Source organism: Vipera ursinii (assembly GCF_947247035.1).
Source record: "Vipera ursinii genome assembly, chromosome: 1".
In the NCBI taxonomy this organism is placed as follows: Eukaryota; Metazoa; Chordata; class Lepidosauria; order Squamata; family Viperidae; genus Vipera; species Vipera ursinii.
In genome coordinates, this window is record NC_139512.1 from 266,036,568 (window position 1) to 266,164,858 (window position 128,291).

A 128,291-nucleotide genomic window follows, 5' to 3' on the forward strand; every position below is an offset into this window, starting at 1 on the left:
AAAGTGGGCAGAGAGCAACATTTTCTCCCTTTCCTGTGTCATATATATATATATATATTGTGAATGAGAAGGCTTAGTTTATATAAATCCAGTAACAGATATTGGGGACAGCTTAAGAAAAGGTGTCTTGCGTAGAGTGCATTTGTATGGCTTAACCTTCCAGGAAAGGAAGCTGGAATGCAAAGCCATCTTGGATATTTTTATCTCTAAGGTAGCAGTAATGGACACTCAGAGCTCACAGACAGCCTGATTGGTTGAACTCTGTTCTTTGTTCATGACTCCACCTCTGTTGCACCCAGCAGCTTCAGCAGGGGGAAATAGAGGGGAAGTGGATAGAATGATGACAACAGCATTGTAGCATCGTAACACATGCCTCACCCTTCCTGCTCATGTGCTGTGACGTCAAAGGCATGCATAAAAGGGTTCAGAATTTGAAGCACAACACCCCAATGCTGCTTTTGTCATTCTGAGAAAAGCGCAGCCTGCTACGGACAACATCTTTTGCTTCCCGAAATCGCAAAGCAAGCCCACACAGGATCATCCTCTCCATGTATGTTTGCCACCTTGATTTACCTATAAAGTAATAAGGATGGACTAAAAATCAAATAAAGAAAAGTAAATCTTCCTCTCTCATGCATCCAGTACCACAGTACATTTCCAAAGTTAAACGGTATTGTCCTTTCCTAAGGTCTCCAAATAAATATTCCCCATTGCGTTCATTCATCTATCCTGTTCTTTCCAGGAAGGTGTAATTAACCTGTTCCTTCTACTTCCCTTGATGAACATCAGGCTGCTTTCTCCCCTTGACTTTAATTTCTTTCATTAAAAATAATGAAATGGAAAGATGTGCTGTTACAAAGCTGAATATCTGCCTCCAGTGCCGTCTGTCTTTTCAAGAACACCTCTAAGTCCCCAGGGATTCTTTTGTGACAGTGGGTAGCTACAGTCCAGTGATTTGTTTGCCTAAGGAAAAGCTAAATTTAATTGGAGGGGGGAAGTGAACGTTTTGGGAGTTCAAAGGAGTTGGACCATTTATCATTGCAAAAAATTAGAATGAAGATCCTACATAGCTAGGAAAACTGGAAAATCCACACAGAATGGAATATATAGAGAGACAGTGGTTAAGGGACAGGAGTAAGAAGAATCAAAATCTGCTCCATTGTAGCTGCCACAGCTCGGAAAATAATTAGGAATGAAGCAACTTGCTTTCTGCCTTAGCAGTTATATGACAGTATTTTGTTGTGCAAAATACTACCGTAAAGACATCATAGTCCCTGCAAAATAAAAACAAAAAACCTGGCTGTCTGAGAAAAGTTGTGGAGGTCACCTGATTTATTACAAACCCGCTAACCAATCAAAGTAATGGGTTATAAGAGATTGCCAACATTTAGAGCTACTTTTTGTCTTGTAATTGAAGCTCCAAATGTTATACCCAGTTATGCTTGTGTGCTTTTTGACTTCCTTGGTGCCCGTGAGACGTAATGGCCTTTTTTAAATTAAAAAAAAAATCTTTTAAGAACCAGAAAATGTTGGTCCTATTGCAAAGCAAAGTTCCATCCCCTGCATCAATTTTATCGCCATGAAGGTCTCTAAGACCCCAATAGGCCCTGTAGGCTTCCTTATAAAATCAAATATGGGTATCAGAGCACTGCTTTGTGGGGTTCTAACCTGCCTGTGAAAAGGACAGCTGTAAGCTTGGATGGCACAGAGCCTTCAGTGGGACAAAGGGGCACAAACGTGCCAGCAGAGACCTGATTTCTAATTCCTTTCTACTAACCATTATGTGAGTGGTTGAACCCTTGTCAATCATTTCACAAGAGCTCACACAACATGTTCTCTGCATCCCAAATGGGCCACTAGCCCTTCCTTATGAAACTATTACTCTCAAATTTAGTTTGTGAATGAAGACACTTTACAAAAGGTACAGGAATAATGGATGATGTAGTGAACCCAGCACTACTCTGGTTGATATCAATGGGATATTCTGGGTAGATTAGAACCTCATTGTTGCCACTTCCACATTGTTGTCTTGAGAAATCAGGGACTTGTTCACTGGTATTTGGTTTTGTTCTACTGGAATTAAAATAAAGAATATGGTTTACCACTTCATTGTTTTAACAGGAGCTACATGCAGCCAGTGAATATGGCAATTTTAAATGTGTGTCCATGCTTATAGCACTCCAAAGGGGTTTATTCTAAAACAGATGAATGGAAAATAGTGAAGGATAAACTTTGGTTTGGATTAACTCTAATAATTCATCCTGAAATGTTTTTTTTTGAATTAGTTTACTTAACAGCTGTAACAGATTTGCCTTGTTTGAGCTGTGGATAAAAGTGGGAAGAGGACAATGGAAAATGAACATCAGTAATTGTTTTAAAATGTGCTGAATAATTCAGACATGTTCTTTTTTTTAAAAAAGAGTGACTTTTGTTTGCCTCAGTTTTCCACTTGGCTTCAGTGGTATTCATTAGAAGGCATGCAGTTTTCCACATTAATACTTAGTAATATTTGGATGACATTTACAGTTACCAAATAGTCCAGATTATTTTTAAGAATGATATTGCATATCCTTTCCAGGAGATATACTGGAAACAAGAAAAGGCAGTCACCCACATAACATATTTCCAGATGCAATTAAATGAGGACAACTTCTAATCCATATTAGATCAGATCTCTGTTTGCTCACTTGTCTGCATTTCCTTTCAACCAATCGGTAGCCTACAGAAGAATGTGAGACTGCTGATGGCATAGCCATCCATATTTGGTTTCAAGTTAACTCCAACATGGTACTATGAATTGAAAAGGGAGAGTTAAAGTAGCTGTCTTTCTTCCTCCACTTCCTTTTATAAAAGTGAGGTTTGTGTGTTCCTCTTGGAGGGGAAGAAATCACAAAAGAGTAGATGAAGACTACCAGGGGTTAAGTAAACAATTCACACCGCTTGTTCTCAAAATTCAGGACCAAACCAAAGCCATCAGCAACCACAGAGCATAAAGCAAAATGGCAGGCACATCCTTGCTTGGAGTATAGCAAAAATAGGATAGCTGAAGGCTTATCTTGATATTTAGTTTCCTCTTTGACCCCCTTATTGGAAACATGCCTCATGCCATCTTTCTACCTTGCTGAATAAGAATGTGTGTGTGTGTGTGTGTGTGTGTGTGTGTGTTTGTGTGTGTGAAGGGCCCTGTTTCTTGACTATATTGACATCTATGATAACCATTGTTCTCGGCTACCGTAATATTATTGTATTCTAATTGTTTTTAATTAATGTTAAGCTTGTTCACTGCCCAGAGTCACTTGTTTGAGATGGACAGCTATAGAAAGTAAACAAACAAATATACAATAATGTGTTCTATTCTTTTATCTCTTAGAGAAATCTGTCAGTGGGAAAGCAGGGAGCTACTTTTATTTATCTTATTTATTAATTCATTTATTAAATTTATATGTGACCCATTTCACTGTTCCAAGAGATTCTGAGTGGCTTACACACATAAAAGTATGTCAGAATCCTAATTATTACTTCTTACATCACGGAAGCAAAACCTGCAGGCTCCAAATGCCCCCTCCCCAACTTTTGAACTTTGGGAAGTCAGCACCCACTCACCTTCCTACAGAAAGAAATATTTTGGGGGATATGGAAAAAAAAGGCAGAATATAATATTTCCTCAAAGGAATAATGGAAAAAAATCTTAAAAGGCAGAAACGTCTCCCTTTCCTCCAAGCAGAAACTGAGCAGGCCAGCTCTGTAGAAATGCAGATTTGATAAACATATCCAGAAAGAAAGCAAAATGCCTTCAGCCACAGAGAAGATTTGAGCTGATGGGATTAGAAAAAAAACAAAGACTCCGAAGGACAGGTTGATGACCTTTAGGAGGAATAACCCACCACCGTTAGAATACTTAAAAGGGCACACTCAGGCTCAGGTCAAAATACATTGCACAGGAACAGGAAATACAAAGCCACAGGAATAGGAAGAACCTCAAGTACAAAGCCCAAAGAAGGTATAAAAGTCCACCTATCCCAACTCCATTTTGTCAGCTACCCCAGAAATATGCTGTGTCACTGAAGTTTCTGGCAACTCAATAAACTGAACCTTCTTCCCTAAGCAGCCTCCATTTTATTTATTCCCAGCTTGGACTGGACACTGATGATTATTTTTCTTCAACAGAACCCTCCTGCCCAAACAGCCCATACCTGTCTTGCAGTGTAAGAGTGGAGAGGTAAAGTGAAGAAAAATGGGTGCCTTATATCTTGCAGAGGCTTAAGGTGTTATGTATTGAACATATATAAAATTGTGTTAAGCCCTGCTAAAGTGAAACTAACTTAACTCCAACTGCTTGTGAAGCTAAAATGAAACTAACCTTTAGATGGCCCTGACTGTTAACTCCAACTGTTTTGGAGGGAAACTTTGAACATTCATATTTGGACGGGCTTCAGTGGCGTAGCGTGGGTTGTCAGCACCCGGGGCAAGGCAAGTAATTTGCGCCCCCTTCTCCGCACCGCACCGCATGCCTGGCACCCCCCCTCCACAGTGGGCGGCGACCCGGCGGCTCGGATCGGATTCGCACAGCCAGCACTGCAGTGAGAGAGAGTGAGTGAGCCAGGCAGGGGCAGAGAGCTGCGAGTGCGAGCGCGCCCCCCCGATGTTGCGCCCAGTGCGGCCAGCCCCCCCTGCACCCCCCACGCTACGCCACTGACGGGCTTTTCAAGTATTGTGATTGGTTAAGGCCCTGTGGGCTCAGAGTATAAATTACAGGCAATTGCCTGCAGTTCTCCAGTTCTTATTTGAGTCAATGAATGATGTAACTATGCTGGTCTGCTTCTTGCCTACTGAAACCCACTACACAATATAAGGTATCCATCTCATCCTTTCTGTACCCCAGGCTGGACCAATGTTTCCTATCCGGCAATCTATGGGTGCCTTGATTCTCTGAAAACTTTCCCCACATAATACATATTAGTGTCATCCATACTAATGATATCACAGCATTAACAGCTACATCTCCCTCCTAGGATATTTTTTTTTAAGAAAAATATTAGTCTTAACTGCAAAAAAGTAGCATCCTAGGGATGACATTTTTCACAACTCTAATAAAAGGCAAATACAAATATATCATTTTATAGAAGCCAAACTTGATTCCTCATTCATTTGATTCAGTAAGCCCATCTCATTGCTCCAGGGTGAAGGGCTAAAGAGGGGAAGATCCATTTTTCGGATATGGTACGGACCAGACACACCACTGAGCAACCGCTCCCCTGTTTATATCATGTAAATATCCCCTCTGGAGTACACTTGTTTTCACTTTAAGAGTCTGGTATTTTCATCATGCAACTTCCAACCTTCCCTACCTTGGCATCCTCAAGATGCATTGGTTCTGCCCACTTGGAGAAGAGCAGGCTGACAAAAAACATGACACAAAATAGGCTAAAGAAGGAAACAAACCTGATATTAACCAAATTGATGAAAAACAGAAGAGTCATAAACTGTTAAGTGGTACATACTAAACTTCCATTATTCTGCCAATTCAGGGACAGCTTGTCTTACAATAGTTGCCAAATCCCATCTACATCAAATTCTCTATATTTTAGAAATCTATTAAGTTAGGTATCCTCAGCTATCCTTAGGTTCACAAGAATAGGCACTTTCAGAGAGAAAAAAAGGTATTTTGGAATTTCAAGGGCGTAATATAAACACTCTCCCAAAATGGCTGCCATAAAGATAAGTTTGCTCATTCACAAAATAATTTTCTGTGATGTGTCGACCAATAATAAAATACTCATTTGCCAAAAAGCAAACTGATAAGAATATTATCACGGATGTTTTTTTTTTCCTAACCTGACTTTTCTTTGCCTTCTTTCTGGGCACATTTTCAAGCAATGCACCAAAAATGTAGCAAAGCCTAATTTTTTTAAATTATTGTGATTCATTTTTTAAAATGATTTATTTTAATAAAATGAAATAAAAATATCACTGGAAATTAGAAAGAAGTCATGATTACAAAACCATCAATGTTCTGTCACTGACAAGCCTTTATTCATCTGAAAGAGCATCTATATTTTTGTCTACACCAGGAGTGTCAAACTGCTGGCCCGCGGGCCGGACGCATCATGACAAAACCGTGCCCACCCAATTGCCAGCAATGGGGAAAAAGCTCCGATACGTCGCATTACATCACGTGACATTGTGAGTTTGACATGCCTGATCTACACGATAGAAACTGAGATCAAGATTAGTGTGAGAATTGGCCTTACACGCAAAAGTAATAAAATGAAACTTTATGTTCACAAAGAAATCTGTATTGATTTGCCTTTGGTTATTTGTATTTTGTCATTTACAAGCCAGTTTTTCTACTAGTACAGAAGCTCATTCCATATCTATCCATTTTTGAAATATCAGTGTGTGTTGGCTGGTTTCCAATTTCTCACTTTCTCACCGATTAAAAAGAAACTTCATTATCATGGAAATATGTTTAACCTCTTTAATGATAGAGAGAAGTAATAAAATCCTACCAAAGGAACCAACTAATGTGTAATTTTAGAAATAAAATGTTTGATCCAGATGTCTTGAATTGGAAAACAACCAAATCATATAGGAAATTTCTTCTTTAAGATGCTTTCCTTAATCTGGCAAAACTGGAAAAACAGATAATGGTTCTCTGAAATTTTATATACAGTATAGATTTGTTTTCCAGGTCAGCTCATAGTTACCACATACCTGGTCAACATCAACCATCAATATATTTTTGAGACTCAAATTTTAGTGGACTCACCTATGTCCTGCAAAGACTTTCACATGTTATTAGGGAATTTGGCATTTCCCTTGGAAGACTTACCATTTTAGGATTAACCAAATATATAATTTGGGAATAAAAGTATAAAATAGGTACAGATCAGGGTTTTCTATAATATAGTCTGAAAGAGGCCTAATAGGCAATAACTCAATAAAAACTCAATCAGCCTAGATTGAGATTAGGACTCTCTAGGAGGGGATCATGCTAAATGACATTTCCCAAGAATCTTAGAAGTATATATGTATTCTGCAAAGACTGAAAATGTATCTAATATTCACAAGTGCTTACTAAAATATGTAAAATAAAGTTACATCCATAGAAACATAGAAGGGTCATTAAGGACACTAAGTCTAATGTCTTTGCTCAAGAATTCAGAGTAAAGCATGCTAACAATCTAAGTATGTTGTACAACAGATGGACTTGGAGGAATGTCTTCATTTTCTTTCCAGTCCTGACAACCAGGGTCTTATTTTGTTTTCAGGATCAGATTACGTGATGTATGCTCAAGCCTTGGGCTGTATGTGAAAAGTTCTCATATTTTTCAATAAACGTCATTCCATGTTTTAGAAATTCAAACTGAGTTCAGCAACTACTAACCAGAACTCTAAAGCACTTTTTCTTATTATGGTATCTGCCCTGAAAGCAATGGTGCCATCAAGGCAGAAGTCCAAGGCCTAACTCACTGAATGAATGGGTGATTCATCAAACCTAAGAAAGCTAATTTATCACATTTTCTGGAAAGCCCCCTCCCTATAAATCCAAAGCATAGTATTGCTGAACTGTTCCACTGAATAAAATGGTTTGCTATTTATTATGTGGACAGTTTTAAACAGCTCCTGTATTATATGTGGCACAATGCATATAAGATTGTGCCATGCAGTTAATGGAGTTAACCATTCTGTTATCACAGCCATCAACTTGCACACTGGACCTAATCGCTTAGGCAGTGGTGGGATTCAAATATGTGAACAACCAGTTCCCTGTGTGGATGCCACTTCTGGAAGTCCATTCTGGGCCTGGGCAACAAAAAATTAACTACCGGTTCTGCCAAAGTGCTGCGATCTGGCTGAATCCCACCACTGCTCTTAGGTCTAATTTCTTTCTCCATGATAGCCTTAAGAATGGTGGAAGTGTGACTTCAATACCACAATTTTATAATATATTGGCCATAAGAGTGTAGAAAGAGAATGAGGTATTTATTCTGTGTCCCTCTTTGTTTTCCAGTCTACTTACTCTTTCTCAAGCTCCTTAGCATTTGCTTAAAACCAGAAATAATTATTTTCCAAGCCTGATTCTCTCAGAGTTTCTTTAGCAAGATTTATGAAGAAGCAAGAGGTGGGATTATCAGAATTCAAGCAGCTAAGTCATTTCCCATCAATAACTAATATATGCCAAACTACATAAGTGTCCCAAAGATTCTTTTTCAAGAGGCAACTAGACTTCCTTGTTTTTCTTTGAGAACATAGATGGTGGGGAAACATTCTACCTGCCTCTTGAAAAAACACCTTTGAGACAACCATGGCTGAGAATCTCCATAGACAAAGTACATAAGGTTAAAGTTTTTCTCATTTTCTTTTTTATTGCCTTTCTGTGAGCTGAGGAACTGGCAGTCTCTTTATTGATAAGGAAGGCACTTGCAAGTGGTTATTTATTTATACAGTAAAACTGTGTCCTGAATCCTTATCAGTCTGAGAACTGACCATTACCCTCTTTATCCATGAGACTGCTAATCGTAGTGTCTACTTTTTGTCTTTGTACAATGAGCATGGGCCTGTTGCTTGCTGATTCATTTCACTGATAAGATGTAACTAGATAGAATCTACATTTGCCTATTTCCTCCATGTATCTTCTTAAAAAAACCTTTATGTTGAAGTTTTAAATTTAAACCTGCTGACTAATCTTTGTCCAGGCTATATTTCAGGAACATAAATATACAAATACATATAGCTATCTCTCAAAAAAAAACACCCTGAATTGACACAGAGTGCAATGACAAATTCACCATGTGTAATATGACCTAGGGTATTGCATCTCGCAGAGGTGCAAAATTAACATATAGGTATTCAATTCCACACAATTCAGGCATTGCGTGACTCAAAAACAAACTCTGGATGGCTCAGAATAAAATCAAACAAGATAAAAAGTACAATAAAGATAAACAGAGAACAAAATGACAACCCTAGCCAAAGCACCCACACATGCAACATGCAACATTGTCAATTAAAAGAACACTCATTGGACTATTTGTTGAGAAATATATTTGATCAAGCTCTTCAAATTGACATTTCTGGCCTATTATTTTCAAATCTCAGAATAATTCTCTATTCTGTAACTTACTCTTTTTTGTACTCAGGGACATTTGCAAGAAATGGCAATGAAGCCAAAATGACAATATCCACACAATGAGATCATCATCCAAATGTCACCCCGGCCCCAATTTAACAAAGTATGGAAGTGACAGTAGTTGCATGATGATGTCATAATCATATGCATATTTACCTATTGCAGATTCTTGTGTCTCTTATTGGTGCTCATGCAGCTACAACATCATGTTCTGTTCTCCAAAAGGACAGCTGAGTACATTGTGGCTGAATACATATACATATACATATACATATACATATACATATACATATACATATACATATACATATACATATACATATACATATACATATACATGTACATGTACATGTACATATACATGTACATGTACATATACATATACATATACATATACATATACAGGGTCTCATGGCACCATAGGTACCAACTAATTATTTATGATATACAGTAAATGTTAACAGACTACAATCCAACTCCATCATGCTTGCAATAATAGTGGACAGAATATTATGTATGACATTTCTTCCTCATATTTTCTTCTTTCTGTGGCTGCAACTGTTTATGACAAAGCTGTTTATGACAAATAATGAAGGGTTTTTGGAGAGCAAGGAGGAGCATCAGTTAATAAAAGTTTCTATTTTAGGCTGGCCAGAAAAAGAATGTTCCAATAATAAATTAATTCAGCTTTGTTCCACAAGTACATAAGTGCTGCTTACTGGGATAATGAATCACTTTTTAATAAATTGCATAACAATCACTTTGAAGACAGTCAGTTAAACCAATAAGAACAAATCTTTACAGTATAACATTTACAATATATAGTAATCTAAGAAAAACTATCCAGTGTATAGTCATTAAAGCAATACCAATAATTAAACGTGTTCCCATGACAGCAAAATGGCCAGCAAAACAATTCAATTCTAATATTAAATAAAACAAACAAACAAACAAACAATAAGGATTGTTTAATGAACTTAGTATCTGAATTGAATCTTATGTGCCTGGCTAAGAATCAGCATTTGCAGTATGGCCCAAGTATTGGATGGCTTCTTCCACTCCATTTGGGATTGAAAGAAACATGCTTTCAGCCCCCTTTTTAAAATATGTTCAGAACAGAGTAGTAAGAGCTGATTCCAAAGCTCCCTCATCAAGAAGGGAGAAGATCTGTGCAGCAGCAAAAATTCCCCAAGATGAGGATGCCAAGTATAAAGAGAAGATGAGATAAAGTGTTGCCATACGATGAACCACCATTGCTAAAACTGGGATACAGTGATTCAGGTTAAGCGGGGGAAGGAGGAGGATAGAGAATGGAAAAAAGGTATTATAGGCCCTAAGCCATATCATGAGTAAACTGGACCATAGATACAAACTGTTCCACTTTCTCAGCTGCTATAAATAAGAAGCTTACTGAAGCCCCATGTCTATTTAGAAACAGTCACTTTGAGAATGACTAACCTGTACCATTGATGCAACACACTATTTTGCAGATCTACTGATAATAGGTCACCATCTACGTACCTTTTAAACACGAAGAAATAAAACCATTTGCAGTAGTCAGGCTATAATCAGATCGTTTGCTTTTAAATATTGAATGGCCAATCTGTAGCTAATTCTGAGCCAATAGGATAAATACAAGGGGCAATTTAATAAAATAGATGAGACAGAGAGAGATTCATGCAAACTGGAGAGACTCTACAGGAGGTGTTTTAGGACTGCAATAAAATGGGCCCATCTCACCTACAATGGGTTACCAGGCTATTCCAATCAAATATAAAGCCAGTTTTATCTAACGGTTAAGGCACCAGGTTAGAAAGCGGGACACCATGACTTCAAGTCCGGTCTTTGCCATGAAAACCAGCTAGGTAATTTAGGCCAGTCACTCTGTTTCAGCACAATCCACCTCACAGAGTTGTTGTTGTGGGAAAAATAGGTGTAGAAAGGTGTGTTGGGTATATTCACTGCCTTGATTTACTTGCAAAAATAATAAAGGTGGAATACAAATACATACATACATACATACATACATACATACATACATACATACATACCCCACTGGGTGTGGGAGAGACTTCTGTGATAAATCCAGTATTGCAAATTGAATTTCTTCACATGCCTTGCCCCTCCCATATTATTTCTTCATTTCATTCTACATGGCTCTGCTAGGTACAGCCATGTAGAACATGGATCTTCAAACTTGGCATGCTGGCTGAGGAATTCTGGGAGTTGAAGTCCACAGGTCATAAAAGGGCCAAGTTTGAAGACCCCTGATCTAAAACAATGAGCTCCCTTCTTCTTTCATAGTGTAGAAATGATTGAGGAAGAAAAGGGTAACATAAAAATAGGAAACTCTTGTGAGTGTAATAAAATGCCAAAAAGATTTAAATGCAAAAAGAAGAAAATAATATAGGGAGCTAGATCAAATTAAAAGTAAAATAAAATAATAGATAGAAATTAATAACTATGTTATTCAAATCAGCTGAACATTTGCAGCAGATTTACACAAACTACTACTCACTTTATAAAATATCACTTTCATACACTTTTATGTCAGCTGCGAATTGCAGAAATCTAGTTTACTGGAGACCTTTCAATAGCAATAGTGAAAAATCAATAGAGACCAGTTATACATTAGCAAAGAAAGGACAAGACATGTAAATATTCTACAGAAGTGTCCTCGTAATTTTAAATTATTTCTTTCCTTTATTCTTTATATCACGTTGATCAGAAATCATAATTTTCCCTGCTCTGCTTTACATTTGCTGTTCAGTCTATCACATTTTCTTAAAAACTTTTGAGATAAAAGAGGGATTTCTTTTCTCTAAATATAGATTTTTGATCTCTGTGAGTTTTTAATTGCAACTAGCAAATTTCAGACATAGACTGACAGTTTAAATATGTGTGTGATAGAAGGAGGGGGGGAATAAGATGTATTCAATTATATTCAAAACACACTGAAATCTCATCCACTTAAATTATTGGGAGGGGGAAAATGCTTAATGCTGACTGGATGATACAAAAGGTTGGAATAATCATTTGTACTGATAGGCACATTGTGGTATGGTTTGACTTTTAATATGCCCCACCTGAAAGTTAAACTAGCTTTCTGATTTCATTCTAGAGTGATGCTTACCTAACCATACTGACGTATAACATTGCATGAATTCTGCTCATTTCATTTCAGCTTGTTTGTCTTGGTGAACAAGGTTTCTTATTTCCCAGAATTAAGTGTTACTTTGAAGAATAGTTGACTTAGAAGCAATTTCATAGAAATAGTACTTGGTTAATAGTGTAACCTGTTTTTCTTTCATTCAGCTCAGGAGCAAGTGATTCGAATGCTGCTTAACATAGACCAGCACTTACCCTGTTATTTTTTTACTTTGTTAACTAACATCTGGAAATAATTGTTCACGCGCACACACACACACACACACACGTAAAATTTGTTTTGCTAAAAAAAGAAACAGCAGCCAGTCTGAAGGATAAGGTGTTCTGAAAAGTTAGTCATTTAGTACTTTAAAACATATGTCATAATACTAATACCAGTAAAGGTATAAGATCATATTGCAGGATTATTGACTGGAAATGGTTATCTGTATTATTCATCCTCTAATGCTGATAACATAAAGCCTGTTTGTGCAACTGAGTCAAAAGGAGTCATCATATATATATATGATGACTGGGCATTATGCATATGGTTCAGTGACTCAGTTCCCTTCAGAATTCCATTTAGTCCCATTCAGTTCTCTTCCTGATGGGACTAACCTTCACCTATCAAGATGAAGGATGCATCACAAAATACCAGACTTCAAATGTCAAACCCCACTTCTCTCGTGTTGCAATTCTGTGACTAGTAGATGATTTCCCTCTGGCTAATGATATTCAGAGAGAGGAAGAGAAGCTAAATTAGACTATTTACCCAATGGGTTTAACACAAAGGTCCCCAACTCCCAGTCTTTTGCTCAGCACTGGTCCACTGCATGCCATCAACTGGTCCATGCAAACAAGCAAGCCCCATCTGCAGAATACAGGCAGCATGCAAAACCAAACCCCCTCCAGTCCGCATAAAAACCTCTTTCCACAGAATCAGTCCCTGGTGCCCAAAAGAATAGAATAGAGCTGGAAAGGACCTTGAAGGTCTTCTAGTCCAGCCCCCTGCTCAAGCAGGAGAGCCTATGCCATCTCAGACAAGTGTCTGTCTAGCCCAGGGGTAGGCAACCTTGCCTCTTTTATGACTCATGGACTTCAACTCCCAGAATTCCTGAGCCAGCATGGCTTAGCTTGGAAACTTAGCTTTTCCCTCAGCATGGCTGGCTCAGGAATTCTGGGAGTTGAAGTCCATGAGTCATAAAAGAGCCAAGGTTGCCTACCTCTGGTCTAGCCTCTTCCTAAAAATCTCCAGTGATGAAGCGACCACAATTTCTGGAGGCAAGCTGTTCCACTGGTTAATTGTCCTCACTGTCAGGAAGTTTCTCCTTAATTCCAGGTTGCTTCTCTCTTTGAATTGAACTGAATTGAATTTATTAAATTTATATGCCGCCCTTCTCCTTAAAAGTTAAAAAACATAAAATACAAAATTTAAAAAACAATTAAACAAATGTAATAAATACATAACAATTAACCCAATAAAACCAAATTTAAAACTATAGTCAGTCCAGGCCCGATTTTTGGAACATCCATGTCTTCAGGTCACGGCGGAAGGACCAAAGGTCAGGGGCCATCCGCAGCTCCGGAGGCAACTCATTCCAGAGGGTCGGCATGCCCACAGAGAAGGCTCTCCTCCTGGGGGTCACCAGCCAGCATTGCTTAGCCAACGGAACCCTGAGGAGGCCGACTCTGTGGAAGCGAACCGGGCGATGGGAGGTTGACAATGGCAGCAGGTGGTCTCGCAAGTACCCTGGGCCTAAGCCATGTAGGGCTTTAAAGGTAATAACCAGCACCTTGAATCGCACCTGGAGGGCAACCAGAAGCCAATGCAGCTTGCGCAGGAGTGGTGTAACATGGGAGTATCGGGAAACTCCCATATGCACCCACGTGGCCGCATTTTGCACCAACTGAAGCCTCCAGGTGAACTTCAAGGGCTATGTAGAGAGCATTGCAGTAATCCAGGCGAGAAGTGACAAGGGCATGGGTGACTGTGCATAGGGCATCTCGTTCCAAAAAGGGGCGCAACTGGTGCACCAGGCGAACCTGTGCGAAGGCCCCCCTGGTCACAGCAGTTAGATGATCCTCCAAGTTAAGCTGTGAATCCAGGAGGACACCCAAGTTGCGGGCCCTTTCTGAGGGGGGCAATACCTCCCCCCATCAAAAGAGATGAAACATGTTGGACAATACGAGATGCTGGTATCCACAGCCACTCAGTCTTGGAGGGGTTCAGCCTGAGCCTGTTCCTTCCCATCCAGACCCGCACCGCCTCCAGGCACCAGGACATCACGTCAAGGGCATCACTGGGATGGCTCAGGGCAGAGATGAACAATTGGGTATCATCCGCATATTGGTGATACCTCACCCCAAAGCCATGGATGATCTCACCCAGTGGCTTCATGTAGATGTTAAACAGGAGGGGGGAGAGAACCTACCCCTGAGGCACCCCACAAGTGACGGGCCTCGGGGTAGATCTCTGCCCCCTGCCAATACAAACTGCGAGCGGCCCGAGAGGTAGGAGGCGAACCACCGTAGAACAGTGCCTCCCACTCTTAACCCCTCGAGCCATCGCAGCAGTATATCATGGTCGATGGTATCAAAAGTCGCTGAGAGGTCAAGTAGGACCAGGACAGAGGAACAACTCCTGTCCCAGGCCCGCCAGAGATCATCTAACAGTGCGACCAATGCCGTTTCTGTGCTGTAACCGGGCCTGAAACCAGACTGGTCTTTGATCAGTTTCCAACCATTGATTCTTGTCCTGCCCTCTGTTGCTTTGCTGAATAACATGGCCCCCTCTTCTTTGTGGCAGCCCCTCAAGTACTGCAATACTGCTATCATATTGCCCCTATTTCTTCTTTTCTTTAGATTAGCCAGACCCAAGTCCCACAGCCGTTCTTCATATGTTTTAGTCTCCAGGCCTTTGATCATCTTAGTTGCTCTTCTCTGAATTTTTTCCAAACTTTCAACATCTTTTTTGTGATATGATGATCAAAATTGGCTGTAGTATTCCAGGTGTGGTCTTACTCGGGTTTTATAAAGCAGTACTAACACTTCACGTAATCTTGATTCTATGCCTCTGTTTATACAACCCAGGATTGTATTAGCTTTTTTGGCTGTTGTTGCACACTGCTGGCTCATGGTCAAGTGATCATCCACGAGGACTCCAAGGTCCCTCTCACAGTTACTGTTTTTAAGCCAGATCTCACCCAGTCTCTACTTGTACCTTTGATTTTTCCTGCGTAAGTGTAAAACTTTGCTTTTCTCCACATTGAAACTCATTTTATAATAATAATAAGTTGGAAGGGACCTTGGAGGTCATCTAGTCCAACCCCCTGCTCAGGCAGGAAACCCTATACCATTTCAGACAAATGGCTGTCCAGTTTCTTCTTAAATACTTCCAGTGTTGGAGCATTCACCACTTCTGGAGGCAGGTTGTTCCACTGGTTGATTGTGCTAACTGTCAGGAAGTTTCTCCTTAGTTCTAGGTTACTTCTCTCCTTGATTAGTTTCCATCTGTTGCTTCTTGTCCTGCTTTCAGGTGCTTTGGAGAATAGCTTGAGTCCCTCCTCTTTGTGGCAGCCCCTGAGATATTGGAACACTGCTATCATGTCACCCCTCACCCTTCTATTCATTAAACTACACATACCCAATTCCAGCAACCATTCCCTATATGTTTTAGCTCCAGACCCCCAATCATTTTTGTTGCTCTTCTCTGTACTCTTCCCAGAGTCTCAACATCTTTTTTACATCGTGATGACCAAAACTGGATGCAGTATTCCAAGTGTGGCCTTACCAAGGCATTGTAAAGTGGTATTAGTACTTCACATGATCTTGATTCTATCCCTCTGTTAATGCAGCCTAGCACTGTGTTGGCTTTTTTGGCAGCTGCAGCACACTGCTAGCTCATATTGAAGTGATTGTCCACTAGGACTCCAAGATCCCTCTCACAGTTACTACTATTGAGCAAGGTACCACCTATACTATACCTGTGCATTTGATTTTTCCTGCCTAAATGTAGAACCTTACTTTTTTCACCATTGAATTTCATTTTGTTAGATAGCGCCCAGTGTTCGAGTCTGTCCAGATCCTCTTGTATCTTAAGCCTATCTTCTGGAGTATTGGCTATTCCTGTCAGCTTGGTGTCATCTGCAAATTTGATGAGTTCCCCATCTATCCCCTCATCCAAAACGTTGATGAAGATGTTGAAGAGCACTGGGCTCAGAACAGAGCCCTGGGGCACCTGACTATACACTTCCTTCCATGTAGATGCAGTTCCATTGAGGACCACACGCTGAGTACGGTCAGCCAGCTACGAATCCATATGGTGGTGATGCTATCTAACCCATATTTTTCTATCTTATCAAGTAGTAGGTTGTGATCTACTTTATCAAATGCCTTACTGAAGTCCAAGTAAATTATATCTACAGCATTCCTCTGGTCCACTAATTTTGTCACTTGGTCAAAGAATGAAATAAGATTTGTCTGGCAAATCTTATTGTTGGACAGGGACCATTGTTCAAGTTTGTCAAGATCTTTTTGGATCCTGAGTTTGTCTTCTGGAGTGCTGGCTACTCCTGCCAGATTGGTGTCATCTGCAAATTTGATGAGTTCCCCTTCAATTCCCTCATCTAAGTCATTTATGAAGATATTGAAGAGTACTGGGCCTAAGATGGAGCCTTGTGGTACCTCATTGCTTATTTCTCTCCATGTGGATGTAGTGCCATTGAGGACTACTCGTTGAGTACAGTTTGCCAGCCAGCTACAGATCCATCTGGTGGTGATGTTGTCTAATCCACCTTTTTCTAGCTTACTAAGGAGTAGGTTGTGGTCTACTTTATCAAATGCCTTACTGAAGAATAAGTATACTATATCCACAGTATTTTGTTGGTTTATTAGTTTAGTCACTTTATCAAAGAATGAAATAAGATTGGTTTGGCATGATCTGTTTTTAACAACCCCATGCTGGCTTCTAGTTATAATTTTGTTTACTTCTAGCTTTTCACAGATCTGTTTTTTGATTACCTTTTCCAGGATCTTCCCAGGTATTGATGTTAGACTGATCGGTCTGTAGTTTCTTGGTTCTGGGGTTGTTGTTTTTTTCCTTTCTTGAAGATGGGAACCACATCAGCCCTTTTCCAATCCTCGGGTATTTCCCCGGTGTGCCAGGATTTTTGAAAGATATGGTGCAAAGGTTCTGAGCTAACATCTGCCAGCTCCTTCAGAACTCTGGGATGTAATCTGTCGGGTCCCAGTAGTTTATATTCATCAAGGTCGGATAGGTGTTCTCTTACCATTTTCTTGCTTATTTTAATTTTTGTTTCTAGTTTGTCTTTTGCAGTGGGTTTTTTGGTATGTTGGGCTATAGTTTCTTTTTGTGTGAAGACTGATGCAAAGTATGAGTTAAGCAGCTTTGTTTTCTCCCTGTTGCCTGTTATTTCCTTGCCATCTTCTCTCTTTTGTGGACCTACAGTTTCCTTGACTTTTTTCTTGTTGTTAATATGTTGGAAGAAACTTTTTTTTTATTATCCTTGATTTTGTTGCAAGTCTTTGTTCATTCTGAGCCTTTGCTTTCCTGACTTCATCTTTGCATTTTCTGGCTGTCAGCTGATAATCACCCTTAGTTATATGTCCCTCTTTCCATTTTTTGTATTTGTCCTTTATGTCTTTCAGTTTCTCAGAGAGATCTTTGTGCAGCCATGCTGGTTTCTTCTTGACTTTCTTGTTTTTCTTTTTCAGTGATATTGTGCTGGTCTGGGCTTTTGTGATCATATTTTTCAGAGTTTCCCATGCTTTTTGGGTTGTTTTCCCCTTTAGGATTTTCTTTCCTAGGTTCTCTCTGAGTTTATTAAAGTCAGCTCTTTTGAAGTTTAAGACCCTGGTTGGATTATTTTCTGTTGCTAGTGTTTGCATTATATTAAATTCCAGTATGACATGGTCAATTTTGCCCAAGGTTCCGGTAACTTCAACTCCATCACTTCTTCTCTATTAGTAAGAATTAAGTCCACTATGGCTTTACATCTAGTTCCCTCCTCCACCTTTTGGATGACAAAGTTGTCAGCTAGGTTGGCTAGGAATCTGTTTGATCTCCTGCTCGCTGCAGAGTTTGTCTCCCCGTTGATATCTGGATAGTTGAAGTCTCCCATTACTATTGTGGTATTCTTCCTACATACATTTGTTAACTGGTTGGCAAGAGTTCATCTATTTCTTCTGATTGGTTGGGTGGTCTGTAATATACACCTATGGTAATGTCACTTTTTTCCTCTTTTATATTGACCCATATGCATTTTGGAAAGATTTTTTCTTTGATCATGTGCATTTCTGTAGATATGTAGTGTTCTCTTACATATAGTGCAACTCCTCCTCCTCTTTTTGTAGACCTGTTTCTTTTGAACAATTTGTATCCATCCATCAGTCTATTTCATTCATGGGTTTCGTCCCACCAGGTTTCTGTAATGCCAACTACATACCCTCCCTCATGTACTATTGCTTCTAGTTCACCCTGTTTGTTCCCCAAACTTTGAGCATTTGTACATAAGCATTTAAGACTTTTATGCCTGTCCGTGGATATGTTTCCTGCATCTCCTGAATGTTGTTTGAGGGGTTTTTTTTCTCCTCCCAGCGCACCTCATTGTTTGATTTGTTTTCTTAGATTATGATTGGTTTTGGGTTCTAGAGATTCTAAAGATTGGTCATCCTCTCCCCCTCAATTTTAGTTTAAAGCTGTCCTGATGAGTTGGGCCAGACTTTTTCCAAGTACATTTTTCCCTGTTTTCATGAGGTGCAGCCCATTCCTTGCCACGAGTCCTTCGTGAAGGAAATGCAGTCCTTTTTCCAACCTTCAAGATGGGCTTTGTTGTGTCAGTAGTTAATGGGAGTGGGTTTCCTGAGGTGGGAAACCCTGGTGCAGTTATTGGTTGTTGCATTCTTGGCGGGAGATTCTGGGCCGGGGATTGGTTACTGTTTAAAGGCACCTTAGTATATAATACGGGGCTTAACGGCTGTTAGCCAGTTGACCCATGTGCATTCAATAAACGTTCTCTTGTTCAACCTCGCTGTCAACGCTCGTCATTCTGAACATAACAGTGGCGACGAAGGTGGGATAGACGACGGAACAGTGAAGGAGCGGCGGGAAGCCAGCTGCGCGGGAAGCGGGAAATTTGAATCACAGTCAACCGAAACCACTGCCGTGGCGGAAACTGCGAAATGGCGCAAGTCGGTTCCCTGAAGGAGTTCGACCCGAATTACCCCGAAGACTGGGAAGAGTACATCGGCCAAGTCGAGGGGTTTATGCTGGTCAACGGCATAATGGAAGACCGGAAGAAAGCGGCGGCCCTTCTCACCATTAGCGGCACGCCGGTTTACCGGGTTGCCGTCAGCCTGTGCCAGCCCTTGCCGGTCTCCAGTGTGTCGTACGCCGACCTGTTGGCCAAGTTAAGGGTCCACTTTACTCCAAAGAGGTCCGAATTATTTTGGCGGAGAATATTCGAAAAGCGGAACCAACGACCTGGCGAGTCAATTACGCAGTTTGTGGCGGCGGTCAGAGAAGCGGCCCTGCGCTGCAAATATGACAACCTCGAGATTCGAATCCGGGACCAAGTAGTTTTGGGGCTGCGAGATGAACATTTACAAAACTGAATAATCGCAAAGCCCACTGGAACCCTACAAGAAGTCTTAGACGAACTACTCACGTACGAGTCTACAGGCAGACGCGACCCCCCCTACAACAGCATGGCCGCCTCAACAGAAATCAACCTCGAGAGCCATGTGGACGGTGGGGAGGTGGACGACCAATGGGAAGCCGACGTTGCCGAAATCGCCCAAAGGTTTGGGAAGATGGCGGCGAGACCCTTACGCTCCGACGGACCCGACCAAGGGAGAAGACAGCAGCCTCCAGCACAACAAAGACCCCAGAGGGACAGCCAGACGAGACCATGCGACCCAGAAGCAAGATGCGGCAGCTGTGGTGGCAACCACCCCTGAGCAACTTGCAGGTTCCGAACCGCGAAATGCCGAGGGTATGGAAAAACGGGCCACATCCAGGCCATTTGCCGAAGCCGACCACGTGACAACCGTCTCCATGAGGTCAACGCATGGGCCACAGGTGAGGTAACCCCCGAAGGGAGTGGCGGAGAGACCCCAAGACCTAAGGCACGCACTTCCAACCGCGGGGCGGGGGTGGGGGTCAAGCACGTGGGAACCCCTAGAATTAACCACATCCTGAGGCCTAAATTAAAAATAGGAGTCCAACTGCAGGGCATTCCCTGCAAGATGGAAGTAGATTTGGGGGCCTCAGTATCTATAATTTCCAGTGACACCCTTAGATACATCGAAAACAAAAGCGGCCGTAGAATTCCCCTAAAACCCACTAAACTTCAGTTAGCTGACTTCCAAAAAACCCCCATAGAATTAAAAGGCAAGGCCACAGTCAGAGTAAAGTACAAGGGGTTCAGTGGATTTTTAGACCTTTTAGTTACCGAAGGCCAGAGAACCAGCCTAGTAGGCCTCAATTGGTTCCCGGCCCTGGGAATCTGGGTAGGAGGAATTAACACAATTAACAGTAAGACCCTTAAGTCTGTCTGCGATGAATTCGCAGACGTGTTCGATGGGTCGTTAGGGAGATACAAAGGACCCCCCATTACTTTTAATTTAGACCCAGCGGTGAAGCCCATTAGGCTTAAGGCCCGGAGGGTGCCTTTCGCCCTTAAACAAAAAATCGAGGCCGAACTAGATAAGCTAGTAGGCCAGGGCGTGCTGGAACCCGTAGAGGGAGGCCCCTGGGAGACACCAATTGTCACACCCCTTAAACCGAACGGGGATATGAGGATTTGTGCCGACTATAAGGCTACCCTAAACTTAGCAATGAAAAAACATGCTTACCCGGTCCCAACGGTGAAACAGGTCCTCGCGACGATCCAGGATGGCGCCATTTTCGCCAAGCTCGACTTGGCGCAGGCGTACTTGCAATTCACTGTGTCTAAGGAAGCCGCCGAGGCTCAAACGATAGTTACCCACAAGGGGGCGTTCCGCGTTCACAGACTTCAATTCGGCATTGCTGCAGCTCCAGGCATCTTTCAGGAGGTGATGGAGAGGACCTTAAAGGGCATACCTGGTGTATGCCCTTACTTCGATGATGTCCTAATCGCTGGAAAAACTGAAGAGATCTTAGCTGACAGGCTGGAACAGGTACTGGGGAAATTCAGGGATGCAGGGCTTAAGTTAAAAATGGACAAGTGTTGTATAGGCGTAAAATCAACTGAATTTTTAGGATTCAGAATTGATGCTCAGGGTATACACCCCACTGAAGGGAAAATTAAAGCAATTAAATTAGCACCTGAACCCAAAAATAAGGTGGAACTACAAGCCTTCCTAGGATTAATAAATTTTTACCATACCTTCTTGCCTCACAAAGCAGCTATTGCTGAACCCTTACACAGGCTGTTAGACAGGAAGACCCCTTGGATGTGGCAGGAAAAGCACAGAATCAGCTTCCAAACATTAAAGGACATTTTGTCCAGCAATTCCACGGTTACACACTTCATTGAAAATAAGCCAATTTACCTTGCGTGTGATGCCTCTCCATATGGAGTAGGGGCAATCATAAGCCACATGGATGACCAAGGTCAACAGAGGCCTATTGCATACTATTCCAGGACCCTAACTAAAGCTGAACGGAATTATGCACAAATAGACAGAGAAGCATTGGCCATCGTGGCGGGAGTAAAAAAGTTCCACGATTATCTGTATGGTAGGAACTTCACAATATACACAGACCATAAACCCCTGCTTGGGTTATTCACCACAGACAAACAGACACCCCAAATCATGTCCCCTAGGATGCTTAGATGGTCTATTTTCCTTTCAGCATACACGTTCTCTATCAAACACAGACCTGGGAAAGAGATGGGGCATGCAGATGCCCTTAGCAGATTACCCCTAGCAGATACTGGCATTGACCCAGCACCTGTGGGCCAAATCCTGTCTCTACAGGAACTCTCAGAATGCCCACTGACAGCCAAGGACATTGCCACTAAAAAAGACCACATCATTAGTAGAATAGCAGCGTGGGTACAAGGAGGTTGGCCTAACAAAACTCCTGACCCCAAATTCACGCCCTACTTCAGAAGGAAGGATGAATTGTCATCACACCTGGGATGTATACTGTGGGGAAATAGAGTTGTCATTCCAGAGGGCCATAGGAACGCAGTGATTGGGGAATTACATGAGGGGCACCCTGGAATTGTTCGTATGAAAGCCCTAGCGAGGAGTCATTTATGGTGGCCGGGGTTAGACACAGCAATCGAGGACAGAGTAGCCGGGTGCTCTCAGTGTCAGCGGTCTAGGCCAGAACAAGCACACACACCTGTACATAAGTGGGAGGTGGCTAGGAACCCTTGGTCTCGCATTCATATTGATTTTGCAGGCCCATTCCAGGGCCTCACATTCCTAGTTGTTGTGGATAGCTACTCCCGGTGGTTGGAGGTCGTGCCTGTAAAGTCCATGACTTCTGCCAAAACCATACAGGTCTTGCAGGGACTCTTTGCCACCCATGGGTTACCTGACGTGATTGTTTCTGACAACGGGGCCCAATTCACATCCAATGAATTTCAGGACTTCCTCAAGGCCAACTGGATTAGGCATGCGACGTTGGCACCTTTCCACCCCTCCTCCAACGGATTGGCTGAACGAAACGTCAGGACAACCAAAGACGCCTTAAAAAGAATCATCCACGGCAACTGGCATCAGAGACTGGCCCAGTTCCTGTTGGCCCAACATACTACACCTTGCATGGCCACAGGGAAAAGCCCAGCGGAAATGAGGTGGGGCAGACGTTTAACCACTAAATTGGACAGACTACACCCCGACAGACTACCTGTGGAACCTGAACTGGACATTCCGACCCGGTCTCTCAATATTGGTGACTTAGTTTGGGCAAGGAACTATGGACAGGGGGACAAATGGTCACAAGGGGTAGTCATTGACAAAACTGCGCCATTATCGTACATTATAGAGGGGGAAGGGAATCAGCTGATCAGGAGACACATCGATCAGTTAAGGAAAAGGTCCCCTGAAATTGTGCAGGCCAATAATGGAAGGAACGTCACTACACTTGACAATGCATTCAGACACGACCAGTTAAGCACAGCACCAGGTGGGGAGGGGGTTGGAACACAAATCTGGGCAGAGGAAGTAATTCCCCAGAGTAGCCCAGCAGAAATGGAACTATTCCCCCTGGGCAGCCCAACCGAATCCCCAGGACCTCTCATAGAACCCCAACAATCCACAAGTGCTGCATCACCTGAGTCACCGCCACAAACAACAGGGCCAGAGGCAGAAACAAATAGCGAAGCAGTTGGCACACCTGTTGTTAGCACGGCTAGCAGATACCCAGCCAGGGCTCATAAGCCACCTAGTTATTTGAAGGACTATGTCAATAAATAACATTTTATCTGGGGGGGAAGGGGTGTTGTGTCAGTAATTAATGGGAGTGGGTTTCCTGAGGCGGGAAACCCTGGTGCAGTTATTGGTTGTTGCATTCTCGGCGGGAGATTCTGGGCCGGGGATTGGTTACTGTTTAAAGGCACCTTAGTATATAATACGGGGCTTAACGGCTGTTAGCCAGTTGACCCATGTGCATTCAATAAACGTTCTCTTGTTCAACCTCGCTGTCAACGCTCGTCATTCTGAACATAACAGGCTTCAGTACGAAAGCTCAGAAGACAAAACTGCTGGTTCCAATGAGGACCCAGATTGGATCCTGCAACATTATCCTGGGACACGTATATTTGCCTTCATTCATAAAACTTCATTTGCCTAACTAATTTTTATTTTGACTGATGAAGTTATTTGGATGAGTAATGAAATGTCTCAGATTAACCAACTTTCATCCAGTTGCCATGATTTAACCTTTTTAGATAAAGGTAGGATGGAGACCAGCAATGGGGGTCAGTTTGCCTCCTTATTGCAAGATACATAAGATTGAACTTTTAAGTCTCTCCGTCTGGCCATGGGAATTGCAGTCTAACTTTGTTGGAAAACAAACAAGGCAAATAATCCACACTTCTATATCGGCTATTTTTCCCCTTAATTTACAGGGGCAAATAATAACAATAGTGTCTCAATTTTCATAACTTCACGTGCAATTTCTGTTAGTACTCATTTTGAAAGATTTTTGATTAAAAAAAGAGTTGATACATTATAAATAATGATTTGACATCTTGAGTTAAACTACCCAGTATGGTTTTGGACTTCATGCATAAACATTTTTGCAGTCCTACAGATGGTGCACCTTTGCAATCGTCTTACTCCCTGAGTCCCCTCCTTTTGTGGGGAGACTCTGCTTTAATTTTTGACTCTGTGGTTTTTTGAGGAACTGAACCAAGCATGAGTGTAGCCATCCCCCAGCTGGAGGCTCTTCAGATATTTTGGAAGTACAACTAAAATTACTGAGATATTTGGAAAGCAGCAAGCTGGGAGAAGCTGCTTTACAGTGGGGACTAGACTCAACAGAGAAATACAGGCAGCACTGCTAAACCATCATGGCTGCCATTTCCTCTTTTACAGACGTTCTTTTCTTGCTTTCCTTTTAGGACAATCTTTACTGAGGACGCTGCCTCCTACAGGCAGAGAATGTAACAACACCACAGCCGTCTTCAGTCTTCCAACAATTTCTGATGATGCTGTATTTCTTCAATCCTTCATTATTTCCTCTTGCCTCCTGAACTCTAGAAAAGGAAGAGGTTGATTCCTTGCAGTTATAGCCTGAGGTTTTGAAGCAAATTGAATTTAAAGCTGTCACATTACTCAGCTGCCTCTTCTCAGTTATGGAGGAGAGAGGAACTAATTTTTCCTTATGCCACTACTGTGGGAGCTGCAAGATAAACTTCATAACACTCTATCCTTCTTTTCAGCATGTCTCCGTTTAAAAATCAGGGAGGTGTATTAATGCAGCATCAACTGATAGGATATGTTTTTAGTATCTTTCTTCAGGTGACAGAGACATCATTCCTGTTGACAAAAATAAAATGGCACCTCCCCACAGTTCACAAGAAAAGCCAGTGCAGATTGTACTGCTTCTGGCTAGATAAGGAAAAAATAGCAATAAATCCATTCTATCAACTAGCTTGCTCTGCAGTCCTTTATTTCCTTCCTACACTGAACTATCTTGAACGGTACACAAGCAACAACTATCATTCCCTCCTGAGCTAACATTAAAGATTTCTGTGTCCTTTGTAGATAGAATTCTCTGATCCAAACCAAGGCAGTCCTGAGCCCACCTTTTCCTTTACATTATGACATATCAAAATAAAGAAAGATGGAGGAAAAAGGAGAGTTTTCATATATACAATGTTTAGCATTTTCTTCATAGAGCCCTCACGGGGCGCTATAGCGTTTGCCTGTCAATCTCTTATTTGAGTTATATAAAGATGTAAACAACCCAACTGGGAGGCTTTTATGCCCACCTATGACAGCTAACAAATCAGAGATCGTATCTTTACAGCAGGGTGGTCTTCCAGAAGTGGCTGGATTATACCTTCCTTTATTCTTGACCACTGTCTACTGCAGTATTTCTCAATATTGGCAATTTTAAGTTGTATGGATTTCAATACCCAGAATTCCCCAGCCAACCATGCCTAATTCAGACACCAGGAAAGAGGCAGGAAAGATCACCACTGCTTCCAAAACCAAAACTAACTATGGCACATTTCCACCACTATTAAAAACCCAGTGTCATTTACAGAAACAGTAGAACTCCTTAATATTTTGATGCTGGCAAGGAAGCAGCATTCTCTGATGCATCTGAAGAGGGTTAGCAGTAAGGAGTGCAGAAGAGGCTGCCTAGAATACGTACCATTGTCTTCCAGTCTAGGGAAATATACCTCTATATCATCACCAGTGTATGGAAATGTACCTCTGTACCATCATCGGCTGCCTCTGGGAAAAGTTGGTTCATTTTGCACAATGGTGCTGTGGGTCCTGCTGATCTCTAGATTGACAGCTTATATTTTCTGAAGCTAAATACTGAAGGTGCCTATGGCTCGTTTTCCTAGTTAAATGTTCAGACAGGCTTCGACTAGTTCAAAACGAACAAAACATTAATGAACATACAAAAATAATACCTGATTTGAGTTTTTGATTTTGTTCCTGCTAGATATATTTCCTGACTAATGAACAGCGATTAATAGAACATCGGTGATTTTTGTGCATCTCATTCCATTTTTCCAAAGGTTTTGTAACAAACAGTAACTCACGCAAGCTATTTTTATGCCTACAAATCAGCAGACAGAAGATGAAAAACAAGTGTAAATAAATTTTCTCTAATCAAAGAATGAGGTTGCAAAAATGCTTCATTTGATCTGGGCTTCAGCCATTAGTACTGAATGACTGCCAATACCCCCATTTGCAATCACCTTACACAATATTGCAAACTCATGGAGATTATTTGCCTTGCAGGAACTAATCTCTGAGCAGATGACATGTGGAGGAGAAAAAAGCATCTGGAAACTGAAAGTCTGCCAGCTCTGGAGATTACCGCAGCTGGACTACCAAATAAATTTATCTGTGGTTGTTCCAAATTAATCAGGGCAGGACAATATGTTGCTGACAAAGGTTTAATTGACCTGCAGCAATTTGTACCTTTCCTTGGTCTTTTCCAAACAAGCCTGCAATTATCTTTAGAATGCCATCTCAGCAAGCCCTGAGCAAGGTTTAAGATTTTTCTACTACAAACATCCAGCTCTAGAATTTAATAATAATAAGAAAGATTTGGCGTCTCTGCTTCAACAGTATCATGAATTGTTTTCTCAATGACATTATTTCCTCTCAGATTTTAACTTCCCCATAGTCAGTCACTACTTTATTCTATGTCTCATTAATATGCTCAGTTTTATTACATTGTTTGGATAGGTGTTTGTTGACTGTCACAGAATTGTGCACCTTTTTCCTCATTTTTCTTTATTTTCCTGCAAATATTTTTTTTCTAAACATCCCTTCTGTTTCAGTATGAATGATGCCATTTTAGCTACTAAATACTTGGAAATTGGTTAATGGAATCTTTATGTATGTCTCAAGGTAAATCATTTTTTTCATTTCTCTATGGATATTTTATTTTTTTATTTTATATGCTTTCTAGTAGATACTTCATTTTTTCTGTGCTTTCATTGTCAGAAAAGCACCTGAAGTCATGACAAGAAGCAATGGATGGAAACTAATCAAGGAGAGAAGCCACCTAGAACAGGGGTCCTCAACCTTGGCAACCTTAAGATTGGTGGACCTCAACTCCCAGAATTCCTCAGCCAGCAAAGCAAAGCTGGCTGAAGAATTCTGGGAGTTGAAGTCCACCAATCTTAAAGTTGCCAAGGTTGAGGACCCCTGACCTAGAACTAAGAAGAAATTTCCAGACAGAACAATTAATCAGTGGAACAACCTGCCTCCAGAAGCTGTGGATACTCCAACACTGGAAGCTTTTAAGAAGAGATTGGACAATCACTTGTCTGAAATGGCATACGGCTTCCTGCCTGAGGAGGGGGTTGGACTAGAAAACCTCCAAGGTCCCTTCCAACATTGTTATTCTGTTAAGTATGCCAAAGTGCACCTTTGGTCTATTCCACCAAGGCTTATATTATGACATATATGAAACAAATGCAGCCTCTCTCCTCCTTTTTTATTATTTAAACTTATGCAAGATCACCCAGGTAAATCCATAGTAAATCCCAAAAAATCAAAATGGTGGCATGATTGGCTGATCAAAGTCTTGCTTCTTTTTTACAGAAGTGTCTCTATTCAAGTTACAGATTCATAGAAATTTTGGAAGGACCACTGATTCTAACCCTGCTTTTCCACCCAGAAATCCAAACTAAACATCCCAGTGACAGGAAACTCACCAGTTCCCTGAGTAATCAGTTCCACTATCAAATTACTCTTATTTATTACTATACTATACGTTACTATACTACATATGCTTTTTAGTATCTATTGGAAATCTGCTTTCTTGTAAGTTAAAACTATTAATTTATATGCCCACCCCTGTGATGATAGTCTTCGTCATTGCTGCCTGATTAAATCCTGCTGGATGCTAAGTGAGAAATGGGATGTATAATCAGAAGTAAATATCTTAAAACTAGAGAAAGCCCAAGTGGCTCTCACTCTGGATTTGTATGTTCGCTTTGATTTACCACTAGACCCATTCTTGGCAAGCTGATTAGAAAAAGCTGATTGGAAAAGCTGATTGGAAAAGAGTCTCTCATCATAGTCATGAACCTAAGCAGGAACAGTGCCAGGCTACTGTTAAGAGCTCTTCTGAGTTTCATCCAACTCTTTTTCATCATGCAGCCAGTGGGAGTTACAAGGGGTGTGCTGGGCATAAGCCAATCTGATGCAGAAGATTGTTGATAAAAGCGAAGGACATGACCAAGCTAATATCAGGCCAATGTTCCATAATGATGATCGCAAACAATGGCAGTTCAGTAAACCAGGTCAATGCACTTAGAGGTACTGCTTGCTGCCACTCAAACCAAGACAGATGGTATCACTTTGTTCAAATCCAAAAGCAATTTGAAATTCAGTTTCTAGTTCAATGCAAATTTAGACTGAAAATTCTGAAATACGGAGACTACAAATCATAATGGCTTGCCCTAAGAGGCTTGCCGTTGCCTGCATGGACAGTATACTTGAGTGGAGGCAACCTAAATGACATCTAATAGAATAAGCATAGTAGGGTTGAGAGAGTTGAGAGAGTTCTGTGAGTTCAAAGAAGCCAAAGATAGTCTTGGCTGCAGGCTAGGGCCAGAGACCTCTCAGAAAGAAAGGAAGAGAAAGGATCTCAATGTTATGAAGTCAGCATAACTCACCAAAAACAATCAACATAAAGATGTAACTGAACATTAGAAAAGAACAAGTAGGACACGTAGCCAAAATTCCCAGTATGGCCTGGAATGTACTCCTTTTCATATTTTCAGCCAACCAGCTAGCTACGCTGCTTTTCACAATAATCAAGGGGTATTTTCATTCCAACATCACCCATCTCTAATCCCCATAATGCAGTTTGAAGCGGATCTGCCTTCATTGTCCAATTCTCCAGGTCTCAAAATGCTAACAACATGCAAGGAATTCGATGAGCCAATCCATGTGCATAGCCAGCTGACCGGGAGGAAATGACACCCAATTACTCTTGCACTCACTGCAAATCCTGGAGCCACAAAATCCACCTTACCTCTGCTGCACACAAAACATAAATAAAATGATTTGATAGTGGTGCTCCATCTACATTTTCATTCACATTGAGTGCACTCAGCTGCCAAAAGTAGTGATCTGAGCACTTCTTAAGAGAAAAAAACTTTCAAACTTCATAGCTGCCTTTCACCCCACATATCCCATTCCCCTGCATGCTCTGAATTTATTTATTTATTTATTTAGTTATATTTATATACCGCCCTATTCCATGAGGACTCAGGGCGGTTTACAGGAAATTAAAAAATCCAAAATACAAAAATTAAGAACCAAATTAAAAAATATTAAATTAACCCTGTAGTCAATTAAAAAGAACCCCAAATTAAAAATTCCTCCTCAGTCTGGGCCCGAGAGCTCGAAGAGCCAGGTCTTCAGGCCCCGGCGGAATGATCGAAGGTCGGGGGCAGTTCTCAGCTCCACCGGCAGCTGGTTCCAGAGGGCAGGCGCTCCCACCGAGAAGGCCCTATCCCTGGGTGTCACCCGCCGGCAGTCTCTTACCGGCGGGACCCTGAGCAGACCCTCCCTGTGGGAGCGCACTGGGCGAAGGGCATTTGATGCCGGCAGCAGGTGTTCCCTCAGATATCCCGGACCCAGGCCATGTAGGGCTTTATAGGTGATAACCAGCACCTTGAATTTCACCCGGAGGGCAACCGGAAGCCAATGCAGCTCGCGGAGTAGAGGTGTTACATGGGAGTATCGGGAAACCCCCATTACAACTCGCGCGGCCGCATTCTGCACCAGTTGAAGCCTCCGAGTGGTCTTCAAGGGCAGCCCCATGTAGAGAGCGTTACAGTAGTCCAAACGGGAGGTCACAAGCGCATGAGTAACTGTGCGTAGGGCGTCTCGGTCCAGATAGGGACGCAACTGGCGCACCAGGCGAACCTGGGCAAAAGGAAGGTGAAAGGAAACTACTTTGCACAGCCAAGTGATTTTCTTATACTTCTAGCCATTACTACCTGCTACTACAGCTCTGGAGACAGGGAGAAGAATACATTCTAAGTCAGGGGTCTTCAAACTTGGCCCTTTTATGACTTGTGGATGACAACTCCCAGAATTCCTTAGCCAGGCACCCTGGCTGAGGAATTCTGTGAGTTGAAGTCCACAAGTCATAAAAGGGCCAAGTTTGAAGACTCCTGTTCTAAGTAATACCAATAGGGAGCAAAAAAATAAATGCTGTAGCACAGAGGGAAGACATTGTGCATAGAGCAGGGGTCTTCAGACTTGGCCCTTTTATGACTTGTGGACTTCAACTCACAGAATTCCTCAGCCACATGTGAAGACCCCTGGTATAGAGGAAGAGGGAATCTTTTCAAGTGTTGTTTTGTTTTGTTAATTCTACAAAATTTCTCCTACTCACTCCAGTTCTTCTGGAAATGACATTAGCATATTCAAGAGCACTACGGTCATTGCCAAAGCCTCTGGCTGTTTTCCAAAACTTAAAGAAAATGGAAAGTTGTCTCTCACAAACAGCCTCTTTCCTGAAATAGGTCAAGTGATTTGCATGTCCTCATTCACTCAGCCCATTTCAATACCTGCCCCAAATGATTTTCTTGAAACCTTGGGAATTGGAGAATGAGGAAAAAGTAGTACTAATTATTTGTATATAGTTTACCATTTAGTTATCCAAGTTCTTTCAATAACATACAGTTTGGTGGACTATAAGACCCAAGCCTCTATATATAGCTTCAGGTTCTCTTCTTGAAACCTCCATAGGTCTAGTAACCACATGTGTAAAATTGAGATTGTATGGGTACCTAACTTTCTGAATTGGAAAACATCTGGATGGTGTTTAAGATGTAAGTTGTTCTCAGAAAGGCAGAAAGTCTAAGGTAGAAAATCTCTGGCAGAAATAAATAAAAATCCACTATTCCATTTCTGGCAGTCCTTGACTCCTAAGAAATGTTGTTGATTATGGCAGCCAAAATTCAAAAAATTGTTTGCCACTGGTGTAAAAGATGGACTGATTGCATAAATTTTTTCTGCCTTTCCCTATTTAATAACCATCTAGTCCAGACATGTCAAATACAAGGCCCGGGGGCCGGATCCGGCCCGTGAAGTGGTTTCATGCGGCCTGTGAAGCCATCCTGAAAACAGTGAGGGAACGGCCCCCACTGCCTTGGCTCTGGCCCAGAGACCCTCCTTCTGCCAGAGACCCTCAGATCTGTCCCACTCCTGCCCAGGCCCCCATAGGCACCCTTGATGTGAACGATGTAGAGCTGGCCACGCCCACCCAGTAGGCCATACGCACTCTAGCCACGCCCACCCAGTAGGCTACGCCCACCCTGGTCATACCCACCCAGCACCCTGAGGGCAACCGCAATGCTGATGCGGCCCTCAATGAAATTGAGTTTGACACCCCTGATCTAGTTCAACCTTCATTCGTCCATCCAATTCACAGGCATTTCTTAATTCTTTTGTCATTTTACTGAAGTTGACAACACAGTTCAATGGGCAAAATCTCATCTATAAAAATACACCTATCTCAACTAAGTATACACCTATACATTGTGATACATATGTATCACAGAGGCTAAGTATTTCATTATGGAAAATACTGGATCAGGGCCATTGAATTGGCTAAGACACTTAGTGGAACTGGTACCTTACCCCTAATATTTCTTCTGATGTTCAATCAAGCCAATCTGTTAAAGGATTAACAGACTTATAAAGATAAAAATTGAAGCAAGTGAGACAATTTAGTACCGTGTAATAAGATTCCCAAGAAATCTTGATCTCTGCTTTTCAGTTCTTTTCATCTTGCCTCAATTTTTTTCCTTCAAGGAAAAAAGAGAGGCCTAAAATAGCGAAAAAGATTGCCTTTAGGATTTCCTGCCACCGCTGCTGCCAAAAGATAGTATGAAAAAAAATATGCATTACATAACATTTTATAAGCATCTTAGCTATTCAGGAAATTTAATCTGTAAAGACACACTGTACTTTGGGGACTTCCTTAATGCCAGGGTTATCTATTAAAGGAATAAAGCCTATTGATTTCATTTCCAAAAATTTTTACTTCAATTTTTTTTTACTACAAACATGGCTAAAAATGATGAACAGTAAGATTTTTGAAGTTCTCAAAGGCAGTATAACTAATCTACATCAGCTTTTATATAGCTTTACTGTATAGTATATTATACTGTACTTGTCGACCGGAAGGTCGGTAGTTTGGCGGGTCGAATCCCGAGTGCCACGTAGCAGAGTGAGCGCCTGTTACTCGTCCCAGCTTCTGCCAACCTAGCAGTTCGAAAGCACGTCAAAATGCAAGTAGAAAAATAGGGACCACTACGGTGGGAAGGTAACAGCGTTCCATGCGCCTTTGGCGTCTAGTCATGCCGGCCACATGACCACGGAGACGTCCTCAGACAAGCGCTGGCTCTTCGGCTATGAAACGGAGATGAGCACCGGCCCCTAGAGTTGGAAACGACTAGCACGCATGTGCGGGGGAACCTTTACCTTTACCTTTACCTTTATATTATACTGTATGATAATATAAAAATGTGGTCTTAAGCAAACTTGAAGCAAATCTTATTTTAGAGCAACTGTTTTTAGGATTGCACTGTAAAGAAGCCAAATGGCAAGACTTGAGGTTGGAACGTAAACACACAAACAAACAAACAAAAATACCTAAAACTGATCAAAATAACCCCAAATTTATGCAAAGTTGTGTTTGGATTAAATGAACAGAGTCAAACCATCGCTATATTTAGCATGGAATCTGCTAGTATAAACTCCCACAATTAAAGTTTTTTGGGTCTTTTGTAATATTTCTTTAATTAAAAATAAAAGTGGAAGCTGATACGCTGTAAAGCAAAGAACTCAAAAGTAGTATCATTTTTATTTAGAGGAATGTTTCAAAGCCAAACCGAAGTCCCAAAATGTTCTTAGACAATAAAAAAAAAGCTGGGTGCAAATGTATTCAAATGCTTTGACTGGATGTGTACCTATCCTGAAAAATAAGACAAAATAACAGGGAGTGTAGATAACAGCCAAGGGTAACAAAAAATAGCATGGCCTGTCTTTCTCTGAGAATTGGCTGATATGTAACTGGCCATACCTACCATACAAAATGTAGGTATTTTGTAAGAGTAGCCATATATACACTACACATTCCAAATGTTTTAATTCCCCCCTTCTCCCAATATATTTATATATATATAGGGTGGATTAACTGAACATTGGGGCCTATTTTGAAGTAGATTAGGAGTTTAATATATTTATTTGCTGCATAGGCTTTTGACCCACAGATAAAAAAATATCCTCTCTCTGGGCCTAGATATAGGTAAAATGGCAGGATACGTGTTTACTGGTTCCACCTAAATCTATCTAAGCTGGTGGGAATGGCAGCCCCCCCCTCCCCGCCAAGAAGAGACTCAGTTCCAATCAAGTGGGGAAATAAGACTTTTCTCTCAGTCTCAGTTCTATTTCTAAAGACTAAAACAGGAATAACATTAAAGATTTAGTTAATGTGTGCAAGTTATTTGAATAGATGGCTGTATAAATAACATGGCTATTTCCTGTTTCATTACTTCTCTCCTAACTAAATCTTTCAAAGGACCGAGAATTGCTTTCAATCTATTACGCTCTATTTGGAGATATTGTTGAGGAAAGTGTATTGCAGACCAAAGCAAGCAGGTCCAAAGCTTCAGTTCAGACAGTGGTCTCTTTGCTGACAGTTTTTCAGAGTCCAACCTGCAATTGTTGTTGTTGTTGTTGTTGTTGTTAGTTGCGAAGTCGTGTCCGACCCATCGCGACCCTATGGACAATGTTCCTCCAGGCCTTCCTGTCCTCTACCATCTTCTGGAGTCCATTTAAGCTCACGCCTACTGCTTCAGTGACTCCATCCAGCCACCTCATTCTCTGTCGTCCCCTTCTTCTCTTGCCCTCAACCTTTCCCAGCATTAGGCTCTTCTCCAGTGAATCCTTCCTTCTCATTAGGTGGCCAAAGTATTTGAGTTTCAACTTCAGGATCTGGCCTTCTAAAGAGCAGTCAGGGTTGATCTCCTCTAGGACTGACCGGTTTGATTGCCTTGCAGTCCAAGGGACTCGCAGGAGTCTTCTCCAGCACCATAGTTCAAAGGCTTCAATTCTTTGGCGCTCAGCCTTTCTTATGGTCCAGCTTTCACTGCCATACATTGCAACTGGGAAGACCATCGCCTTGACTAAATGCACTTTTGTTGACAGGGTGATGTCTCTGCTTTTTAGTGTGCTGTCTAGATTTGACATGGCTTTCCTCCCAAGGAGCAAGCGTCTTTTAATTTCTTGGCTACAGTCCCCATCTGCAGTGATCTTGGAGCCCAGGAAAATAAAATCTGTCACTACCTCCATTTCTTCCCCATCTATTTGCCAGGAATTGAGAGGGCCAGATGCCATGATCTTGGTTTTCTTAATGTTTAGTTTCAACCCAAGTTTTGCACTCTCCTTCTTCACTCGCAACAAGAGGCTCTTTAGTTCCTCTTCACTTTCTGCCATTAGAGTGGTATCATCTGCATATCTTAGGTTGTTGATGTTTCTTCCGGCAATCTTAATTCCAACTTTTGATTCATCTAGCCCTGCCTTTCTCATGATGTGCTCTGCATATAAGTTAAATAGGCAAGGTGACAGTATACAGCCTTGCCGGACTCCTTTCCCAATTTTGAACCAATCAGTGGTTCCGTGTCCAGTTCTCACTGTTGCTTCTTGGCCCGCATATAGGTTTCTCAAGAGACAAATAAGATGCTCTGGTATGCCCATCTCTTTAAGGACTTGCCACAGTTTGTTATGATCCACACAATCAAAGGCTTTAGCATAGTCAATGAAGCAGAAGTAGATGTTTTTCTGGAACTCTCTAGCTTTCTCCATGATCCAGCGTATGTTAGCAATTTGATCTCTTGTTCCTCAGGAACCACATGCTGCCTAATACTGCAGAGCCATCTAGTGACTTTTTACACCAACTGGATAATTACACCTTAGCAATAGGGCTTAAAAATTCCCAAGAGTTAATTATAGTAATCATATACTGACATTGTCTCTCTGATTACACAGTGTTCTTTCCTAAATTATTGGAAGTGCCAGAATTGAAAGTAACAATTAGGTGGATTGAGTTTTTTTACTAGAGTACTTGAAGCCAAGCAGACACTGGATAGCCATCAGCTGGAGATGATCTAATTCCTGGATCTTCAGGCTGGATTATTTATAAGTCCTCTTCCTCCAACTAAATGATTCGACTTATTGATCAACATCAAAGATCACATTTTGTGACTGTGATTCACAGCTACCTGGAAATCATGAAAACAATCATTGAGCTAATAACCCATTTTGTACAATAGATCTGATTTTTTTTTCTGCCTGACATTAGAGAGTAGAATAGAGGACATACAATAACCATAAAAAGTGGGGGTTTGATCATATAGTCATGGCTGCCATTTGACCCTGCCCTGCAAACACCTTTGGCCAAATGGGAAGAACAAAGTCCAGTCCTATTTTTGGGGGGAAAAAACCGCCTTGGCAGATGTAGCAGAAATTGCATCCTATTTTTTAGTGCTGCCATGTTTGGGGGAAACCATGTGCCAGTGGAAATTTTTATTTCATTTTTATTTCTTTATAACATGGGTTTGCCCAGCCATCTTGCCACATACAAAAATACTCATATGTGGTGCAAAGCAAGTAGCTCAGACATGTCAAACACAAGGCCCGGGGGCCGGATCCAGCCCATGAAGTGGTTTCATGTGGCCCGCAAAGCCATCCTGGAAACAGTGAGGGAACAGCCTCCACTGCCTTGGCCCTGGCCCAGAGACCGTCCTTCTGCCAGAGACCCTCAAATCTGTCCCACTCCTGCCCAGGCCCTCATAGGCACCCTTGATGTGAACGATGTAGAGCTGGCCATGCCCACCCAGTAGGCCATACACACTCTAGCCACGCCCACCCAGTAGGCCACGCCCACCCTGGCCATACCCACCCAGCCCCCTGAGGGCAACCACAATGCTGATGCGGCCCTCAATGAAATTGAGTTTGACACCCCTGAAGTAGCTGAAGACAATAACTTCGATCCAGTGAAGAACCAAAACAAGTGTGTCGGGTCTCAAAGTTGCAGCTGTCCTTCAAAAGCCTTGGATGTAACCCCAGGGTCTACATGTTGCTATTATCCTTTGTGAGAGAAGATTAGAAAGGGTGACCCATAGCACAAGTTGCAAAAGTGAAATGAGTCCTTAAGTCCCCTCCAAAGTTGTGTATTCCCACTTAGGAGGATATGTTGAGTCCCCCATTTCCATGATATGACAGCAAGGAAGTAGAAATTAAAAAGGGAAAAGCAGCTCACTGTCGCAGGTACCCATCCACCCACCCCCATCGCAATGTGATAAGAAGGATGTGATTCTGAATATAAATGTTGGATTTAAACAGGATGAGACTACATATAAAGAAATTTTAAGGATAGAAAGGAATGTATGGCAATTAAAGCCATATAATATTTTAAAAGAAGAAAAGATTGTGCAAACCTGGTTTCAGTATGGGCAGTTACAAGCAAGATGGAAAGAAGATCAGAAAGTTGGTATCTCGATATCTGATGGAAATTTGGTAAAGCAAATTAGAGATCAAGGTCAAGCACATAAGAAGGATATATAATGCACTGATAGAAATTGACTCAGAAACGGAACTTGTTAAAGATTGCATGATAAAGTGGGCCCAGAACTTTCAGGAGGTTATAACAATGGATACTTAGGAAAAGATTTGGGTTAGAAACGTAAAATTTACACAGGGGAGTGAGTGAGTTTTTTTCTATTTAAAAATGTATTGTAAAACTTTTCAATAAAAAAAAGAAGGATGTGATTCTGCTTTTTTTTTAAATTGGGCAAGAGACTTGTGGTATTGCTTTAAAGTGGAGTGAGATAAGTAATGTTTTAGTACATGCTCCCCCAGTTTCGCTTTGCCCCTGTAGTGCTAGTAAACTATAGTATGACTTAGCAAGGTGTGCTAAAGTGAAGTATATTGTTGTTCATTTAATTACTGGGAAACAAGCTTTTTTTTTATTGAAAAGTTTTAAAGTACAATTTACCTTTAAGAATCCCCCCTTCCCCCTCCCTCCTCCCCCCTCCCTACCTCTCCCCCTCCCCCCCTCCCCCCCGACTTCCCAGAGCTAAATACAAGGTATATGTATAAAAAGCAATCATAAACAATCATATACTAACAATTATAAACTCTAAAATCCATCACTCTCTAGCTTATATAGAATAAAACAAACCTTAATAATATTGAATATGTATAAAAAAAACTAAGATAAGAAAAGAAAAAAAAACGAAAGAAGACTTATTCAAATGCTACATAAAACTTCTTAACCCTATACTTGTTCTGGATAAAATCAATCCATTTTCTCCATTCCATAATATAGCGTTCTTGCGAATGATCTTTCAAATAGGCCGAAATCTTCGCCATCTCTGCCAGGTCGGAAACCTTTAAAGTCCACTCCTCTATGGTCGGCAGTTCCTCTTTCTTCCAATATTGGCCTATCAAAAGTCTTGCCGCCGTAATTAAGTTCAGCATCAACTTAATGTCCACAACTGTAGCGTCTGCAATTATTCCCAACAAAAAAAGTTGCGGACAAAACTTTATCCTCTGTTTAAAAATCTTCTGCATATTCCACCAAACTTTTATCCAAAAAGCCTTAACCTTCTTACATGTCCACCATATATGAAAATATGTTGCATCTTCATCACCACACCTCCAACATTTAGGCTGATAATTCGGATACATACTTGCAAGCTTTTTAGGATCTAAATGCCATCTATAAAACATTTTATAAAAGTTCTCTCTTAGATTTTGAGCTTGAGTAAATTTTACGTTCCTCACCCAAATCTTTTCCCACGTGTCCATTGTGATAACTTCCTGGATATTTTGGGCCCATTTTATCATACAATCCTTAACAAGCTCTGTTTCTGAGTCAATCTCTATCAATGCAAGATATATCCGTTTGATATGTGCTGGTCCCTGATTCCTAATTTGCTTTATCAAATTTTCATCAGTCATTGTAAATCCATTTTTCTGGTCTTCTTTCCACCTGGCCCGTAACTGAGTATATTGAAACCAATTTTGAACAACCTTCTCTTCTCGCAAGAGGCTATATGATTTCAAACACCAAACATTTCTTTCCAAACTGAGAATCTCCTTGTACGTAGTCAGATCATGTTTGAAGCCAGCATGTATATTTTCTATTGCGTGTTTTGGAATTGCCCACAATGGTATCTTGCAACTTAACTTATACCTATACTTCTTCCAAACTCTCAGCAATGCCTGTCTTAAAATATGCACCCTAAACACGTTGTCTACCTTCTTATCATACAACAAATATGCATGCCAGCCAAACAACAAATCGTGGCCCTCAAGATTTAATAACCTCCCTTGCGTCAAATTAATCCAGTCACTTATTCCTACTAATGCAGCAGCTTCATAATATAATTTAAAATTGGGCAATTTAAGGCCTCCTCTCTCACGAGTATCCTGCATAATCTTAAGTTTAACTCGTGGTTTTTTCCCTGCCCACACAAATTTATTGATACCTCGCTGCCATTCCTCCAGATTAGAATCTTTCTTAAGAATCGGTATCATTTGAAATAAAAATAAAAATTTAGGCAGGACATTCATTTTTACTGCTGCAATCCGTCCCAGCAAAGACAATTGCAATTTTTCCCAACTCTCCAATTCTTTTTGAATTTTCCCCCATAGTTTTTCATAATTATTTTTATATAGCTTTGTATTAGAGGGCGACAAAATCACCCCCAAATATTTAACCCTTTTAACAATCTCAAATCCAGTTAATCCTTCTAAAAGGGCCTTTTGCGGTGTTGTCATATTTTTGGCCAAAATTTTTGTTTTTTGTACATTAACCTTAAATCCAGAAACCTTCCCATATTGTGTTATTATCTCCATCAGGTCCACAACAGAGTTCTCTGGCTGGGTCACTGTAACAACCAGATCGTCTGCGAATGCTCTCAATCTGTAGTCCTGATCTCCAATTTGAATCCCCTTAATTTTTTCCGAATTCCGAATTTTAACCAATAATATCTCTAATGTTAACACAAATAACAAGGGTGATAACGGACCCCCTTGCCTTGTGCCCTTCTCAATATTACATACTTCTGTCAAGCTATTATTAACTATAATTCGGGCAGTTTGTTTTTGATATAATGCCCTAATCGGTTGTAAAAAATTTTCCCCAAAATCCATTTTATCTAAAACTTTCAACAAAAATTTCCAATTCAATTGATCAAAAGCTTTTTCAGCATCTAAAAAAATTAGCACCGTAGCAATCTGGTTGTTCCTTTCCAAAAACTCTAACACATCAACTATATGCCTCACATTATTTTTCATTTGCCTACCACTAATAAACCCTGTTTGATCCCCATGAATCACCTGTTGCAGAACCCTCATCAGTCTATTAGCCAAAACCTTAGCAAATATCTTGTAATCTGTGTTTAAAAGCGATATCGGTCTATAATTTTTAACTTGAGTAGCATCTTGGTCTTCCTTCAGAATCAAAGAGATAAAAGCTGTTCTCCAAGACGGTGGCACCTTTCCCCCCCCCCTCTGGATTGTCTGGAACAGTTCCTTTAACGGTTTTATCATTTCTAATTGTAAATTTTTGTAATAGGCCGCAGTCAAGCCATCCGTACCTGGTGCTTTATCCACCTTCAATTCCTTAATTGCTGTAAAAATTTCTTCTTCTGTGATCAGTTGATTAATCCCTTCTTTTTGTACTTGCGTAAGAACCGGGATGCTAGCATTTTCCAAATATATATCAATGTCTTTTTCATTAATTTTCTCCTTAGCATATAATTTAGAATAAAAATCCACAAAAGCGTCCTTAATAAAGTCCTGTTGAAACACAACCCTTCCTTTATGCTCAATCTTGTCTATATTAGAAGCCCTTTGTTTTTTCCTCAATCTATAAGCTAACCACCTACCTGGTTTATTAGCGTTGCAAAAAGTATTATGCCTGGCAAACCGCAGATTGGTTGCCACTTGGTCGGCCATTAATTTATCAAATTGTCCTCTTAACAATTTAATAGCCTCCTTAGTCTTCACATCCTCTGAGTTCAAAATCAAAGCCTTTTTTTTGTCCTTTATTTCATTCTCCAGTTCTTTCCTCCTAACTTCCACAGCACGTCTATGTTTGTTGTTCATATATATCAACACACCTCTCATGTATGCCTTGCTAGCATACCACACCATATCCATAGAAGTACCTTTATTCATATTAATTTCAAAAAAATCCTTCATCCGCTGTTTGCATTCCTCCACATTTCTCTGATTTCTAAACAAATTCTCATTTACGCGCCACGAGCGCCTGTCTCTTTTCTCCTTATCAATCTCTAACCAAACTGGACTATGATCAGAGATAGTTCTTGCACAAATCTTCACCTTTTTAGTCCTCAAAAAAAAGTCATTAGTCACCAAAATAAAATCAATCCTCGAAAAAGATTGATGTCTATCAGAATAAAAAGTATAATCCTTTTCCTGCAAGTGTCTCTCACGCCAAATATCTCGCAGTTCCAAGTCATCCTTCATTTCAAAAAAAGAAACAAGCTTGAAGCCCAAGACTGAATTAAGAGATCTGAGTTCAAATACCAATTCAGCTTTGTAGCTTCTGAGTGGACTTGACACCTTGTTTCATGTACAGGGAAACAAATATACTACAAAACAAGACTCTTAGGTTAACTTTTATTTACACATTAGCTCTAGGTCAGACATGTCAAACACAAGGCCCGGGGGCCAGATCTGGCCCACAAAGTGGTTTCATGTGGCCCGCAAAGCCATCCTGAAAACAGTGAGGGAACGGCCCCCACTGCCTTGGCCCTGGCCCAGAGACCCTCCTTCTGCCAGAGACCCTCAGATCTGTCCCACTCCTGCCCAGGCCCCCATAGGCACCCTTGATGCAAATGATGTAGAGCTGGCCACGCCCACCCAGTAGGCCATACGCACTCTAGCCACACCCACCCAGTAGGCCACGCCCACCCTGGCCCCCTGAGGGCAAGCGCAATGCTGATGCGGCCCTCAATGAAATTGAGTTTGACACCCCTGCTCTAGGTTCTATGCCACGGGTCAGCAACCCACAGCTCCAGAGCCGCATGCAGCTCTTTGAGCCGTCTCCTGCGGCTCCCATCCGCCTGCTGCGCACGCACCTCTTCGAACGGGCAGTGGTGCGCGCGCACCTCTCCAAATGGAGAGTGGCATCACCCGTTTGGAGAGGTGCGTGCGCACCTCTCTGAATGGGTGGAGGTGCCCGCACACCTCCCCAAACCTTTGGAGAGGTGCGCGCGTACCTCTGCGCGAACAGGCAGCGGTGGCGCTCTTTGAGAAAGCTGCTGCGGCACGTTTGCAGGCTGCCGAAAGCGGCAGCTTTGCAGACGGGCCGCGGCAGCTTTCTCAAAGAGCGACGCCACTGCCCATTCCGAGAGGTGCGCGCGCACCTCTCCAAACGACCGTAGGTGTGCGCGCACCTCCCAAAACCTTTGGAGAGGTGCGCGCGTACCTCCGCACGAACGGGCAGTGGCGCCGCTCTTTGAGAAAGCTGTCGCGGCACGTTTGCAGACGGGCCCTCGCCGTCGCGCAACCGGGAACTGGTTCCATCACACATAAAAAATGGCAACCGCACACGTCCGTGCATGCGCAAGAAAAAACCACACCCACACCCACCCAGTAGGCCACGCCCACCCTGGCCCCCTGAGGGCAAGCGCAATGCTGATGCGGCCCTCAATGAAATTGAGTTTGACACCCCTGCTCTAGGTTCTATGCCACGGGTCAGCAACCCACAGCTCCATGGACGCATGCACGCGGCTCCCACTTTTTTTTATGTGTGATGGAACCGGTTCCCAGTGGCTCTTTTCCTTTTTCAGGTTGCCGACCCCTGTTCTATGCCAACCCTCTCATAGGCGGAAGAAATGATAATTTGAGTAACTGGAGTCTGAGGCTTTGTTTGGTTATGCCTGCCCAACCCAAAGTGAGCTAATAGCAATAGCACTTAGACCTATATATTGCTTCATTGTGCTTTACAGCAGTTTACAGAGGTCCTCATTTTACCAACTCCAGAAGGATGGAAGGCTGTGTCAACCTTGAGCCTGCAATACTGCATTCTAATCACTGTGCTACCACAGCTCTAATGTACTAAGCAACTGGAATGGAGAGAGGGCTAAAGGAAAGAGCAGTCCCATTGCTTGCCTTCTGCTAAATGGGTGTTTTGTGACTGGTCATGCTTCTCTTATGGTGGGCATTTGTGAATGGACAGGTCCTGTCCATGGCAATCATTTTATGAGAAATCTGGCAGAAAGTCATCCAGTGCTTGTGGGCAGTGGTGGGATTCAAATATGTGAACAACCGGTTCTCTGTGTGGATGCCTCTTCTGGAAGTCCATTGTGGGCCCGGGCAACAAAACAATTAGCTACCGGTTCTGCTGAAGTGGTGCGAACCGGCTGAATCCCACCACTGCTTGTGGGAATAAGAAAACCAAATGCATAAGGACAATGGAATGGAGTAATCTGAAGTTAGGATTGACTGGCAAATCCTTGCCCTGGAACACTCTGAACTTTAACGTTTTCTTCTCCTACAGTCAACACTTTTTATCTGCTGTGCAAAAATTCCAGTGATGGAGGCTAAAGAGTTATAACTAAAGTGGCAAAAAAGAAATGCAATTTTAAAAAAAATACTGTGCTGTGTGCACTACTGTTTATCATAAAGCAAAAGAGGGACACGAAATTCCACAGCTTGTCTTTGCCCTTTACTGATCAATCATCAGTGAAATTTAAGCCACCCTTCTGAAGTGCTATATTTAGAGCCTCATAAAGAATTCCTAAAATAGCCAATTTCACACCTGATAATTTTCAAGGAAACAAATGTGCTATTCAGAGGAAGATATAAATAATTCTCCAGTTGTACAATACAATTCCACATCCGGTTGTTAAAAATGGGGGAAGCAAAGATCTGATGTATTTGTGAGCAGCTAATTTTTCCTAGGAAATCATCTTTGCTTGAGTTATTCTTCTTAAGACTTCCAAGGACTTCACAGTTCAAGCCTGAGCTATAGATATTGTCTTCTATTGCAAACATAGTATTTTCAAAATATTTTATATACCGTATTCACTCAACAGTAGACTTTGGAACTGTTTCGCAATGAATAAATCAGGGGTCCTCAACCTTGGCAACTCTAAGACTTGTGGACTTCAACTCATCCACCCATTGTTTTTTTCCATTTCCTCCATCTCAGATGAAGGAAAAAATCTTCTAATACTAAACTTTGATGCACATCTTATCCACCCTCAAGGTACATCTGGGGTGGGGTCATTCTGTGCTGCTGACCCTACACAACAGCTATATTCCACAACAACATCAGGGCATGGATTTGCTGCACAGAATGTGTTCTAGAACAACGATCTCCAACCCCCAGGCCATGGCCTGCTACTGAACTGTGGCCTATTCACAACCAAGCCGCACAAGTGGCAGGCCAGTGCGCAAGCGCACATATGCAGCTCAACTTGTACACTTCATAAATGATCTAGATGCAGGGATAGAAGGGGAACTCATCAAATTTGCAGACAACACCAAGCTTGAAGGAATTGCCAACATTTTATAAGATAGACTCAAGATTCAGAAGGATCTTGAAAGACTTGAGCATTAAGCCCTACCCAATAAGATGTAGTTCAGTGGTGAGAAAAGTAAGATTTTACACTTAGACAAGAAAAAAACAAATGCACAGGTACAGAATAAGAGGTACAGGTTCAACAGTAATAATTGTGACAGGAATCTAAGTGTCCTGGTGGATCACCACTTAATTATGAGTCAGCTGTGTGCTGCAGCTGGCAGAAAACTACCTGTACCTGATGCAGTTCTAGGCTGCATCAACAAAGGAATGGCATCAAATCATAGGAAGTGATAATACCGCTTTACATTGCACTGGTGAGACTGGACAGCCGCACTTGGAAATCTGCATTCAGTTCTAGTCACCACAATTCAAAAAGCATGCTGAGGCCATAGAAAGAGTGCAGAAAAGAGCAACAAAGATGCTAATGGGTCTGGAGGCTAAATCCTATGATGAATAGCTGAGGGTACTAGGTATGTTCCAGCCTAATGAAGAGAAGATTCAGGAGAGACATGATAAAGGTTAAAGGTTCCCACACACATGCATGCTAGTCGTTTCCAACTCTAGGGGCCAGTGCTCATCTCTGTTTCAAAGCTGAAGAGACAGCGCTTGTCCGAGGACGTCTCCGTGGTCATGTGGCCGGCATGACTACACGCCAAAGGCGCACGGAACGCTGTTACCTTCCCGCCGTAGTGGTCCCTATTTTTCTACTTGCATTTTTATGTGCTTTCGAACTGCTAGGTTGGCAGAAGCTGGGACGAGTAACAGGCACTCACTCTGTTACACGGCACTTGGGATTCGACCCGCCAAACTGCTGACCTTCTGATCGACAAGCTCAGCGTCCTAACCCACTGAGCCACTGCATCCCTAGAGACATGATAGACTCTTCCAATACTTTAAGAGCTGTCGCAGGGAAGAGGGTGTTGATTTCTTCTCCATAGCACCTGGGGGCAGGACAAGAAGTAATGGATGGAAGCTCATGAGGGAGATTCAACTTAGAAATAAGGAGGAATTTCCTGACAGTAAGAATGTTTAATCAATGGAACAGCTTGCCTCCTGGAGTTGTGTGTGTGTCTTCCATCACTGGAGGTTTTCAAGAAAAGATTGGACTATTTGTCAGGATGGTATAAGGACTCCTACCTTGGGTAGGGGTTAGATTAGAAGCCCTCAAAGATCCCTTCCATGATTAGGATGCCAGCTCCAACCATGCCATCTCAAGCTTAAATATCCATGTGGAATATCTTATGCAAGCATAACACAGAAAGCCATTACTTCCACATCAGAACATCAGGAACTGTCTAAGCAATGGGTTTGATGATGATATAGGACAGGGGTAGGCAACCTCGGCTCTTTTATGACTCATGGACTTCAACTCCCAGAATTCCTGAACCAGCCAAGCTGAGGAATGCCTACCCCTGATAGAGGGGCAACATAGAAAGGCCATCTCCTTGGTAAATAGTAAGTCAGGAGTCTTCTCAGCAGGACAAGCCTTTTCTGGGGATGGACTCTGATTTGAGGAGATATCTATCCCCTCTGTAGGGTCATTGTGCCACTTTCCTAGAGATGACCATGACACTTTTAGAATCACATTCCAGAGAGAGCACTGCAATCACAATGTTGACTGGGGAATTCATCTATTTGCCTCAGCAAAGAATAGGTGGCTTCTGAAAATTAAAATATCCTTGAGAGAGGAATGCAAGCTCGACTGAAGACATCTAGAACTGCGGCTGGAAACTCAAGAGTTCTCTTCAGAGGAGCTGTTTTAATTGTGGAGCCATTCCAGCTTCATTGGAAAGGATTTACAGGTCTGGGCCTAACCAAGTGGTTGAACAATAACATATCCACTTTTGATTTTAAAAACTATGTATATACAGGTATTCCTCGACTTACCATCATTTGTTTAGTGACTATTACAACAGTGCTGCAAAAAGTGACTTATGGCTGTTTTTTCACACTTACAACCATTGCAGCATCCCCGTGGTCATGTGATCAAAATCTGGATGCTTGGCCACTGACATGTATTTATGGCAGTTGCAGCATCCCAGGGTTACGTCATCCCCTTCTGCAAACTTCTGACAAGCAAAGTCAATGGGGAAGCCAGATTCACTTAACAACCGTGTTACTAACTTAAGAACTGCAGTAATTCTCTTAACAGATGTGTCAAAAAAGGTCCTAAAATGGGGCAAAACTCACTTAACAATTGTCTCACTTAGCAACAGGAATGATGATGATGATGATGATAATGATGTTGAAAGGGACCTTGGAGGTCATCTAGTCCAACCCCCTGCTCAGGCAGGAAACCCTATACCATTTCAGACAAATGGCTGTCTAGTCTCTTCTTAAAAACTTCCAGTGTTGGAGCATTCACAGCTTCTGGAGGCAGGTTGTTCCACTGATTAATAGTTTCTCCTTAGTTCTAGGTTGCTTCTCTTCTTGATTAGTTTCCATCCATTGCTTCTTGTCCTGCCTTCAGGTGCTTTGGAGAATAGCTTGACTCCCTCTTCTTTGTGGCAACCCCTGAGATATTGGAACACTGCTATCATGTCACCCCCTTGTCCTTCTCTTCATTAGACTAGACATCCCCAATTCCAAATTTTGGGCTCAATTGTAGTCATAGGTCAAGGACTACCTGTACTTTCTTCAAAAACAAATTCACTTTAAAACAACGGCCTTAACCACATCCTCAAGGAACACCCACCTGGCTTCAGCATTAGATGTGAATCATTCCCATAAATGTCCATAATTCGAACTGTATTTCCTTTCTCACTATATCACGCGGTTGATTTCACTCTACCCCCATCTCGGATCACTTTTTCCTGGCAACCGCAGTTCAGTGGAGCACAGTACAAGTTACAAGGAAAAGGCTGCCAAGAGTCAGGACCATTAAAACAAAACAACAACAACAACAAAAACCTCACACATCATTTCCACTGGAATGATAGAGTTCATGGACAATTGGAAGGTTCTTTTATTTTAAGAACATTTGCTCAGGCTCATAGGACTTGTAAAAAGGGTAACAGAAATAAAGGAGGGAAAGTCTTCATTTTTCCAAACGTTTCAGCAAGACGATGAACCTGGACTGGTCTTTCTACAGCAGGCCTTACACAAGGGAAGGGGACACATCCTCAGGAAAGGGTGCAGCTTTTCTTATCAGACAACTGTCCCAAAATCACAATTGATGTTAACCTCGGTGAGACTGTTCTGGGAAAGAGGGGCCAGAGAGGGCACAAGATGAGAAAAGCTCCTCCTGACAACATAAACAAAAGGGAACATAATTTATTGTCCCAGCATGATAACAGTTACCCTGCAAAACAACTTGCAAATCAAAAAGAAAAGATCAAAAGAATAAAACAATAAGCTAAATATAGCAACTGTGTGCATAAGTGATAGAATAATCTCCAATGTCCCAAAGGGGCTTTTTTTTTTTCAAAAGGCAACTGGACTTTCTTGTTTTTTCTTTGAAGACGTTTTGCTTCTCATCCAAGAAGCTTCTTCAGTTCTGACTCCTCGGAAGTTTCTTGGAAGAGAAGCAAAATGTCTTCAAGGAAAAACAAAGAAAGGCCAGTTACCTTTTGAAGAAAGAAAAAAAACAAAGCAATTTCAGGACAACCATAGCTAAGATGACTGAAAATCTCCATAGACAACAATCTCTGTGGGGTTTTTTTAAAAAAAAAATCACACAAAAGACACATGATCAGAAATCTCTGCAATCCCCAACCCCTGGCTAGGTGATATCACAACTAGAACAACATTCTCCATGCAAGAATCCCCACCTCCACCCCAGCCTTATCTGGACAGCAAGTAACACAGATATGAAATTTCCAATGAAATTAATTTACCAATGTCTCCATGTAATACCTGCTTAAACCATTTTTAAAAAGCTACCTCCACCATCTTGATTTGTTTTCCACTCCCTTTTTTCCCCCCGAAAAGAGAATATGAATTATACCATGTGACTACTGTATACAGGGGATGAGCAAGTGGTATCATGAACATCATATCTTCATTCCCTGTCTCCATGACACTTGTGACATCGTTTGTGCTTATACTAGACACCTATGATTATGCTCGGCAATTTTTAGGCTAACACCCAGGAAAGCCTGGACTAAATGCAAATGCACTTCTCACATTTTAAGCCTGAGGCAAGTTTGCCACTTAACAAACAGCAAGAGCATTGATGCACTATTTGCTGAAGTGGGATATTTTTTATTTTATTTTATTTATTATTTTATTTTAATTCTACCATTATTATTGTTTATAATTAACTCGAGGCAGCAAACATACCTAATATTCCTTCCCTCTATTTTGTCCACAACAAGCCTGTGAGGTGGATTGGAGTGACAGAGAATGAGTGACCTAAAGTCACCCGGTCAGTTTTTCACGCCTAAGGCAGGACTAGAATTCATAGTCTCCTTGTTCCTAGGCCAGCACCTTAACCACTAAAATAAACTTGATGTTGATGAAAGTGATCTTCCAGAGTATTTCCTAATTTCATATTTGGCAGTGTACTCTGTTCTGAGGCACTCTGTAGGGCATGGGTGTCAAACTAGAATGCATCACGTGACGTAGTTTGACGTATCGTGAAGTTTTTTTGCCTTTGCGGAGCTGGGGTGGGCGTGGCTTGCATGCCACCTGTTTGACACCCTTGCTCTAGGAGCAAATGGTCTTCAAATTCAGAGGCAAATAAAAAAGCATGAGATCATGGTGTGATAAAATTGAGGCGTAGAGGTATCCAATGGAGACAGAGGATGGTGTGCTAAATGGTTAGTGAATTTGGTTCTGACCTGAAGTTTTGGGTGGAGTCCGAATATCAAATCTTGAGCCAAATATAAAATAGCCCTTGAATTCTGAATCTTCAAACTAATTTTATCCCTTCTCTTGTAAACTCCCAAAAAGATGCCTTCTACAATCCTGACAATCTCAGAAATCAAACCTCACTTTAAGCTGAGTGCAAAAGCTACAATTTATAGAATCATAGCATCCTAGGGCTAGAAGGGACCTTGGAGATCTTCTAGTCCAACCCCCTTTTCTAGGGCAAGAGTCCTTAATCCATCCCAGACAAATTGTTGTCCAAGCAATGGGGGACCCACAATTTAATGGGGATTTATAGAAAATTCATTGTCAGGTACATACATGAAGGTTCAATTAAACTGATTTATTGCTAAAAGCCTATGCATAGAAATCTTCTCAGCTAATGGTCAGCATGTGCTTAGAGTTAGATAAAGGTCAACAATACTCAAGGAGGGTTGGACCTATCTTTTTGCAATCTAGGGACTCTAGGCTGATCCCCTTTTCACCCTGCCCCCAGGTTCTGCCACTCCTTCGCCCATATTCATGCAAAATAGAATATATCGTCCTGGCGAAGGTTGTTGAGAGTGTGGTGGCGCATCAGCTTCCTCTGTTCCTGGAGGAAACTGATTATCTGGACCCGTACCAATCGGGTTTCAGGCCTGGGTACAGCACGGAGACGGCATTGGTCATGCTGGTGAATGATCTCTGGTGGGGTCGGGACAGGAGTTGCTCCTCTGTCCTAGTTCTATTAGATCTCTCAGCAGCTTTTGATACCATCGACCATGGTATCCTATTGCGGCATCTCAGGGGGTTGGGAGTGGGAGGCACTGTTTTGCAGTGGTTCTCCTCCTATCTCCTGGGCCGCTCACAATTGGTGTTGACGGGAGGGCAGAGGTCCGCCCCGAGGCCTCTCGTTTGTGGAGTTCCTCAGGGGTCAGTTCTCTCTCCCCTCCTGTTCAACATCTATATGAAGCCGCTGGGCGAGATCATTCATGGTTTCGGGTTGGGGTATCATCAGTACGCTGATGATACCCAACTTTTTTTCTCTACCCTGAACCAACCCAGTGATGTCCTCGCCGTGATGTCCCGCTGCCTGGAGGCAGTCAAGGTCTGGATGGGGAGAAACAGGCTTCGTCTCAATCCTGCCAAGACTGAGTGGCTGTGCATACCGGCATCTCGGACTAACCAGCCCATTCCATCTCTAATGATGGGGGGTGAGGTGTTACCCTCCATCGATAGGGCTCGCAACTTGAGCGTCCTCCTGGATTCGCGGCTCAGTTTTGAAGACTATATAGGAGCCATGACCAGGGGGGCTTTTGCCCAGGTTCGCCTGGTGCGCCCGTTGCAGCCCTACCTGGACCGAGATGCCCTGCGCACAGTCACTCATGCGCTCGTGACCTCCCGATTGGACTACTGCAACGCTCTCTACATGGGGCTGCCCTTGAGGACCACTTGGAGGCTCCAGCTGGTGCAGAATGCAGCCGCGCGGGTTTTGATGGGGGTTTCCTGATACTCCCATGTAACACCTCTACTCCGCGAGCTGCATTGGCTTTCAGTTGCCCTCTGGGTGAGATTCAAGGTGCTGGTGATGACCTATAAAGCCCTAAATGGCTTGGGTCCGGGATATCTGAGGGAACACCTGCTGCCGGCATCAAGCTCCCTTCGTCCTGTGCGCTCCCACAGGGAGGGTCTTCTCAGGGTACCGCCGGTAAAAGATTGCCGGCGGACAATACCCAGGGGGAGGGCCTTCTCTGTGGGTGTGCCGGCCCTTTGGAACCAGCTGCCTGTAGAGCTTAGGACTACCCCTGACCTTCGCTCATTCCGCCGGGACCTGAAGACCTGGCTCTTTGAGCTTTCTGGCCTGGATTGAGAGTATTAACTGGGGTTTTAATTGTATTTTAATTGTAATTGGGGTTTTAGTTCAAGGTTAGTGTAATCATTTTAATTGTTTTTAATTTTTGTAACTTGTGTATTGTTTTTTTAAAAAAACCTTGTGAACCGCCCTGAGTCCTACAGAAGGGCGGTATATAAGTCTAATAAAATAAATAAATGAATAAATTCAGGAATTCTGTACTGTATGCTGTAATAGCAGCTTTTCCCAACATAGCCATTCAGTGGAGCTTCCCATTATGATACAAGATGAATGCAAAGGGGGAAAAGCAAAGCACACAAGAGAGATTACATTTTTACATATATTGAATAAAAACCTTCTTCTATTGTAATAGCGGTATAGTGAATCTGTCCTCTCTGTGTGGAGAAATTTGATGAAAACGCAGATTAATTTGGCAATATTGAATATGAAAGTGCAGATTTTGGTAATATAAAGGCATTTCTCCACTAGTGGCTTACATTAGTAGGTCTCCTTGCCATCATTATGGGAATATAAGCTTGTTGTTATAAAGTTATCTGGGCATTACAATGCGTGGATAGAAGATGATATACATCTCTAGTGGGGATCCTGCCTTCAGATATGTCTGAAAGCAATACAGATATTTTGTGTTGATAGCAAAGTGTACTCTAACATACCAAGGGCAGAATTGAAAATAAATCACTTGTTGCATATGGTTTGGCTCAATGATGGTGAAAAAGAGCTAAAAATATTATCAGTATCAGTATTTTAGTTAACAAGAGAAAATCTCCGCTTCCCATAAGAAGCTTTCATAGATGATAAGACAAAGTCTTGCTGAGTTGAACTCAACTTCTGGTGACTTCATGAACACATCTACATAGTTTGCTTGACCATAGTCTGAAAATGGTTTGCTATTTCCTTCTTCAGAGGTTTTTTTTTTTTTTACTTCCACATCCAAGTACAATCCAGGCCCAATTCTACTTGCCAGGCAAAGCCATTCAGATGCAGTCAACTGCTGAAGTTAACAAACAATATTTTATACAGGGGGAAATGTCCACATAGAAGGAAAGAAAATGTGGACATAAGAAAAAAAAACCTCCCTTTCCCCCGTCCCCAGACACAGAAACACAACCTCCCATCAGCTGTAAGATCTAGTGACACCCAGACAATTTAATGTTTCATTGTATTTCTATATATTACATTTTATTTCCATACTTCAGTTCAAAAACATTTCGTCAGTGCTGTGACAAAACTGAACTGAAGCCATTTTTCATTTTGTCTTGGTTGCTACATTTTAGTTTAGAGGTTTTAGATGAAGGGTATGTGTGTTAAGTTTCTCAGTTAGCCATAACAATACTTCTATGTGATAACCAAGGTCAGTGCTGATAAGAGTTTTGGCCAGGCTGAAAAGGTGGGGGGAAGAGCCCGCCTTTTGAAATAATTGGTGAATGTGATTCATGAAAGCACATTGGGGTGGGAATTGCAACTTGTTACTTTGTAGCCTGAAGGAGGGGATTTTAGTCTTGGGTTCACCTTTGGATGTGCCAATATTGTTTCCTAAATAAAATGTTCTTTAAGGAAGAAATCCTTGCCTTGAAGTTCTTTTAAATGGTTTCATCTATTGGAACCACGACACATTTGAGCTGTTGACTAAAACCTCCCTACAGAGAAATGTTAAACTTTTCTCTATAGGGAGCATATGCCTATGATCAGAAGCAGCCACAGAGAAAGCCCAATTGAATCAGTGTTGCTATAAAGAGAAACAGTTCTACTAATTAGATGCGCTAAAAGATGCATTATGTTTTCAGCTTGGAAGAATAGGTTTAGCTGTGTCCAAGTATTTAAGGTGCGTAAGTGAAAATAGGAAACTGGAATGAAGTCATTAAGTTTCAACCACACAAGTGCAATTACATAATATTTAACACCCAATACAGTTTCAGCGACACCCTAAATTACTTGCCAACTTAGAGCAGATGATTTCCATTTTCTTTCTTCTCTCCCAAGGAAAGTTAAACTAAGGCAGAAGTGGGGGTTAGACAGTGGTGGGATTCAATCGGGTCACACCACTTCGGCAGAACCGGTAGCTAATTTTTTGTCGCCCAGGCCCACAACGGACTTCCGGAAGCGGCATCCACAGAGAGACCCGGTTGTTCACCTATTTGAATCCCACCAGTGGAGTTAGATGTATATAACACAAAAGTCATCATTACTAAACAGATGGGAATGAGCAGAGGCATTTCTCAAGATTGAGCACACACGTTCTGTCAAAAACATATATCCTGTGATTGACTTGCATTGTTAAATTTAACTCCTGGAAAGGAGGCTGTTTAGATAAGCTAGCTCTTCCTATTTACCCTTGCAAGCTGTGAGATAACAAACTTCCATCTTTAATCCCAATCAGATCTTTTTTTCTGACATTTGTGGTAGCAGGCACCTAGTGCCTATGAGACACTTAATCCTCATAAATATTTAACCTTCCTTTGCCAATGCCTAAACTGAACAACTCTGGGAGTAGAGCAGGTAAGAGAAGCTGCGGGGCTACAAAACTTGTCCAACCCTTTTGTGAGTTGCATTCTGGAGACCAGAGTGGAGGAAGAGCTCCTGATGCTGTATTTAATGGAAACAGTTTAAATACTGTAAACATGATGCTGTTTGGTTTGATCCTGGCACCTCTTTTATTGTCCTCCTGCTTCGGCATCCATCCAGCACATTCCATATCAGCTGGCAATACAAAATCTCAGAAAACAGCATATGAATTCAGAAAGCATCCAGCCACTCCAGAGATAATCAGAACTTTGCTTTCTAGTTATTCCTGTATAAGCCTGCCCCTTGTATTCAGTCAGCTTGAAGCTGGATTAGGACAGATGAAGAAGGCAGTGGTAGGAAGGCCTCAAATCCACTTCCACTAGAGATCTCTGTGGAAGCCAGTGAGGTGTTGTGGTTAGTGTGTTGGACTGCAATAGTGGCAGCCATGAAGCTCCCAGAATGACTTTGGGCCAGTCACTATCTCTCCGTTTACCACAGCATTTAGGATGGGAGAAGAAAACCATGGTTATATAGAAACTAGATGGTTCTCTATCAGGAAAATTGAAGCAAAAAGGAGTCATATCTTGCAAAACCCTCCACAGTAACTGGATGGCAGGAAATAGAAATAGGTGCCATCTAGCGGTCTAGATTTTTTTGTACCCCAAGTGCTCTTATGAATAGTTTTTATTAATAATACTATTAATATTAAATTATTGATAAATTTAATAATATTACATTTATTAAATTTGTCCCCCCCATCTTGCCACAAGGCGACTTAATTATCTCTAGATGTGGTACATAATCCTTGGAAGTCCATCCAACTGTATGATGCTATGAAAAGAGAAACTTATATTCCCAGAGAGCTTAATACTATCCAGACCGGATAATACTTGTCTGTAGTACAGATAACGTATCCATTTTGCTTTCTATAAATTAATTTTTTTAAAAAAAAAGATATGTTCATTAGTTCAAATAATATACTATTTGCATCCAGTGTTCTCAGTGTATGAATTGTGTGTAATCGTTTTAAAATATGCAATTTGAGATGTCAGTTCTAGTTCATATCTTATCTCAGGAAGTATAAATTAGATCACTTCATATTAAAATGCAGTCCAAGTATTTCCTCCTTTAGTCAGTAGGAATGCTGTAGGAAATTCAATTCTACTTTTAATTTCTCCTCATGTGCATACCAATAATTTACTGGATGCAATTGCCCACCTCCACCAGCTTCCCATATATTTCATTAAAGATTCTCTTATTTAAAACAATGAATTTGAGCCAAAACACGACTATTAAAAATGCTGGTGTTATTTTGATACATCAATTTGAAATCTTTGCATGATTGTGTACATGTCTAGATTCAGGACACAGGGAATCAACTGGCAATAACTGAATAATCAGATTGGCATTAATTTCCATCTGTAGGGCTTAACAGATGAATTGACTCACCAGCTTGACATAAAATGATTAAACCAAATCCTCATGATGGTTGTGCAATTTTGTAGGATAGGACAGCTGTTGAAAAAGCTGTTAAAAATTCAAGATTTTTGCAATTATTAAACTGCATCTCATAAGTGGGTCTGTTGTAACGAATCTCTTTACCCTCCCACTACTTAGTTCTAAGGTTTCCCCAATCCTAAAGCACGTTTACTTTTATCTTCTCAAAACAGAAGGCTGCTTTAACCAAATCTATGTGTGTCTGTGCACATGTCATTAATGAACTCTGCTGCTCTCTAATGGGCATGAAGGCCAGGCTCAACCGACACTGTATTCATTGTGGGTCTTTTATATTTCAACATGCTTCCATTCCCTTTTTCTCCACTCATCTCTTATCCTCCTTTGTCCCTGAAAATGGCCTTTCCTTACTGCTTAGAAGAGAGACCTCAAGGCTGTACAAGATAGCCCTGTGAAAATTTCAATCCTGTGAGTGGCTGCTGTAGAAAAATGTTATACAGCTTGCCCTCGACTTACAACAGTTCGTTTAGTGACTGGTCAAAGTTACAACGGCACTGAAAAAAGTGACTGACAGTTTTGCACACTCACAACCATTGCAGCATGCCCATAGTCACATGATCAAAATTCGGACGCCTGGCAACCGGTTCATATTTATGATGGTTGCAGTGTCCCAGGGTCATGTGATCACCTTTTGTGACCTTCTGACGAGCAAAGTCAGTGGGGAAGCCAGATTCATTTAACACCTGTGTTACTAGCTTAACAAACAGAGTGATTCACTTAACAACTGTGACAACAAAAGGTTGTAAAATGGGGTAAAACTCACTTAAAAACTGTTTTGCTTAGCAACAGAAATTTTGGGCTCAATTGTGGTCATAAGTCGAGAACTACCTGTATCCCAATTATGGATCATTAGGAAAGACAGAATATAAAGGAATCAATTATATACAGGACTTTATATACTTTTTAATACACAATACTTTACAAGACCGTGTTCAGTCTAATCACTGTCTCAAAAATGAGTTTATAGACCTACAGAAGTTTCTAGAAAGGTCTACTAAAATTATCCAAGCTAAATAAGGTAGGACAGATAGTGGGGAAAGGTGGACACTACAGTTTGAATTATGCAATGAAGATGAATTTTCAATTTAAGACTGCTAAAAGAAAGCCCTTCATACTTAGGAAATAGCTAGTCTATGGAATTCTCTACCACAGGATGTAATGGCAGCTGCCAGCTTGGAAAAGTTTAAAAAAATTAGACAAATTCATGTTGAACAGTCCTGTTTATGTTACTATATTTTAGCTTTATTTTCAAAGACAGCATGGTTCCCAAAGCAGTTGTTGAATAATACAAGTGAGAAGGGGGAATGTCTTGCTTGGGTTCCCATCAGCATCTAGTTGGTTGTTGTGGAAGCAGCACACTAAACCAGATAAAACTCATCAGCTCTTTTAAAATTAAAACAAAGCTAATGACAGACTCTGCCATATATTTTCCAGCTGTAAGCTCTCATATAATTATATCATATGCCCCTTTCTCTAGTATATTTAGTAAATTTAAAAGTATAAACCATGACCGTCATTTTTCTCAATACATCGAGAGAGACAAAGCAACACACACAGAATTATGGCATGAATCATTTCCTATCAGTTCACATCAGTATATTTTATGGTAACTGTTTTCACCTCAGTAAAAAATTCATAGGAATCTTTAGCTCCCTCTCTACCTATCCCAGAGGCTTTCATTCCCCCAAAGGGCAAATTCAGATCTCTGATAAGCCAACAATTGGTCCACACCAATCCAGACTGGAGTCTTTTAGCAACTCGATGTATCCTGCCCACATTGTTTGACCAGACCGTGGCTGCCAGGCCATATTTGACTCCATTGGCTCTCCTAATCACTTCTTCTTCTGTGTCAAACACCATTACACAAGCTACGGGACCAAAAATCTCATCCTGAATGCAGCAAGAATTATCCTCAATTTCTGTAACAACTGTGGGAGGCAAGAAATAGCCTTTCTGGTTTCTTGGAGAAAGATCCAATGAGTCTATTCCCTCTCCACAGAGGATCTTGGCCCCTTCTGCCCGAGCCTGCTGGATATACTTCTTCACCTAATGGGAGCAGCAACAAAAAGAGGAAGCATATTTAGAGAATTCAGCAATTTCTAATAACAATAAGGAAGTAAAAGACCAGTGCGTATGAATACACACTCTCACACCCACATATTTACTATATAACACCTATACCTAGAAATATTGTATGACTCAGTTAAGCTCCCGTGTTTCACACGCTATTTTAAAAAAAACATTAGCTTCTTAAAAATTGATTTGCTTTAATTCATTTATTTAAACATCCATTTCATCTTATAACAGGAAAACACCACTGCAATGTTATCATTGGAACATTGTGTGATCATTTCATGCAGCATTATTAATTAAACCCTAAATACTGTATTACATTAAGAAAGGTATAAAAATCTTTTGACACTTCAACATTTGAAGCTACAGAAGAAGAATCTGAAATGTGTTCTTCAATTCTGCTGACAATATATTTGAGAAGTTAGTTGGTAAGAGGAAATAACCAGATTCTCTCCATCTGTGTGCACCCATCCATAGATCTGACTTCACTAAGGAGACGTTTCAGCTACTCATATTGCTACTTTCGCCGCGATCTAAAAACATTCTTATTCGAACAAGCCGGCCTGGCCTGATGAGGGATCGGTGGGGTTTTTTTTATTGTTGTTTTATTGGGGTTTTAATTGTATTGACTGTTTTTAGTGGGCATATATTTAATTCGTTTTTAATTTTTGTAACTTTGTATTTTTATTCTTGCCCTGTTCACCGCCCTGAGTCCTTCGGGAGAAGGGCGGTATATAAATATTATTAAATAAACAAAAAAATAAAATACTTACAAGTGTGCACAATAAAAAAAAAACAGGCAAACCTGACAACTGGCAAAATTACATAATGGGAAACAATTTTGATAGGGAAGCTTTAGGAAATACCCTGAGCCTGAAACATCTTAAAACAAGTGTTTCAACAAGTGTTTGAAACAAGACCTACTCTTTCTCTAAAAAAAAATATCACTCTGAATTTACCAAGATATAATTAAATCTCTATCACAATATATTGCAATACTTTCTCTAAGGAGGACGAAACTTAGCAAATTTAAAGCTATTTCCAACGCTGTTTACCTTTGCTAAATGTTCTTTACTTATCAGTGCTCCCATATCAGTTGTGGGGTCTGAAGGATTCCCAACTTTCCATTTTCTAACAGCTTCCGCAAACCTTCTCAGGAATTCTTTGGAAATGCTTTTCTGAACAAAGATTCTGCTGGTGCATAAGCATATTTCACCCTGACAAGATTGAACAAGGCACAGAAAAGGGAGAAAGTCAATAAGGGGTCACTATTTCGGTGAAGCAGGAGTTTTTAGGTTCTTTAAGGATGTATCAGTATCAAGAGTGAAATTCTGTTTAGTTTACAGAAGGAAGAATTTGCTTTCGAGATTTCAGTAAGAGCAGTAAATTGACAAGCTTAAAGATTTACAATTATGCCATAAATACCAGCAAGCTGTTATGCAGTTTCTTGTTATTTATTTATTTATTTATTTATTAGTTTTTATAAACCGCCCTTCTCCCGAGGGACTCTGGGCGGTGTACAGAGGAAGGAATGTATACAGATTGAACAATAAAATAATAAGAAACACTAATGAAAACAAACTGGGACCCCAATTAACGCTATCATGCCAGGCCGGACTGCTGGAACAGGAAAGCATCCCTATCCATTTTTACCAAATGACAAGTCAAATTTGGGGGGAAAGGAATTGTTGGAGCATGACGTTTCACTCCTTCTAGGACTACTGCTTTCATGCCCAAGAGGCAAGAGGGAAAATCATATTTTATCTTGGTATTTCCAAAGAACAGTGGGCAGGATATAGAAAGACTAATTATCTCCCCTCCTGGTACCTAGTCCAGGATATGAGGAGCCCCAAGACACAGCACCAAAAGACACAGGCAACCCATTGTAGGGAAAATTCTCTTATACTGGATCTTATGCGCTGGATCTTTTGGGATCTTCTGTGCAGAACAGTAGCAGAACTCTTTCGAGTGGCAAACTGTGAGGATATGAACCAGAAAGAGTTATTCCAAAATGAATTCTGATAGAAAAAGGGTGCCTACTTATCCATCATCATCAAGGAATCTCAAAACACTCACTTGCCACATGCTAAATAAATAAGCATTAACTGTTAAGTCAGCTTTTTTTAATTCCCTTTTTCAAAATGTTATCATTATTTATTGCAATTTATTAGCTGCCCAATTCCAATAAGTAAAAAAAAAAAATGAATGATCTGATTCAGAATAACATACTCAAGTCTTTAGATAAGAATCTGTTACGAGGACCCACAGTTTCTCAAACTTCAGAAGCAAAGCTTGCCTTAGCAGAGAGGGGTGAGCAAGCGACTATCAGTTTATACCTGGTTAGCAAAACTGGATTTTACAGTGGCAGGAATACATTGATCCAAGTTGGCATCCTCAAAAATGATAGCCGGATTTTTGCCTCCTAGCTCCAAGGAAAGCTTCTTACAGTGCGAGGCAGACCTCTGGATGATTTGCTGGCCAGTGAGCGTGCTCCCGGTGAAGGAAATCAGAGATACGGCCGGATGGGAAACAAGAGCATCTCCAGCTTTGGGCCCACTTCCGAACACGACATTTATCACACCCGGAGGAAAACCTCGTAGGCAGCAGAGGAGGAAAATCACATAAGCAGACGAAACTCCATGCTAGTGTAGTATATTCCATTTAATTTCAGGAACGTATACTTTTAATACAAGACTAATAGTATGATCCCAACTATTTTTAGAGTACGCAAGGGTTATATATGATGGATATTCTTTGCTTGTTATACAATGTCTTTTCAATCTGTTGTCATATTTCATTACGATCGTGTTCGAAAACATGCTACCAATGGAATATTACGTTGATCGTGTATTTGATACATAAGCCTTTGACTCACAGTGTTACCTACTTTTATCTTGAATCACCAATATGTATACTGCTTTAGTTATTTTATTGGAGCTACTTTTCAAGCATACCTGCTTTATTCAGAAGTTTGCACATCATCCAGGCTGTGACAGATGTCATTTCACTCGGTTTGGCAATTACCGTATTTCCACACATGACAGCAGGGGCAATTTTCCAGGTCAGTAAGTAAAGCGGCAAATTCCAAGGACTAATTAAACCAGCTTTCAAAAAAGATAGGGAAAAGGAACAAATCTGGTTAAACAAGAAATTTGATACTTAGGAAATCTGTCATCCTCTTTTGATACCCAGTGAAATAACAGAGCAGGACAGCTCTATATAGGTTTCAGTAGTCTTTTGCTTTAGCACCCATTCTAAATACTAAACTATCTGCAAAGGAAATAAGTAAATGGAAATGTTGAATAATAACTACTGTTCAGGTTCTATAATGAGCTATTGGATCATTAGGCAGAGCAAGGCAGGCCGTGCCCCGATACCAGGCTTGGCTCATTGTTAAAAGTATAGTTCTTTGCCAATTAATTATATTCTAATTCAGCAAGCTCATTATAATGGACTTATCCCTGTTAGAAAAAACATGGAAAATTTCAGGCTGTGCTTTATCCTAGAACAGGGTTCCCCAACCTGTGGGCCACAGCCCACTATCAGGCTGTGGCCTAGTCACAACCAGTGCACAGCCCTACTTGCACGAGCGTCAGTGTTCGCAGCTCTACTCGCTCAAGCGGCAGACATGGGCACCTGCCACTCTCACAAATGAATCTGTGCACATGTATGCCTGCCTGTCCTAACCCCTAACCCTAACCCTCACACAAAACCTTCCCCTCCCTTGCACCGGGCCACCAACAGGAAAAGATTGGGGGAACGCTGTACTAGAGAGCTACCAGATTTGATATATAAAAATCTAGATGTTCATTAAACTGCGGGGGGGGGGGGGGGGAGAAACTGAAAAGTGAATGGTGACATCTAGTGGTCATCTGGATGCTTGCAGCCCTGAACTGTTTAAACTACAGGTAGTTCTAGGGTTATCACCGAAGTTACAGTATTGGATAAAGGGATTTACAACAGCTACTTGGCATTCTGGCTGTTGCAGCATCCTACAGTCACATGATCATGATCTGGGTGCTTGGGCGCCTGGCTCATGATTACAGCATTTCAAAGAGATGCAAATATGTGATTGCAATTTCCCATATTCCCTGCTGGCTTCCCACAAGCAAAGTCACTGGGGAAGCCAGCAGAAAGTTGGAATTGCGATCACATGATGCCCTCACTACAGACTACATAAGTCTTTAAAAGGCATGCCAAGGACTATATTCCTCAAACTAGTGAATAAAGCTAAAACAAAACCTAATTTCCTATGATTATGCAGTAGTCATATATTTAATATTTCCCCCTTTTATTATATTAAAAATCATAATTTGGTAACAAATCTGGGGAACGATACCCGTATTTTGTTGGCCAAATGCAACTGAGTATCTCTGCTTTATAGTTCAAAATGAGAATTTTTTTTAGTTCCAACAACTGTATATAAAATAAGGCAATAAGCTAAATTTACTAACTTATACTAGTCCTAAAAAGATTATTTTTCTTTTTTTGAAAAAAAAAAACATCTGCAGATCTTTGACCAAGACTTACCAATTCCCACTGGTGACCTTTCAGTATAATGCATGCAGCCCATGTGATCCATCTGTGTACATTCTGTTGTCTTATGAAGGATAGATGATGAAAAAAAGCGAAAATTGTATACTGCTCGGGGTATGTCCACTGTTCTGGCAAAAGAAATGTTTTTTCCTGGAACAGGAGGATGTTTATCAAATAGTTTTATACTTGAAGGTGTTGCTGCAATGCTTTTGAAATGTACAAATTGTTTCAATAGGTTTCATGTTCTAAACAGTTTTTGCAAGAACAGTTTTTATGCAAAGAATGAAACTTGTCCAGTTATTAAGCAGTGGAGGGGAGAAGACAATCTAAATGGCTTAGGCCTGGGATATCTGAAGGACCGTCTGCTGCCAGGGACGACTTCCCATCGCCCAGTGCGCTCACACAGAGAGGGCCTCCTCAGGGTGCCGTCGGCCAGACAATGTCGGCTGGCGACCCCCAGGGGGAGGGCCTTCTCTGTGGGAGCGCCAGCCCTTTGGAATCAACTCCCCCTTGAGCTTTGGATGGCCCCGGACCTCCGGTCCTTTCGCCGCGACCTCAAGACGTTCCTTTTCCATCAGGCTGACCTGGATTGATGATGGGTTTTTAAAAGTTTTAATTTTTAACTGTGTAATTAATATTTGGGGCTGTTATTTATTTTTTTTTAACTTTTGTACTGTTGGTTTTTTATTGTTGTTAGCCGCCCTGAGTCCTCTGGGAGATAGGGCGGCATATAAGTCCCAATATAAAAATATAAAATAAAATAAATACTCAAAATAAAACTCCAAAAACACAAGAAAGCAAGAGGAAATTAAAGGATTATGGGCAAATCCATATAAATCTCTCTGGCCACATTTGACCAGGAGAGTACATCTAGATGTACTGTGCTATCAGACAGAAGACAAACAAAAATTGTGCATCAATAAGACAAGGAGATCCATCCCTAAAATAACTTTTGTCCATGCAGAAATTTAATTATGAAGAATCTACGCTGGGCCAAGTTAATTGGTACAATTATTCTTAGAATGCTGTATCTCTCTGAGGTTGCATTAAATATAAGGAGCTCATCAAAACGAAGCGATAACTGTAATTCAGCACCTGAATACATAGCTAAAGACACAATGATTCGAATCCAGATAAATCAATAAATAAGAAGGAAAGAGGTTTTGTTTGTATCTTTAAATGTGAATGTGAGAAAGCCAAATTCCAATTTGTCCATTCAGACAAGGAATAGGCAAGTTATATTGTTCATCTAGAGCAGGGGCGTCAAACTGCCGACCCACGGACCAGTTTCATCATACAGAAGCCGCACCCACCCCATTGCTGGTAATGGGAAAAAGTCACGATACATTGTGATACATGACGTGGTAAGTTTGACACCCCTGATTTAGAGTCAATGAAAACTAGATGGAATTCAACAAATCTAGATAGTCACATATTTGAAAGGATGGGCAATATGTAGCTACCTACATTTGTTGTACTGCATCTAGTTTTCATTGACCCTAGATGAACAACACAACTTACCTATTCCTTGTTTGAGTGAACAAACTGGAATTCGGCTTTTTCTCACATTCGCATTTAAAAATAAAAACAAAAGCACTTTCCCTATCATTTACAAAGCCAGTTGAGAATTTTGGTTATGTTCTTACAGAAAGAACAATTGAATAAAATGGCTGTAACTTTATAGACAGGACTAGGGGTTGGATATATGTCACTAGCAAGAAATGTATCCTTAATTTCTTAAAGCATTGCCTTTATCTTGAAATTGAATATGGAATTAATGTGGGCTGTGCCTCAGTGTAATAGACTCTTGGTCCTATAAACATTGGTGCTGAGAGTTGCTGTTATTTTTTTAACCCATTATCACTAGGGGCAGAAGTCAACAGGTTTTCTCCTTTACCTTGATCTTTTGATTCTGCTTGCGCAAATGACTCCAGATTTTCTTCAATAAGATCTGCTAGCTTGCTCATTATTTTTGACCTTTCCTGTGGACTTTTGGCAGACCAACCTGGGAAAGCATTTTGGGCAGCTTTGACAGCAGCTTCCACCTTTAAAATGCAATCGATAAACACATGTTCGCATCAGCAAAAGCCTGTATACTAGATATTAACAGAAACGAAGAGAAAGGAGAAAACACAGCTTTCTTGGAGGCCAAAGTTCAGATCCACAGCTGACCTAGGGAAGGCTGCTCGGTGCTGAGTTAGGTAAAAATCAATGATCCTTAGTTATAAGCTGAAATGATTTTTGTCATCCTACCAATTGCAATACAGAATAATGTCTATCTCCTGGCCAAGCTTGATCTAGTCCAGTGGGCTCGGCATGTCAAAAATTTGGAAAATACCAAACTTGAACCCTGATGGCATGTCACGCTCCTCTCCAAACAAGAGAAACAATTCTCTGTCTTCCCCCATCTAGGCCATACTAAACAGCAGAGTTCAGTGACAGCACAACGGTTGAGCCTGAAGTAAAGGCCTGAGCTTTGACTTTAGCGCTAGCACCACTGCTGCCACTCAAAAAAGCCGTGTCACTCCATTCCCCAAGGCGTGATTGCTTCCCACAATCCAGTGCTGCCATGCATCGCTAACTTTCAGGTGGTGCTCTCTTTTTGTTGACAGGTTCCCTGCCATCTACCTGAGGTTGCTCCAGGTCACACAAGTCCTTTATTCTTGAAGCAGCCTCTGAAGCTTCCAAAAATCATACGAAAGCATGCATGTTCTCACACGATTTTGGGGGACTCCAAAGGCCAAGATCCTCTCGCATAACTTCCAGAGGATCAGAAGACCATGAGAGAGGCATCCCATTCCGTGCGGCCTCCACAACCTCCAAAAACGAGTGGGGTATGCTTTCCAAGAATAGTTGGTGGGTGTTGGTTAACACTGGTGTGTCACCCAAAATGTGGTGATGTGTCACCTTGGACATATGTCAGAGGTTCGTCATCACTGATCTAGACATAAGACTGCCGGCAGATAACACCCAGGGGGAGGGCCTTCTCAGTGGGTGCGCCTGCCCCTTGGAACCAGCTGCCCGTGGAGCTTAGGACTGTCCCTGACCTTCGTTCATTCCGCCGGGACCTGAAGACCTGGCTCTTTCAGCTCTCCGGCCCAGGCTGAGAGTTTTTAATTGGGGTTTTATATTTCTCAGGGATCAAATTTAATTATTTTTAATTGTTTTTAACTTTTGTATTGTATTGACCTTTTTAAATACCTTGTAAACCGCCCTGAGTCCTACGGGAAAAGGGCGGTATATAAATTCAATAAACTTAAACTTAAAGGTAGAAACTGAACAGGTTTGCTCAAGTTATGTCAAATGTATTTGAATTAGAAGGGTAAGGCATACCAATTGATATATAGACACATGTATTTGTATGTGTTTTTATTATCCCTTCAAGTAGTGGTGGGATTCAGCCAGTTCGCACCACTTCAGCAGAACCGGTAGCTAATTTTTTGTTGCCCAGGCCCAGAATGGACTTCCGGAAGCGGCATCCACAGAGAACCGCTTGTTCACATATTTGAATCCCACTGCTGCCTTCATGGGTCATTTTAGTTCTCTTGGTATTTTTTACTTGCTTACTTTCCAATTTAACATTCAGAATTACAGCCACTAGGCAGCACTGTTGAGCTGTTACTCCTGCAGAATTCTGCAGAATTGTCACAATGTCTTTCATTTTAAGCAGTGCCAAAGTATTATAGACCTGTATTTTCAAGCTAACCAGTAACCGAAATTTTCTGTGCAGTGTATAAGTAGCATTCAATGTGCTATTAAAAAAAAAGCTGGATCTAAAATTTGCTATCAAAGGCTAAGACAAGAAAAAATATACATAATACCATTAATTTAATTATAATAAATCAATTTAATTCGTTATTTAACTGAATTCAAAATTAATTCAAATTTTATGCTTGAACTGGTTGTCCTGATCCTGCCTTTAATATGTGATTCAAAAGTTAAATACAGTGCTGAGGGTGAAACATACTGGATACCACAAGAAGCCTAAAATCAAACTTCCTGCTTTCTTGTCCTACCAACCACGATATCAAGATTATTTATTCTCTAAACAATTTTTTCTGTTATCTAATATACAATCCATTTTGTTTACATACAAAAATAAGTTATAAGAGAGCAATGCTCCACAGTGTACATTTAGGAAAAACTGCTAGTTATACTTCAACCACTAGCTATGTATACTTAAGCAAACATTTGACTGACTGGAGATGAATGCTAAAGGTCAAAGTTAAAGTTGTAAAAGTGTGGAATAGTAGTATTTCATTTCCAACCTCAGTCATTAGATCATACAATTATTATTTTGATTGGGCCTTTTAAAAGAATTAAGCAGCCAATAAGGAAAGCTATGAATAATTTTTTTTCTTTTCATTTTGCCTTGAAGTTTGACACAATTCCCACTCCGGCACATAAAAAGAGACATTTCAAAGGAAATAGTGTTGAACCTTGAGCTGCTGATCTGGGGCTATAGCTGCTGACACAACACTGTGTTATTGTACTGAAATACGGGCAAAAATATAATTCAATATAATATTAAAACTAGCCAATATTTCAGGACTATTATGTTCACAATTATTACAAACAATTGATGCATATATATTTTTTGTACAACTCCACAAAAGCATGAAAAGTTTGAATATAAATTTCTGTAGGAACTCACCTCTTCCTTGCCACTATCTGGTACTTTGCAATACACTTCACCAATAGATGGGTCATAAGAATCTAGATGTGAGGAACATGATACAAACTGGCCACCGATATAGTTCTCCAAAATCAAGAGAGTCTGAGAGGTGGACATTGCAACTTAGTTTGCGCTGTCCAAGCACTGTTACTAAGTTTGCGATTTACAGAGCATACTTCTTTATTTGCCAGCTTCAACTCCTCCTCTTTTGGCAATAATTCCTTGGCTGGATCAAAAAATGACATGCACCCACAGCCTAAGCCAAATGAACTATAATTATACACATCTCGGAAATATGCTTTATAAAAGTATTGTATTATATGCTTTATAAAAATGGCATGATAAATATAATCACTTTGGATTCATCGTCGTATTTATGAGTGTTCTGGGGGGGATTCTACTTCAACCTTAATGCTGGCAGTAATTTTGAGGATTTATTTCCATTTTAGTATGTTTGCTTATTGTACTGTAACACATGATGCAGTGGATAAAATTATATTGTACCCAGGGGGAATTGGATTAGATTGTTGTTGTTTTTTAATTCCTTCCAACCATTTCTAGGAGAAATGCCATTTATCAGTGAGATGTGGAAAAAAAATAGATAAAAATGAGGTTATCAATAGCAATCTAGTTCAAGGCAGACATAAAGTATACTGTATTTAGAACCACTGATTTTAGTAGATGTAGTATGATTTCCAATTTCCAATATTTATTCATTATTCCTGTTTTCTCCCTCCCTCATATGTACTCACAGATGTACATACACATACTACTGAAATGAAGAAAGCTTTAAGTAACAATATATTTTTATGCAGACGGACTACATACTTCATTCAATTCTCATACTCATATAAAATTATACCTTATAAAGTTATTTGTTTTGACATGGGTTTGGCGAGTTGCAATAGCAGCTTTATATTTAAATACAACGATTACAGAACTCATGTAGAGGGTATGTTTTGTTCCATCAGAACCAACTCTTTTTGTCAGGATTTTAATTTATAAAAGACTATGTAAAAAGCCAAAATTATTATGCTCAGTTGACTACTTTTATTATACTTCTACAATTTACAAAATAAAATTAATCATTATTGGACAAGCTATATCTACTTAATTTTTTAAATAAAATTAGGATGGAAAGAAATTAGGTTGTAGGTGCAGCGTTACATAATGTTTTCTGAAACAGAAGGAAACAGGATTCTTTGAAGACATAGTTGTATAAAACTTCGAATATTTTAGCTCAATTGATGTGTAATTTATAAAATACCATGCAGCAAAGAATCAGCTCTCCCTATATATTGTAAACAAACTTTAAGGCTGGAAGTAACTTTTTTTCCCATGGTGAATCACCATCCTTTAATACATTATTCCAATCGGTTTTTGGAAACGATCCGCTAGAACTATTGATGGGATGACATTTTAGTTTGGGAATATGCTGAAACTTGTGCAGTTAGAAAGTGCAATGAGTATTTCCTTGCTGGCAAATTGTTCTACAGCAACAATGGCCTTGAAATGTTTGCAGAGTACCCAATACATAATTGCCAATACATAATTGTCTTTGTTCCTTCAACAGATACAAATGGATTCCTCAGAGAAGTATATTTGAGCGTATGATTTCATTTGGCTGGATTGCAGATGTCCTGGCACACTATCACTCCTTAATCTAAAATAAAACAGAAATATCATTTTAAAAAAACCACTATTATACTTTGAGAAGAGATTTTTTCCCCAAAAAAATATACAAGCTTTCAGTGTTAATCTGCTATGTTGTATTAAGCGCAGAGGGGACACACTGGTCATTACAGCTGTTCAGGCATATGCAGAAATGCAATATTAGACTTTTGGAGTCCAGTTTTGTCTCACCAAGCCTATCAATCAAAGTTCAATATTTTGAAATTAAATATCAATGCACATACAGCCATGTGTAAAATCTAGGCCCCAGTCCTAAATGATAATCAGATCACATGATGTATTTTCCTTGGGTAAGTTCAAAGAAAGATCTAGACCAGGAGTGTATACCCATTGCATGCATTTTTCTAGGGAGAGGGTTTACATTCCTCTTTCTCCACAAAATGGTCCTGATTCAAACTAGAAGCCATATATACTTACAGAAAAATAAATTTAAAAATACGAGACAGTGATGCACAAAACATATTTAATCGTGCCTCTGCATCCTGAGATAGACAACCCGATTTTGCAAACAGAATCATAGCTAAAGGGAGGTGGATTGATCCAATCTAATCTACAGATTAAAATCTTGCAAAAAGCAGATGCAATGCTAGGTAACCAATCCCTAGTTATAGGGAAATATCAGGCTTGAGGGAAAAAAGGAAGATGACAAAACAGAAGTGTACCTCTCTTCTTTATCTTTACTAGATGAATTTTGGGAACTAAAATGTTATTTCTATAGTGTTTATATTTTATTTAAAAGAAATGTATATTTAATTAAAATGTTTATTTGACAACATGTCCTCACACTAACTATATTAGCAATTGTCAGATCTGATTACTCAAATGTTAATAGTACATATATGTTTATTTTAAAAAAATGGTTAACAAGAGACAGAGACTATGATTTCACAATTAGCATTTATAAAAGCATTCACAAAAACATTGTACCTCCACAACTACTCCTGCTGCTATAGTGGATCCTCCGTAGCGCAACATAAATCTTCCAAGTTCTTTAAAGTCTTTATAAAGCTCCAAAGCAATAGGCCTTTGGGTCTGTAGTTCTATTAAAGCATTCTGCCCTTTTGTCAGACACCTACAAGGAAAAGGAAACTTGTTAGTATTTATTAGAATTATATTACTGCGAAAGGCCATCCAATTCCGTACGCTTGTGTTTTCAGATATACAGAACGGAAGATTTAGTATAGTTTCCACCTGCAAAGAATATCAGTTCCCTCTCCTAAATAGCAAGGAACTGCAAAATCTGGTGATATTTTTATGATTCTTTCTCATTTCAAGCATATTTCTCCCCAGAAATCCACACACCAAGGACTACATAAGCTAGAAGCAGATTTATGATTGTTTGCATAAGGTAGATTATGATTGTTTGTATTCTTATACCCTGTACTTAGCTCTGGGAAGTCAGGGAGGGGGGAGGGGGAAGGGAGGGAGGGGTTGGGGAGGGTTGGGGAGTGGGAAGGGGGTGGGGTGGGGTTGTGTTTTGTTTGTTAAAAATAAAATGTATTGTAAAACTTTTTAATTAAAAAAAAGCTAGAAGCAGCCAAAGCATAATCATAATATACCATCTCTAAATCTTATCAAATCACGTCTCACTTTGAAATCAGAGTCTGTGACAATGTACTATTTATCATGTACTTATATAGCCACACCCTTTCAATAATTCAGAAAAGGCAGTCTGCCAATATACCTTTAGCATTACACTTATCAATACAAATAAAATACTCTGTAGGCATTAATGTAACAGTAATTATTTAACATACATCATGGTTACTGGTTTTACATTCAATTTCTACCAGGTTTAATTAATTCATAATTTCAATTTTTCAAAAAGATTTTAAACTATATTGATATTTGTACAGTAACAAATTACCTTAACATACTTACTTGGGTTTTTTCTTGGCAACTTCACCAGTACTCTTATGAAGCACACTCAATAATTTTCTAATAGTAGCAGGCTCACTTACAGTTTGAAAATATAAGAGCACCTAAAATAAAATTGCATTTTAATTCACATTCTTTAACCATTGTCAACAATTGACCAAATACAGCTTTTCCTGGGGGGAAAAAACGTTCTTCAATACAACATAAAAAGACAAGAGGAGATTTTGCCTTAATCCTGTTGATCAATTTTACATTTTTATTTTATTGTACAATATAAAATTACACTTCCCTATTTTCTCAATTATCAGTACTCTGAAATTCCTCTGAATTATTGTAATAAGTACAGGTAGTCCTCAACTTACAACCATTCCATCAGCGAATACAGTTAAGATGGCAATGAACAAATGATGGTTATGACCAGGTCCTTGAAGAGTTCTGGCAATCCCAGCACCTCTGTACTCACATGATTGCTATCTGGGTGCTTGGCAGCCAGCTTGCATTTGCGACTAGCTGCAGCACCCTGCCATCACGTGACCGTCATTTGTGACTTTCCCTGCTAGCTTCCTCTGAAAGCCAGTGAGGAAACTGGCAATGACAGCTGCAAGTCACTGAGGTAAATCTCCCCATCCATCCATCCATCCTCCCCCAGCCCTTCAAGCCTCACGTTACACCATCTACTTGTGCATCTCTGCACAAACACCCTGAGCGTCACCATGGCTCCCCCACTATTTGTATACCCATGTATACCTCCGAGCCTCACTGTGCCTCGCATGCACACCCATGCCCCTTTGCGTACTCTTCCCAAGCCTCATCCTGCCTCTCACACCCCCTTCCTGACACTCAAATCTTCCTCGTAACCTTGGGCACATTCTTGAGCCCTCCCTGAGTCTTGCTTCACCTCCCTCACACTTTCATGCATCCCCTTGCATCTTTGTACATCCTTCCCAAGCCTTGTGCAACCCTGCATTCTCCCTGATGCCTTCCCACCTGCCTTGCTGTGCCTCCAATATCCTCCCAAGCCTCGTTGCACCTCACTCTCATCCTCACACCTACTCCCCTCCCTCTCTCACACCCTCACTCTCATTGTGCCTCCCTCCTCATAACTTCAAACAACCTCTCCTGCCCCCCCACCTCCACCACTGGTAGAAGCCACTTACTGCCTGCCAGCCTGATTGCAAGCTACCTGGAACTTGCAACTTCCTGCTCGTTTCCCCATTAATTTGGTTGTGGGAAGCTAGCAGAATGTTGTCTCACCTAACAACGATAAAATTGGGTTAATGACAGTAAGCAGGTCTCCAGGGCTTGCTGTTGCTAAGTGATTGTGTTTTAGGACTGCATCACTTAATGATGGAAAACCCGGTTACAATTGCTGCTGTAAGTTGAGGACTACCTGCATAGCCATCTTCTCCTAGACTGCTATAATCTCTGTACTTTGTGCTCAGAATGGCAAGAAAACATCAGCATGTAAAATTCTTTCAGCACCATGAGTCCCTTTAAAAAATCTCAGGAAAATAATTCTTAAAATATAAATGAAATCCTTAAAAAATGCTACACTCACAGGAAATCCTTTGGTGATGGGTAGTTCAATATTAAAGATAAGAACACGAGCTCTGAAGCGTGTGCAGGTTTTAATTGGCTCCTTGGGACAGCAAAATATACAACCAACACTGCAAGAGACAACAGAGTAACACATGAAATATATACTGATAATGACTCTCTGTATATTTTAAATGATACCATGATATGCCATAACATAAATCAGCTAGCCCAGGTTTATGGGCCATGACAAAAAAACAAGATTGGAAGAATCTTCCGTTCCTACTGCCCTCTGTCAATATTAACATTTGCTTTAAAATAATTAATTTCGAAGTGTTCCCTGAAGCAATAAAATAACTAAGTTTTAAAACATCAGCATATGTGTTACAGAAATAATGGCCATATTATCAACATACAGAAGAACGGGAATAGGGCAATTGAGCAAGAAAGGGAGGATGAAATTTTGCCTTAGAAAAATTGTCAGTCATGTCATTAATATATAAATTAAATAATTGTGGGGCAAGAATATATTCTTGTTTTACTCTTTTGGAAAAGGATAGATTCAGTTACTTTGCCTCTGCAATTACACTTTACAGGTTGTTCTTGCCTGGTGATCACAATTGGGACATGCAACTCTGCTGCTAAGAGCCATGGTCACTAAACAAAAAATGACAACTGCAACAAAGTATTCTAATTTTGAATATTCGCTAAATGAGGCAGTCAATAAACAAGGACTACCCGTTTTTGAGTGGTGGTGCTGGTGCCCTGACACAATGCTATTATCAGTCTAAGGAGGTCACATGATCACATCAATTGATGTGGCAGCTAGTTTCCCCTGAAGTCTACCACACTGAACCAAAGGGTGCCCTTAAGTTCATAACTAATTCAGAAAACATGCATTAACCAAGAGAAAGAATGAATATGTGCAGTTGCGCAAAATGTGTTTTACTTATAAAAATGGATTACAAACCATACTGCCTATAGTAGAATGCAAAATCACTATTGAACTCTTTAAACTATAGATTTAACTTTGATGAAGAGATTCCAACTGCAGAAACAATGAGAATCTCTTCCTTGAAGCAAAGCAGCAATGTCATTTACTTCAACTAAGCATTTTGCATTATCTTAAAAGCAGGGGTCTTCAAACTTGGCCCTTTTATGACTTGTGGACTTCAACTCCCAGAATTCCTCAGCCAGGCACGCTGGCTGAGGAATTCTGGGAGTTGAAGTCCACAAGTCATAAAAGGGCCAAGCTTGAAAACCCCTGTCTTAAGGCCCCTGACTCTTTCCTTCCAAGTTCATACTATAGTTAGAAAAGGGTTCATTTGCATACTGACAGCATGACATGAGGACAGGGTATGGCAGGCAGAGAAACATATTCCCTATTATGGTTTACCACAGCTTGGGACAAGCCAAGATATGCCAGACAAGGAGTGCAGCACATTCCCCCCTCCCCCCCAGCTACCACCTGTCAAAGCAGCTCACCTCCTCCAGACCAGTCTCCCAAACTTTTTGGCAAGAGGTTTGTTTGGGGGAGGCAAAGTAGGATATCAGCTCCTGCACCTGCCAAATGTTTTGAAAGAATGAGGAGTAGCTCTTCTACAAAGCTTTCCAAAATGTAGTGGGTCCTTCACAGCTTGTTCTATATTTCTTAGAAGCAAGGTGGCTATGCTGCATCACAAAGCACCTCTGAGGGAGTGTTTCCCTCAAAACTTTGCTGCGGTGGAAAAACTCATCAGGGATATGCCCAGTTCTCATACTTATTTCAGTTGGTAGCAGTGTCATGTTTCTGTTCCTTACCAAATTAAGTCTGCCTGTAGTTTTAAAGTAACTGTTTTTCAGCAGCAAGGAATTTAAGCACCAGTTTTACTTAAGTATATTTGAGTACTTTATATACTGTTGCCTACAGATTAAGATGAATACTATAAGAAATTGTGAAGTATCTCTTCATTTGGTTTTTTAGTCAAAGAACTGCCAAAATCTAATTAGGATGAAGAACACTACCAAGTTCAAAGTGCATTTTGCGTGAGTTAGTCAATCTGCACCGTCCTAGGTAGCAAGATGCACGTAAGCTTCCCACATGCTTCTTCTGCATCTGTTAAACCATTTATTATCAGACACAACGGTTGTGCGAGGTTGTGTTAAATATAAACGGTTTGCTTAGTCAAACTCTATTACGCACTCACTTGATTTTGATGATATCCATGCCAGTCAAAGTGAGACTAACGTGATCTCCAGCTGCAGCCCAATCCACTGGCTGCTCATGTAGAGCAATTCCTAGAAATGAGTAAAACCAGTACTAAATAGTGAACTACTTTGGTTTAACAGCTACAAAGAACTGTTTCTGCAATTCTGCTGCATCAACTGCTATTCCTCAGTTTTCAGTATGAATGAAGTGATAGGAAAGCCTGTTGACTAAAATCAGAGAAACATTTTATTTTCAGGTACCTCTATTATCTATAAATATTTTGCTTATTCATGGTTTTCTGCAAGACACACCACTAGGCTTTTATGGGTGTCACACAGCACAGGGGTATACAACAAGTCCCCAGCTTTTTAACCTGAGTTTTAGACTGAGTTATCTGCTTTCATTTTTCCACAGATAAGTGAAAATATTTCTCTATGTCATTTCACATGTACATGTGTATAATGCAGGCCACAACGTTGTATTCTAAAACACCCCTACATTATTTGAAAGAATGATTGAAGAATTTCTGTGATATATACCGATAATCAAATGCAAATATGAAATCTCTTATAGAAATCTTTAGATCCTTCTCTCTCTCTTTCTGAATAAACTCTGGATATTTAGGCTAGACACCAAAAGTCACGCAGATCTAACTCTATACAAACCTCTGATTTCCTCTTAAAACATGTTATGTTTCATTCTAGTATCATGTGTACCATTTAAACATTCCTACCCAAAACATTTCTGTCCAAGAATTAGGATAAGATCTTATAAACCTAAGAAACATTAAGTATATAATGTTTATAATAATACAAATGCAAAACCTATCCCAGAGGAAAAAAAACATGAAAACAAAACAAACGGATGAGTAGCAGCATGATATATACCTCCCTCCCTCTCTCTGCCTCCCTCTCCCTCCCTCCCTCTCTCTCTCCCTCCTCTAGCAGCCAAGGCACAGGGGTCTCCAAGTGCAGAACTGGAGGGATCAAGCCCAGGATAGCTTGGCTTGGCTTGGGGTGCATATTCGCTTCAGTTCTCTGTTAATGATGGCAACTGGGACTGCTGTTACTAAGTCATATGGTCACATGATGTCTTCCTTTACAACCACATTGCTTACTGACAGAAATTTGGGTCCCATTTGTGGCCATAAGTCAAGGGTTATCTGTAAGATTTTTCTTTTGATCATTTTAGTTACCAATTTCTGAAACTGTTTATTGTTTAATCCAAGAGAGAGAAAAAAACCCCTTCGGTTCATATACTGTACCTTTCACAGTGCAAGTTTCATTAGGAGGCATGACAAGGAGTCGTTCCCCAACTTGGACATATCCTGCTTCAATTTTACCTGTCACACAGAATCCTGATCCTTGATCTGGAACAAAGACATTTGTTTGAGAAAATTAACTGAAGATAAAGTAACACTATTGATTTCCAACTCAGGCTAGTAAAGATCTAGTTTTCAAAAGTACAGAACTGCAAAATTAATCAGATTTGCTTTACAATGAAAATTGAACACTGATTACAGAAATCTTTTCCCTGTGTTCTGACCATGTTTCTCTCCCTCTCCTTCTTCCATTATCTCAATTTATGTTTGATGGGTCTGAAGGGGGTGAAGTCAATTCTAGGTTGTTCTGTTCTGTTTTATTTTATCTCAAACTTTCAATAATAAAAAATAGAATAATAAAAATTTCTCTTTGCCTTCTGAGAGCCAATTTGGTGTAATGGTTAAGGCATCTGGCTAAAAACAGGAGACTGGAGTTCTAATTCCACCTTAGGCATGAAGCCAGCTGGGTAACCTTGGGCCAGTCATTCGCTTTAAAGGAATGGAAAGCGAGCAATTGCAAACCACTGCCAAAATCTTGCCAAGAAAAATGCAAGGACCTGTCCAAGCACTCAGAGAAGTCTTTGCTGACTCAAAGGCACACAGATACATTTAGCTATTTGAAATATGCTTTTGGTCCCCGATACACACACACATACCTAAATTATTTACTTTCAGACAGCAAATAACAATTCATACACAATTTGACACATTGTTAAACCATTTTAAAATAAATTTACTCTACTGGAATTATCCTGGGAATTTCTGCTTCCAGTCTACTCATAATTTATTCATTTCTTCAAGTACGGTTTAGCATATACATAGAAGCACTTCCTGGGTTATGACCATTTGTTTAGCTCTCTGCAGTCACATGATCATCAACTAGACCAGGGGTAGGCAACCTTAGCTCTTTTATGACTCGTGGACTTCAACTCCCAGAATTCCTCAGCCAGTATGGCTGGCTCAGGAATTCTGGGAGTTGAAGTCCACTAGTCATAAAAGAGCCAACGTTGCCTACCCCTGAACTAGACGCTTGATGCCCAGTTCATGATTATGATTTTCCTGCTGGCTTCCCACACACAAAGTAAATGGGGAAGCCTGCAGGAAGTCAGAAAGTGTGATCATATGACATCCTCACTTAAATTACCCACAGAGTCCTCAGTTTACAACAGCAGGGAGGACTGCTAGAATTGCTGTTGCTAAGTGCTGTTGCAGTCATGCAATGCTGCACTTTGGAATTGCACCGTTTGGCAACAGAAATTCTGGTCCCAACTGCCATCATAACCCAAAGACTACCTGGATTAATCTTGCTGAATTAAGACAAAAAAAAATCCAAATTACATTTACGTGTTTGTTTTCTATGCATAGTGAAATTGTTTGAGGAAAAGGGTTTTTTTTTCCACAGGAGTATCATACAGAAAAATTGTTTTATACTTATAAGCACTAAGCATTGTATATAAAATATAATGAAATTTTAGAATGTGCTCTTGTCACTTTACAAGCAAGGTGCTATAATTAGCTTCCCATGAATCTTCCTTTGAAGACCACTTAGACTTTCAACAGTAGCAAGAAGAGGAGTAAGACAGGAATGTATTTTAGTTCATCTGCTCTTTTCTTTGTACAACTCTCTCATACACAAAGAGTACTTTGTAGTATCGTTACCAAAAATTGCAAATAGGTACATGGTGCTCTTATGGTGTGTAAATAATTTTGTGCAGCTATAAGCTCTGAATCTTCTAGCCGCTTATTGTTCTTAGAAAGTTTTAGGGATTAGCTATACAAAAAGAGAAACTTAAGTTTTATAAAGAGAGCTAGGTTGCATGCCTGCTGGCTAAATGATCAGTCAAGAATTAGAAAAATTTTGTTCTTTGTAAAGACTGACAGCTGATTTGAAAGTTATCTCCAGATGTCTCTAGGGATGTGCAAAATATATCTCTGTATGAATAGAACATTCCAGGGAACACTTTGCACTTCCATGAACAGATAATCAGGAACAGATTTTGAAGTAGCTGTACAAATCTTGCAAAGAATGTTGCTTAAATGATTTAAAGAAAAGCACTTTCTAACATGCATTTTGTCAAATACTTCTTTCAGATGTTTACAAAAAACATTTGGAGAGACTTTTAAAAAATATTTTTATTAAAGATTATAATTGCATTAGTAAAAATTAAAATATAGGAAGGAAGGAAGGAAGGAAGGAAGGAAGGAAGGAAGGAAGGAAGGAAGGAAGGAAGGAAGGAAGGAAGGAAGGAAGGAAGGAAGGAAGGACATATCTCTTTTAACCTGGATCAAACAAACCAACTTAATATTCCTTCCTTTTACTTCTAACAATCTTAATTTTAGTCCATTCAAGTAATGCAGAACTTGTTTTTTCATTCTTTTTTGCCCCTTCTCATAAGATTTATCCAAACTTTTAACAAACCTCTTTTGTAAATCCATTTGGGAAGACTTTACTACATACCTTTAAAAACATCTGATACACATAATCTGAATGGTTTATCAACTGATCTTTGAGGTGGCTTGAAAGAATCTATAAATAAATCAATATATATTGTGTTAACAGACATACATTTTACTCAGAGTGTAATATTGTTTATTGGTACTGTGTTTGCAGCAGTTTTCAAATCTTCAAAGATGTATATACTTACCAATTTGTTCCAGCAGACATTTTCCTGTGTACCATTTTGCCAATTCACTTGTTTGACTTTTTGTGACAAGATTTTCACCGCCAAGTCCACTGGTAGGGATGTAAGCTACATCTGATTCCTGGTTGAATTAAATATTTAATTTGCAGTGCAAAATTAATAAATAACTCTATATTATTAAGTACAAGCATCTGAAATTCAAATTGAGAATAATTGCTTTTTCATGAGAGTTTTTAAAACCTCATATATTAAAGTTATATAGTTTCAAATTCAGAGAGAACTAAGACCATTTTAAAAAGCAACAGAGCTGCAGAAATCATTCAAATCACTGTCCCTTGCACTGTTGATAGGGTCATATTCTGTTAAAGTTGCAGCATTTCACGTTCTTGTACCAAAGGCAATTTTTGTCCTGACTGATTCAATTTCCGAAAGGTGATCTGGGGCAATTTTTGAAAGCAGATGCAACTTTTCTTTGGATCATGCAGCCACCATAGATTATAATCATAATGCACCATCCATGCTGGGAAATGAATTGGAGGAGTAAAGTCCACCCAGTTCTCAAAAGCATCATGGCTACTTTCAGTACCCTCAATCATCACACTTTTTACAACTGTCTGGAGGCAGCTGATTTTGTAGTTGCTCTGGTGTTTCATACTGGGACATGACCAGAAGGTGATTTGGGAATACGAATCCTTTGTTGTCCCACAGTGTCCCATAGACTCCATCTTGCCCCACCAATTGTTCAATATCTACACAAAACCACTGGGAGAGGTTGATACGGCGGTGACTTCTATTTCTAGTGCTCCTTGCTATCCAACCCAATGAAGTAATGTATACTCTTGAAATTGTCTAAGTTACTTTAGAGGCTAGAACACAAAAAAATGAGATTAAATTAAATCCAGATAATACAGTAGCATTCTTGGTAAATAGTGCTGTTAAGTCTGCTTTGGATGAGTTTATATTCCCTCTAGCAAAGGAAGTCAGTAGTTTGGGAGTGTTCCGTGATCCAGTGGACCATCATTCTCCCTGAGGTGACTTGGCATTTAGGAAACCCCTCAAACCCTGGTTGTTTCAACTAACTTGGGGGGGTCTCAGAAATTAGCGAGCCCACAAGATGCATGTACTATACATATGTAGGATGCTGATCCATTCTTCAAAAGGCTTACTTATATCTCAGTTTTAAACAGTTTTAAATGTTTAACTGTTGTATTATATTCTTGTTCTACTACTATTTTATCTGGTTGTTTTATTGTACTCTTCCTAGAGTCACGTAGGTGAGATGGGTGGATATATTAATTATTTCATTAATTAAATCCTCAGCAGTCATTAAATTCCCAAGTGTTTGCTATGGTGAGAAGGAATTTTTAACCATTATAGCCAGGGAAGAAACTACAGCAATTCCTTATTTGGTTATCCAATCCATGCCTTGGCTATGTGTCCCATTTTGACTGCTACAAGACATTTTGCACCCTTGAAAGGCATACATGTTTCAAATCATACAAAATGTGGCAGCTACTGCTACTTACCACAAAATACCAGGATTGTGATTCCTCCACTTGCTTATCAGACACAATCTAAGGTGCTGGTATTGACCTTTAAAGTCCTGATGAATCAGACCTGGCTATCTAAGGGGACATTTCTCCCATCTCTTTCTTTCTCTTTCTCTTTCTCTTTCTCTTTCTTTTCTTTTCTTTTATCTATCTATCTATCTATCTATCTATCTATCTATCTATCTATCTATCTGTATCCCACCTTTATTATTTTTACAAATAAGGCAGTGTACAATAGTCCAAAGTCACCCACTTGGCTTTCATGCCTAAGGCAGGATTACAACTCATAGTCTCCTCATTTCTAGCCTGGTGCCTTAACCACTAGACCAAACTGGCTCTTTTTAATCAAGTTTTTAACTGTCAGCTAAGAATTCTTAACATGATATTGCATGTGTTTACATTTTTATTTTTTGTACTCCATGTTTTACTGAAAGCTTTTATTTTTTTATTTTATTTTATAACCTTTTGTTTACCTTAAAGCCAGCTTGCTTAAGGAATTGTCCAAGTTTATTAACAATTTCCTGAAACCGTTCCTGTTGCCAATTGACCTATAATATAAACATACTTTACTGAGGAACAAGAATGTCTTTGGACATTACTCCAGTACAAATGAAAATTATCTTTTATCAACCATGAAATATCACTATCATTAAGAACCTCTCCCTTGCTGCTTTTCTTTATCAAATTAAGATGGCAATGTAGTAGAAAATGTGATGTGTTACATTTTAAAATGTATTCAACTGCCAGCTAAATTAAAAATGCAGGTGAAGTAGACTTAACATTTCTTAAGGAATGATATTAATTGCAACTATATAACAACATAGTATGATTATTCTAGGAGGTTAACTATATCAAGCAATGTTTCATAACAAAATTTAAGCATTAAAATTTATTTCTTAATTTTAAAGTATTAGATTAATAATAGTATAACGAAGCAAAAAACTAAGCACACTGAAGAAATTAACAGGCTAGTATCAGTGTGGCTAATCTATCATTTAACAGGAAACACAAGCAAATATTTTATTAAAATATCCTGCTTACACCATTTTCTTCTATTTTAGGTTTTAGGTATCTTTTTTCAAGAGATACTAGAGATTAACTTCAAAGCGAATAGTATCTAAAATATTTCTCTTCCTCTCTCTATGTTCTCTTCATGCGTATTTATAAAACAAATCTATATTTATAAAAGAAGTTTTGGGGGGGAAAATCAAGGAAATACCTGATCCATTTTATTGACTGCAACTGCTAGCTGTGTTACTCCCAATGATCGAACTAAAAGACCATGTTCTCGTGTCTGTCCACCAGTCTCAAAACCAGCTTCAAATTCCCCTCTGCTGGCATCCACCACTAATACAGCCACATCAGCCTAAGGGAAACCACTTGATTAGTTGTATTTCTTGGGGTATAGGTTAATCATACAAAGTCTAAGGTAAAGGTAAAGGTTCCCCCGCACATGCGTGCTAGTCGTTTCCAACTCTAGGGGCCGGTGCTCATCTCCATCTCAAAGCCGAAGAGCCAGCGCTTGTCCGAGGACGTCTCCGTGGTCATGTGGCCGGCATGACTAGACGCCAAAGGCGCATGGAACACTGTAACCTTCCCACCGTAGTGGTCCCTATTTTTCTACTTGCATTTTTACGTGCTTTTAAACTGCTAGGTTGGCAGAAGCTGTTACGCGGCACTCGGGATTTGACCCCCCAAACTGCCGACCATCTGATCGACAAGCTCACCATTTTTCGTATTGTTGTCTTATCATAAAGACAGGCTTACTTAAATCCTTCAAATGGAACACCACAACATTTCTCATTCTGTTGATAGAATTATAACGTGCAAAAATAACATTTTACACTATCCCCAGTAAAGTAATAATATTTTAAGAATGATTTCTTCCCATTGAGTGTCACAATAAAATTTGCAGCCATGATGTAATAATATATATAATATGGAGAAATCAAACTTACTGTGATTACTACAATTACTACAATTCAATCTGTAAGTGCTTTATGTATGACAAATGATACTAGGAAAGGCTTTACCTGGGCAGCTCCAGTGATCATATTTGGAATGAAGTCTTTATGGCCAGGAGCATCCATTAGTGTAATAATTTTTGTTTTTGTCTCAAATTTGGTCATACCTACATCCATTGTCACTCCCCTACAAATAATGAACAGGCAAATAATGGATAATTTATAATTATATTCAAAATTAATCTGTATATCCTATTTCCTTTTCCTATATATAATTTTATTATATATTTTCACAGAAATAAAAAAGATGAAATGATATAGATTAAAAAGAAAGGAAAAAATAATAAAATATATGAAAAGTAATATAGAAAGAAAAGAAATAAAATATAAAAATGCTATTTCCAATCTTAGTATCTCGCCTACATGTTACATGTTAATACACTTCTTCCCATGTTCAGCCCTTTTTAATTTATAAATCTCCAGTTCATTTTTTCCATATTCAGCAAAAAGTCCATAAGAGGTTTCTAGTCTTTCATATATTCACATCTTCGTGAGCAACTAATGTCAAAAATACCCCACAGAATGTAAGAGTTAAGCAAAAGAGTAAATAAATATAAATATTACTGAAGTGATAATGAGGGCATTCAAACCATCATATTTTAAAAAAATTAAATGATTTAACTAAGTTGGGAAAATTGGTGCAATAAATGATCGTGGTTAGGGGTAAGAGCGTATGATATCAGAAAACCAATTATAATTGTGGTATAAATAAACATGCATTGATCTGCCATTTTAGCCTACATGTTACATTATATGAACAAGTTATTACCACACAAGAGAGTTTTAACCAATATATCACTTTCTGCAATTCATTTCTAATTCTGCAATGGAGAGTCAAATATTTGCAGAAGTAATTTGGTACCAAGAGTCAAATAATATTTTTCTAATTGTATTTGGATCTACTTTGGGGTCTCTCAGTAAAATAAAATTTCCTGGAAGCAGAAATGCTATCCTAAAATTACGTATAATAGGTTTCTTGTAAAAACCATAGCTTTATATCATATATATGTGTGTGTGCGTGTGTGTGTGTACACACACACACACACACACACACACACACACACACACAATCTTCTGAGTAAATAGTACACAGAAACCTCAAAAACAACTTTGCTGTTACCACTGCTACCACAGCCAATTTTCATGTAAAAGGGTAGTTTTTCTCACCTTTGTCTCTCTTCCCCTGTTTCATCTAAAACCCATGCATAAGCAAACGATGCTTTTCCCGCTTTCTTTGATTCTTGCTCATATTTGTGCATTGTTCGCTTGTTCACATTACCCAGAAGATACAACAAATGACCCATTAAAGTACTTTTTCCTGCATCAACATGCCCTAAAAAGAAACACATTATTATCACTGATTAATTTATTTCAGAAGACATTCTACATTAGTAACTGAAAAAAGGAACTACACATATTTTTCATTTTTGCACCAAAATAAATATACCTATTACTACAAGGTTAATCAAATGTTTTCCTCCTTGTCTCTTCTCCAACTCAGCTTTTATATCTAATTGTTGTCTGGATTTTCCAGATTTTTTCACAGGAGCTGGTACCACTGATGAGTCTTCTGATGCTTGAATGGTCTGGGAGGGAAAAGTTGGTTTAGGTAGTATCTCAGCTATCCCCATATTTGCAATGGTATCTCCAGCAGAGAATCCTTTTTGTGGCATAAAGTTATTATGTCCATTCTCTTCTACATTTGCACTACAGAAAACAGAGAATGAATATGAGAATACACATTTCAAAAGACTACAGATCAAAATAAAATTATCTATGAACAATCTGAGATGGAAGAAAAAACAACAATAACCGTAATTTAACTACTGTATAAATATTTTGTAAGTTCTTCTCTATGGGATTATGGCGAATAAGTATATTACTTTATTACTCTATTACTAAGCTTCAAATAAGATGCAGAAATATGTGGGTGTTTTTTTCCTTTATGCTACAAAAAAGATTTAGATAACCCGAGATGCAGTCTTAGGAAAGATAAACGACATTGTAACGCATTAGTTATGTTGCTGTAACAAGTTATAAAGAGCTGCTTCTGAAGGGACAAGCCCCGTGGGGACAGCCCACATGGAGTCCTCATTCATCTCTACCAGACATTTCTTGTATTCCAAGGTGTGGCAAGGGTCAATTCTAAAATGTATTATTGTTTCAAACTTGAAATAACAAGGTATGTTACTTCAGTATATATGGTGGAACACTTTGGAAAAAATGTGTGCGACAGTGGAATTATAAGGTAGCATACTTATCATTATTGTAGATACTGATTTTGAAGCCAAAACAAAGGCAGAAATATTAAAAACTCACGTCATACTTTAAAGCTAAAAATCTGTTTCATTAGGAATGGTTTTACTTTTGTCTTACATTGTTATTAAAGTCCCTTAATCCATGTTTTAAATTTAGGAAACAAGACAACATATTCAGGATCTCTTCATCTTAACTTCTGTGGCACAATTTCTCTGTGTTAAATCAGTCTGGTTATATGTTCTGATTTAAGAATGTGAATTTTAAATACCTATAGAACAGTGGTGGTGAACCTATGGCACGCATGCCAGGGGCGGCACTCAGAGCCCTCTCTGTGGGCACACGCGCCGTTGCCCCAGCAAAGTTCGCCAGAGTAGCAAGCACATGGCGTTTGGATGCAACAGGGCAGGAAGTGAGTGAGCAAGCGGCGTTCGCCCCCCAGGGATGCCTCAGATATGGCGAGGGACTGGCCCTGGCCATGCTCACCCAGTCTGCCATGACTACTGCAGCCATGCCCACCCAGTGGGCCACGCTCCCCCCCGAGGGCACCACAATGCTGATGCGGCCCTGGCACTTTGCTATAAATAAGTGGGTTTTGGGTTGCAGTTTGGGCACTCGGTCTCTAAAAGGTTTACCATCACTGCTATAAAATGACTAAGTTTCACTTAGTCTTGCATTCTTTCCAAGAATGTAACGAATCAACATAGAAGGCAAGTTTCCAGCAGGGGAAAATGTCCCTTCCATTCACTTCTGTGTTTGAAATGGTGCTGCTTTTGTGAAACAGGAACCCAGTGATATTGAGACCTATAGCAGGAATTAGCAATTGATGGCATTTTGTTCACATATTAAGAAATCCTGGAGCTTTTTTCCTTTATTTTCCTTTTTTTCATTCTGGCACAAATTAATGCTTCTATCCGGTTCTTTCTGTCAGTGAGGCCTCTGTCTGATATTTTAAATTTTAAAATACTCTCTGTTTTCCTTCCTTCTATACTAGTTGTGCTGGTATCAAGTACAAGGAGACTTTTCTTGGTGTATGAATTAGAACTTTCTTTTCACTAAACATTTTGTGTTTCTCTTATAATGACCTTTAATCTAAAGTTACATTTAACCATATGTAACTCTCTATTTTATTATCCAGATAGTAAAAACTGGATAAGTGCAGAACAGGATAGGCCATATCCAGCCTAAGCCCAGATTGGTCTGAAAAGAAGAGATGGGAAGATAGAAGGCCAGTTATTTAAGTAAGGTGTGGTTGAACAGAATAGAGCAGAAACAATGGCGGCATGAAACTAAAGTGAAGAAAAAGAAAGAAAGAAAGAAAGGAAGGAAGGAAGGAAGGAAGGAAGGAAGGAAGGAAGGAAGGAAGGAAAGAAAGAAAGAAAGAAAGAAAGAAGCAAAAAGATCAGAAAGGCAGATGTACAGGCCACATAGAGAAGAGACGAAGGGAGTGAGGTGAACCAGCCCTGCCCTACTCATTCCATTACTCTTTCATGTTCATTTTAACTAACATTTAACTAACAACCAAAATGTTCCAGGATTCTGTTCAACTACGCTACAACCTTGCCTCAAACTGTTCAGCTGAACCTCAAGCCACAAGATGTTTCTCCCATGCCAAGAACAATACTCATTTTCTCCATTTGGAAACACACCACCACTAGAGACTTAGAATGCATTGGTTATCTACCAAATTCTTAAAACAACATACTGCGTCTAAATGGAATAGTCATTTTTACAAGAAAATAGAACATAATAAATAAGATGTAGCAAAGTAGACACTGGCCCATTAGTCAAGAGATCAGTCAGTAGGAAGGCATACAGAGAACACATATACTGAAAAATGACCCAAATGTCTTCCTTCTTTAGCCTGGATTGACTGCATTTCACAGAAATTATCTGGCCAAGAACTTAATTTACAGCATTCTAATCTGAATTCACCTCAGCAAAATCTGGCAATCTACAGAAAGATATTTCAAAATGACATCGTTATTCTACTTACATTGTGCAGAGTGAAAGTTTTTTTTAAAAAAATCACAAATGCAAAATACCATATTCTACACAGACAGAAAAATATCCACCATCCTAAGAAACCCCAAAGACATAATTGGGTTAGAAAACCAAGGAGTATACGAAATCCCATGCACCACCTGCCCCACCACATACATCGGACAAAGGATTTTGGGTTGCACTATAGAGCCCAGTGTCAGAAAGCTGGGTTTGCGTCCGAGATCTTGGGTCTTCCAGCAGGACAATGACCCCAAACATACGTCAAAAAGCACCCAGAAATGGATGGCAAGAAAGCGCTGGAGAGTTCTGAAGTGGCCAGCAATGAGTCCAGATCTGAATCCCATTGAACACCTGTGGAGAGATCTTAAAATTGCTGTTGGGAAAAGGCGCCCTTCCAATAAGAGAGACCTGGAGCAGTTTGCAAAGGAAGAGTGGTCCAAAATTCCGGGTGAGAGGTGTAAGAAGCTTATTGTTGGTTATAGGAAGCGACTGATTTCAGTTATTTTTTCCAAAGGGTGTGCAACCAAATATTAAGTTAAGGGTGCCAATAATTTTGTCCGGCCCATTTTTGGAGTTTTGTTTGACATTATGTCCAATTTGCTTTTTTTCCTCCCTTTTTTGTTGTGTTCCAATACACACAAAGGGAATAAACCTGTGTATAGGAAAACATGTGTTCCTGCAATACTTTTCTGTGAGAAATACTTGATTTTCTGGAAAAATTTCTGGGGTGCCAACAATTTCGAGCATGACTGTATATATATGAGATGCCTTAAACAAGTGGAACAAGAAGCCTTGCTATTTATATATGCAATGACATATATAATAATAAATCTTTACCAAAAAGCGGAACAAAACAAAAGTCAACAGAGGTTCACTATTCTGAAGGTAGAGCAAGCAGAAATGTATTTTGAGGGGAGTAAGGACTTACCATGGGACTTCAAAGCCAGTAGCTTGCTTCTTTCCAGACACGGTCATTTTGGTAACTTTTGGCACAATGTCAGAATCTGTTCTGATAGGTTGAGAATCTTTCACTTTTCCTAGCAGGATAAGAAAAAAAATAAAGCCATAACAATAGAGGAAACTGACTAGGTATGTAGATTGGCCTGTATAATAGGTTGACAACAGATAATACAAAATAGCTTCTTAAAACTTTAGAACAAGAAAATATGAAAAATTAAAGTTGATATATAACATTCGGAATACGTGCTAATTTGATATCTGACAAAGACCTACAGAATACCAGGTCTCATGAAATTTAGCATGCAATGGTGAAATCAATTATCATGCTAATTCATCTCCACTAACTGGTATGTCTATGACTTTTCTCCTTCTCTCCTTATTCTATAACCTTATACAGTTCCTTATACAGATTTTGCTTGGAGGGTCTGGAACTGGATATCAAAAATGTTGTCATTTTTTTAAAAAAATATATCCCAAAATGTCCAGAGTTTTCCCAAGAAAAATCCCATTTTTTATTTTAAACTTAAAATTTGTTAAGTTGTACATTAAACTTTGAAGTACCCTTAAAAAAGATCACTCTCATCCCCAATTCCAAATTATTTTTCAGATAATTGCAATGTCTTGCTTCTCCGTTTGACTCAGTATTGTCCAAAATAAATAGTATCTATTTCCATAGATTATCCAAAAGCCTTCTCTAGATCGTTTAGATCATATATACCCCTTTAAATCATCTTAATACTGTTAATATTATTAGTGTGCTGTGAAAAGTCACAGAAGTTATGATTTAGTTCTGACAAGCTATAATTTAGAACGCTTTCTCACTTAAATTATATTGTGGCTTATTTTAATCACAAATTATTTAATAGCAAATTATTGTTGGAATGCAGAATCCTGCCTTATTTCTGTTCTTTGCACCACATATGTTTCTTCTCCATCATGATAGAAATCAGAAAAAGCAAAAATAGCTAAACAAGCTATAATTACTTTGCTTATTTTTAGATTGACTTGGCCCTTTTGATAAGCTATGTATAAAATAAATCCTGGTTTAACATGATATGCAAATATAGCATATACACACACAACATAAAAGAAATAAGATATTACTTTGCAGACATTATTTCTTTTTGAAGACTTTTGGCTCTGCTGATTTTCTCTGTAATACACCAAATCTTACGTCCCTACTGTTGATCATGTTGACATTTATTCTATTTTTGGTTATAATTTTTGAAATGCAAATACCATGATAGATATTATTAATGTAAGGGGAAGAACCATCCAGTTTTTTTCAAGTCAATTTCTATTATGGAAATGAGCAAAATTTTCTGGGAATATACTGGAGTTAAATAGTTAGCTCAGCATGGGAATGCAGTTCTGTACAACTGTCAAGATTATTTCAGTCTATATGTTTTTCCAGTTTAAAAAACAAATCCCTAAATTCTGAGGTTTGGGAAATAATGTTCAAAACAAGTGTTTCTTAAACAAATATGTGAAATTTATTTTAGTCATAGAATACGGATCTCCTTAATTCAATCTGTTTTTGCCATTACAATTACATCTAAGTGGAGGGAAGCTTGCAGTGGGGTACCTCAAGGTTCTACCTTGGGCTCAATGTTCTTCAGCATCTTTATAAATGACCTAGATGAGGGGACTGAAGGGACACTCTTGCAGATGACCCAAGCTAGGGGGAATTGGTAACACTTTGGAAGATAGACTCAAGATTCATAAGAATCTTAACAAACTTGGGTATTGGGCTCTGTGCAACAAGATGCAGTTCAGGGTGAGAAAATAGGGTCCTGCATACACACAGGAAAAATCCAATGCACAGGTACAGTATAGACAGTACGTGATTGAACTTTGCCACCCTCATCGCGTCCGCAGATAATCGCCCGGCCGACCTGTTTAGGGTAACTCGCTCTCTCCTTAATCAGGAGGTGAGGGAGGAACCCTTGCAGGGTCGAGCCGAGGAGTTTAGTCGATTTCTGTCGGACAAACTCGCTTGGATCCGGACCGGTTTGGACTCCGACTGGGCAGAGTCTGACGAAGAGAATACGGGCGGCCTTGTCGATTTAATCTGGGAAGAGTTCGATCCTGTGACTCCTGAAGAAGTGGACAAGATCATGGGGAAGTTGAGCTCCACCACGTGTTTGTTGGACCCGTGCCCCTCCTGGCTGACTTATGCAGCCCGGGATGGGACACGAGGCTGGCTCCAGGCAGTGATTACTGCTTCTTTGAGTCAGGGTAGTTTTCCCACCGCCTTGAAGGAGGCGGTGGTGAGACCCCTCCTCAAGAAGCCTGCCTTGGACCCAGCAATTTTAAACAACTATCGTCCGGTCTCCAACCTTCGCTTTTTGGCGAAGGTTGTTGAGAGCGTGGTGGCGCAGCAGCTCCCTTTGTTCTTGGATGAAGCTGACTACCTAGACCCGTACCAATCGGGTTTCAGGCCCGGGTACAGCACGGAGACGGCATTGGTCGCGCTGGTGAATGACCTCTGGCGGGCTCGGGACAGGGGTTGTTCCTCTGTCCTAGTCCTTTTAGACCTCTCAATGGCTTTTGATACCATCGATCATGGTATCCTGCTGCGACGTCTCAGGGGGTTAGGAGTGGGAGGCACAGTTCTCCAGTGGTTCTCCTCTTACCTTCTGGGATGTTCGCAGTCGGTGTTGGCAGGGGGGCAGAGATCGACCCTGAGACCTCTCATTTGTGGAGTTCCTCAGGGATCGGTTCTCTCGCCTCTCCTGTTCAACATCTATATGAAGCCGCTGGGTGAGATCATTCGTGGTTTTGGAGTTGGGTATCACCAATATGCTGATGATACCCAGCTTTTTATTTCGACCCCAAACCACCCCAGTGATGCCCTCGACGTGATGTCCCTTTGCCTGGAGGCGGTCCGGGTCTGGATGGGGAGGAACAGGCTTCGACTCAACCCTGACAAGACTGAGTGGCTGTTCGTGCCGGCATCCCGGGAAATTCCGATTATTCCATCATTGGCCATGGGGGGTGAGCTATTACCCCCCGTACATAGGGCCCGCAACTTGGGGGTCCTTCTAGACTCACAGCTCTCTTTGGAAGAGCATATTGGAGCTGTGACTAGGGGGGCCTTTGCCCAGGTTCGCCTGGTGCACCAGTTGCGGCCCTATCTAGACCGGGATGCCTTGCGCACAGTCACTCATGCGCTCGTGACCTCTCGTCTAGACTACTGTAATGCTCTCTACATGGGGCTGCCCTTGAGGTCCACCCGGAGACTCCAACTGGTGCAGAATGCAGCCGCGCGAATTGTCTTGGGAGTTTCCCGATACTCCCATGTTACACCTTTGCTCCGCGAGCTGCATTGGCTACTGGTTGCTCTCCGGGTGAGGTTCAAGGTGTTAGTTATGACTTACAAAGCCCTTCATGGCATGGGTCCGGATTACCTACGGCAACACCTGCGACCGGCGTCAACTTCCCTCCGTCCAGTGCGCTCCCAGAGAGGGCCTCCTCAGGGTGCCGCCGATCAAAGAATGCCGATTGGTGACCCCCAGGGGGAGAGCGTTCTCTGAGGGCGCGCCAGACCTTTGGAACCGCTTACCGGTTGAGCTCCGGATGGCCCCCGACCTTCGCTCCTTCCGGCGCGATCTCAAAACATTCTTTTTCGAACAAGCTGGCCTGGTCTGACAGGATGGGGTTGGGTTTTTAAAACTAGTTTTAACTTTAATATGTATTGATTTTATGGGCATGATGTTTAATGGCTTTTTAATTTTCGTATTTGATTTTTATTGTGTATTGCCCTGTTCACCGCCCTGAGTCCTTCGAGAGAAGGGCGGTATAGAAATCAAATTATAAAATTAAATTAAATTAAATTAAATTGAACAAATAGTATCTACGAGAGGGACTTAAAGTGTCCTGGTGGACCACCACTTAAGTATGAGACAGCAGTATGTTGCAGCTGCCAAAAAAAAGTCAGCACAGTCCTAGGCTGCATCAACAGAGGGATAGAATCAAGATCGTGGGAAGTGATAGTACCACTTCATACTGCACTGGAAAGGCCATACTGAGAATACCATGTCCAGTTCTGGTCACCACAATATAAAAAAGATGCTGAGGCCTTAAGAAGACTGTCTGCAGGCTAATTCGTACGATGAACAGCTAAGAGAACTAGGTATGTTTAGTCTTAACACAGGGAAGGCTTAGGGGGTGACCCAATAGCTGTCTTCCAATACTTGAAGGGCTCTCCCAGGGAAGAAGGTGTCAATCTATTCTCCATAGAACTTGAGGCAGGACAAGGAGCAATGGGTAGAAGCTTGTCAGCCTGGAAATGAGGAAGTTCCCGACAGTGACAACAATTAGTCAGTGGAATAGCTTGCCCTCCATGAGTTGTAGGTGTTCCATCACCGGAAATTTTCAAGGAAAGATTGGAAAACTAACTATATGTCTGGGATAGTATAAGGACTCCTGCCTTGAGCAGGGGGGTTGGACTAGAAAACCTCCAAGGTCCCTTCCAGTCCTGTGATTCTACGATTCTAAGAATGTTTTTAAAATCTTATCTTCCATCCACAATTTTTCATTTTCCTATTTAACTTCTGCTGATTTAGATACCGTATTTCAGAACTACAAAAGATTTAGCATTAAACAAGATGCATCAACATGTACTCCCTTCTAAATTATGTTTGCTAACAGTGAACTGAGCTCAGAATCAATGCGTCTGACTAGAAAAGACTCAAGTCAGCATTATACTAACCACTCAAAAATGTTCAGCTCTTTGCAAATCACTTCTAAATAACTTTCCACAAGCAAGAACAATGAGTTATTTAGAAAAAGGTTATTTCCTAAACAGAAAGGGGGTTTCCAAGTAAAAGCCCTGTTTGCTTTCAATTACTGTTTTTTTTACAAAGCTCATATACTGTTCTATATTGTTTGTTTAAAATGAGCTATTCAGTGCCCTAAAGATTTACAACTCTATAGTAACTATCCAGGCAATCACCTGGCAGCAATTAACAACTAAAATGACTAAAAGCCCTCTGGGTCTGATAACAGACATGAGGATATCTTTACATTTTATATGAGCTCACTGGTTAACTGCTCTTACCATCAGTGATAATAATTTAGTTTAATTAGTGTTCAGAAATGTGCTCCAGAAATATAAGATAACAGCTCTGTAATTTTCTGGCTCCTCCTACTTCTTTTTTGAAGAAAGGAATATGCTTTCCTCCAGTCTTGTGGAATCCTTCACCAGCTCTATTCTTGCTTATAGCTAAAATCAAGGGTTTTCTGATCTAGTTTATGAGATTTTTCTTCTTAAATGTATACTTTAATCAAATTAACAAGTAATAATTCAAAAATCAAATAAAAATGGAGAAGAAAGTATACAGCTAAATATTCTCCAAGTTATCAGCTGTTCATCACTTTGAAGATTTCTAGGGAAAAGACAACATTACAGGAATTTTCAAAATGTCTTAAGAAGAATTAAAGCTTTGTACTATGTAAAATGGCTTCAGTTCACGTTGACTTTAAGTATTTTAAAAGCAATTACTTGTGTACTAAATGTATTTGTTCTGTACCCTTGCACAGTATATAGATCTCACCTTCCAAAAATAATCTCAACTACACACCAAATTTTGCTAAATGACTGTAATGTTATTCCTTTAGCAATTACAGAATATATTCTAGAATACTCTGTACAGGTTAGTGACCATAAATATATATTATAATAAAATTAAAATACTGGGTAGACCTAATATTTCTCCAGCACCTAAACTGAGAGCATATATAGTCCATGTTGAAGTTCTTCAGCAGAATTTCTGTTGAGTATCTGGTTCATTATGAGTATGTAAAACTGAAAGTATAAGATCAAACAAACAGATACTTTTACTACAATTTATTCATGTTTCCAGAAATGACATATTATCTGGCACTAAAACTAACATTATGATACCAGAGGATGGCACTATTGTTTTAAGTTTCATTATCTTACAAGTGAATTGTAAAGTTTTAACATAACAACTGTATAGTATTTTATCTCAGATTGTAAAATTAGATTTTAGGTATTTGATAGCAAGCTTTAATAAATAAATGCTACTTATCTTATACTATTATACTGGATGTGACTCCTCTACACATAAAATGAGTACTGTAGTTAAATAGTTTAGACAAATCTGTTCAAAGGAAAATTTACTCAGAATACACACACAAATACAAACAGATGATCAATTGCACCTACTGAAATATAAAATTGCAAAATAACTATTTAATAAAATACCATCCAGAGGGGGCATGCATTACTACAGTTGGGAATGAAAAAATGAGCCAGGGGTTTGAAATGTTCAAATAAAAAAATACTTTCAGTGGTACCAAAACCTAGAAGGTAATACTTCTATTTTGGCTAAATATATTATGGATATGAAACTTGATAATCCTTTCTGATACCAAACATGACACCAGTGATAAATTTCTCAAGATCAATAAAACACACTCATATACACACACATATCACAGAAATACCCTTTAGAATAATCAACATTATGTAATGTGTACAGAAAAACAGAAAGTTATAGTAAGCCAGAAATTAAGTTTCCATCTTTAATTATAAAAGAAAAAGAAATCTAACTAAGTGTAATTTAAACCAATATTATACAGTGTATCACTTTCTTCAGTATATCATTTCTCTCCTTGCTTCCAATTACAACCATAGCAGCAGGTCTATTAGACCTAGTTTTCAAAATAACAATTACCATTACCAGCGACAGAAAAGAGATCAAGGAGACACTAATTCTTGATGGCCATTTGTCTGGATTTTTGCACCTCGGATCTGGTAGTCCTATTTCTGAGAATCTCAGAAAGTTCTACCCACCTACAAATTTCTTCATCTTCTCCTTTCAGCCCATTCATTCCATAATATTCATTTTGTAATCCCAGCCTTATTCATTCTCTACAGCCAAAACATTGCAACATATTTCTATTATATTGGCACTAATTTTGTTAATTAAGACCATCTTCATTCATTATTTATTTCTGTCTTGTTTTAGTGCACAGGTTTCTGAAGTAATCCATTCCCACTGCATTCACTTAGATTTTTCCTAATATGCTCATCTCTCTTTATAAAATAAAGTGGGCAGTAGCATGATCTAAGTCATTTTTGCTTCTCCCAAAAACATAACACTCTTTGCAAATGACAACATACTACCATCCAACATTTCTAGCAACATTAATCCTAAAATTTCTTACTCCTAAAATGTTCACATCTTTAGAAAATATTCTAGCAAATATAAATCATTTACCTGCTGTTTTTTGCAACGAAAGTATAATATTCACTCAGTTCTGTTTTCAACCAGTTACCTTGATCTTTTAAAGCATTATCAGATCTAAACTGTTGCATCATATAATCTAGTATGTTACAAATAATTCAAAATCTCACCCAACAACAGCACTTGCACACAAATGAATTCACATCCCCAACTAACATATTTCTAATGTCATACAGGTGTTTATTATGTTTGCATAAATATATAAAACAGCCAAAGAAATATCACACATTATTGCTTTATTTGTTACTAGGTGTTGAAACATTTGCTACGCATTCTAGTTGTTTCCATTGACTGGACATCCATCCATTCAGCATGTTCAGCAGTCTTCAATTCCATATATTCCAAAATATTCAATTCAACATTCAACATTTAAAACATTCAAAAATTTAAACTTATTCATTTTCTTATATATTTTTCCTAATTCAAATAAAATACATTAACCTTTCTTTCATATATTCATGCATTTCTCAATGAATTTCTAAGAGCAAAACTCTGGCCTACAGACCAGTTTCTAACGTGAAACAGCACTATACTTCTCAAATTTTGCTCATTAGTGCCACACTCATACACTTTCGCAGAAATAGAAAAATTGTTCCAGAAACACTTAAAAAATTAAATTCCATGTGGGTTTTGCATTCAGCCTAGTTATGTTTACCTCTATTTAACAGCATCCTCCCAGTTGTCAGGCATTAATGCAGTTCTCACACAGATGTTAAACATATTACAGAGCTACTCCATAAATAAAAATCAACATTTATCCGGTTACACTGTATACATTTATTGTTTTAAACAATATGATTCAATACAATTTCCTTTTCTTATGACATATTATTTATATTTAAAACATTATTTCAATCTCCTTTGTTGTATCATTCTATTTCTTTTTTTTTTCTTTTTTAATTGGTACATAAATAACATTTGTAAGCAGACAAAGGAATTACCAAGATTGTAGTTAGTGTTCAGTGTAGGTTTGAATTGAAACTACCATAGAAAACATTAAGTTGCCATTTAGCTATATTAAGTTGTTTTAATAATGTAAGAATTTAAATCTCTAAGCTAAGTACTAAAATCTAGATTGTTTAAAACACAAAGAGAGGGGGAAAAACTATGAAAACCTGTGATTTAATGACTGACTTCCAAGCAGTGTTGACTCCAGTATAGATAGTCCTTGACTTATGAACATAATTGAGCCCTGTTAAGCAGGTCACTATGAAACTGTGCCCAATTTTGCAACATTTTGCAGTAATCACTAAGCAAACTCTGCACTTGTTAAGCATGCCCGCTTTCACCAAATAGGTTTTTTGTTTTTGCCAGAAACCAGAAATAAATGTCAGAAACCGGCAAAACATGCCAAAAATCTCAGTCAGATGACCCTTGGATGCTGCAAATTGCTATAAATGCTAGCCAGTTGCCAAGCACTTAAATATAATTAGATGACGACCGGGACAGGGGTGAGGGGCTGCCATTAGGATTTCAAAAATGGGTCATACGTAGTTCTGGGGAAGGTCCATCGTAAGCAACCAGTCATTGGCGAGGACTATTTGTAGGACTGCCTGGTTAAGACCTTGAATATGTTTTTGACAAGATTTCAAAAGTAGCATGCCCATTGTGGTATATCTACAATATTTATAGACAACAACAAAAACATGTATTTGATTTCAACTCTTTAGTCAGTTCTTTTTGCCCTTAAAAGCCATACCCTACAAGGCAAATTTAAATTTAAACCAACAAATTTGCCTTGTTGCATAATATATAAGGAAGCCATTCTTGCTCAAATTTTGTTATTTTTGTTAATGCATGCCTTTAACGTATGCCATTAATTTTGCCATTACTGTATTTTCAGCAAGTTTAATGTGTTTATGAAGAATTATGGATCTGCTGTTCTTCCATTATTACCAATATATATATGTGTGTGGGGGGGTATTATTGGAAAGGTATCTCTATGCCAAATGTAAAAAGATGGTTTGATGAAATGTGTACACGTTCATAGCCTTTGAATCTATTGCTGCAATGGGAGAACAAGACAACGTGATTACATCTGGGCAAAGTTCTATTTGTTGTTTGAGCTGTAATTTTAATGATATATAAGTATTTGTCTTTTGTGTGGTTATCATAGTTCTTTATTTTTTTACTTTGCATTTTTTGTTCCTTTTTTGTTGGATTATAATAACAAAGAAAAAAATTAAAGCCTGCCCACTTTTATGTCACTTTTTCAGAGAAATTACTAAGACTCAGCTCTCTCAATTATTCTTTGCCCAAACATTTTTTTTCTGGACTCACTTGTCTAGTTCCATCCATTCATGCCACCTAAAATGCTCCTGGAGTCAGTAAATTAATAAATTGACTAAACTAAATTATCTCAGATTGCTTTCATTCAGGACATTGTTCATCCTCTCTCCAAATGCATAAGTGTTTCAAATTCACTCTGCACTGGAGCAGAACAGCAACTATGAACAACCTACGCCATTAGTTATTCAGCAATATAGATGGTGCCAATTTATCCATACATCTTAGCCGTTTCATTCATAATTGAACATAAACATTTATTTCCAAGCATGTGTTTAATTCTATTGTAGGAGATCAAACCATTATCTTTCAAATTTATTATAATTTCCCCTTCATTAGGTTTACAAATACACAACAACTTTTTTTCATGGGAAGGATTCCAGGAATGAGAATCCTCAAGGGGAAAACAACTCAAGATCCTTGGGAAATTTTGAAAAATGAGATTATAAATGCCCAGTCTAACAAAATACCAATGAAGAAGAAAAATAACAGCTCTCAAAAGAAACCAGCATGGCTGCATAAAGAACTCTCTGATAAATTGAAAGATAAAAAGGACAAGTGGAAAAAATAGAAAAAGGGGCACATAACTAAGGCAGAATATCAGCAAATAGCCTAAGCCTGCAAAAATGAAGTGAGGAAAGCTAAGGCTCAAAATGAACTAAGATTTGCAACAAAAGTCAAAAATAACAAAAAAAAGATTCTTTCAACATGTAAAAAACAAAAAAAAGTCAAGGAAATGATTGGTCCAGTAGTGGGAGAAAGTAGCAAGAAAGTGACAAGCAACAGAACTACTTAACTCGTTTATTGCATCTGTCTTTACACAAAGAGAAAAAACAGCCCAACCTAACAAAAACAGTACCGTAAAAACCAGATTATAAACACAAGCTAAAATAGGCAAGAAAATGGTAACTGAACACCTGTCCATCGTAGATGAGTTCAAATCACCAGGACCAGATGGATTACACCCCAAGGTTCTGAAAGAACTGGCAGACGTGATCTCAGAACCACTGAACTGTATCTTTCAAGGATCCTGGAGCACTGGGGAGCTACCAGAGGACTGGAAAAGAGCTAAAGTAGTTCCTATCTTCAAAAAAGGAAAAAAATAGATCCAGGAAACTACAGACCTATCAGCCTGACCTCAATACCTGAGAAGATTCTGGAAAAGATAATCAAGCAACAAATCAGTGTACACCTAGGAAAACAATGTCATAACCAAAAACCAACATGGGTTTGTCAAAAACAGATCATGCCAAACAAATCTTATTGCATTCTTGACAAGGTGACAAAATTAGTGGAACAGACGAATGCTGTGGATATTTACTTGGACTTCAGTAAGGCATTTGATAAAGTAGACCACAACCTACTACTTGATAAGATAGAAAAAGATGAGTTAAACAGCATCACCATCAGATGGATTCGTAACTGGCTGACCAACTGTAGTCAGCGTGCGGTCCTCAATGGAACTGCATCTACATGGAGGGAAGTATGCAGTGGCATACCACAAGGCTCTGTTTTGGGCCCAGTACTCTTCAACATCTTCATCAACTATTTGAATGAGGGAATAGATGGGGAACTCATCAAATTTGCAAATGACACCAAGCTGCCAAGAGTAGCCAACACTCCAGAACAGACATGTCAAACACAAGGCCTGGGGGCCAGATCCGGCCCGTGAAGTGGTTTCATGTGGCCCACGAAGCCATCCTGGAAACAGTGAGGGAACGGCCCCCACTGCCTTGGCCCTGGCCCAGAGACCCTCCTTCTGCCAGAGACCCTCAGATCTGTCCCACTCCTATCCAGGCCCCCATAGGCACCCTTGATGCCAACGATGTAGAGCTGGCCACGCCCACCCAGTAGGCCATACGCACTCTAGCCACGCCCACCAAGTAGGCCATGCCCACCCAGGCCACACCCACCCAGCCCCCTGAGGGCAACCACAATGCTGGTGCGGCCCTCAGTGAAATTGAGTTTGATACCCCTGCTCCAGAAGATAAGACTTAACATACAGAAGGATCTTGACAGACTTGAACATTGGGCACTATCTAACAAAATAAAATTCAGTGGTGAAAAAAGTAAGATTCTACATTTAGGCAAGAAAACCCAAACGAACAAGTGCAGTATAGGTGGTACCTCACACAATAGTAGTAACTATGACAGGATCTTAGAGTCCTAGTGGACAATCATTTAAATATGAGCCAGCAGTGTGCTGCAGCTGCCAAGAAAGCCAACACAGTTCTAGGCTGCATTAACAGAGGGATAGAATCAAGATCAAACAAAGTGTTAATACCATTTTATAATGCAATGGTAAGACCACACTTGGAGTACTGCATCCAGTTTTGGTCACCACGATGTAAAAAAAGATGTTGAGACTCTAGAAAGAGTGCAGAGAAGAGCAACAAAGACGATCAAGGGACTAGAGGCTAAAACGTATAAAGAATGGTTGCTGGAATTGGGTGTGTCTAGTTTAAGGAAAAGAAGGACTACAGGTGAAATGATAGCAGTGTTCCAATATCTCAGGGGTTGCCACAAAGAAGAGGGAGTCAAGCTATTCTCCAAAGCACCTGAGGACAGGACAAGAAGCAATGGATGGAAACTAACCAAAGAGAGAAGCAACCTAGAACTAAGGAGAAACTTCCTGACAGTTAGAACAATTAATCAGTGGAATGAAGTTGTAAATGCTCCAACAGCAGAGGTTTTTAAGAGATTGGACAACCATTTGTCTGAAATGGTATAGGGTTTCCTGCCTGAGCAGGGGATTGGACTAGAAGACCTCCAAGATCCCTTCCAACTCTGTTATTCTATGATCTTTGATTTCATGAGATAAATTCATGTTTTTTATCATGCGCTTCTACATGTTTTTTATCATGTGCTTCTAATCTTCCATGTACCATGGTCATTATCATATGTGCCCATAGATGCTGATCTTTTCTGCTTTCATACTTTTGGTCAAAACTTTCATATGACACTTAAGTTTTAGCCATGCCATATGGAGCATTCAGTACTAATGTTAAGGACACAATACCACTTTGTGAAAGCTAGTTTTTACTCATGGTTCTATGTGCAAAGGCATATTAGTTTTTTATTTATATATCATAGTGCCAGTAATAGTGCCAAGTTAATAGAACATTTAAAAATACTGAATAAATTCTTCACCATTATCTACTATCTAAACGTGTTACGTTATAGAAACAAACACTTGATAAAAATACTGAATAAATTCTTCACCATTATCTACTATCTAAACGTGTTACGTTATAGAAACAAACACTTGAACTCTAAATGTGAAATTGTGAACTCTGACATAAATCTAATTTGCAAAAAAAAAAAAAAACAAACACTTAATTGCATTGATCCTCCCTGACCTGGGTATGGCAGACCTTCTTTCACAATGGTCTTTACTGAAGGGGAGGTTCCAATCAATAAGAAGGGGGAGCAGTCATGTTCTTTGTTCTTCTGATAACTACTTCCAATGCTTTTGCTCATGTTGTTTAACATTATTGCTATTGGGGGAGGTCATTCACCACCATGGTGTTAGATACTATGGAGTATGCAGATAACCAGCTATACACTTTGACCCATGATGAAGAAGCGATATGGGAGAAGTTCTATCCTGGTGCCTGAAGGCTGTTAGAGTCTAGATGGAAAAGTACAAGCACAGACTTAATTCCAGGAAAACAGAGTGGCTTTGGGTGCAGAAACCTAATTACAGGGATATTCCATCTTTGTTGTAGACAGGACTACATGTGGAATTGGCTCATAAACTTGGAATGCTTTTGGATTTACAGGTCTTGCTTAAAGAGCTGAGGTTCCTGACAGGTGGAGGGGGGAACTAGATGGTCAGCTATACTGGACTTGATACTAACAGGAATGAAATGGTTAAAGGAGTGGATGTTATAGGAACTTTGGGAGAGAGTAACCATATTATACAAGGGTTCACCATAATTCAAGCAAGGGTAATCGAACAAAGTCAGAATAGTGTTCTAGATTTTAAGAGAGCCGAATTCAACAAACTAAGAGAAAGAATTGGAAGGATTTCTTGTATGGAAATCCTAGAGGGGAAAAAACAGTTCAGGATGCTTGAAAAAAAGGTAATAAAGGGAAATAAAAAACAAGAAATGTCTGAAAAGACCATTTGACAAGCTAAAGGACAAAAGGGACCAACATGAAAAATGTTACAAGAGGGCTTGCATATTTTCAATAGGCAAAGAGCAAGAGGAAAATCAAGGAAATGGTTGGTCCAATAGTGGGAAAAGAAAGTGATGGGCAACAGGGAGAAGGCAAAAGTACTTAATTCCTTTTTTGGCATTTGTCTTTATACAAAAGGAAAAATTATCCACATCTATCAAAATCAGTACCTGGGATGCAGAAGAGGAATGTAGGTCAAAATAAATAAGGAATTGGTTAAAGAACACCTAGTTGCTCTGAATGAGTTCAAGTCTCCTGGACCAAATGGTTTACATTGCAGGTTACTAAAGGAACTGGCAGATGTAATCTCTGAACCACCGAATGAAATCTTTGAATGCTCCTAGAACACAGGAAAACTGCCCGAGGCTTGGAAAAGAATTGAGGGGGGAAAAGTGGATCCAGGAAACTACAGACCACTTACCTTGATGTCAGTATCTGGGAAAATCCTGGAAAAGATCATCAAGCAACATGTTTGTGAGCACCTAGAAATGAACCAAATGATTACTAGAAACAGGCATGGTTTTAACAGCTCATGCCAAACTAATATTATTGCTTTTTTTGCTAAAGTGACTAAATTACTGGACCAAGGAAATGCTGCAGATGTATTTAGATGGTAGTAAGGCATTTGATAAAGTAGACCCCAGCCTACTTCTGGGAAAGATAGAACAACGGGGGATAGACAGTACCACTACCAGATGGATTTGTAGTTGGCTGACCAACTGCACTCAGTGGATGGTAGTTAATAGAACTGCATCTGCAGGAAGTAAGTATTCAGTGGGGTTACTTAAGGATCTGTCTTGGGCCGAGTGCTCGTTATCTTCATAAATGACCTAGATGAGGGTATAGAAGGAGAACTCATCGAAGTTGTGGATGACACAAAGCTGAGGTGAATTCCTAGCACTTCAGAAAGTAGACTCAAGATTCAGAAGGATCTTGACATACTTAAGTATTGAGCCCAATCCAACAAGATGGAGTTCAGTGGTGAGAAAAATAAGGTCCTGCATTTAGGCAGGAAAACCAGATGCACAGATATAGGGTAGGCAGCACATGGCCCAACAGTAGTGAAATCTATATGTCCTCATGGACGACCATTCAAGTATGAGTCAGCAGTGTGCTGCACTACTAAAAAGCCAATGCAGTCCTGGACTGAATGAACAGAGGGGTAGTATCAAAACCAAGGTAAGTCGTAATACTGCTCTATACCACACTGGTGAGGCCAAATTTGGAACAGTGTGCTGTTCTGGTCACAATACAAAAAAAAATGCTAAAGCCCTAGAAACAGTACAGAGAAGAGCAACAAATATAAAGGTTCTGGAGGGTAAATCATATGAAGAATGGCTAAAGGAACTACAGATAGTCCTTGACTTATAACAGTTCATTTAGTGACCGCTCAAAGTTACAATGGCATTGAAAAAAGTGACTTATTTTTATTTATTTTTTATTTTAATTCCATTTATATCCCGCCCTTCTCCGAAGACTCAGGGCGGCTTACAAGCTTAGCAGTAGCCTTCATTCTATGTATATGCCTGCTTATTAGGGCTTTCACACACACCCCAAGCGGCATTATTACAAAGTCAGCTTATTGCCCCCAACAATCTGGGTCCTCATTTTACCTACCTCAGAAGGATGGAAGGCTGAGTCAACCAACCTTGAGCCTGGTGGGATGCGAACCTGCACTAATTGCAGGCAGCTGGTGTTACTTAAGGAGGCATTAGCCCACTGCTCCACCAAGGCTCTTATGGTTGCAGCATCCCCATGGTCATGTAATCAAAATTCAGATGTTTGGCAACTGACTTGTATTTATGAAAGTTGCAGTGTTCCATGATCACGTGATCACCTCTTGCATCCTGACAAGCAAAGTCAATGGGGAAGCGAGAGTCACTTAAGAACTATGTTAATAACAACCACAGGGATTCACTTAACTGTGGCAAGAAAAGTTGTAAAATGGGACAAAATTCACTTAACAAATGTCTCACTTAGCAACAGAAATTTGGGGCTCAATTGAATAGTAAAGCACGTATTCTGACTATCTTGGCATTTTTTGAACAAAGTTAGATATGACAAATTTTAAAGCTGTTTCCAGAGCTGTTAAAGAAATATAGAAAGCTATCTGGAGTGAAAAGGGTAACAATCTAGGATGAATATAAAACCTTATAAAACTAAGTTTTCTGCATTATCGAATATCTAATCTTATCATGGAAATATGAGTTACAACTCACAAGACTGTTATTATATATGTTTGTGGGATTCCCTTATCAGATAGATTACGTATATTTTTCTGTAATGGGACTTCCAAGTACTAAAACAAGCCTTAGGTGAAATAACCATCGAAATATAAATTTTGTTTCAGTTAAATTATCTTACCTTGAACCTACTGGGTTTTTTTAAAAAAAAATGTAAATTATTGGTTGATATACATATCAAAGAAATCCACTATCACTTTTCTAAGCAATACTCTTCCAAAACACTGCATGCTGGCTTTAACATCTTAGGGAAAAGATCTTGGAGTGTCATTTTTTCCAGTGTAGGTGTATATAAACTGAATTTTATTTTTTTAAAATGTTTCTCGCTGCTTCTGACATAAGCCACTTCCTTTCAGAAGCCCACACACTGTATCAGACAGATGCCACCACTTGCAAATGTCTCAAGAGACACTTTTGCAGACATTCTGTTTAATACTCCACATATTATTGCTCTGAATAATGAAAAAATGAATAAGCTGTTTCAATATTTACATGTTTTAAATACATTATTTTGAATGAACACTTATTTGCAAATATTTCTGTGATCCACTAAGACAGAAAAAGATTTCTGAATACTAAGATGTTAGCACCATTTGTTCATGCTAAGTAGCGCTGTATTTTCACTTAACTCTACACTAATAAGGAATAATAAAAAAGTAATTCACTGCAAAGCAATCCAAATTCTTTACCAAAAAAGTTACTTCATACAATTCAACAGATTTACATAACTTCCCTTACTCTGAATTATTATTATTTTGCAAAGTCAAGGTTTGCTAATCGTAGTAGAATAGATCTCAGAAATATAAACCTAATATTCAATTATATTTTCAATTCCTATAGCTTCAGTAGATTTTGTGCACACCTTTTCAAGCATACTGTTGTACTCATTAGAGCTAGAGTTTGCCAAGAAACGTACGAGATATAAAATTATCAGCAGAATATTCTTAATTGTATATGAACAGGGCAACAATATTTATAAGACTTATATAGCTGACCATCTTATGTAACATAACCTAAGGGTGGCTCAGTACAGTAGTAAAAGAACAAAACAATAAAAAGCATTGAAAACAACAAAAAAAAGAATGTACCTGGCACCAAAATCCAGTACATATGAACATATGTATTAACTCTAGAATTTCACCAGAAATTTGCAATTAGATGTAGCTTGCGCAGAAGTTTTTCTCTACATTTAACCACAAATAACGGAGATTTAAAAGGTAGGCCAGACAGATAGCTTGATACCGCATACCTGTTCTCCAAATGTATATAAAATAGATTTTTAAATATTATGAATGTAATTAAAGGCACATGGGCATGATAGTTTAGGATTAGAAATACGTTTTCATATATCAACTTCAAATTTCCATTAAGCTTTCAGGCACATTAGGCATTTTGCAAGTATATTGTTTAACTTTGTAAAACAAAAAAGAGAACGTAAAATGTTATTAACCATTAACTATTATGATTTCCCACCAGTATCCCTGATTCAAAGAAAAACATAGTGAAGATATATTTGAACCGGAAACAGAAAGAATGTCTCTTCAGATGTTTCTTCTTTCCTGAGTGTAAATGTCATGAATATCTTTGCAATTCATCTGTCGTTTTTTTGCTTTTTGTACATTCAAATCCAATATACTTTTCCTCCTCAAAAAACATAGTAAGAGAAAGCTGTAAAAATCTGAACACATTTGAAAAGGACTGAATCTATTTTTTTAAAAAAAATCAGGTTTTAGTAGAATTCCATTCTGTTAGGATGGTTTAATGAAGAATTAAGGAATTACATAACAATAATTTAACTACCTGTGAAAAAATAATTTAATTTCTGTTTACTGGAATTCTGAATATTTAGTTATTCCTATATAAAAAAATTAATTTACCACTCATTGTAATACTGAATAATTGGTCTACAGAAATAACCAGAGTCATTTCTAGACAGAATGGACAACACAAAACAATAATAAAATCAATTAATCAATTGCTAGGAAATGAGTAGAAATTGATCAAAGTTTTGTACAAATGGACAAGCATATCAGCCTCAACCAATTCAGACTGCCCTTTCTCCCCAACTAAATAAAAAATAAATAAATATAAAATAGGATACATAAGAAAAAATATCAAGAGCATACTAAATACCCTCCAAAGATTACAATAATTTCCCCTTCTACTATGCCCGCTTGTAACAATCCTTCTCCTAAAAAAGACAGGGCGCTAGCTCATTCCTAGCATCAATTACGTATAATAAACTGCATTGATTAATGGAATTTCAATCAAACAGCTACTCTGGATGTCCAAAAAATACACAAAGAGTAGTGTGAACCAATTGATTAAAGCTTAATTTTATTGTGAATATAATTCATGAAGAAAATTACAAGACAAATTTACTTTAAAACACTGAATGCATAAAACAACAGTGACGCTGACTTCAGAAAACTAAATGTTTTTAGCCCATTTTATACTCCCAAATAAGCACAGAAATTTTGGTTAAAGGATTATTTAAATAATCTTGTTTAAAAAATACACACTACAAATAAAATTGTACTACATTTATCCACATAGAGTAGAGCTTTAATATACTAAAACATTAATAAAATGTGAACACAAAATCCATGTTTGATTCCTCCAGAGATGCAACTTTATCCCCCACTTTTTAAACACAACTTGCAGCTTGATCATTATCTACAATAGAAGGCCAGTATCCACTACACATACAACAGTCTACCTATCCTTCAGTCCTACAGAATGCTGCTCTATAAATCAGTACATCTCTGGGTTACTTTTAAATTTCAGGCTTACGTACTAGAGAATAAGTGGATAAATAGCTTACTTAACAGAGATATGGCACAGTAAACTCATGGCCAGTGTTTATGCTACATTTCTGCATTGTGAATGATGAGGAAGGAGAAAGAAATTTTTTAAAAAAGTAACAATCCCCACAAAAAGATTATACTCAAAGCACGTAAAAAATATTTAACATCAGAAATATTTTCAAAACTGAATGTAGATTAAAACATTCTAGGAAACAAATAACAATCTGAATCATAAAATTAAGAAAATAAAATGTCACCTTTGGACAGATTTGTTTTTATCTAAATATATACATCAATATCATATTTAAAAAATTTATCACAATATTTTATTTTTATATACAACATAGCTGTTCTACAATATATCTGGATAAATACACAATATTAAAACAATTGTGTAGTTTATCACTTATTTGAATTAATAAGTGTGTATAGCTGCCTAACAATATCTCTCATAGAGACCTTTTCCTTACTTTCTCATCTATTCAAGAGTTTCTCTATGGGAAATAGAGAAAAATTCTGTGTTTGCAAAAGATTGGGAGACCTGAATTTTATAAGAATACATGCAAAATTGTAAGAATATTTATCAAAAGTGAAAAAAGAAAAGCATTTCATGGAGCAGAAAATTATGAAAAAGACATTTTTCTTACTTTCTTAAAAAATGTATAAACACTGATATTTAACAAGTTCCCTGAATTGCAACAAATAATTTGTTTTGACATGCAATGGAATGGAATTTGTATTGTCACATAACCTAAAAAGTATATATTACATCATATCTCTCTCTCATACACATATATACATATATATACATATATATACATATATATACATATATATACATATACACACACACACACACTGCCACTTACATTAATGTAATATTATTCAGCTACAGTATTACTAAATATAAGGAAATATATATTTATACTGATGGCAGGTAAGGAGACTTTGAACAAAAATATATTTCTCCTCCTGCTTTCTACCACATTCTACAACTTCTTCTGAAGAATTCTAACCATTTATTAAGATGATATGGGAAATTAAAGACAGAAATTCTATAATTCTTTTGCCCACTGCACAAAGAAATGAAGGATCTGTGTGCACCATTTTTTTAAAAAAAATATCTTATACTCTCAAGATTCAAGTGTCCAAATATGGCCATATTAAGCCAAATTAGGTAGTCATTTTACTAAATGAAGAATAAATATCTTTATTAATCAATATAGAAACACAGTTCTTTCATTAGTTTCAAATCTTTTTAAAGAACCACTTTATATATTTCATTTTTTAGCCATGCATCTAAAATATTTAGCATGTACCTTTAATATATTTCAATATATCCATATACACAGGTAAGAAATACACAGTCCAGAAAAAAAAGATTGGCAACAGTTTCTACCATGTATACCTACTCTGGCAAAAATAATCTTCATTAAATGAAAGAATAAAGAAAAATAATCTTTAAAAAACTGTTAATGCCCAATGATGCAAATACAACCAGCAAGTTCACATCACGGATCTGTTTTTTTTCTGTTCTCCCTCCCAAGGCTCTCCTTCCCCACCAAAAGTGGCTGGGTGACCTATCATATGCTATAAGCATTATCTTATCTTACATTGTTGGCTATACAATATTCTATATGAAGGGGGAAAAAGAGGTTTACAGTACTGTCTTTTAGAACTTATTTACAAGGTTGGCTTTCAAATAAGTAAAACTGGTTCCATTAGAGTTTATAAATTGTTTACTACTATACCCAACAGTATTTATACACTATTACAGAGTCTTCATTACCTATTTTTCAAGATGTATGACAAAAAGATGGAAGAAAAGTCTGATTCATAATATGATTTGTTTTTTATTTATTTAAATGCAGATCCTTGAAAAACAACATAAAAATGGCAAACTGATTTGCAAACTGGACAGATTTGCATTTCATGCTAAAACCGGGATAAACAAACCATATTATCATTCAGAGTTATGAATAGGTAAAAAAGGTAGGAAAAGAAAAACATGTCTCAAAGCATCTAAGCGGCATATCAAATATTAAAAACAAAATTGCTTCATGGTGAATTAATTTGCAGTACTATATTTTTTTCAAGAATTTGTTCCACAATGTAATTTTTAAACCTGAAATCATAGAATATTGTTTTTTCAGAAGTACTACATACAATATTTTCTCCAAAAAAACCCAAAATTCAGTAAGCAATAAAACAATAACAAGACCAGAATCCAGTGCATCCTTTAAAACCTTTACTAAAACTTGAGCTACCCGATATAAACTGAAATTTACTTTGCTTTTACAAAATATATTCCAATTTGGAATCCAAAATAATCTTGTATAGTTTACTTCAGAAATAATCAAAATTAACTTTGGCTCATTGCACTACCTAGTGAATGCCTTCTTTTGACCTGATTTTACAATATCATCAGGAGATGGTGATTTGAAATCAAATGGAGGGATTGCCATTAAGGGTCCAACTTCATTAACTTTTGCTTCTTGTATTTGCCTGCCATACAAAAAAGCCTTATGGATATTTACACTTTGATGTTTACATCTCTTTGAAGGGTAATGAAGACATAAAGTTATAGCAAAAGCAGAGGGTTTTGCACACAAAGTTTTTGACCATGAAAAGGTGCCTTTTAAAATAGATGGCCTCACTTTTTTTTTGCTTTTCTTGCTTCCTTTAGTTAAAAGCATTTGCTGTCCCTGCTTTGAAAATAAAACTTTAGTTTCTGGATGCATTGTATTTAACTGTACTCCTTCAGGCTCTGGTGATAATACTGATTTTCTAATAAGTACACTTAGATCAATATCTGAATGTACAACTGAAGGTTGCACCTTTTTAGCTAAATGAAATTCTGAACGGCTGCTTATTGTTTCAAGGCTGTCCACTGCAATAGATTTTGCAATTAAATCTGAAAGTGATAAACTCTCAAGCTCTTGTACTGGAGATGACCGAGAATGTGTCAAGGAAGATAAGGATCCTGAGAGTTCTGTCATGCCAGATGATACTGGAAGTTGGTTGGTTAGCTGAGACAACGGTGAATATTCTAATTCCATGTCTGTGAAGTCTGCCGAGGGTAAATTGCAAAGATTATGCAATGAGCAAGGCTTGCTTGAATTGCTTCCTTGGTGTTCCTGCAGAAGATCAGCCAGTGACAGACTTTCAGACATTGAAAATGCTGAGCTGTTAGCCTTTGAGGAACTGCTACTCGTGTTTTTGCTTTCAAAAGATTCAGTCATTTTATTAGATGCATTAGTTATATTGTCTAGTTTTAAATTATCAAAATAGCTATCCAAGCAGCTTTTGGGTCCAGGATCATTTTTTTTCTGTGGCATGATTAATGAACCAGCTTGTACATCTGATGAATCACCTGTTTCATTAAGTATGTCTTTTAAGTCCTTAAGGTCTTTAAATTCAGACCAATTCCAAGAAGCTTTTTCTGATAGGTTTTCTTTAAGCAATTCAGTCCCTGAATTAAACGAAGTGTCACATTCAAAGCAAGATTCCCTAGTTGTGGTGCTATTGCTCCCAGCTTGGGGGAGAGTGTCACACTTGATAGATTGTTCACTGCCATCACTTAATGGCAAAGGAACATTTTCCAAGGTTTTGCATGAAGATGTGAAAGTTTTCTTTTTAGCAGGAGTTTTCAAACATTTGGATCTGAAGAAAATTTTATCACTTGGAACTGAAGTATTATAAGTGGATTCAGCATTGACAACTGGACCGTTAAAACTGAAGGAGGAACCAGTGGAATCAGAAATGTTTTCAACCAAATTAGTCAAGTGATTAATATTAGATAATATTTCTGAACAAAATAAGCCTTACCTTACAACAGCCAACAATTCCAAGACAGATGCAAGGTCACAGTAAAGATTGTTTCAATTTGCAAGCAGGAAAGGCAACAGCAAAATCAAGAAAAAAGAACACGAAAGGCATTTAATTAACAAACATTATTGAAACTGTATTTAGAGTAATACATTATATGTTCATGAATTCAGCTTCACATATATGTTCAATTTAACTAAAATTGCTATTTGAGTTAAAGTAATTAATACAGCACATCGTTTGTCTCCAAATTATATTTACAGGATGCACCTATTTATCTTTGTAAGAGGAAGATTTAATTGTACCGTATCCCAAGTAGCACTTTTTTTTTTAAATTCCATTTATATCCCGCCCTTCTCCGAAGACTCAGGGCAGCTTACAAGCTTAGCAGTAGCCTTCATTCTATGTATATGCCTGCTTATTAGGGCTTTCACACACACACCCAAGCGGCATTATTACAAAGTCAGCTTTTGTGTTACATTTATACGTATTATTTAGCTACTCGATTTACAGAAAGAGTAGTAGTTTTTCTTAGACAATCAGTTTGGGGTACTTGCTAAAAAACTAGGAGACAGTGAGTTCAAGCCCTGCTTTAGACACAAAGCCAATTAGGTGACCTTGAGCCAGTCACTCTCTCTAAGTGCTAGGAAGAAGGTAGTAGCAAAGTGCATCTGAAAATGTTGCCAAGACAACTGCATGAACTTGCCCATGTAATGATCAGGGGTCTAGACTGAGTCAAAGGTGTGTGCGCGCACGCACACACACACACACACACACAAACACACACACATATAAAGTGCCCTTTTAAAAACTTTACCTGTAATTCTGCAAATATAAATATAAACATACCTTTAGTTGGCCTTCCTACAATTACATTATCCTCATTCTTGGTCTTCATATTTTGCTTCTTGTCTTGTGCAAGGATAGAATCCAAAGCCTGCTGTATATCAAAGTTACTGCTGAGTACTGCTTCCACCAGTATTTTTTCTGGCACTGAATCTCCAAGTACTTCTTTCATATGATCAAGGCATGAATTTAGCTGACCTAAATAACGGGATGAAATAATGAATTATTAGGGGGGAAATCTTGCAGAAAAAATCATGCAAACAGCAGAAAATAGAGAGTCTAATTTCTTTTAAATAATCAGCATTTTCACCCAGGACAAAAAAAATACACATTTCATAGTACATTTCAGATTGGAAGGCAATAGGATATTTTGGAGCAAGCGTGGGCATACATGTAGCTCCAACACTGAACTTATTATTCAATATCTTTTTAATACACTTATTATAAAAGTGCATTATAGAAATAGATTACCATATTTCTCGGACCATAAGACGCACTTTTTCCCCCAAAGTGTGGGGGGGAAACAAGGGTGCGTCTTATGGTCCGAAGGTGATCCGTATGGCCAGCCCCAACCTCCGCAAGTGAAAGCAAGGGAGATTGCAATTGGCTCCTGCAATCTCCCTGCGGCCCGGCTTTCTCTTGCAGAAGGCAGGCTGAAACGGAGCAAGGAATGCGAATCGGTGATCTCGCGCTCCTGCATTCTCCTCCGCTCGGTTTCAGCTTCTCTTGCTACAAGAGAAAGCAGGCTGAAATGGAGCGAGGGAGATTCCCTCGCTCCATTTCAGCCTGCTTTCTCTTGTAGCAAGAAAAGCTGAAACCGAGCGGAGGAGAATGCAGGAACGCGAGATCGGCCGATTCGCATTCCTTGCTCCGTTTCAGCCTGCCTTCTGCAAGAGAAAGCCGGGCCGCAGGGCTGCCTCCGTAGGTACTGCTCTAACGCGGAGAGGGAAGGACAAAGAGGGAGGGAAGGAAGAAAGAAGGAAGGAAGGAAAGAAGGAAGGGACAATGGGAGAGGGAGGGAGAGAGAGGGAGGGAGAAAGAGAAAAATAGAGAGAGAGAAAGAGGGAGAGAAGGAGAAAGAAAGAGGGAGGGAAACAGAGGAAGAGGGAGAAATAGAGGGAAAGAGAAAAATAGAGAGGGAGAGAGAGAGGGAGAGAGAGAAGCAGAAAGAAAGGGAGGGAAATAGAGGGAGAGAGAGAAAGAGGGAGAGGGAAAGAGGGAGAGAAAGAAAGGGAGAGACAAGGAGAAAGAAAGAGGGAGGGAAATAGAGGAAGAGGGAGAAATAGAGGGAAAGAGAAAAAGAGAGGGAGAGAAAGAAGGAGAGAGAGAAGGAGAAAGGGAGGGAAATAGAGGGAGAGAGAGAAAGAGGGAGAGAAAGAAAGGGAGAGAGAGACAAGGAGAAAGAAAGAGGGAGGGAAATAGAGGAAGAGGGAGAAATAGAGGGAAAGAGAAAAATAGAGAGGGAGAAGGAGAAAGAAAGGGAGGGAAACGGAGAGAGAGAAAGAGGGAGAAATAGAGGGAAAGAGAAAAATAGGGAAAGAAGGAAAGGGAAAGAGAGAAAGAAGGAGAGGAGAAAGAAAGAGGGAGGGGGAGAGAGGGAGAGAAAGAGAAGGAGAGAAATTAAATTAGTAACATGATTGTTAAGTGAATCTGGTTTCCCCATTAACTTTGCTTGTCAGAAGGTTGCAAAAGGCAATCACATGACCCTGGAACAATGTGACCATCATAAATATGAATCGATTGCCAAGCATCAGAATGTAAATCACATGAACCTGGGGATGCTGCAACGGTCATAAGTGTGAAAAATGGTCATAAGTCACTTTTTTCAGTGTCGTAACTTTGAACGGTCACTAAGTGAATCATTGTAAGTCGAGGACTACCTGTACTTTATCATTTTTTTCCTTTTTAGGGGGGGGGGCGTAAAGTTTTTGACACGTTGCTGGGTGACATTGCCTTGTCCTAAAAGTGGTACAATGGATGAAAAGGTTGAAAAGCCCTGTTTTAGTATACTGGTACTATTTGGTTCAGAATATTTTTTTTCTTGTTTTCCTGCTCTAAAAACTGGGTGCGTCTTATGGTCAGGTGCGTCTTATGGTCTGAAAAATACGGTAAAATGAGTGCAGATTTGAAGATACAATGTATTTAATCAACGTATTTGAAAGAGACACACAAAGCAGAATAATCAAATATCATGCTATAGTTAAATTTGGTATCATAGTTACTATAGGATATTTCGCTTACTCCCAGTTTGGTGTAGTGGTTAATGTGCTGCCCTAGAAACCAGGAGACTTACGTTTTAGATACTTCTTAGGCCTGAAAGCTAGCTGGATAACTTTGGGCCAATCACTCTTGCTATCTAATGTGATATGATGGGGAAATTAGGAGGCAGGAGTATTAAGTACATTCACCATCTTGAGATAATAAAGATACAGTGAGGGGAAAAAATCATTTGATTCCCCCTGATTTGCCCACTGACAAAGAAATTACCAGTCTATAATTTTAATAGTAGGTTTAACAGTGAGAGACAGAGTGACAAAAAAATCCAGAAAAACGCATTTCAAAAAAGTTATAAATTGATTTGCATTTTAATGAGTGAAATAAGTACTTGATCCCCTATCTATTAGCAAGATTTCTGGCTCCCAGATGTCTTTTATACATGTAACGACCTGACATTAGGAGCACTGAAGGGAGTGCTCCTAATCTCAGCTTGTTACCTGTATAAAAGACACCTGTCCACAGAAGCAATCAATCAGATTGCAAACTCTCCACCATGGCCAAGATCAAAGAGCTGTCCAAGGATGTCAGGGACAAGATTGTAGACCTACACAAGGCTGGAATGGGCTACAAGACTATCGCCAAGCAGCTTGGTGAGAAGGTGACAACAGTTAGTGTGATTATTTGCAACTGGAAGAAACACAAAGTAACTGTCAATTTCTCTCAGTCGGGGGCTCCATGCAAGATCTCACCTCACGGAGTTTCAATCATCATGAGAACGGTGAGGAATCAGCCAAGAAATACACAGGAGGATCTTGACAATGATCTCAGGGCAGCTGGGACCATAGTCACCAAGAAAACAATTGGTAACACACTATGCCAGTGATGGCGAACCTTTTAGAGACCGAGTGCCCAAAGTACAACCCAAAACCCACTTATTTATTGCTGGGTGCCAACTGGACGTGGCTGTGGTGGTCATGGCAGATTGGGTGGGTGTGGTCAAGGTGAGTGTGGTCACCTCAATGTTGCTCATGGGCAGGAATGCCTGTGGGGGGGTGGGCAGGGTTGGGGGAGATCCAGGGGGTCTCTGGCAGGTGGGGCGGTAGGCAGGAGGCTCCTCCTGTGGGGTAAGGTGAGGCAGGGCAGAGGTGCCACTGCCATGGGGCAAGGCAAGGGCTCAGGCGGCAACTGCCTGACACCTTCAGCCCCCACACACAGAGGCCAGTGAGCGCATTGGGGCTGACGGTGTCTGTCAGCAGCCACAGCCTGCTGGCCCCTCGACCGGCACACTCTGGGGCTCTGCAGCCCGCTGACAGCAGTTCAAAGAAGCTGCCTCTGAGCTAGATGGCCAGCCGACACTGAGGAGGCGATGCAGTGGCTCGTGCCTAGGAAAAGGAGAGCTTGCAAGGCCAGGAGGGATGGGACGGAGGGGGTGGAGAAATCAGCCATGCCGGGATGCATCCGGCCACATGGGGCCTTGGCGAGTTAGCAAACAGCTGGTTGAAGAGACAGTTGCCATCTCCAGGGAATGGCGCATGTCCCCACAGAAAGGGCTGAGTGCCGCCTCTGGCACGCGTGCCATAGGTTCACCACCACTGCACTATGCCATGGAAGACTGAAATCCTGCAGCACCTGCAAGGTGCCCCTGCTCAAGAAAGAACATGTACAGGCCCATCTGAAGTTTGCCAATGAACATCTGAATGATTCAGAGGAAAACTGGGTGAAAGTGTTGTGGCATCAACGCAACTCGCTATGTTTGGAGGAGGAATGCTGCCTATGACCCCAAGAATACCACCCCCACTGTCAAACATAGAGGTGGAAACATTATGCCTTAGGGGTGTTCATGCTAAGGGGACAGGACAACTTTACTGCATCAAAGAGACGATGGATGGGGCCATGTACCCTATTCCAGCATGCCAATGACCCAAAGCACACAGACAAGGCAACCAAGGAGTGGCTCAAGAAGAAGCACATTAAGGTCCTGGAGTGGCCAAGCCAGTCTCCAGACCTTAATTCCATAGAAAATCTGTGGAGGGAGCTGAAGGTTCGAGCTACCAAACGTCAGCCTTGAAACCTTAATGACTTGGAGGAGATCTGTAAAAAGGAGTGGGACAAAATCCCTCCTGAGATGTGTGCAAACCTAGTGGCCAACTACAACAAACATCTGACCTCTGTGTGCCAACAAGGGTTTTGTTACCAAGTAATAAATCATGTTTTGTGAAGGGGTCAAATACTTATTTCACTCATTAAAATGCAAACCAATTTATAACCTTTTTGAAATGCATTTTTCTGGATTTTATTGTTGTTATTCTGTCTCTCACTGTTAAAATAAACCTATCATTAAAATGACCATTTGTCAATGGGCAAACATACAAAATCAGCAGGGGATCAAATAATTTTTCCCCTCACTATGCATATACAGTATATTTAAAAAATGGGCTAAAACTATAATGCAACTTCCTAGTAGCCCTTGGTTTTGGGCCCTAGTTCTGGGGACCATCCATCACTTGTTCTGCTCCAATATAAGATATAATGTAACATAGCATAATATAACATAATTAACATAATGTAGCATAATAATATAAAGACTATTATTTCTGCATCAGAGACAAATTCCTTGTGTGCCAAATCACACTTGACCAAATAAAGTACTCCAATTCTTATTCTGTTTTACTCTACTCTAGTCATATACTAAATATTATATTAAAAATGAATAAATGATGAGCAAGAAAGAATATTGGAAAAAGGGAATGTCAGGAGAAAAGCAAGATAAAAGTGCAAAAAGAAAAAGTAAACAAAATAGAAAAAGAATGACTTCCGTATTTCTTTGATACAGATATAGATTAAAAAATACATTAAACACCAAAATCCCAAGATCAAAATTTCATTTCTTTCAGTTTCTCACAAATACTCCGAGTGTTTTTCAAGTAAAAATAGACTGAAAAATCTTTCAAAACTATGTTTTTACATATGGTATTAGTGTCAAGACTTTTATATGTACAAAGTTAAAACGACTTACAAATACCTACTATGGAAAAATGGATGGTGAAGTTGATAGAATTTGCAGAGATGGCAAAATTGGCAGCTTTGATTAGATTGTTCAGTTATCCTGGGCAAAATCTGTGTCCAACCTGAGGACTTCCTGTTCAAAGAACAAATGGCAACCACGGCCAGAAGCATCTCTGCATAGCTGCACTTGTGTGCCAACTGCAACTGTTCCTGACCTAGGAGCTCTGATCACAGTCACTCATGATTTGGTCTTCTCGCAATAGGACCCCTGCAATGTGGACTTCACGGGTCTGCCTTTGAAAGTATTTGGAAACTTCGGCTTGTGAAAAATGCAGCGGTGTGGAGTTAGAAGTGCATATCATTGGCACTTTGCAGCACTTCTGCTGCATAATTTTATTTCATTTTAAATATAATGAAGGTTTTTTCAGACAAAAACACGCCTGTGCCGTAGGTTCACATGTGTCCCCATTGTGGCCAATCTCTACATAGAAGAGGTAGAAACCAAAGCCCTAATTTCCACCCACTCACTGGTATAGGTATGTGGACAATACATGGCTCAAGATTAAAACACAGGAAGTGGACACCTTTACCAAACACATCAACTCTGTGGACAAATACATTAAATTCACACAGCAAGACGTTAAAGAAAACAGTCTGGCTTTCCTGGACTGTACTGTGTACATTAAGGAACACAGAAGTCTTAACACTGAAATTTACAAAAAACCCACACACATAGATCAGTATTTGCATTTTGATGCTCACCATTCACTGGAACACAAAATGGGAGTGATCAGAACCCTACACCAAGCTGAAACTTTATCTACCAGTAAAGAGGGAAAAGAAAAAGAACAAAAACATATCAAGGAATCCCTCAGAACTTATGGTTATCCTAACTGGGCCTTCATCAAATCCAAAAAAAAGACCTAGCAAGAGCTCCTCCATTATAAAGAAGAGAACAAAACACAGCAACATTGTCATTCCACACATGGCAGGAATATCTGGAAAGCTCAGGAGGATTTTCAACCAACACAACGTACATGTACACTTAACCCAAGAATACACTAAGGCAGAAGAACCTTGTTCACTCCAAGAATAAAACACCCAGGCACAAACTAAGCAATGTGATATATGCATACAATGCAGTGAAACATATGCAGACCTGTACTTTGGTGAAACAAAACCACCACTTCACAAATGCATACCACAACACAGCAAGTCAAACCCATCAGGACAAGATTCAGTGGTCCATCTGCATTTGAAAGACAAAGGCCACTCTTTTGAAGATAGCAAGTCCACATTCTGGATAGAGAGTATCACTGGTTTGAAAGAGGGGTAAAAGAATCCATCTATGTTGGAACTGAACACCCATCCCTCAACCACTTATCTTCGGTTTACAACTCAGCCCTTGCAGTAGTTTGAAGATTCCACAAGCAACTGCATCCTGATTCAGGTGACTATGAGAGCACAGATAAACCCCCCAAGTGGCCTCAACAGCTCTCAGAGAGTGCTAAGGACAGATGACTGCAAAGAAATACAATCCTTCCATTCCCCACCCCCATCCTATCAGAACCTGTCTTTCCATTCCACCATCCAGTCTTCTGTAGGTACCCATCATTCCATCACCGACATCAGAACTGATGAAGTTTCTTGGATATAAAACAAAATATTTTCTTCTTCCTCAAGGAAAAAAAAAACAGTCCAGCAGTCCAGTTGCCTTTTGAAGAAAAAAAGCACCTTTGAGACAACCATGACCTGAATGATTGTGGATCTTCACAGACACTCTCCATAAGCTCCGTTGGCTGCCAATGCGCTTCTGATTTTAATTCAAAGTGCTGGTAGTCAACTTTGAGGATGGGTTACTTATGGGACTCCGCAATTCTATGTACCCATCCTGTAAGATCCACCGGGAGAGGCATGCTTCATATTCCATCCATCAGAAGTGTTCCAGCTGGATCCATGAAAAGAATTCTGTCTGTCAGCGTATGCACCCTGTGGAATATCATTCACCTGGAGATCAAACTTATCCCAACCCACTGACCTTTAACAAGACCTGGTTTGAAGACCAAGCTTGAGGTCACAGAGGTATGGGACAGCCATCAGATGGCTATATTAATTCTTGCGATGGGTTGGTTTCCAGCTGCTATTTTGTTGTTTATAATTTTGTAATGTTGCTTTTATTCTGTTTTTAAGTATTGTTAGTTGTCCAGTTTTTGTTTTTTAAGAGACAACATAAACTTAATAAATAAATCCTTGTTATATTTAAGTTCATAGTGTGCTGAAAATTTATAGAGAAATATTTAGCATGTCCAGTGGTGTAAGAAGCATGCTAATGCAATACAAATTAGTGGCAATGGAACTAATCCCTTTACAGAAACTGTCAAATTTGTGAAATCATACATTTACTAGATTAAATCAGACTAGCTTCTGAGTAATTTCTGAGTACTTCTCACTGGGAATTATTGAAATGATGTATCTAACAAAGTAGATTAAACAGAGTGATACCAAGTCTCCTTGCCCCATCCGTCATTCCACCTTCTACCATCATTTGCTTCGTGTTAGAATTTTTACATACCAGATGTCAGCCAAGTACATCAGTTTATTGAAAATCAAGTATTTCTGTAAACCAATAAACAGAGCACACAATGTACACATTAAATGAATGAAAGTTATTGTTTGTATAATACCTTTTTCAAGTCCAGTCAGCTGGTGACTGGAGATACAATTGCTATGTTCAGAGTCTTCATCATCATATTCCTCTAGAGGTTTGCCAGAGACTGAAGTATTTTCTCGTTTTGAATAAATAAACTGAGCAGCTAGAATAAAATAAGAACAGAACAAGGGTTATCTGGGTGAAATGTCCATAATTAATTTGCCTTTCTATTCTTAAAACTTTTGATCTTTTCAAGAACTACAAATATTTATTACCAATTCACAATAAATATTTCTGCAAACCTGATTCTAATTTCTAGTGTTTTATTCTTGGCCATTTGTTTAATTATGAGGCACAATTAGTTTGCCTTTTAAAAGTTTCATATGAATTAAAATGTTTCATTACAGATGATGAAAGTATTTGTTTAGCATAATCATATGGTATTAATAATCCCCAAAGTCCTTTTAAATACATCAACTATTATATATGAAGTTTCATTATTTCTATTGCTTTTGCTTTGGCTGAGTGGGTTTGAAAAGAGATATACATGATAGTAAAGTTTAGGTTACTAAGATTTAGATAAGAAATTCAGACAAGCAGTAGTATACTTCAAATAAGCTGATTTTACCAGATATCAACTCCAATCCAATTTCTGAAGTGCTCATAAGCAAAAAGCTGTACTAGAAATGTTTGCCTCCATTCATTATTCCCTTCATTCTTATCAAAGTATTACACCAAGTTAATTTATATACATCTATCCATCTATATATTACTAAAACTGTCACTAAATGTCTGTACCTTTAACTAGGCAAAATAGTACACTATTGGGAAACCTTTTTCAATCAAGGTACTTCAAATGAATTAACTTACAGAGAGAGTTGAAAATCCAGGACTCGTGACTCCTATGGAATTGTAATTTGGAAACTTTTATAAAACATTTTATGTCATAAAAATTACCATAAAGTATTTTATGACATAATGAAAAAATGTCCTAACATTTCCTGTGAAACTTCTGTTTGACTGTGCTATACAGTTCAAAATGCACTACTTTCAAGACAAACACCTCTCTAAATATCTCCCTGAATTTTTAAGAACTTCTCAAATATATTAGAAGTTCTGCCATGTGAAGATATTGAGCAATATGGTAAGGAATTGTCTCTGAAACCATGATCCAACAGGCCACAGGTTCTCTAGTCCACATACCATACAGAGGCAGCAGCCTATGGCTGCACATCAAATGGCACCAACCTACACCATAAAACAATAATGGCAAAATGTAATGCAAACCTGTTGATGGTGAGATACAGTAATCATCTTCTACAGATTGCCCATAAAGGTCATCATCTTCAAAGTCTGAAGGGCAAAAACAAAACCAACCTTCTCATGACTGTAATTTTGAATAATAGTCTTATTTTATTCTAGCAACCATCAGAAGACATTGTAATTAAATAGCATTTCCACTTGAGTTTTTTTAAATATATTCATTAAAGACAATTTAATTCCTGGAACTTCTTTTATTTACATCTTCTTCCTGAAAATGCATCAGGTCTTTTCAGATATTTCTTATCCCAATACATTTAGAACTTATAACCTGCCCATAGAAAGCAACAAAAAATAAATACCATTTTAGCATTTTTTTCAATAGTGTTTCACTTTGTTTACAACAGTATATATTCTGTTTAAGGAAATAAGCTTGAACCACAGTGTTAATATTAAATATTAATATAATATAAACTTGAATATTCTAATTGTAGAATTTGAAGTATTTTAAAAGTTCAAACTTAATATTTAGATACTGCAAGTCAATCTCAAAAGATCAGGCCAATTGAAGTGCTTTATTTCACAAGCAAAATGCCTTTCTCTGCCTGATAGTTGCAAGCAGCCATAGTGGTTTATTGTCAGAGGACACCTGTTTCACCTAGACATGCATATTGCATGCACAGAAGATATTCCTTCTGAGTATACTAAAAGTTCTCCTTAATTTCAGAGGACATGTAGGGAGAAATTAAATGCAAGTAGGCAATTGCTTGATAGTAATCTTTAAAGTCAATGTCATATCACTTGTAATAATTTAACAGGAGCATACTACTTCAGTTTAAAAATTATTACTTATTTTCAGTGTCTAAGTATGGAACTATTACATTCCTGAACTTGGGATCAGGATTTAAAATATTTTTCTCCTATGCATATGTTGAAATAAAATACTGCAGATTAAAATAGTCACAATGTAGAAGAATAAGGGATGAAATAACAACTATGTTAAAAATAAGAGATGTGGGTGGGTGGGTGGACTAAAAAAAAAGGATCCTTTTGGTCACATGATTTAACCCAGTATTAAGTACATATTTAATAATCTGAAAAGGTGCAATTGCAATCATTGGACAAGATTTAGAAATAAAGTTTAACATTTGGATTTAAATCTCTTAAGTTCATACACACTTGCCCACGAATCCAAAATCTGTTTTAGACTCGTGCATCCTTTTCTTAAATTGCTAAGCACGTTGGTTTGTGCTTAAATTGTCTGAGTCTTTGGAGAAGGGCGGGATATAAATGGGATTAAAATAAATACATAAATAAATAAATGTATCATATAATGTGTGCCCAATTTGAACCAGCTTAAATGTTTAAATAAGAAGCTATCATTAACTCTACAACACAGAACGCGTCTCCCAATGTCTTAAACAGGGAACACTCAAAACAGAAGCGAGACTTATGAAGCCATCTGCTTTGTTCATTCTAGTGTTGCGTCTTCTATACCAGCGTTTCCCAACCTTAGGAACTTGAAGATGCGTGGACTTCAACTCCCAGAATTCCCCAGCCAGCATAGCTGGCTGGGGAATTCTGGGAGTTGAAGTCCACGGGAAACGCTGTTCTATACGGACAAGATGTTACAGGGGTCTTCAAACTTGGCCCTTTTATGACTTGTGGACTTCAACTCCCAGAACTCCTCAGCCAGCTGGCTGAGGAGTTCTGGGAGTTGAAGTCCACAAGTCATAAAAGGGCCAAGTTTGAAGACCCCTGAGATGTTATTTCCGCTGGGCTTTCCACACAGGCCACCAAAGTCCTCCTCCTCCTCCTGTCAGCTGTGAGATAAGACTGTCATATATCCACACACGACCCTCCGCCCCACCCCACCCCACCCCTTTTGTCTTCTTCTAGTATGCGTTCATCAAAGGCATCCCACGTGGAAGCCCCGCGGAAACGTCGAGTTGTTTTCAAACGCCCTACTTTGTTGACGACCATTATTATCCAACCGAAAGCGAGTTAAGTCTTGCCAGCTTGAGCGTGGAGACCACTCTGTCCGGCTTCAAATCGTCGAGCCTCTCTCGGTCTTTCGGGATACGAGGGAACGCGTAATAACGGGCTGAAAGCCGCCCTTTTCCCGAAAACAAGCCGGCCTAGTTGACAACAAGCAGCCTCCCTTCGGGTGCAGGAGCCGGACCTCCTTTGGCTCCCGGCCGTTTCCCGCTGGCTCCCCTCCCCCGCCCCCTCCCGCAAAAGCCAGGCTGACCCGTTATGCGATGCCAACTAACGCTCCTCGCACCGGCCTCGGAAGGCGGCTCGGAGCCCTCTCGAGAGCGAAAAGGGCGCTCTGAGTGAAGGGAGGACAATAACAAGCTCTCCACAAGCGATAGCGACTCGCTCTACCTTCGTCGTAGTTGTAGCCGCGGACATTTCTGTGCCGGGCCATGGCCGGCGAGCCGAGGAAGATCTGAGGTAGAAGAGAGAGGCGAGGCCTCTGAAACCCCTCAAAGTTGGGTAGTGGAGCAACCCCAGGCCGCCATATTGTTGATTTGGGCCTACTACAACCGCCCCGCCTTCAGCTTCCCCCGGGCTTTCTGCGCCTGCGCTGACCTCCCTTGCCTTCCCCGACTGCGCATGTGTGATCTCGGTGCTTTCCTTTCCCCCCCCCTCCTTCCCCCCTCCCCTTCCGTCCTCAACGATTGTCGACTCACAGACTAGGCTAGGGGAAGCTAGGTAGTGTAGTGCCCCCTTTCGGCCGGGCGTCGTTCTGCAGATTGCCTCGGGTCGGTGGCTTTGGGGCTCTCTTGCGGCCAAGGTTCAGGATCGCTGCCTCTCGCGCAATGCTTAATCAATTGACTTGTTCGTCGGACTGCTAGGTCGAGGGTTTGGGGCATGTTTGTTTTCGAAGAAAATCATTCGGCTTGCAGCTAAGGAGCTGAGAATTCTGTCTTAATGCATCTGAGAGTCCAGATTAAAGATTTAATTTAATTTTAATTTAATAATTTGATTTCTATACCGCCCTTCTCCCGAAGGACTCAGGGCGGTGAACAGGGCAATACACAATAAAAATCGAATACAAAAATTAAAAAGTCATTACACATCATGCCCATAAAATCAATACATATTAAAGTTAAAACTAGTTTTAAAAACCCAACCCCATCCCGTCAGACCAGGCCAGCTTGTTCGAAAAAGAATGTTTTGAGATTGCGCCGGAAGGAGCAAAGGTCTGGCGCGCCAAATTGCTGTGATTCAGCTTGGAAAAGTGTGATGTAAGCTAGGGGATCAGGAGTACCACACCTAGTAGCTCTCTCCAATTTTTCTTTCTTTCCAGGAGCAATTGCTTGTGAATATATCTTCGATACAGCTAATCCTCGACTTACAACAGTTCATTTAGCGACCATTCAAGGGGACAAGGGCACTGAAAAAAAATGACTTTTAAGAGCACTTATGACCATTGCGTCATCCCCATGGTCACATAATCAAAATTCAGATGTTTGACAACTGGTTCATATTTATGACAGCTGCAGTGTCAGGTGTGTGTGTGTGTGTGTGTCATGTGATCACCTTTTGCAACCTGACAGGCAAAGTGAATGGGAGAGTGAGATTCACTTAACAACTATGTTATTAATTTTAACAACTGCAGAGATTCACTTAACTGTGAAGGTCGTAAAATGAGGCAAAATTCATCCTGTCTCATTTAGCAACAGAAATATTGGGTTCAATTAACATAAGTCAAGGGCTACCTGTATCTAATTTCACAAGGTTTACCATTCCTGCCAGATATTTCTGATCTCATTTTAACAATTGTCATATTGCATAGCACTGGGTATGTTGCCAGTATCATAGTATTTCTGGCCATAGAATGGGAAAATATATTATCTGATATAGTTCTTGGAAAGAAAAAGAAGATGGTAAGATATCATGACAGACAGACAATGTTAAGAACACAGTATTTTCATAAATTATTTCAGAGTTTTAATTTAGGCTTTCTTTCATTCACCACATCAACTTACAAAGGACAATAGAACAAATCATGTGTTATATTATTTAAATTTATCTGTAATAAAAGTTTAATTGCTCATTATAAAACAAATGCCATTTAAAGACTAATCTGCTATGTCAGATACGTCTTCATTTTATAAATCAACTTGAAACCCTATCTGATCAAAGTTCATGCCTGCAGTATGATGATTCTTTTATATCAATATCTTTGTCATTCTGACCTTTTCAGAATTATAATAATACCACAGAGTTGGGTGGATATTGAAAATATGCAAGCTCTTGATAATGAGGCACATTATCACAAACTTTTAAGAGGAACTGTTTACCACACATTCTTCAAAAAACTTCAGGCATTTGTGAATATATTACACACTCCTTTAAGAATCATTATACTTAATGTTTTTAGTGCATGTGACAAAATAAATGCTCATGCTGTTATACATTATAAATGTTAGCATCTATTCCTGACTTTATTTCACTACATTTTTTTGTAAAAAAACAGTATAAGATGTGAAATAGTTTCACCTGGACAGCTTGTGTAAGTCATTACATCTTTTCTTTCTTCCTTGTCTCAGAGGAAAAGAATTATAGCCATCTGATATAATAGCAGTTTTTATGTTCCACATGAAGCTTTTTCAGTGTTAGTTATGTTGCACCACTCCAGTTTTAAGCTGTTTCTAAAGTTTTGGAAGAAGGGACGCGGTGTCTCAGTGGGTTAGGACGCTGAACTTGTCGATTGGAAGGTCGGCAGTTTGGCGGGTCGAATCCCGAGTGCCGCGTAACAGAGTGAGCGCCTGTTACTCGTCCCAGCTTCTGCCAACCTAGCAGTTTAAAAGCACGTAAAAATGCAAGTAGAAAAATAGGGACCACTACGGTGGGAAGGTAACAGCGTTCCGTGCGCCTTTGGCGTCTAGTCATGCCGGCCACATGACCACGGAGATGTCCTCGGACAAGCGCTGGCTCTTCGGCTTTGAAACGGAGATGAGCACCGGCCCCTAGAGTCGGACCGACTAGCACGCATGTGCGTGCGGGGGAACCTTTACCTTTACCTTTAAAGTTTTGGAAATGAACAAGGATTGAGAAACAAAAAGTGAGGAAAGGAAAATACTATATGAGTTCTTGTTTGTTTAAAATCTTGGTACAGTATTTCTGTGCTGACTTTCTGGGCAGAATATTCTCTCTTGGGTTAATTTCACTATGAAACCAAACTAACTAAAAGTTTTGATGTCACAGCAAAATAAAAATAGATGCTGCTGCATTCTTACTCATTTAAAATAGTTAGGAAAGTTGGTTTTCATGGACCATTATGTATTTGTGATTTTTTTTATGTCATTAGTTTACACTGGTATGCTGAGATGTGCTTTACTCATAGATCAGATTGGAAATATGTTTGTTTGCACAGTAAAATAACTATAAGAAAACAAACAGTAATAAATGTTAACTAATGATGCCTAAGTTTACTTTCCCATTTTCTCTCCTAATCCCTTTTCTTTTTATGTTGTATCTTTTAGATTGTAAATCTGTAGGCGTGAACTGACTTCTTATAAGCTACTCTAGGAAGTTTTTTGGCTACAGGCCAGGGTAAAATACTTCAGACAGTAGTATAACAGAAAATAAATTATTCACTATTAAGTAATGAAGAGACCAGATACATTTTCTTAATTTGCACAAAAGGATTATTTCACACAGATTAATACTGAAGCACTATTTTGCTTTATACTAAAAGCATAATGCATTTAAACATGTATTTCAGGATATTTCAGGACATTGAGCTGAAATAGATTTTTATTCTGCAAATGATTTTAGCCAAGTTTTTTTTGTTGAAAGTGTTTTAAATCTTCTATTTACTGAAGTCAAAGTATGAAGGATTGTATCTCATCAGTCACACATAACCCACCATGTCTTACGTTGGCAGTGAAGAATAAAGAGACAATAGAGCTGTCTTTGTTTAAATATTTAATTGAGACACCTGGATACAACCTAAAAAAAGGGGAACTATATAGCTTTAAGTTGTCAGATATAGATGGAAGGAGTAAAAGAACCATAAATAGGAAGCAATTTCAGTATTTTTTTCATCAAAAACGCATGTATAGACAAAATACCCCTTAGCTGGGCAATTACTATTAGATAACACACTAATATATGCTTTTATTTAGCCTATCTTGTAATGCCATTGTGACCAAAGAGGTAAGAACTCCCCTTGTCCCCAGTATATTATGTACCTAAATAATTAAAGTGGCAGTTAGGCAAGCTTATCCTTCAATGTTTTTAAAATGAAAATGAGAAGCGATAATAACATGCATTGCACATAAGAGCTAAAGAAAATCATACATTATTCTCAGTGTTAACCAAATGACTAACTCAATTCATTGTGACATTTACCTCTGAATAAATGTTGTGAGCATAGCCAAGCTCCACTAAGGGTCCAATGCATCAAAGCTTTAGAATGTATTTTTTTACATTAAGCCTGTGGCTTGAGTTGCATTTTTGCTACAATTTCTCTAACAAATTCCTTGGATCTTGCTAGGTGGAAATGCACTTTATTGAATCCTCTCTTCGCACTCTCTCTTTTCTGGCATCAGTGGAGCCAGGTGACAGTAGAGCTTTGGAAAAGGTTGTATTTTAAACATGTCTGGAAACAAATACTCTGTAGGTCATCATGATAATACAGTGGTTGACAACAGAATTTCTCCCTGGTGGTAAAAAACAGTCTAGAATGACCATTGCCATCAGTATCAATTTGTGGCTCATGCTTGTCTTGATGAAAATAGTACTGTAGATGAAAGAAAGGAGTTAACAATTAATATATGCCTGAAGACTAAGTTTATTGAATACCGGTAGTCCTCAACTTACAACAGTTCGCTTGGTGAATGTTCAATGTTACAACTGCACTGAAAAATGTGACATGACCATTTTTCACACTTATGACCATTGCATCATCCCCATGGTCATGTGATTTACATTCGGACGCTTGATCAAAATACAGACACTTGGCAACTAACTCGCATTTATGACGGCTGCAGTGCCCCAGGGTCATGAGATCCCCTTTTGCAACCTTCTGACAAGCAAAGTCAAGGGGAAACCACTTTCACTTAACAACCGTGTTATTATTTTAAGACGAGCAGTCAGGGCTTTTTTTCTCTTAGAACACTCAGAACGGCGTTCCGGCACCTTTTTTTTGCAAAAAAAAGCTCCCTCTATTGCAGGGATAGGCAATCTTGGCTCTTTTTTATGACTCATGGACTTCAACTCCCAGAAATCCTGAGCCAGCCATGCTGAGAGGAAAGAGAGAGGTTTCCAAGCTGACCCATGCTGGCTCAGGAATTCTGGCAGTTGAAGTCCTTGAGTCATAAAAGAGCCAAGGTTGCCTACCCTAAACTAGAGGAGGACATTAAAATTATTTACAAGGTTACTTCTTTAGGAACTAAACTTTTAGAATCTAAAACAGCTAATTCAAGAAAGCCAACAGGAAAGAACCTCACATTTTTCATCTGCTTCTGTCTTTTGGAAGGTAACATTAGATAACAAAATAAACTATTTCCTATGTTAACTAACATCTCTGCAATGAAATCAATAAAGGTAACAGGAAAGAAATGAGAAACATTTTTCTCAATGTAATATGTCTAATTTAGCTGATGCTAGAAAAAAAATAGTATCTTTTGTAAATACTCTGGAAAACTATTTTGAATCTATAACCATCTATTACAACTAAATCACTTTAATCACCAGTGCTTAACAAGGTGTCAAAAACTTGATGATTTAAAAAAGGGGGGGTATTTTGGGTTTCATTGGTTAGATTCATTTATTGTTATAGAAATGGCTAGTTTATAATATTATAGAAAAGCAAAAAGTTGAGGTTCAATGTTAATGCTTCCTTCTACTCCTGTAACAGAGGAAGTCAGGTCAATGCCTTTTCTTTTTCCCTTCTCCCCCCTCACTTTTCCCTTTTTCTCTCACCCTTCGCTCGCAAAAGCCCCCCACTCACACTTTGCTCACAAATGCCTCCAGTCGCTCTCACTCACTCCTCCGTCTCTTTCAAAGTCACCTCGTTCAGTCTCTCCCCCACTCATTCAGTCTCTTTCAAAGGCCTCTTGCTCGCTCGCTCACTCACTTACTGCCCCGTCGCTTCCAAACGCCATTTGCTCGTTCACTCACTCACTTACTGCCCCATCGCTTCCAAACGCTTCCAAACGCCACTTGCTCACCCACTCACTTACTGCATTTGGAAGCAACGGGACAGTAAGTGAACGAGTGCCAGTGCCGGAGGCCATCAGCTGTTTGGCACCGGTGACCACTGCCATGAGGAACACAGCTCTGGGTCGGGGTTCAGAGCAGCTCTGGGTGGGGGCTCAGCACAGGCTGCGGCATGGCAACTGCAGGGAATCCCCACAGTGGCTGTGGGGAGGGGAATCCCTGTGGCATGTGGCTCTGAGCCGCAGGGGCGGGGGTGAAAAGGACGGGCGTCCATACCGTAGCAAGACACCAGCATCGCTCCCAGTGACAGCACCTCTGAGTTCCGGCACCTTTTTTTTTTACAAAAAAAGCACTGCCTGCAATGATTCACTTAACAAATGTGGCAAGAAAAGTCATAAAATGGGGCAAAATTCACTTAACAAATTTCTCACTTAGCAACATAAAATTTGGGCTCAGTACAGGCATTATGAGGCTTATAATGTTTACATAATGCTTCATGATGTAAGACGAGGTGAAATCAAACATTTCCTTACTGAAGTCTGTGATCTGGATATCAAGTTTTCAATGGAGCCCTGTTATGAAATTAATTCTCCAATTTGATCCACTATACTTGATAGAAAGATTTTGTGTCTTGGGAGGAAGCATCTTTTATGTTAATTATTCTGTCTATAAATAAATAGCCTGTTGAATGAAATAGGGAAGACAAAACAGTTTAACAATGTATAACAGACATGTCAAACTCGCGATATCACGTGATGTCGCGCAACGTATCTGGAGAGTTTTGCCATCGCCGTTGCCATTGCCGGCAATGGGGTGGGCACGGCTTCCAGATGACATGTCCAGCCCGCCGGCAGTTTGACACCCCTTATGTATAAGAAGAAGAAAACTTTAAAATCCAACAATTTCTCCATGAAAGCTGGTCACCTAATTTAATTTAAAACTGTATTAAAAATTAAAAGCCTTCAAAAACAAACAGAACCACAATCTGATACATTAAATAATTACAAAGAACACCTTCTTGAGATTCCCAAAGAAGTAGGCAACATTAAGAATTGCTAACACTCAAATACCATGCTGGCATCTAAAATACTGACTGCATGAACCTGTCTAGTCGCTAGATCTTGCTGAAAAGCCTTTCTATCGTCACTTCAGAAATGGTGGGGAGTGTTCAGAAATAGCCCCTTTTACATAGCGTCTGTTTCAGTACTGGAATACTCTTATTTTTGTGCACTAGTTTGTTTGTCTTTATAAGGCAAATTACACCCATTTTCTTAAGTGTAACAAATCATTACTGATAATTCTGAGGTTTTCTATCTCTCGTGACATTACTGTACAGCTTTATTATAAATGCAAGTAATCCTCGACTTACGACCACAACTCAGCCCAAAAT

The 128,291-nt window shown here is 39.5% G+C and overlaps 2 protein-coding genes across 5 annotated transcripts; both read right to left on the reverse strand.

Moving 5' to 3' along the window:
• Positions 1-55,641: 55,641 nt before the first annotated feature.
• On the reverse strand, positions 55,642-66,599 carry ALDH8A1 (aldehyde dehydrogenase 8 family member A1). Its single transcript, XM_083348575.1, has 7 exons — positions 66,047-66,599; positions 63,290-63,437; positions 61,387-61,542; positions 59,811-59,960; positions 59,193-59,449; positions 57,912-58,073; positions 55,642-56,829 (listed from the first exon to the last, which is right to left on the reverse strand). The coding sequence occupies exons 1-7, from the start codon at positions 66,182-66,184 to the stop codon at positions 56,365-56,367; spliced, it is 1,476 nt and encodes a 491-aa protein (XP_083204701.1). The 5' UTR covers positions 66,185-66,599; the 3' UTR covers positions 55,642-56,364.
• A 155-nt stretch (positions 66,600-66,754) lies between these two features.
• Positions 66,755-121,320, reverse strand: HBS1L (HBS1 like translational GTPase). 4 transcript variants are annotated; one of them, XM_083348574.1, is made up of 19 exons: positions 121,109-121,320; positions 118,748-118,813; positions 117,495-117,623; positions 109,591-109,785; positions 108,287-108,736; positions 86,087-86,195; positions 82,346-82,605; positions 82,066-82,231; positions 80,908-81,025; positions 80,094-80,240; positions 79,348-79,422; positions 77,328-77,445; positions 77,141-77,209; positions 74,626-74,730; positions 73,360-73,450; positions 71,196-71,304; positions 69,641-69,741; positions 68,687-68,831; positions 66,755-67,730 (listed from the first exon to the last, which is right to left on the reverse strand). In XM_083348574.1, exons 1-19 carry the CDS (start codon positions 121,149-121,151, stop codon positions 67,719-67,721), a joined length of 2,508 nt encoding a protein of 835 aa, XP_083204700.1. In that variant the 5' UTR covers positions 121,152-121,320; the 3' UTR covers positions 66,755-67,718. The 4 variants fall into 4 exon arrangements, with proteins under 4 accessions (XP_083204700.1, XP_083204697.1, XP_083204698.1 ...); XM_083348571.1 differs by lacking the exon at positions 108,287-108,736; XM_083348572.1 differs by lacking the exons at positions 79,348-79,422; positions 108,287-108,736.
• Positions 121,321-128,291: the final 6,971 nt, after the last annotated feature.

What these genes read in the sequence shown, in the direction of transcription:
- HBS1L (XM_083348574.1), bottom strand. Translation starts at nt 121,151, where the DNA reads ATGGCCCGGCACAGAAATGTCCGCGGCTACAACTACGACGAAG. An exon ending in GCTGACTGGACTTGAAAAAG is followed by an intron (nt 109,786 to 117,494) that starts GTATTATACAAA and finishes CCCGTTATTTAG; the next exon opens with GTCAGCTAAATTCATGCCTT. An exon ending in GATTAACCTTGTAGTAATAG is followed by an intron (nt 82,232 to 82,345) that starts GTATATTTATTT and finishes GTTTCTTTTTAG; the next exon opens with GGCATGTTGATGCAGGAAAA.
- ALDH8A1 (XM_083348575.1), bottom strand. Translation starts at nt 66,184, where the DNA reads ATGTCCACCTCTCAGACTCTCTTGATTTTGGAGAACTATATCGGTGGC. An exon ending in AGCAGAATCAAAAGATCAAG is followed by an intron (nt 61,543 to 63,289) that starts GTAAAGGAGAAA and finishes CTCCTGTTCCAG; the next exon opens with GAAAAAACATTTCTTTTGCC. An exon ending in AATCCAGTTTTGCTAACCAG is followed by an intron (nt 58,074 to 59,192) that starts GTATAAACTGAT and finishes CAATCTTGTCAG; the next exon opens with GGTGAAATATGCTTATGCAC.